General features: G+C 38.0%; 9 protein-coding genes, 4 long non-coding RNA genes and 1 pseudogene across 16 annotated transcripts in view; 7 read left to right on the top strand and 7 right to left on the bottom strand.

Annotated features, from left to right (window-relative positions):
• Nucleotides 1-3371: 3371 nt before the first annotated feature.
• LOC123879953 (ATP synthase subunit delta, mitochondrial-like) lies at nucleotides 3372-5930 on the bottom strand. The gene is made up of 6 exons (XM_045927811.1): nucleotides 5822-5930; nucleotides 5199-5322; nucleotides 4494-4584; nucleotides 4127-4233; nucleotides 3830-3934; nucleotides 3372-3507 (listed from the first exon to the last, which is right to left on the bottom strand). Exons 2-6 carry the CDS (start codon nucleotides 5319-5321, stop codon nucleotides 3442-3444), a joined length of 492 nt encoding a protein of 163 aa, XP_045783767.1. The 5' UTR covers nucleotide 5322; nucleotides 5822-5930; the 3' UTR covers nucleotides 3372-3441.
• A 2254-nt stretch (nucleotides 5931-8184) lies between these two features.
• LOC123879954 (putative nuclease HARBI1) lies at nucleotides 8185-12541 on the bottom strand. 2 transcript variants are annotated; one of them, XM_045927813.1, is made up of 3 exons: nucleotides 12223-12541; nucleotides 12002-12136; nucleotides 8185-8213 (listed from the first exon to the last, which is right to left on the bottom strand). In XM_045927813.1, coding segments are annotated over exons 1-3 (351 nt in total). In that variant the 5' UTR covers nucleotides 12438-12541; the 3' UTR covers nucleotides 8185-8212. The 2 variants fall into 2 exon arrangements, with proteins under 2 accessions (XP_045783769.1, XP_045783768.1); XM_045927812.1 differs by lacking the exon at nucleotides 8185-8213 and having other exon boundaries at nucleotides 11843-12136.
• Nucleotides 12542-21129: 8588 nt separating this feature from the next.
• LOC123879858 lies at nucleotides 21130-33096 on the top strand. Its single transcript, XM_045927749.1, has 8 exons — nucleotides 21130-21173; nucleotides 21792-22027; nucleotides 24372-25389; nucleotides 25901-25917; nucleotides 30298-30981; nucleotides 31761-31865; nucleotides 32820-33021; nucleotides 33078-33096. Exons 1-8 carry the CDS (start codon nucleotides 21130-21132, stop codon nucleotides 33094-33096), a joined length of 2325 nt encoding a protein of 774 aa, XP_045783705.1.
• A 5359-nt stretch (nucleotides 33097-38455) lies between these two features.
• On the bottom strand, nucleotides 38456-55176 carry LOC123879951 (microtubule-associated protein RP/EB family member 1-like). 2 transcript variants are annotated; one of them, XM_045927809.1, is made up of 6 exons: nucleotides 55059-55176; nucleotides 54432-54716; nucleotides 51433-51670; nucleotides 50329-50432; nucleotides 40585-40704; nucleotides 38456-39944 (listed from the first exon to the last, which is right to left on the bottom strand). In XM_045927809.1, exons 2-6 carry the CDS (start codon nucleotides 54696-54698, stop codon nucleotides 39876-39878), a joined length of 798 nt encoding a protein of 265 aa, XP_045783765.1. In that variant the 5' UTR covers nucleotides 54699-54716; nucleotides 55059-55176; the 3' UTR covers nucleotides 38456-39875. The 2 variants fall into 2 exon arrangements, with proteins under 2 accessions (XP_045783765.1, XP_045783763.1); XM_045927807.1 differs by having other exon boundaries at nucleotides 40576-40704.
• Nucleotides 43884-49169, bottom strand: LOC123879952. The gene is made up of 2 exons (XM_045927810.1): nucleotides 48806-49169; nucleotides 43884-44295 (listed from the first exon to the last, which is right to left on the bottom strand). Exons 1-2 carry the CDS (start codon nucleotides 49167-49169, stop codon nucleotides 44093-44095), a joined length of 567 nt encoding a protein of 188 aa, XP_045783766.1. The 3' UTR covers nucleotides 43884-44092.
• Nucleotides 55177-55670: 494 nt separating the features above from the next.
• On the top strand, nucleotides 55671-57365 carry LOC123879955. Its single transcript, XR_006799116.1, has 2 exons — nucleotides 55671-56485; nucleotides 57227-57365. It is a non-coding gene; the product is annotated as an uncharacterized LOC123879955 (long non-coding RNA).
• Nucleotides 57366-64533: 7168 nt separating this feature from the next.
• On the top strand, nucleotides 64534-65319 carry LOC123879859 (death-associated inhibitor of apoptosis 1-like). Its single transcript, XM_045927750.1, has one exon. The coding sequence runs from the start codon at nucleotides 64534-64536 to the stop codon at nucleotides 65317-65319; it is 786 nt and encodes a 261-aa protein (XP_045783706.1).
• A 75-nt stretch (nucleotides 65320-65394) lies between these two features.
• Nucleotides 65395-69255, bottom strand: LOC123879949 (piggyBac transposable element-derived protein 4-like). Its single transcript, XM_045927805.1, has 3 exons — nucleotides 69219-69255; nucleotides 68223-68285; nucleotides 65395-67634 (listed from the first exon to the last, which is right to left on the bottom strand). The coding sequence occupies exons 1-3, from the start codon at nucleotides 69233-69235 to the stop codon at nucleotides 66044-66046; spliced, it is 1671 nt and encodes a 556-aa protein (XP_045783761.1). The 5' UTR covers nucleotides 69236-69255; the 3' UTR covers nucleotides 65395-66043.
• Nucleotides 69256-75641: 6386 nt separating this feature from the next.
• On the top strand, nucleotides 75642-79861 carry LOC123879960. The gene is made up of 5 exons (XR_006799120.1): nucleotides 75642-75874; nucleotides 76055-76270; nucleotides 76810-76920; nucleotides 78075-78119; nucleotides 79488-79861. It is a non-coding gene; the product is annotated as an uncharacterized LOC123879960 (long non-coding RNA).
• Nucleotides 79862-79942: 81 nt separating this feature from the next.
• LOC123879861 lies at nucleotides 79943-82493 on the top strand (annotated as a pseudogene).
• Nucleotides 82494-85907: 3414 nt separating this feature from the next.
• Nucleotides 85908-92548, bottom strand: LOC123879862. The gene is made up of 7 exons (XM_045927751.1): nucleotides 92435-92548; nucleotides 92170-92349; nucleotides 91456-91530; nucleotides 90450-90524; nucleotides 90157-90295; nucleotides 89633-89948; nucleotides 85908-86075 (listed from the first exon to the last, which is right to left on the bottom strand). Exons 1-6 carry the CDS (start codon nucleotides 92546-92548, stop codon nucleotides 89656-89658), a joined length of 876 nt encoding a protein of 291 aa, XP_045783707.1. The 3' UTR covers nucleotides 85908-86075; nucleotides 89633-89655.
• A 1305-nt stretch (nucleotides 92549-93853) lies between these two features.
• On the top strand, nucleotides 93854-98558 carry LOC123879756. Of its 2 annotated transcripts, XM_045927664.1 has the most exons (4): nucleotides 93854-94033; nucleotides 96742-96777; nucleotides 96949-97058; nucleotides 97534-98558. In XM_045927664.1, exons 1-4 carry the CDS (start codon nucleotides 93954-93956, stop codon nucleotides 98541-98543), a joined length of 1236 nt encoding a protein of 411 aa, XP_045783620.1. In that variant the 5' UTR covers nucleotides 93854-93953; the 3' UTR covers nucleotides 98544-98558. The 2 variants fall into 2 exon arrangements, with proteins under 2 accessions (XP_045783620.1, XP_045783621.1); XM_045927665.1 differs by lacking the exons at nucleotides 96742-96777; nucleotides 96949-97058 and having other exon boundaries at nucleotides 93855-94033.
• Nucleotides 98559-121278: 22720 nt separating this feature from the next.
• LOC123879757 lies at nucleotides 121279-143008 on the top strand. The gene is made up of 3 exons (XR_006799065.1): nucleotides 121279-121289; nucleotides 121969-121970; nucleotides 142319-143008. It is a non-coding gene; the product is annotated as an uncharacterized LOC123879757 (long non-coding RNA).
• A 1170-nt stretch (nucleotides 143009-144178) lies between these two features.
• Nucleotide 144179, bottom strand: part of LOC123879935 — a 1004-nt gene continuing 1003 nt past the window's right edge. Inside the window, exon 2 of the long non-coding RNA XR_006799109.1 lies at nucleotide 144179. This exon is cut by the window's right edge and continues 554 nt beyond it. This is a non-coding gene — a long non-coding RNA (uncharacterized LOC123879935).

Here is a 144179-nt window from a genome sequence, read left to right on the forward strand (position 1 = left end):
ACCCACAAAAATGTAAGGTTTACATTTAGGGTCTAACTTCTTACGCTTAACGCCAGGTACCAGCGCATAAGCAAGGCAACCGAACACCCTGAGGTGACCAAGGTCCAATTTAGAACCAGTCCAAACCTCTTCTGGAATCTGTCCGTCCAATGCAGCTGTGGGAGACCTATTTTTAAGATAAACAGCCGTCATTACTGCTTCTCCCCAGAACCGCTGGTCGAGACCAGAATGTTGCAACATGCAACGTACTTTATCCATAAGGGTACGGTTCAACCGTTCTGAAACAGCATTCTGTTGAGGACAATAAGGCACGGTAAGCTGATGCACTATCCCCTGTTCACGTAAAAACCCAGACAAAGTTGAATTTACATACTCGGTCCCATTGTCACTACGAAGACATTTGATTGATAAACCAGTCTGCTTTTCAACCATATTTTTAAATTCTATGAAGCGGCTACATACCTCAGATTTGTTCTTCATCAAGTACACGTAGCTCTTCCTTGAATAATCATCAGTCAGTGTCAGAATATAATTTGCACCACCCCAGCTGCTCACCGGCATGGGCCCACAGACGTCAGAGTGTACAAGCTCCAGAGCCCTGGTTGCACGACTGGCACCACTCTTTGGAAATGGTTTTGCAACCAACTTGCCCTTAAGACAAGCAGCACAATCTGAAAGTGATTCCTCAGCCTGAAACATACAACCATGTTTTAACCTATCTCTAAGAGCAAACATACCTCTAGAGCTGAGATGCCCTAACCGTTGATGCCATAACTGCATTGGCTGCTGATGAGCTGCAACTGCGGCACTCGGTGATTCCTGCTCATTATGAAGGAACAAAGAGTGCTCCTCTTTGTGCAAATACCTATTCCTAACACACCCATTTAATTTAAAAATCCCATTTAAATTACTAGCAGTACTGATAAGTTTATCATCTATGTCAAATATAAAACAACCTCCCGAATTGAACACCACTCTTAGATCTAATTCTATTAACTTACTAACGGATATCAAATTAGTAGTTAACTGAGGAACATACAAAACATTATTAAGAATAAGTACATTGTCATTTGATTGAATATTCACAGTCCCAACACCTTCACATAACATAGTCTCATTGTTAGCAACAGATACTGACGATGAAGTCCACTTGAGTGACACAAAGAATTCTTTCTTATTACACATGTGTGCAGTGCACCCAGAGTCCACGAACCAATCTTCCTGTCTGTGTTTAGAGAGATATGCGGCTGCCATACATTTATTATCACTGCTACTTTCTGTCACACTGTTTTTCTTTTTATCGCGCTTCAGTTTAAAACAGTTAGATTTTATGTGATTTTCCTTGTGACAGTAGTGACACTTTACTTTTCGTTTTGAAATATAAGCAGCTTCAGATATATTATGTGAATTTGAGCCGTTTTTCCGCAATTCCTCTTGTAGTAGACGAGTTCTCACGACTTCACTCGAGATCTTTGATGTTAGTGAGAACGTAGACAGATTAGACACGAGCGAGTCAAATTCCTGTGGTAGACCGCTCAGTAACAGTTCCGCTACTTCTTCGTCATCTATTTTTCGCCCAATATCGGCCAACTGTTGTACAATGTCAGAAGTGTTGTTTATGTACTTACTCATGTCGTTGAAGTCTGTGTAGCGTGTACGATGCAGTTCACGCAACAACAAGACACGACGCAAAAGTCCCTTGTCTTCAAAAATGTCCGAAAGGTTGTCCCACGCCTCTTTGGCACTAGATGCGTTTCTGATATGCTGGTACAGGCTAGGTTTAACACTCAAGGAAATGCGCGCCAGCGCACGTTGATCGCGCGCAGCGTCAGTGACCGCGTTTGCAGTAACACAATCCCACAAACCTTCTAGTATTAAAACCATACGAATCGCAAACTTCCAGGCTAAATAGTTCTGGCTGCCTTCCAGCTTCTCAATCGCAGGAAACAAAGACGTCGTCGGCGTGACACGTGAGCCGCCATCTTCGTTTGTAGTGGGAACTTCACCACGGAATGCCATTTTTGTTTCTTCACAATAGATCAGAGTATTTGTTCATTCGTACACGCACGTGCAATCTTCTTAAGCGATCGATCGATATATTTCTCAAACACGTTGTAGTAAATCTCGTAGATTTAGATCTTGGCCCATGACCTCTTGGGAGGTCACAAGGATCGAGCAGTGGTTACAACGGCCAGAAATAATATCACAATCATATTATGAGCTTGTTTATTGCACATAATAAACCACACATAATTATCGTCAGTAATATCTTTACACAAACTTGAATACAATTAATATTACAAATAAAAGCCTCACACACAGTGCGCGTCATTGGGAGGTTGGGCAGAGAGAGAAAGAGGCGAGGACAAGCCACAGAGTAAGTACATTATGTGTGTTACGTTGTATGCATACCACATAAATATTATATTTCTAACACCTAGTCATATTTATTTTGACAAATCCACAGTCAAACGGCAGATTAACATAACTCTGATGTTAGAAAGCTCAGTACCCATGGACGTACATATGTATCTCTATGTCAGTACCTGAGTCTTGTTGTCAAAACTGACCAGTTAACATCAAATACCTACTTTAAATTTAACCGTCAACTAATCGCGTTGCGTTCAGTCATAAAGAAAAGCATATTAATATTATAAATGTGAAAGTATCTGCTTTCTACCTTTTCACGGCCCATCCGTTTAAGGTGGATGCGACGAGTCGGCCCGGGAAATTCAAAAGGTTTTTCTCAATTGTAAACTAATACGACAAAGTAGGCTTATGACACTTTAATTGCGCCAATGGCAATACTCACAGGTTTACATAAAAATCTTTACTTGAAGAAGTCCAGTTTAAGAAATTAGCTATAGTATCGACTAATTTGTGAGTAACTCATGTCAAACTCATGATTTTGACTAATTTCTTAAACTGAACACTTTGAAGTAAAGATTTTTATGTAATCCTCTGTGAAGATGATACTGCCACTGTCGGATTTAGAATGCCATAAGCCTACTTTGACTAATTTCACGGGCAGACCCGTCTCTCATGCATCTTAACCGATTTTGACGAAAATGAGTACAGAGTCAGTTTGCAGCTTGGAGATGCATATTCTTATTTTTGTTCCAGAAAAATAGAGATCCCTTGGGACTTAGGGCATCATCTAGTGAAAATCAATCAAGGTGTTAAACTTTACTAGTTGATCTGATTCCACGGGGATTTAGGTTCCAGAATAATAAAAGTATCCATATCTACCTCCAGTTTGTATCTGTGCCAAATTGTGAATCAAAATCTATGAATTTACAACTCTAATGACCTCAAAGCCTAATATTTTAAAGAAAAAACCTGAATACTCTATGTCAACATGTTTAATTCTCCTTCAAATACATAAGTTTATCATTAAATAGTTGTTACTTGTTAAGCTAAGTTGGGGACACTGGCAGAAAACTACGCCGAAGCGGCTTTCACGATTTCTTCAGCGACCTCGACAGCAATCGCAGCCTCGGCTTTGGCCTGAAAACAAAATACGATACCGTATAAGTTTTTCGCGTCTTCGTTCGCGTGGTTGATTAGGATTACACTACAGCGCCACCTATTGGACCCTAGCATAGCTATGAACTATCGTCTCGTCAAAACAATATTATAATGAAATTCATTTATTTATTTCATGTAGGACTGCCTGTGCCTATCGGTATTGGCTGAAATGGTTTGTTGTAGTAAGAACACCAAAAATTCATCAAATCTCAACAGCATAAGACTACAGCAATGATTGATGCAGCTTTTTTGCGATAGACCATCAAGCATGGCAGGCATCGCATTCGTTCTTCTACATTACCTGTTCATTGGCTGCGGAGTTGAATTCCGACTGCGCCTTGTTGAGTGCCTCCTGCGCCGCCGCGCGGTCCAGGCTCTCTACGGGGTGCGCCTCTTCAGCGAGGACCTGCAAAACAACAATCAACAGAATAGGAGAGTCAATGACCTCTACCTGACAACTGTCACACAAAAAGTACAGTTTGCAAAGAAAGATAATACTTTCCAAACATAACATTTTTAACTCCTTGCCGAACCTTCGGCTCATTAGTGCACAACTTTCGAACTGAGTACTACAAAATAGCAAAATTAAAATGATTACCTGTACTGAGGAATCATCATTTACAGTGATTGTGCCTGAGGATAGGAATATCTTGCTCTGTTTACCATCATTTTCAGTCACTGTGACAACACCAGGTTTCAGAACAGCTGTAACAAAATATTAGGTAAGTATGGTCATTGGTCATCTCTTTCTCTGCATCTTACGAGAAGTAAGGACCTTGGAGGGTTGTGAATCCTTCCATTAATCACTTAGCCGAGTTTCAATTTCCAAATACAACCCAACCCAAGATTCAGACTGAAAGTAGGTTCAGATTATCAGAAGCACTTTTAATTTGCTTTAAATATGGTAAACTTTTCTTTAACATAATATCATTCTTTAAATAAGAACTTTAGTAATCTTTACTTACCTAATGTTGGGACATGCTGGGGCAAAATACCAAAAGCCCCACTGAATGAGGGTACATCAACTTGCTTCACAACTTGCTTATCAAAGAAAACCTGCAAAACAATAAATTAGATAAAGTTCAATAGAAGATTTTTTCCCATAATATGGAACTTGGGAATGAAAAAAGATTTTTGTCCATTAATCAAATAAACACAGCTTCAACCTTAATAATTTATTTCAAAGAAAAATAACTTGGCAATTTTGGCTAACTCGGTTAAAAAGAGACTAATGATGACAAAATATAGTGACACAATATATATATATATTTATATACACTGCATACATTATGAGATCTCACTCACCATTTTAGCTCTATGTGCCAATTGTCAAGTCAAAAGTACAATTTTATTTCTTAATTTAAAGGTTTACACATAGAGCAAAAATGGTGAATGCATTCTCAAAACTTACGCATTATTATAAATCAAGTATTTATAATGATTTGTCTTTTGTCTGGTAACTTCCAGAATCCTTAGATTTTTACCATTAGATTAATGTCTGAAATTGTAGTATTTTAACATGATAGTTGACACAGAGCAAATATGGCGAGTGTGTTCTGTTTGTACTGTACAAATTTTAATGATAGGTCTCATAAAATTTGCTAACCAAAAGGAGATTATCAAACAGTACTACTGACCATAACTTATCAAAATAATTTATCATTTTTAACCTTGTTGCCTGCAGCAAATGTAAGTGCCATTTCTCCCTCTTTTGGTGCAGCAGCTTCGGCAGCATAAGAGCGTATTTGGATCTTCTTTGATACATTCCTCAACAATCGTAGTGCGAAAGACATTCTAAAACAACCACCACTTTTCATAATATACAGATGAATGAATTTTTATTGTACACCATAAAATTTGGTACAGAGTACACTTAAAATGCATCATCAAAATATAGACCTCAGCAAAAATATTTTATGGTTAAGAGTAATGTTACTAATTATTATCTTAGGCTCGTATAAATCGAAAGTAAGTACTTCTACTCAGGCAGAACCCGTCAGAGAGATAGAGATCCTAATCAGAGCAACTTTTAATAGGTTTTGTAAATTCTAACCTCTAATTTCTTGTTTCAAGAATAATAAGATAGTATGACAATTTGATAGATGAAATACTAAAAAAAAACTGTAATATTTTAATTTCAATATAAAAATAAAGGCTCTTTTCTATAAAAGAAAGAATAATTCTGTTAAAAACAGAGATTATGTAACGTCGGTCATATCGTTTTCTTCTGTCTTAATAAATAATCGCCATTCTGATAGATTTAGAAATCATAATAGAAGAAAGGGCCACTCACGTTTTAATATATGATTATTATACAGGAGTTGAAATCAAAATCAAGTATTTCCCTGAAAAACCGAAGAAGACTTTTCAGCATTCGTGGTCTGTGAAAGCCAGAAACATCCATTGAGGAATACCAGTCTCGAGTTAATAAATTCTACTAAGAAATTAGAATACAAAATAAACAAGCCTTGTACATTTTGTTCATAATTATCTTAGTTTTTGCTAAGTAACTTTGAAAATTATAATGTGTTTCTATTATTTGTATTTTATGTGTTTTAGTCACAAACTAAATATTTTTATTAACTTTATAGTCTTAGATTTATACCAAAATGATAGTAAATTATAGATATGGGAAATCTAAAATATAGTGCCCTCTGTTGAGGCTCTTGCATACTGTTTTGTCGAAAAATCTCCGACCCCAAGAAACAGATGGCAGTATTATCTTTATAAATTTATAGGCAAAACAGGATGATCCCTAAGATAATAGAAACGAATAAACTGCCATCGCACCTCTGTGGAGCTAACATAAGCCGACGTGATATCTCGCGACGAGAGAAAGACATAATTGTCGATGCCGACTGTTTTCTCGTTTACACTAACATGGTCGACACGAGAGACAAATTTGTCGTCGAAGACTTGACTTTATCGCGTAGACAAACCGATGTTGCGGTTTCACAAAATCATACGATATTCTAATGTTGCAACACCGATTTCGTTCATTCATTTTTTGTCTAAAACCTATAGTCTGTGTTTAAAAATGACGTTTTATGTCAATTTGACGTCTCTTGAATTTGTTATTTTGGATGTTGGCGGTTTTCAGTTTTATGTTATTGGACTGTGAAATGTGAATGTTTTGCAAAATGGAAAATAATAAGAAGTTGTAAGTAAATTATTTTGATGATATGGATATTATTAGGTGTACCTATTTAATATGGAGTTAAACATGAATTAATTAAACCACTATGTTTCAGTATCAGAAGCAACAAGGCACAAATTGCACATTTGTGCCATTATATGGCGAGGCACCCCGGGTTCGCCGCTGGGGATTATAGGACGCCTTTAGGGGCGGCCACAAATAATTCCCAGTGGGAACGCTTAAAAGGCGAACTAGATGAGCTTGGCCCACAGAGGTCGGTGGAACAATGGAAAATTGTAAGTTGAAGTACCCGTTTTCATTTGCATCAGTTAGGTACTAGTGGAATTCACTGGAAATAGGTTCAAAAGTTATGTTTAACATAAATATTCATTCATATACTATAACAATTTCCTCAAGATATACAGAGAAGCGCATTAATTTAACAACTTTTTGTTTCAAGTGCTGGCGAGACCAGAAGCGTAAGGCCCGAGATGAGGGTGCGGCCTTAAACAAGGCCAAAAATGCCACCGGCAATTGTGTGGAGATGCCGTCAATCTCCGACAACGCAGTGCATGTTTTGCATGCAATTAGCCAGGAGATGGCAGTGGGTTGTGGTCCTGAGGAGTCACCAATTGGTGTAAGAAATATACATATATCATGATTAACCCCATCGTCGGCCCACTACCGAGTCTCTTCTCAGTAGATTGAGAAGGGTCTAGACTCTAGGCCATATTCCACCACGCTGGCCCAGTGCGGATTGGCAGACTTCACACACCTTTGATAACATGGAAAACTCTCAGGCATGCAGGTGTCCTCACGATGTTTTCCTTCACAGTTAAAGTGAAGTTTATATTGCTTAAAAAGCTCATGAGTCTCAAATAGGAGGCAGACTTGTTAACCGCTAGACTACCACAGCTTTGCACATTGTAGGCTTTAAATCTATTTCTAGTCATTTATTTTTTCAACTTGAAATCATAATTTGTTATAGCATAGCTAAATACTAAAAGTTAGAATTTACACTGTGTACCTATTGTATTTAACTGTGTTTACTTTCCTCTTTCTTTTAGTTCACTCAGGAAACCACAACCCCACTGCCAGCTCTTAGCCAATTGCATGCAGAACATGCACAAGAACCGGAACCATGCCCCAGCACCTCGGGCATGGGTGTGGTGGTTTCAGGACCACAAACTGGTCAGCCCCCACGGAGACGAGCTCGCAAATCGCTGCCTCACGATAAGTTCTTGGAGGCGCAATTAGAGAACAACAACTTATTAAGAGTAAGATAATCCTTAGAATGGGCAGATGTATTCTGCCTTTATATCCATAAATTGTTGATGGTGTAACTACAGTGTATTGTGTATTTGTTTGGTTTTAGGAGGCGAACGCTTTACGTCGGGAAGCTATTGGCTTACGACGCGAAGCGCTCAAGACAGCTCAAGAGCACGTTGCTATCTTGTAAGCATTAATGTATTGTAATTATAAGGGATGTTTAACAATTACACTCAAGTTTCATGTTTTTAACTAGAAGTGCAATCTTTTTAAATCAATTCTAACTTTTCTCAGACTCAAAATTGAGTTAAAACGAGACATTTATGTGATAGATCTATCTCGTTTTAACTCTGTCTTAAGTCTAAGCTAAGTCACAGTGCGCTCTATAGATCTCATCCTTAGAAAATAGTTTCTTTCACCCCAATAATAAAGTATCTAAATTTTTGTGTACTTTATAACATTGTGTTTATCTTGTTATAGGACTGCAAAAGAAAAAAGAAAGTGCGTCCGTCCCCGCTCCCCTCCCTCCTCCCCCCAACCGTAGACATCAAGCGAGCTGCAGGAAGGGTGTTCTGATGCGGCGTGATTGATGACTAATAGCCACTTCTCTAATGATGATTGATGACTAATAGAACTCTTCTTACGACCAGCAAGAACTACAGAAATTTCAACGACAAGCATGCCTCGCTATTACAGGCTGCATGAGTACCACACCAACAACAGCACTTGAAATCATACTGGGGATCCCGCCCCTACACTTACAAATCAAAGAAGACGCAATGCTCGCAGAATTGAGACTGAAAACCTCAGGTCTATGGAAAAAACAGAACACAAGGCACACTAAAATTCTAGTGCAAAACATTACCCAAGACTGGAGTGGAAATGCGACAGAACCAGGAAACAACACATACTGGAAAAACCATACAAAATATATCCAGAGATAAACATAGATCCGAAGTCAACACGAGATGCAATAGGTGTACATCGATGGATCCAAAACAAAAACCGGCACAGGAGCAGGGGCCTACTGCCAAGAACTAAACATGAGAATAAGTCACGCACTCGGTAAGGACAACTCTGTCTTCCAAGCAGAGTGTGTAGGCATTACAACCGCAGCCATAGCAATGGCAAATCAACAGGTAAAAAACTTTAAGATTAACATTAACTCAGATAGCCAAGCTGTTCTCAAAGCTTTGGCTAGATTCTCGACACGCCGACGCACGTGCTCCTGGAGTGCACGGTCGTGGCAGAACAACGAGAATGCCATTTGGGTTTCCCAACCTCACTTCATGAAGCCCTCGGCAACCTGGGCGGTCTACTTGGATTCTGGAGCGAGCTTGGATGGCTGGAGTGAAGACTTCGGCGGGGAGGGGCAACGCACGCACAACAGACGGAAACGTTTAAGTGCGGAAACCAGCCCAGAGAGAAGAAAGAAAAGAAATAAAGAAGACTAATAGCCAACCTTAGAATCCTTCGCTGGCTCGGAATTCAATACAAACTGTCCCGACAATCCGCAGTTGGCCAGCGTGGTGGACTATGGCTAAAACCCTTCTCATTCTGAAAAAATTGCGTCATCCGTTGCGGCGTGATTGAAGGATGACTAATCAAGTAGAAGAATTGCATTATCTTAAGTTATTCTACATGATTAGTCCGTCCATCAATTTTAGTATCACTATAAATATAATAATGTTTTGTATTTAGAAGGACATTTTATGTTAAAGATGTTATTTAAGATTTTTTTGATATTTTTAGTGACAAGTGCAAGCTTACAACAGTTATCTCTCTGTCACTTACTCCATACAATCGTAGTTCCGATTTCATTTGAATATTAAGCAACCAAAGTCCATAAAATTTTGCAGACATATTCTAGGAACTAATATCTGTGCCTGTGGCGTTTTAGATTTTTCTAAAAATATGTAGTTTTAAAATTACAGGGGCTCAAAGATTTGTATGTGAATTTTTAAGACCGCATAATTTTGAAACCGAATATTTTAACAGAAATCTGGAAAACCACAGGCATAGATATTAGTTTTTAGAATATGTCTGCAAAATTTCGTGGACTTTGGTTGCTTAATATTCAAATGAAATTGGAACTACGTTTGTATGGAGCGAGTGACGGAGAGACCCCTCTTAAGTGTAAAAACTGATTTAATGTGTTTAGGGTTCCGTTGGTATCTCATAAACAAAAACCGGCCTAGTGCGAGTCAGACTCCTAGAGCAAAATTAACTTAATTGTACCAAGTCCAAAACAACATTTTCAGCTCATATTTATCTACTTCTAAGAAACTGAAATGCATAACACTGATTCTTAAGAACTGTCCAAAGTAGCCATTTATAAGCCAAAAATGGCATATGCCAGTCAGACTCTCACACTGAGGGTTCATTTTTTCGACACTATGCACAATAAAACAAAAACTACTATGCATAAAAATAAATAAAAATCTGTTTTAGAATGTGTAGGTAAAGCCCTTTCCTATGATAACCCACTTGGTTTAGTTATATTTGAAAATATACATTTTAATATTTTTTTGTGATGTAACCACAAATTCACTGTTTTCGGATTTATTCCTTTACTTGTGCTATAAGACCTACCTACCTACCAAATTTCAATATTCTAGGTCAACGAGAAGTACCCTATAGGTTTTATTGGCAGACATGATGGACAGACTGACAGACAGACAGACAACGAAGTGATATAAGTTCCTTTTGAGGTACAGAATCCTAAAAAACCAGTCAAGTGCAGGTAGTCTGACTCGCAAACGAAGGGTTCCGTATCATCGTATAAGATATAGGTACCTAACAGATTTAGTTAGTAGAACCCTCTGTGGTAGAACACTGCAAGTTAATGACGGACTGCCCAATCTACTTAAATGTAATTTAGTAAACTAATTATTTTTAATAAACTAATCATAAACAATTAAATCTGACTTTTTACTTACTATCAGGCTGTGACTATGATGATGATGATGAATAAATAAAACACTAATTTAAAACAAAAATATTTTATATTCAATAAAACTTTTACATGTATTTTTGAATCGTCAGATGCATCTACCACTGGTTCGGAATGCCGTTCCTACCGAGAAGAACCAGCAAGAAACTCGGCGGTTGCTCTTTTCAAGTATTCAATTTACAATAATATGCCATACTGTACTATACAAGCAATTGCAGCCTCGTGTATTACTGGAGAGAGTCAAATCCAATGCCTGACGCATACCCTTCCGTCAGGGAACGGAGGGATTATGTGGGGCTTGCACCCATTAAAACCTGTGTTCGTCCCTCGACAGACTGGCGGTTGCACGTGTATCACTTTATTAGTATACTCATACTAGACTACTAGACTCATTGTCTCCGTACTGCTCAGCATTTCCTGAATCTTCCTCCAATGGTACACTAAAAACTGCATTACATAAATTAAATACATTTATTTATTTATATTATTATTAAAATGCTTCTTCTTATTTTGTATAATGGCTTTTAGTAGTGCCACACCAGCACAATGCACTTCGCCAATGTCACGTAGAATGGAAGAGCCACCCAATGCTTACCCAATAAATGATGCAGCAAGCATATATAATTTCAGATGCTTTTTCTGGGGAATAGTGCAGAACTCTGTCTATCCCAGGCATCTTAGGCTACTCTTGAGATACCAGTTTGTCCTCTCCACTGCATTCCGTACCTCTGTTGAGGAGAGTTAGGTTCTGCATGCAGAATCGGGGTCATTAGCCCCTGAATCACCTGCAATAATAAAATATCAAAATGGATTTATTATTCATGGTTTCAGTGTACGTTTGTACTATGTTAATACAGTGAAACATAGCATAACATACAATGTTCAGTTATTAAAATACCTAATGTGAATAGCCTAGTGGTAGTTAAGCCTATAGCTCTAATTATATGTTTATAGCCCCTTATAATATACTATTGGACGGTTTGGGATGAAATTTGGCATGATATTATGATGAAGCCATCTGCTAAGAAAGGATTTTTGAAAATTCAACCCCTAAGGGGGTGAAATAGCGGTTTGAAATTTGTGTAGCCCACAAGGACGAAGTCGCGATCTTAAGCTAGTTAAAATAATTGGCGATGAGTTGTTCCTGTTTGGCTTGGGAGAATCTTAGAAGATGCCTAGGTTCTTCCACACCACTAGGCTCATTGTCTCCGTACTGCTCAGCATTTCCTGAATCTTCCTCCAATGGTACACTGTAAAAACAGCATTACATAAATTAAATACATTACCTTCAGTTAATAACAAAATAATGTTATGTAGAGATTATTAAAATGCTTACCCAAAATGCTTCATCAAATTATAAATGATGCAGCAAGCATATATAATTTCAGATGCTTTTTCTGGGGAATAGTGCAGAACTCTGTCTATCCCCAGGCATCTTAGGCTACCCTTGAGATACCCGTTTGTCCTCTCCACTGCATTCCGTACCTGGCAGTGCCAATCTGTGTACCTCTGATGAGGAGAGTTAGGTTCTGCATGCAGAATTGGGGTCATTAGCCAAGGTTCCAATGGATACCCTGAATCACCTTCAATAATAAAATATCAAAATGGCTTTATTATTCATGGTTTCAGTGTATGTTTGTACTATGTTAATACAGTGAAACATAGCATAACATACAATATTCAGTTATTAAAATAATGTAACAATAGCCTAGTGGTAGTTAAGCCTATAGCTCTAATTAAATAGTCCCTAATAATACTTATATTTTTTTACTTATTAAAATATTTCATTATGAAATATTAAAATAATGGTATAATATACAAGTACAAAAGTGTGTGCCAAGTGCCAAGTGCCAAAAGATTCTTACGTCGGACTGTATGCTTGCCATCAAGTTGCCAACCATGAACCAACTACTCGTTGCCAACGCTATGGAGCGTTCCCAAGCCATCAGCTGTGGGAGCTGTGGTATTTTGGTAATACAAGGGTAATATCTAAGTAATTTGTTTGTCGGTCCGAAAATAATCTATACTAATAAATAAAATTGGAGTGTCTGTCTGTAATTTCGAAATAACTACCTCATATTAAGCTCATATGGTTATTTGAACGATGCCAATACTGAATCACACGTTTTTAAAATTTTTGTCTGTCTGTCTGTCTGTCTGTCTGTCTGTCTGTCTGTCTGTCTGTCTGTCTGTCTGTCTGTCTGTCTGTCTGTTTGAAAAGGCTAATCTTCGGAACGGCTGGACCGATTTTGACGGGGTTTTCACAGACAAGTAGAGAATTGACCAGGGAGTAAAATAGGCTACTTTTTTAACCGACTTTCAAAAAGGGAGTTGTGTTTTTCTACCTATGTACACCGAAATCTCCGAGATTTCTGAACCGATTTGCGTCATTTCTTTTTTAATCGATAGAGGAACTTCGCGACATTGTTTCATAAAAAATTTGGAGTCCAACTCCTCAATCCTGATGCTGCAGGGATCTGACCAATCCACGCGGGCGAAGCTGCGGGCATCAGCTAGTCAATTCATATACTTTTTCGATAGTTGGAATTTTATATCGATTTATTGAAATATTAAATACCGTAAAAGCACCAATCGTGGACAGTATAAGAACAAATAATTAAATTTTACTTTGTAGTTATTTAAATAAATTTCAATTTGAACGTAACCATGTTTCCTATTGTTAAATATACTATTGTTAATCTACTTGCATGATAATATAGTCACTGGAATAAGAAAATACCAAATTATTTATTTAAAAAAGGGACCTCTTTAAATAACCAGTAATAAACAGTTAAAATTCAGTCATGGACTGCCAGTTATGTACATTTCCTGTAATGGACATCCAATTATAGACACATTTTATTACAAATTCCTGTAATGGACATCCAATTATAGACACTTTTTATTACAAACAAAATAATAATTGGTAAGTCTACATTACAAGCTTTGGCTTTATTATATAATTAAGTACAAAAACTTATTTATTTTTAGCATTACATTCAATCATACAATCAAACATAAAAAACCCGGTCAAGTGCTAGTCAGACTCGCGCACCGAGGGTTCCGTACTCGTATACTTTTCCAACATTTTGCACGATAAATCAAAAACTATGATGCATAAAAATAAATAAAAATCAGTTTTTGAATGTATAGGTAAAACCTTTTCATATGATACCTCACTTGGTATAGTTATCTTACTTTGAAAATTGAGATATATTTTAATTTTTTTTAATGATGTAACCATAAATTTATGGTTTTCGGATTTATTCCTTCACTTGTGCTATAAGACCTTCCTACCTGCCAAATTTCATGGTTCTAGGTCAACGGGAAGTACCCTATAGGTTTTCTTGACAGACACGATGACGGACGGATATTTAGCCATTTCTTCAATTTTGAAGAACCCTCTTTTGTTTATTGGGGGTGGTTTGCCGATTACTTCTACAATGTCTTTTGCAGCATACCAAATTTTATCGGCCGTGTCAGGCCACCTAAACGTACTATTCTTAGACAATACCATAGGTAGTACTTATTTCAAATTGGCATTTGTCACTATTTTATATTACGCCGGGAAAATGTTCACCCTCGTATTTTATAACATACTAACATATTTATAACATACTCTCCCCTTTTAAGTTATCTTTTTGGTAAGTCCGATTCGTCATTTCTGTTAGAGGAAGAGTTTAAAATTTTATCTTGCGTTGATTCTTCCTTCTTTACTTTTTCTAGCGTCCCTGTGGAGCTAATTTCATCATCAGAGTATTCATCTTCTACATCGTATTCACTCTCCAAGTATTCTACCTCCATATCACTATCTGAAGAGGTACTCAGTGCACATTGCTTTTTAACACCTCTCTTCATCTTTTGGTTTTCTTGCTTCCTTATCACAATATTTTCTTTTAACAATTTTTTTTTCATTTCTTTCTTTCATTAGTTTTTCTTTATCAACTTCTTTTTTCTTTTTCTCTTCTTCTTTTTTTTACTATAATTTATCTAAACCTGACTTGTTATTGCGGAAGGCAAACGTTCCTTAGTTCTCCGTTTTTTTCAGTTTAGGCTCAGGCCAAAATAAAACTCTTTTAAAAGGCGAAGGAACATTTTCTTTTCTCGTTCCATTATCTTTTAGACTGTTTTCTTTACCTTTGTTTTTCTGAATATCTTATATTTCTCTGATGTTCTTTGCAGTATCTTCTCGCATGATAATATCATTCTTATCGTTTTGATTATCTATGTCACATAGATTATTATGTTCTTGTTCAAAATACTCTTCCTCGGTATGAACTCTCTTGCCAATACTATTCTGTTTCTGGTCTCTCAATTCAACAACCTCCTTCACAAGCTCTTCTCTCATTACTCTTTCCTGAGCCCCTTGATAATCGCAAACATTCGTCTTATATTCTTGTTATTCTGTAATCAGTGTACAAGGTGGTGTGTTTGGTGTTTGAGAGGTATCATTTTGTTAATCTAGTTCACCTTTAATTTTTGCCCAAACAACGTATAGTGATTGATCTTCAATTGGCAGAACAGATTCAAATTCTGCTCTGCTCGAATAAAATAGATGGTTGAACAAGGTGATTTTTTCCACGATTATATGATCCACATATTCTACACTAAATGGTCGAATCCCGCTTTTACGAAACCCTTTCTTTATGGTTTCCTTATTGATGTTTTCTAAAGCACCTTCTAGAACCGAAGCGGAATGCTCTTTCTTAAATATACAACCAGGATTTTCTGTCTTCCACTTGCTAATCTCCTTTTTGTAAAACACTTTCAAGGGTCTAAAAACGTCGAGTTTGGATGAAGTGCGATGGTTTCGTAAATAGTAACGGGACCAAAATTACAGTCTCTGGGACTTTTTCCGGTAATTTTATTACGAAGAGTTATTCTAGGAACACCATATTTTAAGGCAGCAACTGCGACTTTTTCACCTCGGTTTACTTCTTCAATGGCCTTGGCCATTTGCTCTTTCGTATAATTTCTATTTGGTGCCATCGCTGCGTTGAGAAATAATTTTGACGATTAGAAACTTGCACATAAACTTAAATGAATTGTAGTGAATTTTGGCGATACCAGTCATGAACAACCAATCATGTACAGGCCAGACCATATTGTCCATCATGGGATCAAGGGGTATTGAAGGAACCAATTATAAACAGCTCTTTTAATAAATAAGTGTTTAACGTATCATAAAAAGTTAGGTTCTAATTACATCACAAAATTATCAATAAAACCGGAAATAAATCGAGTTTTAATGTAATTAACATAGTAACTGAAGTAATGTACATTTATTGGACTCACCCGCATCACGATCCTTATAAGAAATACAGATATTTTCTTCTCTGCGCGGCAGTACGAAATCAACAGGCTACTGTAGCTAAACAAAATGGCCGGCTAGTGTCATAATAGTATTAGGTGCCTCCTGATACCGCCACAGACAACCAGCATGATTTTTCGCAAGTAGCAACACCACCCGATCAAACCGGAATAAATATGGCAGCTGCAGCGTTGCCAGAATGTTACTTTTGTAACATTTTACGTTACTTTTGACCCCCTCATGTTTCTTCCATGTTACACGACTCAAAATGTTACTTTACGTTACTTTTAGCACTTTATCAAATATTCAAATTTTTCCCAGCAAACCAAAAATAATTGTGAAACGGAACGCATCCAAAAAAGTTTTCGTTTGTCGTAATTGACCCATTTTAGGTTTATTTCACTTTCTTTAAGTTATTGGTCTATGTTCACTTTGTTTTGTAATTACTCTGTGATTAGAAAAGTGTTTTGTTTGTATTTTTTCTGTAACTCAACTTTGTTGGTTGGATAAAGTTATTCGTTCGGGTCTGCCCGCGAAATTCAAATTTATTTTGGTTTTTCGCAATTTGTAAACTAATACGACAACATAGGCTTGTGGCACTTTAATTGCGCCAATGGCAGTATCATCCTCACAGTTTTATATCAAATATTTACTTGAAAAGGTCCAGTTTAAGAAATAAGCTCTAGTATCGACTAATTTGTGAGAATAATCGATACTAGAGCTAATTTCTTAAACTGGACCCTTTCGAGTAAAGACTTTTATATAAACCTGTGAGGATAATACTGCGATTGTCGCAATTAAAATACCACAAACCTATGTTGTCGTATTAGTTTACAAATTGCGAAAAACCAAAATAAATTTGAATTTCGCAAAAAATCGGGGCACGCCCGTCGCTTCCACCTTAAGCTTAACTAATGGGACAGAAAGCTGTTTAAATTTTTGTATAATAAAGTGCCATATTAACCTGTGTACCTTATTATTCTCATTTTCCACATAAAATAAGAAAATGTTACTTTTCTCGTGAAAATGTTACATTTTAAGCTGTCTCATGTTACAATTGACTATCTGCCACTGGCAACACTGGGCAGCTGTCATGTGATTTTGGGTCTGCCGGATAGCGAGTGGTGAGATCGTTTTGATGATCGGTGCAATTTGCAGTAAGCCTGGTTGTTTTAATTTGATTATTCTAAAATCTAATGTTTTATTGTGAAGTAAAATCATAAGAAGATAAATCTCTGTTTCTTGATTCCATATTTCCGTTTTCTTAATCTTTGTTAAAAACATAACCTAACTATTTGTAAATAAATCATGTATTTTGGCTAAATAATTGTTTTCTTTTTAATAAAATCCGCTTCTGGTTCCTAAAATCAGAAGTGGGATACACTTGTGCCCACATATAGCTTTTTGTTCTGCAAAAACAGAGCTTAATCTTCTTATTTGTTGTTCAATAACTTGTGATGACCTGATAATCTTGTTAACGTAAAAGTCAGGGGATTCGCTATGCCGTAGGGTAAAGCGCATTCATACACATAGCAAATTGCACCGATACCATAGATCTCGTTCGCATTGTGGTAAGGATACCTCGAGATCACATCGCGATAAGAGTCGTTCACGGTTGCTTCGCTTCATAATAAACATCACTTGTATAATGAGAATAGATGTTCTAATAAAGTAGTCGATTTAAGTATAAAACCAAATCTCTTAAATCACGTGAACATCCTTCAGACCCTAGCAGCGTAGCCTACAGTCAAATAATGATAAAAAACGTGTTATTTGTTCTCATACAATCTCCCATTCGACAACGCCGCCGGGTTCGCCGCGGCGTACCTACTGTGCCCTTCTCGCCTGGGCCGCCGCTTTCTCAGCAGCGAGTCCAGACGCCATCAACACTGTCTGAGTGGGCTCCAACGTTGCAGCGTATGAACACCGCCAGGTTTGGGAAGACCTCGTCACAGCGTGTGAGCTCCTGCGCTCGTCGCGGGCGTGACAGCTCGCTGGTGCAGTGGCGCTTCGCTGCGCTCTCGCCGCGCACGCCGCTGTGAGTTCCTGCGCTCTCTGCGGGCATGACAGCTCGCTGGTGTGGTGGCGCTTCGCTGCGCTCACGCCGCGCATGCTGCTTCGAGCTTCGGCGCTCTGTGCGAGCGTAACGCCTGGTGCTATGCTGCGCACGTTGCTATGAAACGTGGCGCCTCCTTATGGTGCCTCATCGAGACCCGCTGTCACATGTGGTGATATACGCGCTGCTGACTGTTTGTATTTGAATCAGCTGAGATTTGGTAAGACCTTTCTTATTTTTACCTAGTGATGGTTCATAATGTCGATACGTGTTGTGATGAAGTACTTTCTTTGAATCATCGGAAACATAGAAAGTGAATACCTTGCCCCAGCTTTGCTCATTTTTCTTTATGTAAGGTATCTCGTACAATATGCGAAACAGTAACACAATGTTTTAGTACCTACATTCGTAAGATAGAGTAACGTAATATTTAACATTTTGAGAGAACATGATAAATTGATAATGCCCGTTACCAGTTTAAACAATCTTATGGTTGTGATGATGTTTGATAACGTTCCTGTGGTTTTACAAAAGAATGGTACTTGTTTACACACGTAACGTGCTTTTCTGGCGATTTTCAATGGTGTCAATCTCATTTTACCTTTAAGCTTTCGAGTACTATTTTGATGAGACTCACTCGGTAAAGTCAGGAACCGACCGAGCTTGGAATTTAGTAAGTCAATTACATAAACCAACAAACGTTAAATATCTCTTTTAAGTTTAGCCAGTTAACTACTTTGTGGTGGTGAAGATGAAAGTCGTGGTTTTGTTAATCATAGCCCCCAAAAGCTCTCACTCTTCTGATTAAAAGGCCTACCCGATCCCGTTACGTACCTACCTACTTCTGACTGACATACGAAATCTATTTTTATGCTATGACTAAACAAACCACGGTAATGCTTTACTCCTCAAGGGAAGTTCAACGGTGGCTGGATAACCTGATCTTGGTCCCTGTCCCTGCAGTGACTGGAGTAACGAGTTCATGAACGCTGAACTACTACTACTGACTAAATTCGATCATGAGTTACTTACGGTAGCAATGTTTTTGCCTCGTTGCAGTATTTTCACTTGCAAGGTTTTAAACAAGAATCGTATTTGGACCTTTATTGACTCCCAGTGTAAGGGGAAATTTAATTCAGGTGTCCAGAGGGTTGCGCTGCTTTCTTTGAAAGCAGGTGTGAGGTTTTTAATGTTTTTGTATGTTTACAGTTGCTCAGATGTGTATATGTTCGTGTCTTTGCACGCGAGAGGTATCGTCGGAGGAGATGAGCAACTGAGGCGGTCGATGCGTTGCACTGAGCACGCGTCACGGAGGCCTGGGCAGACGCGTTGTTGCACGCGTGTGGGCTTCAGCCTTGCAGACGAGTTGTTGTACACGTATTGGGCTTCAGCCTTGCAGACGCATTGTTGTATGCGTGTGGGCTTCGGCCTTGCAGACGCATTGTTTTATGCGTGTGGGCTTCGGCCTTGCAGACGTGTACACTTATTGGGCTTCAGCCTTGCAGATGCATTGTCGTATGCACCTGGCTTCGGCCCGTGCAAACACATTGTTATATGCGTATGGGCTTCGGTCTTGCAGACGCATTTTTGAATGCGTGTGGGCTTCGGCCTTGCAGACGCGTTATTGTACGCGTAAGGGCCTCTGCCCTGTAGATACGTTCCTAAGTATGGGGGTAGTCTTGATAGGCTTTGACGTGTGAGAATGAGTGAGACACGTGCCTGAAGATGTATGCCATTGATAGGAGCGTATGAAGGATTTAGGTGATAAATAGCTAAGTGTGTATAACTGAATGAGGGCCTTGGATGGGTGATGAATGAAAGAATAGGCAACTGGTGGCTTTTTTTTCATGCACTATAACCCTTATATCTGTTCAACAGATTCTGACAATGATGACGACGATGATGTGGCTCCAGGAGTACCTCGTGCGGTCGACCCATCCATGCCGTTAGACGCTGATGATCCGGAAGCTACACCTTCAGCATCAAGTGATGATGACCCCCGTGGCACTACTGCAAAGAGTATGTGTCGGGGACGACACGGCGTCAGGAGAGGCCGTATTAGGTGCCTCCTGATACCGCCACAGACAACCAGCATGATTTTTCGCAAGTAGCAACACCACCCGATCAAACCGGAATAAATATGGCAGCTGTCATGTGGTTTTGGGTCTGCCGGATAGCGAGTGGTGAGATCGTTTTGATGATCGGTGCAATTTGCAGTAAGCCTGGTTGTTTTAATTTGATTATTCTAAAATCTAATGTTTTATTGTGAAGTAAAATCATAAGAAGATAAATCTCTGTTTCTTGATTCCATATTTCCGTTTTCTTAATCTTTGTTAAAAACATAACCTAACTATTTGTAAATAAATCATGTATTTTGGCTAAATAATTGTTTTCTTTTTAATAAAATCCGCTTCTGGTTCCTAAAAATAGACTAAAAATAGGCGAAAGGTGTTGCTAACATATAAAAAGTGTAAACGGATGTAATAAAATACAGGTATTTGATTATTTCGATGATTTCACCAGAAAGTGATCATTACTGGTTCACTATCCATGACCGGTGCTTTTACTTATAGCTCAAAAATATCGATATATATCGAGTGGAAATCTGTGGATCAAAGAGTATACGTTAACGTTATACTGTGGATTATCTACGCTGACAACACTGGAATGTCCCTTGTAAAAAATTCAAGTTTTGGTTTTATCAACAACCGACAGCAAACAAACATCGAGTGACGAGTTCTTACTTTGGAGACGCTTCGTGTCACAGAAATTCATGAATTTTGTGAAAATAGAATAGTGTTATTAACTTAATAGCGCGGTGCAATGCAGGTGTACTACATTTGAAATAATACTAACAACAGACATTCGTCGTCAAAATGTCTGACACGTCTGATGATGACTTAGTGCCACATAATTTTCAACCTGAAAATACTGTAAGTTGATATATAACGCAATAACTCTATTCACTAAAAGTGTGCTAGTTAGTGCATTCCATTACAAAGTTTAACTATTAAGTGATAAGGTTTTTGTGATTAAAGTTAATGGTTTTGAAGGCTATGCTCAAGAGCTTTTCGGTCTTATTCCCTCTTCATTTTTTACCACCATACTGCAAGATTTCGAATTCTTCTTCTCCCTTTCGTCAAAATTGGCCGTAAAAAACTAGCAGATAAACAGACAGATATTAAGTAGTATGGATTATGGATATGGATTTTTATTAGAGAAAAAGAGTAAAATATCGGTTAAAAAAAATTGATTTAGTATGTCCAAAGATTAAATAATCAATTAATACTATAAATGCGAAAGTGTGTCTGTCTGTCTGTGTGTTCCCATAGGAGTTTTAAAAACCTAAATCTGTGCAGAGGAAGTAAATTTTCAAAATCAGTTTAGAATTCCAGAGATTACTTCCTCCAAACAACTTACAAACTTAACCGCTTTGTAATATTAGTGTAGATAAAATAACAATTATACTTATTACCCAAATATATAATAGTGAAAGTGTTTTATTTTCTTTTTTACAGGGTTTCTATACTCAATTATCCAAACCAAATTATGGCTCATACAATAACATGATGAATTCAAACTTTAACATGCCAAACCGATTCATGGCTTTTGATCAAAGAAGTATGTATTCTAGAAAAGAGACTTCGCCGATGTCTCTGAGAAGTTTCCCTAATTCTAGAATGCAGTATCAACAATCAAATCCTCAAAGTGCTATGAGTTTCCGGGGATCTGTGAATAATGGGAGATGTAGATCACCCATGTGCGGGAGCTGCAGTGGCTGTGTGCTCGACCGTAGCAATAGGGAAATTTCCCAACCGAGCGGTGTTGTGCTCGGTAGCGCCAGCTGGGCCGACGGTTATGCGTTGAAACTTCTATATATAGTGCAATTTGGTAAACGCTCTGTCAATGCGATTGAAAGTTGCGTGTTCTATTTTGAGTTTTCAATTAGGCTACCCGTGCTGCCATCTAGTGTTTCGAGCGTTGTTGATTCATTGGGTTTAGAAGCGACATCTTCTTCCGAATGTGGCAACCGCTACATCACTCCCCTCTGAGAGGACGTCGTGGTGTGAAGTATCGAGGAGAAGTGGCGTTGTTGTGCATCCAAGGGGAATGGCGCCTGGCTTAACCATCCAGAGAAGTGGCGTTGTATGCTGACATCTGCTGGTGGAGTGCAGACCCATTGTGCCCTGATGTGCGATGACGCTTGCTGCGCTGCGCCGTGCGAGCCCAAGGGTGTTGCGGTGTGTGCGCGATGCGTCCCTTGACCGCGTTGGTGTGCGCCGTGCGTCAGTGTGCGGTGTGCGTCCACTTTTTGGTCACGTCGGCTGTTGCGGTGGTGTGTGACCACGCTGAGTTGGTTGCGGTGATGTGTGATCCGTCTTCAATCACGTCGGCTGCTTGTGGTGGTGTGTGACCACGCTTGAGTTGGTTGTGATGGTGTGCGATCTGTCTTCGATCACGTCGGCTGCTTGTGGTGGTGTGTGACCACGCTTGAGTTGGTTGTGATGGTGTGCGATCTGTCTTCGATCACGTCGGCTGCTTGTGGTGGTGTGTGACCACGCTTGAGTTGGTTGTGATGGTGTGCGATCTGTCTTCGATCACGTCGGCTGCTTGTGGTGGTGTGTGACCACGCTTGAGTTGGTTGTGATGGTGTGCGATCTGTCTTCGATCACGTCGGCTGCTTGTGGTGGTGTGTGTGACCACGCTTGAGTTGGTTGTGATGGTGTGCGATCTGTCTTCGATCACGTCGGCTGCTTGTGGTGGTGTGTGTGACCACGCTTGAGTCGGTTGCAGTGTGCGATCCGTCTTCGATCACGTCGGGGTCATCACGTCGGTTGTCACCAATGTGCGGGAGCTGCAGTGGCTGTGTGCTCGACCGTAGCAATAGGGAAATTTCCCAACCGAGCGGTGTTGTGCTCGGTAGCGCCAGCTGGGCCGACGGTTATGCGTTGAAACTTCTATACATAGTGCAATTTGGTAAACGCTCTGTCAATGCGATTGAAAGTTGCGTGTTCTATTTTGAGTTTTCAATTAGGCTACCCGTGCTGCCATCTAGTGTTTCGAGCGTTGTTGATTCATTGGGTTTAGAAGCGACATCTTCTTGCGAATGTGGCAACCGCTACACCCATGTCAGTTCGAAGTATTTGTAAGTAAAAAGCAATAATATTTATTTAACTAACCCCTTGCTCAAACTATGTTTAATGCATCCACAGTAACAAGTGTAAATGAAAAATTTATAACACCCCTGACAAGTGAAGGTTACAGTAACTAGAAGAGCTAATAACTTTCAAATGGCTGAACTGATTTTCTTGGATGATAGCTAAGAACACTCTCAATCAAGCCACCTTTCAAACAAAAAAAAAACTAAATTAAAATCGGTTCATTAGTTTAGGAGCTACTGTCACAGACAGATACACACCTCAAACTAATAACACCCCTCTTTTTGTGTCGGGGGTTAAAAATAGGAAATAAAACACACGTTCAGGGGAAAGACTGGCTTCCTAACCACTATGGCAATTTGACTGTCATAGGGAAACCTAGTTTGGGAGCCAGGAACTTAGCTAGGCACTTTTTTTTTTCATTTTGTAGAACTACTTATCTTTATGAAACACTTCATTGTTTATTCTTAATATTTTATCTATACTAATATTATAAAGAGGAAACCTTTGTATTTTTGTATGTTTGTATTGAATAGGCTCAAAAACTACTGGACCGATTTCAAAATTTCTTTTACCATTACTTAGAGGGATTCTTCAGAATCCGTATAGGCTATATTTTATCCCGGAAAATAGACAAAATCAATGTCCAGGCTTTAAAGTTGAATATCAGAATAACTGTGTGGATTGTAAATTGATCCTTCTCATGTTTGATGCATGTTTGAACCTTTCAACCCGTTTAATTTCTTTTGAACCACATACATATTTAGATATTATTAGTTTCTAAAATGTGTCTACAAAATTACAATGAGTTTGATTGCTTGATATTCAAATTCAAACTACATTTGAATGGAGTGATTAAATTTTATCTTATTTTTTTATATAAGTAGTTAATTGTAAGTGAGTATGTTATTTTTGTAGGTTTCTTTAAAAATGAAACTAGTAAAATGTAATTTTTTCAGGCTCCAACACAACTGTGAGTGCTGTAGATATAGCATTAGCTTTAAAAAATTATAAATTTAATAAAAATGATGAACGAATGATAAATGAAGCCTACAACACATTTAAAAAAAGTCAGATGCGGAAAAGAATTGCTAAGAGGAGAAACTTAAAGTTTTTAAAATTCTGCAGAAGAAATTTAGATGGTGAGTCAGGAGCTGAAGGAAGTAATTCTTCACTAAGTAGTGATGATTGTAGACCAACTAGATCAGCAGTTTATACACGGAACATGCCAAAAGCTGTTGCAAGACCGCCAAGGATGGATTTGAATAAATTTACAACACAAGTGAGGGAAAATAACAATTACACAGACTGTACAGAAAACTTTGGACAGAATTCTTTTAGGAATTTACTAACTACCCATAGCAGAAATGTTAATCATAGTTTTATGCCTCATCATAAACAGCAGAATGTTACACATGACAATAGATACCCTAAAGTATCAGAAACACGAAAAGATCAATGCAGTGAATCGCAAAGTGCATCAGTTGTGACCCTAAAAGACTGTCTAGCAAAAGATACCTCACTACTTCTACCAATTCAAAGGTTTAACATGTCTAATGTGAATCCAACTTATGAAATATCTTACAAAGTTAAATCAAAAACGGCTCCACAGAAAGAATCTGCAAGTAACAACAGAATTGAAGAATCAGATATTGAAAGTGAAGAGATCTTACCACCGAGTACAAGTAGAGGCAATCTAACACATTCCAATACATTACAGAAGAAAAGAGCTCTTGAAACAGAGAATATTAGCTATCCTGAAAGTAAGAGAAAAAAATTAACTACATCACCTGTGAAGCAAAATAAAATTGCATCTTCAAAAAGAATGAAACAGATCACAACAAATACTAAAAAAGACTTTAATTTTAAGAAACCTCTTTTACCTGTACGAAAATTTGGGATTCTTATGAGAGACAATGAACCAGAAATATTGATTGCAAAATCAACTCAGCCTTTGGTTGGCAATGTTGAACCATTGTCTCCTCTCCCCTCCGGACCACGGAAGTGTATAGACGCGTTCTCTGCGTCGCGCTTAAATCTAAAAATTATTTAACATTTTATATCAAAAATAATAGTGGTGAAATATTAGGAGTGCATAAAGTGCATCGCATTCGATCTTTGTCCTCACAAGCGCACACAAACACGTGAGTCAAGTATTATCATCACTACCTAAATATTACCTATGCATGCTTGAAGAGAGACAACGTTCCAATGGTCATTAAAGAAAAACAGGAACAAAAGAGACATAGGTATTTCTACAATTACCGCTTCACACTAACAAACTGAGCTCAACATATACTGGACGGACACACTCATTATATGAAATCTCTCGATATTGACCATTTAAATGAGATCTCTGCACCTGTTCTGAAGGCATCCAATATTGACAAGACGTATTTACATGTTTTTATAAACTCCTGGTAACTGAAGGCTCGCTATTATAATGTCGGACGAATTCAGCTCAACTCCCACCTCTCCCCTGCCGCAGACCCCCACAGACGAAGCGCAGGCGCAGCCGAAAATGACTTTTGAACGCACTGTTATAGGTGCGAAGTTACAACATGGCGACTCAGCACCTAACTTGCCTACGCTTGGATTGTATAATATTACCGAGCGCAAAAAAAGGAAAATGGACGGAGTTGACTTAGATACTATGTCTTACATAAGCGAAATGTTTAGTTCTTTTTCACGGCAGCAAGCGAAGCTCTTTCAGGAATTAAAAAGCTCAATTAATAATTTAAGGGAGCAAAATGAGGACCTAAAGAAAAGTGTCGACACTATGTCAAGCAAGTATGATGAGTTTTTATCCCGCATTAACACCATTGAATCAGAGAGAAAACAAGACAAACAAATTATTCATCAACTGGAAGAAAAAATTGAAAACTTGGAGCGAAAATCTAGGGCTACAGGATTAGAAATACGAAATATCCCGAAAAAAAGCGGAGAAACCAAAGAAAATATTTTGGAGAGTGTTCAATGTCTTAGTAGGGCATTAAATATGGACCTGAGTGTCTCGGATATTCGAGAAGTGTATAGGATAAACGCAAAAGATGGCTCAAACCCTATAATAGCTGAATTTTCCAGTGCCATCCTCAAGGAAAGAATAATAAGTAAAGTCAAGACTTTTAACAAATCAAAATCCAAGAATGAGAAACTAAATACGTCTCATCTAAACTACACTGGATCAAAAAAACCTATTTTCATTTCCGAAACTCTGACACACAATACTCAGAAGCTTTTCTACTTGGCGAGAAATTTTCAAAAAAATTATAACTACACTTTTTGCTGGACGTCGAGAGGAATTGTATATCTACGTAAAGATGAAAAATCCTCGCAGATTAAAATCAGTTCGGAAGCGGACCTCGAAAAACTTAGAAAGAAAGAATGACTAGATTTAAGACTTAAAAAGTGCTACTTATATATTATAATTAATTTAACCTTAAATAATATACATTCTACACTTGTACACTTATTTACACTATTATACAAAATCGTGCATTTTATTACATTTTACAATTTTTATCACAAATTTTACCATACATCTTTCCATAATTTTTACTCATCTTGGCCAAACCTTACAATTGTTTTCTACAAAGTCATAAGACGACAAAATTTACTGAGGCAATACTTTTATTTTTCGTTTAATGCTAAATAGCCTCAATGAAATACTAAATGACCTAGACAATGTGTCTGTATCAAAGAGCATAATTTGTGATGTTGAAGAATGTTATAGGTATATTAATTTTAAAAGAAATTCGACTTTCACAATGATCACACAAAATATACGTAGCATAAATTGCAATTTTAATGGTTTTGAGGTCTTAATGTCCAGACTTAATATAGAACTAGATTTAATCATTCTTACGGAGTGTTGGCTCGGGAACACAGTGTCTCTGCCGCCTATTACTGGCTACAATTCAATGTCATCAAATAACCACAAAAACCAAAATGATGGCATAGTAATATATATTAAAGAACAACATGACGTTATAACTGAACTACCCTCATTTCAAGATGGAAACTGTCTAGTGATAAAACTTCGAAACATGGTTGTAATCGCGATCTACCGTTCTCCATCATACAAAAATATTGACAACTTTTTAGCCTCTTTGGATAGCTTACTTCAAAAATATTCAAATTGCAATAACATTGTGATTATAGGGGATATTAATATAGATCTCATTGCAGATAAAATGGACTCTAATTCAGAAAAATATCTTAACCTTACTGCATTTCATGGCTTATTACCTGCTCATAGTTTTGTAACGAGAGATGTTAGTGGATCATGTATTGACCATGTGTTGCTAAAAACAAAAAATCCTTCCACAGCATTAGTTCCACAAACACAAATAACTGATCATAAGCCTGTAATTTTAAATATGCAAATAAAACAACCTATTACTCAGTATGCCATCACCCATATTAAAAAAATTAATACAGAAAAATTATATTCAGACATATTAAATAGTGATTTAACTCCACTGTTAAACGATCCGGACCCAAATTCTGCTTTAAATCACCTAATAAATACATTGAGCACTGCTATTAATAACAATACTCAAATAGTCACATTGTCAAGGCGGAAAAAAATTATCAAACCATGGATTACACCTGGACTTCTTAGATGCATAAGACATAGAGATAAACTGCACAAGAAAGCCAAGTGCTCTCCAGAAAACGAAAAAATAAGTCTTATTTATAAACGTTACAGAAATTTCTGTAATTCTCTTTTGAAAAAAATTAAAAGAAATTATGAGAAAGAACAGGTGAATATGGCCAAAAATGACAATAAAAAGCTATGGAATGTCCTTAAAAATATGATAAATTCCCCAAAGCAAATAGGGTATAATAAAGAATTACTAACGCTTAAAGACTCCCCACAGTTATCGGTTGAACATATTAATCACTATTTTATTAACGTTGGTAGAAAATTAGCTGAAGGTTTTGACTGTGTGAGTGATAATGCATCCAGATTGGATCGAGCATCCCGAAATAAATTAAAATCTTTTGTGCTACTAGATACGGACGAAGCGGAAATAAATAATATTATTAAAAATCTAAAAAATGAATGTACAGTAGGATGGGATGGAATCAATAATAAGTTACTTAAAAATTGTAAGAATCATTTAATTCCTACAATAACTCACATCTTCAATTGCTGCCTGCAGAAAGGCATTTTTCCAAAAGCCCTAAAAAAGTCTGAGGTTCGACCAATTTTTAAAAATGCGGACAAAAATAACATTAGCAACTATCGACCAATCTCTATTTTGCCATCATTATCTAAAATTTTGGAAAAAATAATAAATACAAGATTGGTGCAATTTTTAGAAAATAATAATCTCTTATCTCAAAATCAATTTGGCTTTAGACACGGTAAATCAACGGATGATGCAGTACATACCTTAACAAACTATATAGCTAACAGTCTCGATCAGGGTAAAAAATGCATATGTATCTTTTTAGACTTGGCTAAGGCCTTTGATACCGTATCCATCCCAGTCTTACTTGATAAGCTTGAATGCATCGGTATCAGAGGTCTTCAGCTGAAACTATTTAAAGATTACCTAGCAGATAGAGTACAATGTGTTAGAGTGGAGTCCTACACAAGTACTGACCTGATGGTTACGCATGGGGTGCCTCAAGGCAGCATATTGGGACCTACTCTTTTTCTTATCTACATTGATTACCTTACTCGCTTGCAACTGAGACAGGGGCAAATTGTTTCGTATGCGGATGACACTGCACTTGTCTTTGCTGCGGACTCTTGGAAGGAGGTGTTTGAGGCAGCGCAAGAGGGTTTTGACACTGTTACTAAATGGCTTCATGATAACATTCTGTCCCTAAACATTAATAAAACCAAATATATCACCTTTTCAATACGTCAAACTGTTAACTTCCCCGATAATCTCCATATAGTAGCTCACTCATGCTCTCATTCTAATATTTTCCCTTGCAGTTGTCCAACATTGGAAAAAGTTCAGCATATAAAATATTTGGGTGTGACCCTAGACTGTCACTTAAATTTTAAGCAACATATCAATATACTAAGGAGTAGACTGAATAAAATGATCTACATTTTCAAAAATCTTAGGCATGTAGTTGAACCTAAAATATTAAAGCGTCTAAAACAATCTTAATGAAAGCTGAAGTTGGTCAACGCACAATTTTAAAGGTGTCCACTTTTCGCCCGTTTCGGTACCCAACATTTTTGCTTTATAAAGATTGTGAAGTTCTTTCAGTAAGAAAGTTGTTCATATTGAGTATATTATTGAAACAGCATAGTGAACTAACGTATGACGCTTCTCATCTAAACAATCGTAGAATACATAAAGTAGCAAGCATACCACATAAATTAAAAACAGCTTTCATTGAAAAATTTTACTGCTTCCAGGGGCCTCATATATATAATAAAGTTAATGCATTGACACATATCTACCCACTAAATAGAACTAATTGCAAAAAAACACTAATTTCATACTTACATAAATTATCTTATGAAGACACCGAAAATTTACTTACCACTTTTAAATAACTTATACAAACTGAAGTTATAGATTTCATCTAAATACCCTCGAAACTTTTCACACTATTGTATCTTACACACCCTCTCTCATATACACACATACACACACAGATAGCAGACATACATTATAGGTACTATATTAGTCTATTTCCGAGAGAGGTCATCTAGTATGTATATATGTAGGTATATATTAAACTTCACCATAACATAATCTTAAATTCTGTAAGGGGAGAGCCCTGATGCCTATAACACAAGTGTACAACTTATTTTAGGCATCAGTGGCTTAACCTAATTTCTTGTTGTAATTTTTTATGGGGAAACAATAAAGATTATTATTATTATTATTATTAATCTATTGAAAGAAACTCCTCAAATAGTTATTTCAGAAGAGAAATCAGACACCAATAAGCATACAAAACAACCATTACAGAATCATGACACAACCAATAACAACACTGTGGCTGATACAATGTACAACTCTACTAACGTGTCTATGAAACCTAGTTTCACAAAACGAAAACTATTTACACAAACACTGGACATAGTTGAAAATAATGTTAGTAATGACAACTCGGATGTAAATAGTCCCCAAACAAAGACATTGCGGACGTGCAGAGAAAAAAATAAAGTCAGAAAGCTTACACCACAGTCTTGTTTGAGCCGTGACGTTAGTGATAACAATTTCATGGATTTGTTACATAAATTCTTCCAGAAGAAAAATCGAACTCGGAATAATACAAATTTAACAAATAAAAAGGAAACCAGTAAATGTACCCAGATGAAAGACAAAAAGTGGGATGTCATATCTCTGACTGATATGGATGATATAAGTGAGACTTTCACTGATGAGGAAATATTTAATGCCCTAGAAAAAGACAAGGGGAAAACAAAACAAGTAAATAAGGACTCTAACAAAGCGCCGGATTTAGCTGATGTTCCAAAGAAAAACCAAAAAGCTCCTGCCTCAGTATGCAAAGCAACATTACAGAAAACAAAAGAAACACCTAATGTGATAGGAGACTACACTGAACTGAGTGAAAAACAATGTAAGTTGTAATGTAAGTATGTAATGTACATGAACAGTTTTTATAAAAATTGGCCTTTTTACAAGTTTGAGATAACTAGTATATAGTAATACAAATTCTTCCTCCTAGCGTTTGCCCTGGTTTACGCCAGGCTCGCTTGCCTGCCAAGTCACTTCCACTTTGCACAATCTGCAGCCTTCGTAAACCGTTAGCACATGCATTTGCTTGTACGATGACAATTCACCGTTTTTTCCTCTGGCCCGTTGGGCCCACATAGTTTGAAGAGACAATAATGGGTCTTATGATGCTCATGTAAACCAGTCCTTTTTGGTGTATGGGAACTTTTGGGTCACAGGTTACTGCCATTAAGTCCTTCCACTTGGCCAAGGCTGTGGCAAATAACAATCTGTTTAAAAAAAACTGGATAATGCCCGTGGAATGTCTATATGGATGTAAAAAGTAGCTATTCCTGGGATGTAAGCTAACTCTATACCATATTTTATCAAAATCGGTTAAACAGATGAACCGTGAAAAGCTAGCAGACGGACAGAGCGATACACTTTCGCATTTATAATATTGAGTATGGATACCATATAATATACAAAATATTTATGATATGACTGTTGTCAAACTGATGGTCATTGTGGTGGACATTCAGGTTCATGCAACACAGATCAAAATTATTTTCGGTGTTCTTTTGAGGGGTTCATTATGTACAAGGATGATATTGCCATACTACAGGCCATTTGCTGTGTTCAGTAATAACACGGTAACACAAATTCAAAATATTATTTTTACAGATCCAAAGAGGAGAACAGTGAAAAGTTTTTGGGATACTGACTTTGAAAGTGACATGGAGGACGTAGTAACTCAAACTTCACAAAAGAAATTGGAGAAAGACCCAAGTATGATTCCTTTTATTAAGTAACTAGCTGATGCCCGCAGCTTCGCCCGCGTGGATTGGTCAGATCCCCTGCAGCATCAGGATTGAGCAGTTGGAATCCAAATTTTTTTTGAAACAATGTCGCAAAGTTCCTCTATCGATTAAAAAAGAAATGACGCAAATCGGTTCAGAAATCTCGGAGATTTCGATGTACATAGGTAGAAAAACACAACTCCCTTCTTGAAAGTCGGTTAAAAAAGTAGCCTATGTTACACCCTGGTCAATCCTCTACTTGTATGTGAAAATCCCGTTAAAATCGGTTCAGCCGTTCCGAAGATTAGCCTTTTCAAACAGACAGACAGACAGACAAAAATTTTAAAAACGTGTGATTCAGTTATAGTATCGTTCAAATAACCATATGACCTTAATATGTGGTAGTTATTTCGAAATTACAGACAGACACTCCAATTTTATTTATTAGTATAGATATAGATAATTTTTAAAAAAATTGCTTCAATTGAAAATGTTACGAATAGTGTGTGCAAAACAAGTAGTCCAATCTGAACACAAGGTATATGGTACAAAAACAGATCTGGCTGATATCTGTTGTGAAGTGTGATATTGGTTTTTTTATTAGGGTTCCGTACCTCTAAAGGAAAAATGGAACCCTTATAGGATCACTTTGTTGTCTGTCTGTTCATCTGCTGTGTCTGTTAAGAAAACCTATAATGTACTTCCCGTTGACCTAGAATCATGAAATTTGACAGGTAGGTAGGTCTTACAGCACAAATGAAGGAAAAAATCCGAAAACCGTGAATTTGTGGTTACATCACAAAAAAAAAATTCAAATGTGTTCATGAACAAATAATTAGTGTTTACAATTTTCAAAGTAAGATAACTATGTTAGGTGGGTTATCATATCTCCCTGATTTTTATTTGTTATGTTACCAATACATTAATATGCTTTTCTTTTCAGTTCCTAGTGGCTCACAGTTTTTAATGAATGGTACGAATAAAATTGGTGCTAAAAAGAAACCTATGGACACTACCTTACCTGAACGAAATCCGTCCAAGCTAGGAATAACCCAAAGCATACAATCTGATGACACTCAAAAATTAAAAAGTAAGATGCTTGATAATAATCAGCAAGAAAATAAAGAGAATATAAATGAAAATAAGTTGAATAAAAGTACCCGTTCACGCTCGAAAAGTAAGAAAGCAAATATTCAAACAGAAAAGACAACAAACAATAAAAGTGACACTTATAAAGTTTCAAACAAAGCAAATAACCAAAAACGTCAGCAAAAGCCTAAACCAAGAACAGCTTCCAGTAAAAGGAATAATACACCATCTCATAAATGTAATACATCTCGAGCAAGTATGAGGCTTAAGCAGAAAAGAGAAGCTAGCTTAAGTAACTCCGCTGCAAACAACACCAAGTCACCAGAAGATCAATCTCATAAGAATAATACATCTAGAGAAAGTATGAGACTTAAAAGCAGAAAAGAATAGCTAAATTAAACAACTCATTTACGAATCTCACTATGTCATCAGAAAGTATGAGACCTAAGCAGAAAAGTGAAGCTAAGCTAAATGGTAATAAAAGAAGAGTAAATTTAAAATAGATTAAAGTGGGCATTCAAATTTAAACTATTATGGAAAAACAACACATGATGTTTTGCAATGTCTTGTACACTGTGATTGGTACTGTTTTCAACACGTCATGTTGAAAGCGCCGGCCACACAGGCCGCGTCTGCGTAGACGTAGCGCGTATCATTGCGTTGTAATATGAGACATGGTATACCGCTTGCGTGGCGTGATCGTTCGCGTAGACGTAATGCGTGTACCGCTTGCGTGGCGTGAACGTTCGCGTAGACGTAATGCGTGTAGTTATGTCTTTGGCTACACGCGTGTCAAGTGTACGTGCGCGCGTGTGAATCGGCTTTAAAACATGATTTTTACTTTAAAAACCAGTGAAGTGTGAACCGATACACTCGCTTACAAGGATGCATATTTTGAAAATTAAAAAAAACCATTTATGACATTTCTATATTTATTGTGCTAAGATTTTACCCAGCACAATTATTATTAACTAGAGGTTGCCCGCGACTTCGTCCGCGTAGATTTAGCTTTTTTAGATCCCGTGGGAACTGTTTGATTTTCCGGGATAAAAAGTTGCCTATATCAATTACAGGGGCGCAAGCTACCTCGGTTCCAAATTTCATACAAATCGGTTAAGCGGATCGGTTTTTGGGAATCCCGTGGGAACTCTTTGATTTTCCGGGATAAAAAGTAGCAGACATACAGACAGACACACTTTCGCATTACAATATTAAGCATGGATGATTGTTTTAGAATTTTTTTAAGTTTGAAATGCTTGTGCTTTAAAATCTTATTTTTGGACTTATGTGTATATTATTTTTTATTCACAATTATTTTTTGTATGATATGTGTAATAAAAAACGGTTGTTTACCAGAGGATAAATAAATCGTTCTTACTCGGCGGGACCGCTTTAAACTATTTTTATAAATTACTCTTTACATTAACTGCGGGTTCATATTATTCCAGTAGCACTCCAATCAAGTGAAGATTGCTAACTGGGATAATGTGAGCTGGGCGTCACGATTTTTGCATGACTGACAAGTGACAGTTCGTTTCACGTAAAAAGACGATTGGACCACCGTGGTGAGTACATATTTATAACTAGATGCCCGCAGCTTCGCCTGCGTGGATTGGTCAGATCCCCTGCAGCATCAGGATTGAGGAGTCGGAATCCAAATTTTTAATGGAAAAATGTCGCTTAGTGCCTCTGTCGATTAAAAACACGAAAATCGGTTCACAAATCGTCATTTTTTACATAGGTAGAAAAACACAACTCCTCAATTTTTGAAAGTCAGTTAAAAAGTAGCCTATGTTACTCCATGGTTGATCCTCCACTTATCTGCGAAATTCCCGCCAAAATAGGTTCAGCCGTTCCGAAGATTAGCCCATTAAACAGACAGACAGATAAAAATTTTAAAAACGCGTGATCCGGTTATGGTAGGTACAGTTTAAATATCGCCTTTGTACGTGAAATCAACTATTTCTAGATTTATTTTGTGTTAAAATGTTTGAATTTAATTTTAGGCAGTACTTAGTCCTATATGTAAATGTAATTGTTATTGTACCTATGCGACAGGTCGACATGGCAATCGGAGTATGAACCGCTCTCCCGTACCAGGATAGCGTGGGGGGTGTGTGCGGGGTGTCCCCATCCCGATTGCTATATCAACCTGTCGCCAACTATATGTACCTACTCTTACACAGAAAATATTATATAGTAACAATAATCATGAAATATTTTATCTTATTAATTATTATTTGCATGTATGATACTTTTCTTTAGGGTGACATTAATTTTTTCTAATTGGACCTAAGTAAGACTTCATAGAAAATAATGAATGAATGAATGAATGAATGAATATACTTTTATTGTACACCACAAAATTAGTACAGAAAAACACATACAAAGCTCAACAAAATATAGGTACAATTTGGCGGCCTTATCGCTACCTAGCGATCTCTTCCAGGCAACCAAAATGGTCCAAAGGATATAGCTATAGATATTAGAGGTAGATGGTGTAAGTATACATTTACATTATATTAGAATAAATAAATATATAAATAAATAAATAAATACATAGAAACATGTTAAAATTTAAATAATGTACTAAATAATAAAATACATAATATAGACTAAAAAATAATAGATTGAACTGTGAAGGATTTATTGAAAAAGGAAGAAGAATGTGAAGGCGTCCTTAAAATAAGCTTCCTAGAGGTGCGGAGAACTTGTCCCGGACGCGCTGCAAATTCAAATTTCTCCTTCAAGTAAGGAGGAGAAGAAGGGTGAAACAATACACAGTACAGAATAGAAAGGATATGTAAGTTCCGGCGAAGTCGGATGGGTAACCACTTGAGACGAGACCGAAAATGAGACACATGGTCATATTTGCGCAACCCAAATATGAACCGAATACTAGTGTTTTGAAGTCTCTCAAGCTTGTTTAACTGATCTTCTGTTAAGTTAATATAACTTGCGTCGGCATAATCAAGGATAGGAAGAAGTAAAGTCTGTGCTAACATAATTTTAGTAGGAATTGGAAGAAATGATTGTAGACGACGCAAAGAGCTCAGAGATGCAAAAGTCTTCCTGCTAATCTGTTTTATGTGATTCGTCCAACCTAAATTGCAATCCATATGTATCCCCAGATTTTTAACGGAATCACAATATGGGATGACAATACCATTGTACTCGATGGGAGGAGGCGTAATAATATTTTTATAATAATAATTATGGAATAAATATAAATTAACAGTTATTAAGAATTATAATTTTAATTAAGATATAACATTTGTTTTTTTTTTCTAATCCTGTTAGAATCAAATTGGTATGTTATGTATGTCCAGAATAAATTATTTATGTGATTATTAAATACAGGGCCTTCCAAAATACGTAAAATCCACGTCCTTTGTTAGTTTTAAACTTTAAATATAATAACCTTTTTTAAATTTTCGATTAAACTAAAAAAGCATGAGCATGTCAAATCATTGTGACGTCACATTCCAGTATTTCATAGAAATCCGCAAAATAAGCATATAATAAGCGTATTTTGAAGTTTCATAAAAAGTTATTACTTACTATCTTTGACTTCATTGCTCAAATGTCGACAGATGTCATAGAAACAAAAAGCTCAGTGGGTGTTAGGTGCGTTTCCACTGACGCGGAGTGGAGAGGAACGGAACGTGAATTGGGCGATCACAGGGCTCGAAATCTCCATTCCGCATCAATGGAAACTATGTGAGTGGAGCGGAGCGGACTTTCAAATAAAATATATGACAGAACGGGGTCGAGCAGGCTGCGGTGCTGAGCGGAGGGAACGAAGCAGACGCGGCTGGTAGGGTAGACTTGTCAGGACAAAACTCGTGCGCTCAATGCAGCACTAGTCAGCTCAGCTCCATTCCGCTTCAATGGAAAAACTTGCCACTTTTCACTGCCCTTCTCCGCGTCAGAGGCAACACACCCTTAACCATTTTGAGTGGCCAACCAATCATAAACATGTTTTCAAAAGACATTCGAGATCATAGTTGTCTACATCATGTGATGGGATTCCGTAACAGAGAGCCATATACTGGCTTCTTTCCGCAGAAAGAGATAGTTCATTCTGCCAGTACAATCTGGCTAACACAGCCGCTAGGCCTTATGAATGTAATGAGCAATGACTTACTTGAACCTTAATAACATGTCTTGTGATAAGGCATTGTCGAGCGAGTGGTGTGAAAAGGTTTTTTTACCATTGTTGGTATCATATTGAATAAATGAAAGACTATTTAATATTTAATTAGTTATTTATTTGATAAGACTTCCACAATCTGAAATCCGACTTTAATATTTTGCAGTTAAGGCAATTTATGAACGCTTAAAGTAAATAAATTAATTGTCTATTTTATGTTTAACCAGCGACAACATCTTTTTTCGCCAATAAGTCGTTAATACTTTGTAGCGCGGAGAGCGAGCGCTAAGAAACTTCTATCATTAACAAAATATCATATTTTGATCATTAAAATACCTTCTATAGTTAGTTTTAGTTTTACTATTAGTGCATAAAATCATAAGTCTTATTCGATTAAGCTAAAATGTGGTAATTTTATGCATGGTCTGGATTATAGTATATTTCACATAATTTAGAAACAAATTGCTATTAGTTTTAAAATAGCGCCATCATGTAATTAAATTAAAACTGTACTTATTCAGATCTAATGAACTGGCAATTTGTAAAATAGTGCAGCAATGTAACGAATACTTACTAACATAAATACAATATGTCATACATAATCAATAGAAAAACATGATTAATACGAATTATAACTGTATTTCAACTAAGTATAACAAAATTATGATACAAAATTATTAATATTCTTTAGTGCAAAGCGCGGATCAATACTTATTAGCTTAATTTTGAATACTAAATACGAATATTCGTTACATCAGTAGAGTATTTTACGACCAAGGTAATTAATTTTCAGTAAATTTAGAGACGATAACACAAACAAGTATAGTCCGTACAAAATGAGAACTCACTCGCCATTTTAACTCTGTGTCAATTATCATGTCGAAAATGCGATTTTAGTCCTTATTTTAAAGGTGAACTTTCCACATGACAGTTGACACAGAGTAAAAATGGCGACCGAGTTCTCAAAATGTACGCATTATAACAGTAAACCTCTTCCATTTATAACAACCTATTAAATGCACGTTCACACAGGCACCAGTGGCCCAATAATGTTGATTCAAGACAAATACATAGAAGCACTCTTTTTGCACCATTGCACATTAATTCTATCTATCTGCGATATGAGGAAATGATGTAACAAATATCATATCATTTTCAATGAAGATTTTGTGAAATAATTGAATAAAATTGTCATTATTCGTTAGGACTTCTTCTTCTTCTTCTTCTCTCTGGGCTGGTTTCCGCACTTAAACGTTTCCGTCTGTTGTGCGTGCGTTGCCCCTAGGACTTAAGATAGTTTATCAACTCTTTAGTAGTTTTAGAAATAAATGATCACAGTATAATGCGCGCAAAAGCAAGTAGTCCAAAATGAACACGAGGCGTATGACTGCATTGTACAAAAACAGATCTCAACTCGGGCTTGTGTATTTGATGTATGACCTGCGCACACTTATTACAGTTCACGACATTTAGGCCTCATTTACAGGAAGGTTTTTTTAATGTCCGTTAAAAAAGCGTCCAAATAGATCAAATGTATTCCCAAGTAAATGTACACACGTCAACGCTTTATACGTGTGAACAAATAATTGGGAATACATTTTGTTATATTGGGACGCTTTTTTAACGGACGTTTAAAAAACTCTCGTGTAAATGAGGCCTAAATGTCGTGATCTGTAATAAGTGTGCGCATTTTTAACGGACGTTAAAAAGCTCCAGTGTAAATAAGGCCTTAGGGAACTTGTAACAAAACTTCTAGGCTTCGACGTCACATTAGATGCTGGGTAGCCTATGAATCGCCCATTTTTCTTTGATTCATGTCATAGCCTAATATTTGACATATCGTCGATTCAGGATCAAACCGAGTTTCCTCACCCTAGTTCACACTGGTAATGTTGCGATTGGACTACTTGTTTTGCGCGCACTATATTATAGATTATAAGGTAATCATTTTTGTTAATACCTAAATAAAGAATATAATTTTCAAAGAATATTCTATTGTTTGAGTAAAAAAAACATGAAAATTGTAAAAGTTAAAGAATCTTCAGTAAAAATTTAATAATAAATCAGAAGAATAATTGTTCATTACGAATATTTTGTTACATCACTAATATTTAGAAATTCGTCAGGTTACAAAGAAATGTTCCTACCAAACCAACGAGAATAGGAAGAGAATCAGTCAAGAAATAACGCTCCCAAATATATGTATAAGGAATGCACTTAAGTATTACACAGCCACGTGTACCTTTACTTAATGAAAAGAACATAATATTATTATCTACAGATTATTATTAAATCGTAATAGTTAGTGATAATACCCTATGGTGGTTACCCTACGTTTGGACTAAATGTTAGTGACTACAAATCTGTTAACATGAGGATCATTTGACACAAAGTGTAAATTTTTATTCCCGGTAATCTCAGTGGGGTGCTTCGAATCGGCACAAAAAATAACTGTAATTTTGTATGGCACGCCATGTGTAGTGCACCAAGTAAATAATACGATTAATATGTATATCTGTAAATAGGAATGATTAGGTATGTCAAATTTTCTCAATAGTTATTTTACTGTACATTTACAAAGTCACAGCTCTACACACACAAAGATAAATAGTATAATAATATGTTAATTCCTATAGGAGTCATTGGCTGTGAAATACTAAGCGCTCGATGCCTGTCGATGATTTAAGCGATATAATTTCGAGTGTATAATATACAAAGAGCACTATGATACGCGTGTCATATAATTATGTTACACTTTCAATATTCATCCTCCTCCGGTGGGTGCGGGGTTTCCCCGTCCACTTCCTCGGGAGCCGCGAATCTATCCTGAAATGGAAACAAGAAATGTTTAACGAATAAACACTTTGACAATATCAACTTCCAAACGACAGCGAGAGCGAGAGGTCGGACACCACTCGACTCTCCGGACCTCTCGCTCTCATTTGTTGCTGTTTAAATGTTTATAGTGGCATAACTTCTATAGGAAATATCTTAGGTCATGTGTCTATCTAAAGGCCGATTCACACCAATTGCGTGCACGGGACACGTGCATAGTAACGCGCAAACCCCTAACACACCGGGTTAAGGGGGGGGGGGGGGGGGGGGGGGCTCTTAGATTTCCCGGGATAATACGTAGTCTATAACACTCTCCAGGTCTTCAACTATACCCATGCAAAAAGTCAGGTTGATCCGTAGCTCCGCTGCGACGGGGTGGAAGGACAAACGAACAGACAAACACACTTTTGCATTTATAATATAGGTAGTGACTAGTGGACACTTAGTATTAGAGAAAAGAGCGGATGTACCTTCACCAGTGATTAATTAGTATGGAATATAAGTGGTGCTGTGAAATTGTCGACAGAAGCGAAACTGCGCACTTCTCACACCTTTCTACGATTGACTGGCAGACATAAGCCTTTAAAAAAATATAATACGAAGTTTGTTAAAAATGACTCACAATATTTACTTTATATAAGATGTCCAAGATCTTTTGAACTATTGGAGCGTTCTGTTGTTCCTCCATCTCCTGACAGATAACCTCTATTTCTTTTTCCAGTCCGTCAACGGTTGCTTTTAACTCATTGATCTAAGGCAAACAAAATAAAATTAAAAAAAAAAAAAAAAAGAAAAAGAAAAAAACATGGCGCGTATTTGTGTTTACTTTTGAAAATGAGTCGGCATAAGGTTTTTCATCAATCAGGGGGCACGGCAGTGCCCCCGCCAAGACGAGCCAAACGGCGGCCGGGGCGCTACGTACCTTTTTCTCGAAGTGTTTCGCCGTATTTTCGACCCGTCATAACTTCGGTCTGGATGACGCTAGAAAGCTGAAATTTTCAGTATAAGGTGTCCTCAGCACCAAATATACCAAGTATCAAATATCTAGCTTTTATGGTTACAGATTTATTGATACCTAAAATACGCCGTTTTCGTCCCTCACTGATGATCATCACAATTCAAAGTCTGTAATTCTAGGGTACTTCCCGAAGTCCTAGAAGGCTGAAATTTGGTATGTAGACTAAAAATTGCATACAAACTACAGGAAAATTGAGAAATTAGAATTTCCCCCCCTCTACGCCTCTTATGAGAAAAGCAAATCTGTAAATTCTGTCGCTAGAATGCTGATATTTTCAGGATAAGATGTCCTTGGCAGATTTATTAAACGCATTGTCTAGCTTTTATATTTTCAGATTTATTGGCAGTCATAACTTCTAGTCTGTAATTCTAGGGTACTTCCCGAAGTCCTAGAAGACTGAAATTTGGTATGTAGACTAGAAATTGCATACAAACTACAGGAAAATTGAGAAATTGGAATTTCCCCCCCTCTACGCCTCTTATGAGAAAAGCAAATCTGTAAATTCTGTCGCTAGAATGCTGATATTTTCAGGATAAGATGTCCTTGGCAGATTTATTAAACACATTGAGTATTGATTGTCTAGCTTTTATAGTTTCAGATTTATTGACAGTCAAAACTTCTAGTCTGTAATTCTAGGATACTTCCCAAAGTCCTAGAAGACTGAAATTTGGTATGTAGACTAGAAATTGCATACAAACTACAGGAAAATTAAGAAATTGGAAATTTCACCCATCTACGCCTCTGTATGGCGGAAGCAAATCTGTAAATTCTATCGCTAGAATGCTGATATTTTCAGGATAAGATGTCCTTGGCAGATTCATTAAACGCACTGAGTATCAATTGTCTAGCTTTTATAGTTTCAGATTTATCGACATTCAAAACCTCTAGTCACAAATTCTAGGGTACTTTCTGAAGTCATAGAAGACTGAAATTTGGCATTAAGTAGGAATTTCAAGAATTATGAACAACAGATAAATTAAGAAATCGGGCCCCCTTTCATCCTCTCGTATAGCTAAAAGCTTTTAAAAAAAGAGGTAACGATAGAGAGTGGGCCATGAAAATGATGTACCTACAAAAAATAGATCCAAAAAAATCTAGGGCACCTGCCAAAAAGAAATGAAATCCCACCAAAAACATTTCATGTAAAAAGGTAGCCAAGACTCACAAGTTCATAATGTTTTCACTGTTAAAAAGTTATGAGATCTCTAATAGAGCCAAGCCCCTAGCTGAGCTTAGATTTGTGCTGGCCATGGGACCTATCCGAAGTCCAAAGTAATATAGCTCTTAAATGTACTGTATCACATTTATAACAATAAATAACAAATCACTCTACTTACAAGCTCTGATTCTACAAACCCTATATCTTGGTAAAAAAAGTACGGCTTGGCCGTTTACAGTTCTCGGATTTTTTATCTGAAATGACATCTAAGCCCGGAATAGCTTCTGCGACCATCACGAAGTACAATACAAATTAGTAATTGTCGAACAAACTATTCCTTAAGGCCTTAAAATATGTTATGTCATGTAATAGTTTTACGAACATTAAACGGCCAAGCCGTCTTTTGATCTCCTGATGAAAGGAGTTGTTTAAACAAGAGATGACAAATTGCATAAACTCTTTCACCATTTATCCAATTGCTTTATCTACACTTGAAGGAAATTCCGAATGTCGAAGGCAAAAACATGTAACACCAAAAATATAAATCCTGCATCCTATTTAGCGATATATTTCGTCGCAATCATCTTGGAAGCCTACAGAATCATTATGTAGTTTATTTTTAGTGAGTTGAACATATTATAACATTATTGAACGCAAGTAAGATAAAATGACACAAAAGGCAAGGGCACTTAATATGCTCGTAATTGGGATGTTTACCTTGACCTAGAAAGCGCATTACCTTTTTAGGGTTCCGCACCTCAAAAGGAAAAACGGAACCCTTAAAGGATCATTTTGTTGTCTCTGTCTGTCCGTCCGTCGTGTCTATCAAGAAAACCTATAGGGCACTTCCCGTTGACCTAGAATTATGAAAGGCAGGTAGGTAGGTCTTATAGCACAAGTAAATAAATAAATCGGAAAACCGTGAATTTGTGGCTACATCATTTAAAAAAAATAAAATTGTTTTAATTTTCAAAGTAACTCTATACCAAGTGGGGTATCATATGAAAGGACTTTAAACCTGTATATTCTAAAACAGATTTTTATTTATTTTTATGCATAATAGTTTTTGATTTATCGTGCAAAATGTCGGAAAAATTACCCAAGTATGGAACCCTCGGTGCGCGAGTCTGACTCGCACTTGGCCGGTTTTTTACATTATGCACCATTGGTTACATGTTTTATAAGTGCACAACTGGACATAGGTATCTGCATAAAATTTAAATGCAACTTTGGCTACCATACTCGGATCAGGCCTCGTAAGACAGTTTGATATTTAAATTGTGATTTCTAGAGAATATATTGACTTTGCTCAGAGTTCAGACTTCAGATATAGTTAAAACGAGACAGATTTATGTGCCTTCACGAAATTGACATAATCTTATACAATATACCGTATGTATATATATATACGTATATTATACGTATTTTGTATGCAAAATGATAGTTTTTTTTTGTGCCAATTCGAACCGCCGCGCTCCACCAAGCGCACCGGGAATTAAAATAGGTCAACTTTGGGTCAAAATATTAGCCAGTTGCAAGTTTTAGTACTAAAAATCTACTGAATCAAAACATATGTTAGCTATTGTAGCCAACACCGAAGATCCGATGGGCAGATCTTCTATTTTTAGGAACGCCGGAAGGAACAAATAAAACTATCTTTTCATCTTCAGCGGAGTGTGTGTAATCGTACAACGGTTTTTCAAGTGACGGTACTTAAGTAGACATTGACAATTCATAAATACGACAGTTGTCCATAGATAAGTAATTAAGGCACGATCTACATTACGAACGCAAATAGTAGGTACATGCACGCACTATCAACTTCACTATAGTCTTTCACTATAATAAAAAGCGTTAACATAAATTCCCCCCCTCTTAAACGTCGTTTAAGAGGAAAAAAGTCCATCTGGGGAAGCAAGGGGCAAATGCTAGTCAAAGCCCTGCGCACCACTCCTCTCGCGGTTAGGATATCGGTGATACTGGAAACTCCATCAGTTCTGGGTACAGAGCGGTGACCCAGTCGAGGCGCCAGTTGAGGGGTGCGACGTTATCCTCTTGCAGTAGCACGAGTTCAAGCTTCGAGTAGCGGTCCAGGCTGCTCGAACTGAAGTCTTCAATATTCGGTGACGGCAGCGTAGTTGGAGGCCGTCCAATCAGGAAGTGTCCTGAGGAAAAAGGGAGAAGATCGTCAGGAGAGGAAGACATGGGATATAAGGGGCGACTATTCATTATAGCCCCCACTTGCGAAATAATATTACTAAATTCTTCGGAACTAAAATGATTATGACCCAAATATCTTATAATGAGAATATTTATATAGGATTTGATCCCAGTCTCCTGAATTTCGCCTGAATATACAGGTAAGTATAGATAAAAATATTATTTCTTCGTCAACTGGAAAGTCAGAATTGACGGCATTGGATTTTAACAATTGAGTAGTTTCTTTAACGGCAGATACTAGATTTCGGTCATTATCGGAGAAAAAATCTGCCGGTTTTAGATCTGTAGGTACGTGGCGCCTAGCGGCGAGCTGTGCCGTGGATAATTCTAGACGTGGAATCGTCATAGACTTCCAGGCCGGTCCTACCTTCAACTTCGAGCACAATAAATGAACGCTCGACCTACCTAACGCATCGATTGCCTTTAAATAAATACATACGTCATACGCACTCATAGAAGCGTCGCAAGACGAATGAAGTTCGACCTTAGTGCAACTATCACAGAGTACATATCGCGGGATTTCTATTGTGAATGAAATCACTGAATTTGGGCTAGTAAGTTCAGCGCGAGGACTTAGGTCTAGGTACTCCTTTAGTAAGGCAATGTACTCTTGATTTAGATCAGGTTGTATGCAAAATCGTTTTTCTAGATTAAAAAATCTCTTCTTAGCCTGACTAAATGAGTCACTTAAGGTGGATGAATCTTTAAGAGGCAATGTGACACAAAATCGACCTAATTCTAGGCGAGTGATGTGAGTTTTGAAATGCTGCCTACGAGCCTTCTCGCTATCATTTAATAATATTTTTTGGGGTTCCCAAATTTTGAGTATTTGATTATCTAAGCGATCATCGAACGACTCGCTTGATGCAAAATTGCAATTAGTTTGTTTAGGGTCACAATTTAATGAAATAGGACCAGAAATAACCCACCCGAATTGTGAGCTACACAGATATGGTTTTCCATCACCTAAGGATTTAACGGTGTTACCTATTACATCCCAGAATAAATCGGCTCCTATTAGCGCATCTACAGGCGAAGGGCTGCAAAACTTAGGGTCCGCGAGCTGAATGTTCTCGGGGAGATTGAATAATTTATAATCTATATTTATTTTCGGGATGTTGGCTGTTAACTCGGGCATAATAAAACAAGATAAACTTGCATGATAATCGTTTTGCAATGAGTTAAACCTAACAAAACATCTCTCGGTGACATGATTATTTGAATTATTACCTATACCTACGACGGTGAGGTTAGTGGGTATCGCCTCTAAACTTAATTTTTCTTTGATACGCCTAGTCAAAAAGCTAGACTGGCTTCCACAGTCTAGAAGCGCTCGAATGACTTCAGTCTTAGAGTTAAGAGGGTTCAAAACTTCTATCATAACGGTGGATGACATAACGGGAGATGTTGATTGCCTAGATAGGTTCACACTAAGTTCTCCGACGGGATTCTGAACTGTGGGTGCAGTGGGCTGCTCTGTAGATTTGTGGAGCAGGGTAGAATGTGGTTTTCTGCACTCCCTACAACGTCTCGAAAAGCATTGACGAGTTCGATGGTTTGACTTTAAACAGTTCATACATAACTTCAGCCTCCGAGCCTCTGTTATCCTAAGTTCAGGAGTTTTGGCTAAGAATGAAGGGCAGCTGTGAATTGCATGATCAAGCTTGCATACTAGAGGTGTCAAATATGGTTACATTTACATATCTTAATACTAACGCTAGTTACTTAAAAATATTGAATATTTTTTACGATAGAATATATTCCTAAAAAAAATAAAAAAAAATTGAACTTCCCTTCATACTTTTACGGGCTTAGGACTGTCTAGTTCACACACTAGGCGTACTTAAAAGTTCATTTAGGATCACTTTGTTGTCTGTCTGTTTGTTTGTCCGTCCGTCCGTCGTGTCTGTCAAGAACCTAGACCTACAATCATGAAATTTGGCAGGCAGGTAGGTCTTACGTAGCCTAGTAGTCACCTGCCTGTACAATGTACATTCTAAAACAGATTTTTATTTAATTGTACTTCCCGTTCACCTACAATCATGAAATTTGGCAGGTAGGTAGGTTTTATAGCACAAGTAAGATACTATACCAAGTGGAGTATCATATGAAAGAGCTTTACTTGTACATTCTAAAACAGATTTTTATTTATTGTTTTTACAATAGAATATTATGTAAACCATAAAAAGCATGGATTTGACTCGCTTCAGCAATGCGCGAGGCTGCAATTGCTATTACATAATATTGTTATAAGTGTAAATTAAAAAATTATAACACCCCCGACAAGTGAAGGTTACAGTAACTAGAAAAAAGCTGATAAAACTTTCATACGGCTGAGCCGATTTTCTTGGACTATAGCTAAGAACACTTTCGATCAAGCCACATTTCAAACAAAAAAAACTAAATTAAAATCGGTTCATTAGTTTAGGAGCTACGATGCCACAGACAGATACACACGTCAAACTTATAGCGCCCCTCTTTTTGGGTCGGGGGTTAATAAACAACTGAACACTTGAAAAGAGCAACCGCCGAGTTTCTTGACGATTCAAAAGCACTTGTAAAATGTAAAAGTTTACTTGAATAAATATACCTACCTATATTTTATAGTATATTTATTAGTACAGCTACAAGGTTACAGTTACAAAAACAAATAATAGGTTCTCGTTGTTAGCACCCTTCCGATACAGAACCCTGAAAAACATAGAGAAATCCCGAACTTAAGAAAGTAGGTACAAGTTTGTCAATAGGTACATTGAAAATATTATTAACTATGTCAATTGAAATTATTTCATCACGCTAAAACAGGTACAAAAATCTAACAGGCCAAGCACGCCGAAGCTATAACGGACACTTGGATTCTATGGCCACCTTCCAGCTCCATCATGAGATTCTGGATATGATCTATATTCACTCTAAAGTACTTGTCAAGGCAAATCCAACGAGACCAAACACGACCGAGTTACCCTGTTCAGAAGTTGAGAATTTTTATGCCCACCCGGTTCCATCATCAAACCACCGATATGGTACCATAATTATTGCATTGTAATCGAAGTTAAATATCTGATTACTGTTTCAAATTTCAACTCAATCGGTTAGAAAAACTAATCTGAAGTTGAGTTGCAAGAATTAACCACATAAACACTAAGTAGATAGGTATTTACTACTTACTACTTAAAAAGAAAACATAGTAGCTAATTCATACGTGTTATAAAATAATGCACATATTTCCAAAAACATCAACTAGCACTTTACGTACCTAACTACCTAACCTATAAATAATAACTAACGCACGACACAAATCTATCTACGAAAAACGAAACAATTAATTATCCACATTCAAAATAATTATCGACACTCACGTTGACAAATAAATAAACTGCAGTCCTGATTTAATAGAATACGAAAACCTAGATAAATAATTTATTCTATCGCAGTATTCCACATTCGAACCAATCTCGGGTTAGATAGGCAAAATACTAAAAATGATGTAACAGTTACGCAATATCCAATATTTTTATTATTACTGTTGTGACTTGTGAGTTGTGACGTAGGCGTAGATCGTAGCTGTATCTTTAGCAAACGCCTCGTCAAATTTAAAAGCAATTCTAATGCTAGTAAGAATTTCTATTTTTTTTAAATTACTATATTTTGTAATCAATATGGGGTTTAATGAAAATCTAATATCCTGAATATTTTTCTATATTGAATATGTATTATAGATAAATTATTTTTTGACACCACTATTGCATACCACACAGTGAGCGCGATTCCTATCTGCATTATGGTATCCCGATTGAACAGAATACGAAAGAGATTTATAACGTCTCATATTTTTATTAATTTTATTGTTATTGCTCGCGATTGGCGCGGCATTAAAAGAAACACGACTGTTTTGGATTTTATTTCGGTTAAATGATTCCAAAACGTCGGCACGCTCCTTTAAAAACTGATGAAATTCATCCAAAGTTGGCATATCACTTAACGAGCTCCGATGCTCTTCCCATTTCATACTAGTATGGCTGTCTAATTTAGAACTAACCAAATGAATAATTAACGCATCCCATTTGTCGGTGGGCTGCCCCAGACTAGCCAACGCACGTAAATTTTTATTTACATTATCTATTAATGAACGTAATGACTGTTCCGATTCGCGGGACAGTGTTTCGATATTGAATAAAGCGTTGAGGTGATTATTAATTAACTGCCTCTTGTTATCATAACGTTCACATAATAAACTCCAGGCCTTGTTGTAGTTCAATGCACAAACTTCAAGATTGGCTATGACGCGAGCGGCATCTCCCTCTAAATACGAGTTTAAATAATGAAATTTATAAAAGGGTAGTATGTGCTCGTTATCATGAATGAGAGACCGGAACGTATCTCGAAATTCTAGCCATCGGAAAACCGTTCCGTCGAATTTCGAAATTTGAATTAGAGGTAATTTGAACCCAATACCTTGTGAGACGCCTTGCCCTGGCCCTAAAGAATTACTACTGTGCGCGTCCTCAAAGCACGGAACCCTCGAATTACGCGACAGAATATCCTGAGCTAACGCCGTCACACTATCTAATTCATTTTCGATCTCCTCGCGAATATCTAGTTCGGCATTTAATGTGTCCCCACTTAAAGATTCAATCTGACCCTGCACGTCACTGAACTCACTAGCTAAGCACTCAATTTTACCTAATTTAAGTTTTAATTCGCCTAATTCCAACGAATTTAACACTGAAAGCTTGTTAAACTTAGGGATATAGTTCTTAAATTTGGTAACACGACCCTTAACGCTGCTGCGTTTTATAATTAATTCTTTGAGAGACATATTAAAATTAGTTTAACAGCTGTAGGTGAACAAAAACTGGTTTGTTATCGGCCGGCCGCTAGATCGCTGCAAAGAATAAGTTAAACTTATACCTAACTATAACTAGGTGCGTTTTACCTATGCACGTCGCTTGCAGTTGACGTCGGCTAATGAGCCGGTTTCAGTCTCTTGCGCAGCTCGAATGAGTGCGCGCGCCAGTAATTGAAATCGTATGAATTATGAAGTGAGTAGGTAGGTACGACTAATGCGTAATGGATGAAAATATGACAACGTGCAAAATTTTGAATTTTGTGATTGATTGTGCAAAGTGGGATGGCCTTTTGAATAGTGCGTGATATATGGATGATTATGGAGCGATGGATGTATGAATTAGGTGTTTGTAGAATGGATTTATGGATGTTTGGATGAATGTATTGTGTTTGTATGTGGGATAGGACACTTATCTGAATTATTTGGTACGGCCTCGCTGTTGCTGGCGTAGAAAAGTGCTCCCTCTGCCTGAGCCCAATGCTGCGGGTCCGATTTGCGTCCCGGCGACGGCTTCAGACGTCTTCTCGTTGCGCCTGATGCTGCGGTACGATTGGCGTGCCGGCTGGCTTCAACGATGGTGACTTGCGTTGCGCCTAATGCTGCGGTACGATTGGCGTCCCGGCGGGCTGCAACGACGTTGACTTGCGCTGTGCCTGATGCTGCGAGACGATTGGCGTCCCGGCTGGCGACAACGGCTCTCACGCTGGATGGCTTTTCCTTCTTCAGGCGTCCTGTCACGGTCGCCACTATGTTAGCTATTGTAGCCAACACCGAAGATCCGATGGGCAGATCTTCTATTTTTAGGAACGCCGGAAGGAACAAATAAAACTATCTTTTCATCTTCAGCGGAGTGTGTGTAATCGTACAACGGTTTTTCAAGTGACGGTACTTAAGTAGACATTGACAATTCATAAATACGACAGTTATCCATAGATAAGTAATTAAGGCACGATCTACATTACGAACGCAAATAGTAGGTACATGCACGCACTATCAACTTCACTATAGTCTTTCACTATAATAAAAAGCGTTAACAACATATTTTCAGTTAAGCCATCACAAAATGGTGGAAAGTCATTCCCATGCTTAGTTTGGATGTACTATAGTAGAAATATTTGATTTTTCTCACCTGATGGTTTAAATCATCGACTAGTTTGGAGTCTCCTTTCGCGCTTTGATTCAATCGGGACAAGTTGACTGGGGGAGACCGCACTGTGCTGTTGGCCTTCACAACTGCAAAATATTCATTGTATCAATATAGTTTATCAAATTTCAGATAGATAGACGGACGGACAGCGTAGGCTTAGTAATAGGATCCCGTTGGTCCAGTTTGAGGTTCAAATCTTGATTTGATATCAAAAGTTAAATAGGCATCTTTTAGGCAAGTGCATTCCAATCTTGACATATTATATTTAAAAAAATCTTCATTGAATTAGGTATAACTATTACATCACTTTTCTACAGTGACTAAAAGTTTTATATATTAAACTAGCTGTTGATGTAATTTAGGTTTTTAAAAATCCTGTGGAAACTCTTTGATGTTCCAGGATACTAACTATCCCATGTCACTCTCCCCAGGTCTTTAAAAAAATCACTTGATTGAAGGACAAACCAACGAGAAAATACACTTTCGAAATTATAATAAGGGTAGAGATTAACTTAAAACTATAGCAGATCTATTATGAGATTTTGTACTGGAATACTTGGTTAAACCTGTAAGTATATTTTATGAAATGTATTTGTATGTTTTGCTATAATGTGATAGACTGGCACCGCTATACCTTGATATCCTGAGTCTTGTCTATAGTTATTAAGATATTCTAAACAAAATCTCATATTTTCTACAAGCAAATATAATATCTTAGTAATTTAAACACCAATATAAATAAATAAGTGCATAAACATAAATAAAGATGATAAAACAAAACGACACTACAGAAAATGATGACAATGATGTATGTAATAAGAGGAAAAAATAACATTCTTGAACTACACATAATAATTATAGCAATGGTTCATATTATTATTTGAGTTAATATTTGTAAATACTTAGTTACAATATTATATTTTAGTTATAATATTATATTTTGATTACTTTTTTATCAGTTATTAATTAGAGGATAAAATTAAATTAATCATTATAATATTAAAAAGCAATTTAGAAAATAATAAGTATGTTTAGTGTAAAAATAATCCAAACGGAAAAGAACTAATAAAGAAAAAGAAAATGTACTGGTTTGGGGTCTGGCGGCGACTTTAGCGACGGGCGCCGCCGGCTTCCTAACGGGCAGCGGGGCGGCGCGCGGCATGGGCGCTCCGGCCGCGCCGTGGCCCATGGGCAGGCCCTCGCGCGCCGCCACCGCGTCGTACTCCGCGCCCCCGTAGTTGGCATCGAAAAACTTCTTGAACCATTGCAAGAACTCAAAGTTATCTTGGAACCGACCCTTCACCAGCCTGTCAATGGGTACTATCTACGAAAGAAAACAATGGAACGTAAACAAATGTAATGTACTATGGGATGCGGGATACTGCGACACGTGGTGTGGCCCCTACGTGCTTGTTACCCTGTTCCAAAGCTAACAGGACCGTATCAACGCCTATTGAAGGTAAACTTCTGTTCTTGCACACTTGACGTGCATTCGTGATGGAGTTGACTATGCTTGAAAATGCGTCGGACGAGCGTCAATCGTTTCGGCGAGTCTACTTTAAGAGATTGCAGTGCAAACTTTGCACATGACATTTTCAAGCATAGTCAACTCACGTCATGAACGCACGTCAAGTGTGCAAACACCATTGCAAACATATGCAAAGTTACACAAGCTGCATTTTAGTTGCATTTAACTGCAGTGAAAATGTCGACATGTGCACAAAATATGAAATAATGTAAATAACATAAAGTTGTGAGCGAAGTTACACCTGTTAGCATTTGAATCGGGTAATAGCACCAACTGTTGAGGACAATGGTACCCTAAAGTGAAGGTGTAAAATCTGTTTCAACATAAGCTGCACAGAAGGTAAAAGAATAACAACATGTTTCAATTGAAAGGAGAATGATCATACACGGGCCACGCTTGTGTCAGAAGATAATTATTTTCATAATTTATGTTTTATTTTATAATTCAGTTTGGCATAAAAAATAAAGTGCTGACTATCCCGAGATTTTTTCTTCATTTTAAAAGTACTTCAATTGTTACTATACAGAAATCCAGTCTCCATTTTTATCGGTAAACATACCATAGTGATGTTATTTTACGAAATCGATGATCAAAATCGGTGGTGGTCGAGTTATAATCGATTAAAGACTATTATTTTCATAGTAATATTAAAAAAAATCGATATTTTTTTACAAACCATCTTGATCGAATCGAATCAACTCGATAAGTGCTAGTTGCAGGTCTATGGTTTTTGCTTTCTGTCAATTTCGATAATTGCAGTCGTAGTGTTCACATACTCTTTGATTGCAGTTTTCAGGGTGGTTCGAATTTAGATATTTTAATCCCATATCGTTGACCGTTGCGCGTTGTCTTGTACGTCGAGTTGAGAACTATATTTCCTTCGTATTAAGCTCCGTATATGCTATAACTTCATCATAAAAATATAGGTATAGGTAAATGCAATGGCACCTTGTACATCTTCAAATAGTGATTCATTGGGAATAACTATGTACTTGCACCATATAGGCAGCACTAAAATCGTCCTGGTGATATGTGGAAACTACTACCTACTTTACTTTACCTAATAAAACCTACTTACCAAACCTAACCTAACCTTTTACATAAAACTGTTTTTCTCAGAAACTGGGAGGAATAAATTAAAAATTCTTTTTTTATATGAAAGTAGGGATATCAAACTTTATTATATGTACCTAAACTTTCATTGAGACACAAAAATATTTGTAAGTGGCCCAAACTCCATAGAGTGCTGGTCATTCTCTTTTGACTAAATATATCTTATCCAGATAAATGTTATCACTGCATTCCTGCATTCTGACAACAATCTAATCTCAAATAATTATATTTCCTTATTCAAGATGCAAAAGAGTAATTTGGGAGAACGAAAATTTGCAGGAGAAAATTGTCTTTTGTGTAGCTTTTTATCGAAACAGTGTACAATGAAAATGGGTTCAGTCATGCAGAGCGGTATATGCTTGCTGGCTAGGAGCGGATGCGTACTGCCCGATTGGTGCAGCGGCGCGGCTCGGCGCACACGCGGCGGCGCGGTGGCGCACAGCGGCACTCCGCTGTCGCACGCACCCGACCCGATCGCTATACCCCCACGGGCCTCAAAAGCATCATACTCCCTCCCGTCATAGTTTGCATCAAAAAACTTTTTAAACCACTGCAAAAACTCAAAATTATCTTGAAACCTTCCCTTTATCAGCTTGTCCACGGGTATCACCTCCAAAATTACAGTTGACGCTGAAATGTTTTAATTAGAACACAGAATAAACTCTGTTTATCCTTACACTTATAGCACACATAATATTAGTGGCAAAATAAATCTACTATTACTTGATTGAATATTGCAAAATGTTAAAATTCACGTTTATGTTTTAAATCCAATAGCCCAATTTTTTTAAGAATAAAAAGTATTGCATATTATTACAATACTATGATTCATGATGATGTATGGATGATGATTACAATATTATTTTGGATGCATAGTCAACTACTCACCATTATCAATATCATGGTGAGTAATTGATCAAGTATCTTATATTGAGATAATACCCTGTAAGAACAATACTGAAGGAGTTCCATATGGAAACTAAATATTTAAATAGCTTAAGAAATAACCTCCTTGATGGATCAGTAAAAAACTTTAGTATGTTGACCTCATCTAAACTAAGACTAAATAAATTTCAATAATCTACATAATATATCTCATTTGAAATAGATAATGCTAGGATATTAACTCCAGCATTCCTTTTTAATTGTACAGTTTCCAGATACAAACATAATCACATGATGTCATGCAATAATAAAAACAAACAGATAAAAGAAATTATGTAGAAACAGCAGCAGTGAATCCAATACTCAGTAAAGTTACACTGATATCCTTGAATTATTTGCTGTTCTAGAATAAAAAATATCCTGTACAAGAGGAAATTTATTCTTACGTAGAATGTTATCAAGATCGGTTCAATAGTTGATGCATGAAAAGGCAACTAACACACACTTTAACATTCATAATGCCAGTAAGGATGGATGAATACATTTAAAATGGGCTTACCTTATCTACAGACATTTTTTTGAAGGCAGCTTGTAGTATTTTGAAGTTTTGAATGTACTCATGCTCTAGATTTGTTTTGAACTTTATCCGTTTCATTGGCACACTACCAGGAAACAACATGTCCATGAACTGGCAGTACGCGGCGCCCGTGCACAACTCTTCGATCTTCCCAAAGTTGGAATTCAAGCAGTCATTCAACCACGATAACATATCATGCCTTGAAAGGTTCTCAGACGTGACATTTGTTGAGTACACGTTCACTGCCATCTTCAAATATATTTATATCTACAAAAATAACACTCAATCATAGATTTACGTCCGAATATGCATAAGACCGGCTTTTAACCAAACCATCGTGTCACAAAAAAAGGAAAGCAGATTCTAAAAATAGGTCGGAGCTTGTTGCACCGGAGAGAAATAATTATGTAAAAATTAGTTATACTGTCTAAATATACCTCTACAGGAATCCTGAAACTTCGAAAACTTAACAAGATACGACAAAAAATAATAGAAAAGGAAGCCTCGACTAACGGCGGATGCGGCTATGACAGGCGACGACTCATCAAAATCGTTTACGTGATTTGTTTTCTAAATCACTTAATTAATTGATTTATCCTTGTTACATACCTTTTTAAACAATAATATATAATTTCTGTTTGAATTAAGTCCATCGATGATTAAGTCCAATTAAATTGAGCAAAAGTATTATAACGCGAAATTGTTTTCTGAACTCTGCTCGCCTTCTTGAAATGTACCATAGAGCTATACCTATTTATTAAATGCATATATATATACACATAAGTAACAAGGACTGGATTACCGGGGGTGCACTGTACATATAATATAATATAGAGTATACATTCTGCATGATTTACTTACATACCGTTCAATGATTGCGTCCATCGTCGTTAATCTGAATAAATAAAAAACATTTACATTTACATTTGTAGTTAATTAAAATTTCATGGCAGTATGTGTTTATAGTTAGTTTTTTGCATTTTCATCTTACCTTAGCCGCAGCCAGGGCCGGCTATCCTATGGTATTTCAAATATGCTTAGGTACATTGCAAGTACATGTCTTCTATCTCACATAATTAGTATGGGTAGACATTAAGCTTCTCGCTTCACTACCACAGCTATATTTTACGCACACGTTTAAAATTTTTTATTACTATATGTATTATAGTTATATGGAATTGTCGCACAAGGAGTGTGACCAGCTAAGGGTTTTACCCTAAAGGTGGAAGAAAAACGAGCTTAGATTTTTATAGAAAAAAGTATAATATTTTATTGGATTTAACTTTAAATTTCATGTTGCCAAAATTAAAGGTTTTTAAGAATCATAGAGCAAATTTAAGTAAAATAATATATTTAGGTTTGAAATTACAGTGATATAACATGATAACCATTTTTTGAATAAAGTAATATAAAACAGAGTAGCAGTAACATACAAAATATAAAAATGTTCAATGTCGTTCATTGGATTTCTCATTTCAATAGGTACGATTAAAAATCTGAATTTGGGGGAAATAAAATCAAATGTCGACAACACTGTAAAAATGGCGTAACGTAGAAATCAATAAAATACGAAAACTTTTTAGCCAATTTAAATCACTGTTTCATATGTTTTTCTTAGAAATTTATCGTCTTTTTTTCTTAAATTGAGTATACTTGTTTTGTATACACTCGTATAAAGAATCAGTGAGCGCTAATAACCATAACCGCGATTGAGAAATGTATTCCTTGGTTTGGACTTGCATTTTGCGTTTTCACGAAGATCAAAGGAAGGTGGCCCACATCTAGCGAATGCCGAAGATGCACCAAACATCTTCTGGGGGTTCTGGGGACTTCTGGGGGTGTTCTTACTGTGAAGGCGATAAGGGTATGTAAAACAACCTCCAAGTGCAAGCTGCTGGAAAAACTACCTCAGGAGAGTGGCTGGACGAGAACGACTGGATGGAAAAGGCTAAAGGGACTCTCATACATGCATGCAGTATCATAACTATATAAGACTGCAATTACGGAGGTGGAAAGCATAGTTTTGTCATCACAGAGTAAGTATTACTAGATGATGCCCGCGACTTTGTTCGCGTGACTTAGATTTTTTAAATCCCATGGGAACTCTTTCATTTTCTGGGATGAAAATTAGTATCCTATGTCTCCTCCAGGATGCAAGCTATTTCAGTGCCAAATAGATGATGCCTGTGACTTCATCCACGTGGAATTAGATTTTTAAGAACTCTTTCATTTCATGGAACAAGAAATAGCCTGCATCCATCTCCGAGATGCAAGCTATCACCACAAAATTTCGTCAAAATTGGTTAAATGGATAGGCTGTGAAAAGTTACAGTTACACTTTCACGTTCATAATATTGGTATGGATTAATTTCAGATGAATTTCTTCATTAAACATGCCAAATCCAAATATATCCATTATACCAAATAAACAGGGATATTCTCACTGATGAGTGGCTAAAAATGTTCATTATGTTGTTCATTGTGAAGTATGAACTCTTTAATACACTTCAAAGCTTCCTATAAAATAAACACTTTGATACTCATGACTTTGTTTCGGTTTTTCAAAATTCCTATCTATGAGATGGATACTCTTTAATTTTCTAGGATAAAAAGCATGGCTCTTAAAATGCCTATCTTTGTCTCCAGATGCAAGCTGTTTCTCTGTGGGATTTCTCCAAAACTGGTTCTTTTGTTGAGCTAAAAAAAGAAAATTTACTCTATTAATGAATGATAATATAATTTACCATTTACTTTATGTTTCTGCCTTAACTTTCCAGAATAAGGAGTTGATCATCTGAATTTGTGTTTACACTGGGAACACAGTGAAATCCTGCACCTGAGGTGCTGTGTGAGAAGCAACAAAACTGATAAAGAAACATGTTGGAACTATACCTGCATTCCTATGAACAAATTGAGGCAAGTAAAACAGTGGTTTATTAAATATCATACCATATATCTATACATATAAAAATCACTGACTGACTGACTTACCAATGCACAGCTCAAACTACTTGACGGATGGGGCTGAAATTTGGTATGCAAATAGTCATTATGGTAGACGTAGCTAAGAAGGGATTTTTGAAAATTCAACCCATAAGGGGGTAAAATAGGGGTTTGAAATTTGTATAGTCCACACGGAAGGTGGAGAACCGTGTTTGGTGGCCCACTCTTGGAAAGGCCTATGTCCAGCAGTGAACGCATACAGGCTGATGGAATTGAATGTCATAGACTAAGGATTAAATACACAAACTTGGCTGATTTCTGTTTTTATACAATGTGCAGACTATTGTCATACACCTCATATTAAGAATCTGTACTACTTATTTTACATTCACTATACAAGCTTACACCCGTCATTTTGTCTGTAGTAAAACAATAATGGCTTTATTTAGACTTTATTTAATTTTCCAGTATAAATAGTATGGTATCCATCTTCAGGATGCAAGCTATCTTTCTGATATACATCTAAATTGGTTTTATTGTTAAGCTATGAAAAAGTGACATGCACAGGTAGCTAATTACAATTTTAGTAAAGATCTCTAACTTTTTGAAAATAAAATATAGCCTATGTCACTCATGAATTGCTCAGCTTTCTACTGGTCTAAGAATTTTAAAAATCGGTTCAGCAGTTTCAGATGTCAGATGCACATGAAGATATTTTTTATTTATTTGTTTTTTATAGCAATTCCATAAATACTTTCCTTAAATCTAACATCCATACTAATATTACAATTGCGAAAGTGTGTCTGTCTGTCTGTCTATCTGTCTGTCTGTCTGTCTGTCTGCCTGCCTGCTACTTTTTCACCGCCCAACAGTTTAACCGATTCTGACGAAATTTGGTATAGGGTTAGCTTATATCCCGGGGACGGACACAGGCTACTTTTTATCCCGGAAAATCAAAGAGTTCCCACGGGATTCTTAAAAACCTATCCGCTTTACGATTCTGTCTGTCTGTCTGTCTGTCTGTCTGCCTGCCTGCTACTTTTTCACCGCCCAACAGTTTAACCGATTCTGACGAAATTTGGTATAGGGTTAGCTTATATCCCGGGGACGGACACAGGCTACTTTTTATCCCGGAAAATCAAAGAGTTCCCACGGGATTCTTAAAAACCTATCCGCTTTACGATTTGTATGAAATTTGGTACCAAGGTAGATTGCGTCCCTGTAATTGACATAGGCAACTTTTTATCCTGGAAAATCAACCAGTTCCCACGGGATCTTTAAAAACCTAAATCCACGCGGACGAAGTCGCGGGCATCCTCTAGTTTGGAACAAAATACTATGGTAGTATTATAGATACCCAGTTTTGGGTGTTGCAATTTGGTCTGTGCAGCGGGCCCTAGCAGGGAGACCCATATTTTTATTTATATTATATTTAAGTCGTTAAGAAGATCATTTATGGCATAATAGCACTTTTTCTAAAAAAAAGTTTACCAATCTCCTTCGCAGTGGCAAAGATGGGTTGAATGTTTATTATTATATTATGAATGGCAAAAAAGTATATCATAATATTATGTGTGATGTTCCACATCTACTAAAATGTCATTTAAACAATTTCAGAAAAAGGACCTAATCATCGGTAATCGCCGTGCTATTTGGGTGTCAGATCATTGAAAAAATATATGCGGTAGGTGGGATTGGTGGCACTGTAAGGAATACTCGACTAACAGATAGACATTTGAAACCAAATTCTGTCGATAATATGAAGGCAAGTAAAGACATCTTACCATACCAAACTGAAGTTTTACAAACATTTTATGAAGAAATAGGTGTGAGCACCCAAAAGTATTTAGCATTGCAACGACTCGTATCAATTTTTAGGGTTCCGTACGTGAAGGGTGCCAATGAGACTCTATTACTAAGCCTCCGCTGTCCGTCCGCTTACACGTCCACCTGACCATCCGTTTGTCTGTATGTCTGTTTTTCAGCGTGCTAAATAGTGTTATATCTTGTGCGATGGTACGGAACCTTTTGTGTGCGAGTCCAACTCACACTTGACCGATTTTTATTTTGGCTTATTACACATTGCCCCTCCAAGTAGGACAAAGTAGATTGTATAACATTTTAAAGTTCAATTTGTCCCACTAATTATTGGTTTGACCAATTGGTGCATAAAATAGCGGCACCAGTGGCACTATTTTTAAGGTCCAGCCCAAAAATTTCTTGAATTATGTATTAGCATTTATTTTAATTCATTTAGGTCTTTTATTTTTAGGGTTCCGTATCTCCAAAGAAAAAAGGAATCCTTATACTTCGTTTTCTGTCTGTCTATCTGTGTCTCTATCAAGACAAGGGAATCAAAGCTCTTGAGATACTTCCCGTATATAATCCATGACATTTGGTAGCTAGCAATGTCCTAATAGCACAATAATTAATAAAGGGAAAAATCCGAAACCATGAATTTGTGGTTACATCACATATCTAATCAAAGTCAAAGATTATCATGAAATGTTGTGATTTATGTCTCATAATATTATAACTAACAATTTGCTCGAATTTGTGTAATTCATTGATAATTCATTTTACCTTTCAGGTCAAGCTTTAAGAGAAGCTTTTGCTGTAAGAGTCTTTAGCAGAGAGGTGGCCCTCACTGTGTCAATGCGGATGAAGACATACATGGACATTTTAACAATTGACGATTATTGTACGATACCTGTAAACATCGATGATGGCATTTTCATTACAGAGATAATTTTATTTATAAATAATTTATTCAATTGCTTAAACGGTTGTGGTCATTCTAAAAGTGGTTTTAAGAACGCATTGTCCGGAAAATTGCAACCATTTAGCGTTTTGGAATGATGACGAATTTAGTTGGTCAGGCTTTAGGTATAAAAAATCCGGTCAAGTGCGAGTCGGACTCACCCACGAAGGTTTCCATATCATTATACAAGATATTGGCAACAGCGCCATCTATATCTGATTTAGTAAACTTAATTTTTTGTGAATTTGTAAACTGATCATGATTTTCTAAATCCACATAAATAGATTTTGAAAATTTTTGTTTTATACATTTTACTAGAATATATTTTGGTTAATGTACCTAGTTTAATGGAAAAGATTTACATTTGTCGAGGGTTTCATACCTCAAAAGGAAAACAGGAACCTATAAAGGATCACTTCATTGTCTGTCTGTCTGCCCCCCGTGTCTGCCATTTTGGGGGAATCAAAATAGGAATCATGACATTTGGCTGGTGGCAATGTCTTAAAGCACAATTGAACGAAAAAATTTGAAAACCGTGAACTTATGGTTACATCACAAAAAAATTAAAGATTTGTGTTCCCAATCAAATAATTAGTTTAACTAAATCACATTCGTCATTAATTTGCACAGTTTTATTACACTGGTTTGAGATTTCTTGTACGATCGTGCGGAACCCTTCTGTGCGAATCCGACTCTCACTTGAATGGTATTTTTAGAATCAAGTACAATTATTATTGTTGAAAACATGACTACATCACACTAATATTATAAAGGCGAAAGTTTGTATGTGTGTGTGTGTGTGTGTGTGTATGTTTGTTACTCCTTCACGCAAAAACTACTGGACGGATTTGGCTGAAATTTGGAATGGAGATAGATAATATCCTGGATTAGCACATAGGCTACTTTTTATCCCGGAAAATCAAAGAGTTCCCACGGGATTTCGGAAAACCTAAATCCACGCGGGCGAAGTCGCGGGCATCGGCTAGTAACTGAATAATAATGACATACTTTTGTGTCATAAGACACAAAAGTATGTCATTATGTAAGTATGTATAAGTATCAGTATAAGTATGAGATAAGTCATGTTGTTATGCAAAATTCTTGTTGCATTATCTGGTTTTGTATTGTATTTCCTGACAATGTAAATTTTATTACTTAAATCGGTTGATACTTCTGCCGTCCTAACGAAGAGAGCAATAACTAGGTTTCGACTACTTTCGAGATATTCGCGGTTATGATTAGCTACTTACAAATCGTAATATTACATATTGCAGTTTTGATAACCAACAGAACCGAAACTACTGAAGATACAAAAAAGACGTCTAAGGCGAAAATATAGAGCATTTTCGTGATTACGGATATGGTCTTAAGTCAATTTGCCCAAAAACTCGACTTATTGCACTCTTTGTTAGGACGGCAGACTTGACCTCAGTAACTTTAAAGTTTAAATGAATAATATCTTTATGAAGACTACGATAATTTGGCATTTGCGTCTTGTATAATTCGTCCAAGACGTTCGATTGTGTTAAATATAAAACGCTGGTCAGAAAACTACAATTATTACACTTATAGCAATTCATTTTATGATATTTAATTGTTATACAGTTTATAATAATCTCTCAAAACAACGTTTTGGAGATGTATCTTGAAATCTAAAGTTTTTATTTTCTAAAAGATAATGATAAAAAAATAGTATGATTAAATTGCTCTGACTAGTTTTAAGTGTGATTGTGAGATGGCAATAACAAAAAAATACCCAGCTGAGTTTGTTGTGGTGCATTGGAACCCTACGAAGGTTTAGTTTAGGTACTTTAAGGGCCGGCGCACATATGGGGGAGCGCAGCGCAGAGCATTTTTCACAGTAAAAGTATTATCGACTTTGTCCTCATTGAAATAGTATCTAAATTTAATTGTGCGTCCGTGCGGATACTTGCGCAGTCCCGCGCGTGCTCGCGCATTCTATGGTAGAAATTCGCGTAATGTGTCACGCGATTAGAAAACTTTGCGGGCATGCTCTGCGCTGAACTCCGCCGCACTCCGCCATGTGTGCGCCGGCCCTTAAGGGCATGAGACGGGTCTGCCCGCGAAATTCAATTTTAATTTGATTTTTCGCAATTTGTAAACTAATACAACAACCTAGGCTTATGGCATTTTAATTGCTCCAATGGCAGTAGCATCCTCACAGGTTTATATAAAAACCTTTACTTGAAAGGGTCCAGTTTAAGAAATTAGCTCTAGTATCGTCGACTAATTTGTGGGTTATAGTGGATACTAGAGCTAATTTCTTAAACTGGACCCTTTCAAGTGAAGATTTTTAAATAAATAGTTGGGGATGATACTGGTATTGTCGCAAATAGAATGCCATAAGCCTACGTTGTCGTATTAGTTTACAAATTGCGAAAAACCAAATTAAATTTGAATTTCGCGGGCAGACCCGTCGCATCCATCTTAATTTTTAAGCGTGCTAATATTTATCACCATCACGTCATTGAACCAAAAATAGTTAATAAGATTTTTAAATCGTTAATAAATTATTTAAATTATTTTATTTCGTTTTATTTTTGTTGACCAAAAAAAGTTGAATAAATCGGTTATTTGCCGAAAATCGGTAAATGAAAACCGAAAAACCGATATTTTTACGATAAAGTGCGACACTATATTTAATTTACGATTCATTACGATTTTCGAAGCTCATCCCTAAAATTACTAGGCTGTCATGACGTCATCGTGACGTTTCGCCGCAACCGTTTACATCTATATTATATTGTGGGAAAGAGATGTGTAATGTATAGTGTTAAATTGCCATAAGAGGGTGAAATAGAAAGACCATGATACAAAGAAAGTTTATTATAGATAGATATTGATTTTTTCCATATATATAATCCGATATTATCGGTATGTATAGTACTCGCTACTAATCATAAACAGATCTATGGAACTTCGTCGTCTATCTCCGGATTCGTGGTCTGTGGCCGCAGCCAAGCAGAGCAAAGCCGAGATTTTATAGGTAACTTTATTATGAACTTGATCAAAGATAATAACACTAACATGAAATGGTAGTGTTGCTATCACTCATGAATCTTAGATATCAGTAGAAATGGGTAACATTGAAATAGATATAAATATTAAAAACAATGTTTTGTTACGAGAACTGAACAAGAAACAACTAAAAACTTGAAAATAAGCTCATAAATAAAACAAAAGATAAAAATTGTTTGTTTTTAGGGTTCCGTAGCCAAATGGCAAAAATGGAACCCTTATGGATTCGTCATGTCTGTCTGTCTGTCCGTCCGTATGTCACAGCCACTTTTTCCAAATCTATAAGAACGTTACTCTTGAAACTTGGTAAGTAGATGTATTCTGTGAATCACATTAAGATTTTCACACAAAAATAGAAAAAAAAACCAATAAATTTTGGAGGTTCCCCATACTTAGAACTGAAACTCAAATTTTTTTTTTTCATCAAACCCATACGTGTGAGGTATTAATGGATAGGTCTTCAAAAATGATATTGAGTTTCTAATATCATGTTTTTCTAAACTAAATTGTTTGCGCGAGAGACACTTCCAAAGTGGTAAAATGTGTGCCCCTCCCCTCTCTGTAACTTCTAAAATAAGAGAATGATAAAACTAAAAAAAATATGTGATGTACATTACCATGCAAACTTGCACCAAAAATTGGTTTGAACGAGATCTAGTTAGTAGTTTTTTTTAAAATAAAACAATAGAATAAAACAAAATTAAAAAATACACTTTTTAAAACATCGATCAAAGTTACAACGAACTACAAGAACTTTTAAAAGATGTTACTTGCTGCTACGAAACCCTTCATGGGCGAGTCCGACTCACACTTGGCCGCTTTTTACTCTTACACTGACTGTAAACTCAATAATATTATAACATTCATAGAAGTTATTATTGTGTCGAGAATGGCGAAGTGCAGTGTGCTGGCTTGGCACGTACGTAGTGATTAGGTACATACTCTTTGAAGACTGATTTATTCATAATAATCTATTACCTATCTGTGATTTATTCCAGGTATTATTGTATTGATATATTGATTTAATAAGAAGGTGTAAGCTTTAAATAATTAGTTTTATAAGTATTGAAAATTGTGTAGTTTTGTATGTATTGAAAATGAATTCAATAGTAGGAGGTGAGTTTTATTTTTAAAACAGATTTGTGTGAAGTTTGGTACAGAGCTAGCTTGCGTCCCTGTAATTGACATAGGTAAATTTTTGTCCCGAAAAATCAAACAGTTCCCACGGGCTTTTTAAAATCCTAAATCCACGCGGACGAAGTCGCGGGCATCCTCTAGTAAAAAATATTTTCAAAAATCCCAAGGTAAAGATTGTTTTTATTGGTTGCAGTACCTTCAAATATGGCTTCAAATATTCTAGAAAATTTGCTTGATCAAGTTTGGCAGCAACTTGATCAACTAAATCTGGTGGCGCCGGGCTGCGACTCCAAGCATGAAAACAAATCGACCCAAGTCTTGCCCTCTTCCAATTTGCAATATGAAAATATAAGACTAAAAACTTTTGGGGGCAAATGGCCATTAAAGTTCCCATCCCCTCAGCTTTTTGCAAGTAATGGCTTTTACTATCTCGGACGTGGAGACGAAGTGCGATGCGCTTTCTGCCAATTAGAACTAATGCATTGGATGGAAGGCGATGATCCTGCCAAAGATCACCAGCTCGGGGCTCCGCAGTGCACGTTCCTGAGACGCCAGGCCAGCTCCGGCAACGTGCCCATGAAGTCCTCTCCTACCACCACCGGCCACGACGAGTGCGGAATCCAACCGCCCATCACGCCCAACCCCATTCGCAGCCCGGGGCCAGCTCATCCTCGCTACGCTTCCACAGCTGCCCGAATCCAAAGTTTCAGAGATTGGCCGACAAGCAATCAAAAACATACAGAACTAGCCGAAGCTGGGTTTTTTTATACCGGCCAAGGCGATAAAACAAAGTGTTTTTATTGCGATGGGGGTCTCAAGGACTGGGAAAGCAACGATGTCCCCTGGGAACAACATGCTCGCTGGTTCCATCGTTGCCTGTACATTCGGCTGGTCAAAGGTCAAGAGTACATAGAAAAGGTGTGCTCAGAGGTGAGCGTCATACCCGCCCCTGTGGAAGAAAAGGAAGAGAAGGAGAAACCTAGAGAATAAACCTAGCCGACTTTGAAAAATGGAGTTGTGTTTTTTATTATAATGTGGTTTTATAAAATTCATAATTCATATTATGTATAAAATATAAAAATGTGGACCCCAGAGGGGTGGAATGCGCCCCGCCCCGCGCCTTCCTGTGAGTACCGACTTCCTGACCAATGCATCTCCACCACAATAATAGCAAATGAATTATGAACATATAAAACTGATAAAACAAAAGAAAAATGACTTTATCTCCAAATAACGCTTGGGCATACAGTCATATACATACTAATAATATGATATAGATTTAGCATGCAATAATTAAAAATCAAATAATCAACAAGCATATAATCAACAAATATAAAACAAATACCCATTCGATGACGCAGGAAAATAGAATCTGAAAATAAACTAAAAATGGCAGTGAATGAGAAAATCTGTAAAAATATCAACAAATCAATAAGAAATATAGTTGCAACAGTAATTATTAAATCAAGCTACTTACGAATACAAAAGGCATTAACAGTTCACCCTGCAGGGACTAATAGGGAAATTTTCAAAACTATGAATCAACTATTTTTAAATTATTATAGAAGATTATCTGTGTATCTTAAAAGTATACATAGAGCTTTTAAAATGAATGAAAAGCGTTGACAGAAAAGCCACAACAAAATAACACAAAATAACGACTTTATATTGCGAATTATATTATACCGAAAGAGTTCCTTTATAGTAGGCAAGATTAGTACCTATGATATACTCGAAAGCATTTTAAACATAGTCCAGGTCTTTTACTGCAAAGGGGACAATAAAATAAGGTGGATTTGCGTTTTCCTGTGGTGTCCATACAGTGCCTACAATCTTTTCTTTTGGTTTTGCCTTTATGGTTTTTAGGCAACTCTTCCGGCAAATGTATATCATCTCCTGTGTTTGTTTTTATTTTATTTACAGTCGATGATGTAGGCATATTTCTAATGGCTGTCTGTCTATCAGTCGGTGGGAGTCGGTCAATCTTTAACAATTTTCTTATTACATTTAAACGGAAATCTAAAAATGACATGACTTTGTCATTGTTTCCGGAATATTTCATTTGTTGATTGAACATCAAGTATGAGTTCAGCAACATAACTTGCATTACATGTAGCAACATTTTTCTGTACCACCTGGTTGATTTAGTATAAAACGGATAATATGATAGCATTTGGTCTTTTCTATCAACGCCTTTCATAAATTTATTATATGACACAATAACTTTAGGTTTCTGTGAAACTTGGCCGCGCCTATTTCTAGAATCAACTAAATTTGAATGATGTTCAGTTGAGATCATCAGTACATTCCTTTTGTCTCTATAATTGGTGACGCATACGCCACGCCTGTACCTCGTTAGCAATGTACCTCTAGCGATCTTTGTCCTAGTAATTATCGGATTCCCAACTCTATTGGCTCTAAGTGTACCTGTAAGATATGTACGTTTAGCCAATAAATTTTCTGCTAATTTCACACTATTATAAAAATTGTCCATATATAGAGAGTGCCCTGCATCTAGATAATCTTCCATAAGCATCATCACCACTTTATCAGCATGACCTTTGCCCTGAAGCTCATCGTCATGTGATCCACAATACATATGCATTTTCTGCGTTATGCCATTCGTATCCGTAAGTACGTATATTTTAACTCCATATTTATGCCTTTTGCCTTTAATATATTGTCTGATTTTTAAGCGACCTCGCCAGTGTAATACACTTTCATCTATCGTTAAATTTTTAGGAGGACTAACTAAAGTTTTCATAAGATTGTTAAAAAAAGTTATTATTGGCTTGACAAATCGATTAGGATCATTGTTACTGAATGAATAATTAGGGTCAGAAAAAAACAGGTTACGAAGTATTAATAGAAAACGGTCCCGCGACATGAAATTTTTAAAAGGCAAGTTATATAAGGGGTCCGTGCTCCAGTAATCATTGAGCCTACTTAATCGTATGTGGCCCATATGGATAAGCATTGCCAAGAAGACTAAAACTTCATCAGCATTAGTATCTTTCCAATTTAAAGCTCTACTATGAGGGGCATTGGTTTCTAATAACAACCGTAAGCCATGAGAATTAATGCTCGCTATCAACAAAGACATAAATGTAGAGTTAAAAAATAAATTAAAAAAATCTATGGGGGACTCAGCTGGACCAATGTTGAAGTGCCCAATGTTGCTAAATGGGAACTCCTGCAATGAACCCGCTTCAGTCCATCCTTCCTCTGCTTGGCTAGTACTTTGGTCAGAACTCGTTTCTTCTTCGGAAGAAGAAGAACTGGCCTCTTCGTCGGGTGACGACGACCTACAGATGCGCATAATTACTGACTAAACTGGTATATCTATATATTTATGAACTAGCTGATACCCGCGACTTCATTCGTGTGGATGTAGGTTTTTAAAATCCCCGTGGAAACTCCTTAATTTTCCGGGATAAAAAGTAGCCTATGTGCCAATCCAGGGTATAATCTATCTCCATTCTAAATTTCAGCCAAATCCGTCCAGTAGTTTTTGCGTGAAGGAGTAACAAACATACACACACACACACATACACACATACAAACTTTCTCCTTTATAATATTAGTGTGATTCCATCGCGGTTTATTATGTTTTTCCTCTGTATTATATAAGCAATGTTATATTTGTATATATTTTTTTATTTTTAAATATTACTTAGTTATTATTTTTTAAATTGAGCATTTCGAACAGTATGATTTAATATGTTATAAAGATGTAAAAAGTGAATTAAAATATTTAAAAAAATACACGCATATTTCCTATTGGTTACTACCTAATAATTCACATTCATTCATCAAAAAAATATGCAAATATTTAGATTGCACAAGTAACTAGACCAAATAATGGTAGAATAAAATTAAATGTAACAACTCACCCAGTATCTGCAAACATCTCAGCGAGTTGAGCTTCTACGTTGCCGGCAGACATGGTGCTTGCACTAAAATATTTAAAAAATTGTTCATTTCCAACAATGTTTTTTTCAACACACTTTCTTATATTTTTATTTATTTACTTAGGCTCTAATTTCACTGCAATTAGGCACATAATGACACCTTTAATCAAACTGTGACTTTTTCATTGCTATTATACACAAGTGAGTTATAAAGTTTTTATTTTATTGGTTGAGTTGCTTTGTTCTTAAAAAAAGTTTCGATACAAAAAAAGATCGTATTAAATAATTAAATAGTACAGATAAATTAATGTCACTATTGCTTGCTCATTTCATGCAACTTCGTATTTAAATAGATATTAAATCGGGGAAAATTGTACATTACAACGCGACGTCGTCGCGATGCATGCAAAGGGCAATATATTATGACCAACAATTTTATTTTGATAAAGATTAATAATTGTCAGTAAAAAAAATGGGCGAAGTGCGAGTCAGACTCGTGCACAGAGGTTTTCGTACTGGGGTATTTTTTCTGACATTTTGCACGATAAATCAAAACTATTATACATAAAAATAAATATTTGTTTTTAGGTACGGAACCCTAAAAAACTATTTCAAAATCATAAAAATGGTTATTGTAAGTTCGCCTAGGATGGATTGATATATGCTATCGCGGACTTTTTGAGAGAAACAATTCCACCATACATGTTTTCGTCTAACTCTAACTAGGTATTTAAGCAGCGCACGTCGCGGAAGCTCCTAAAGGGAAAAAAATATCTATAGCCTATATTACTCACTGATAATGAAGCTTTCTATATGTAGTGAAAGATTTTTTTTTAAAATCGGCTCAGAAGTTTTAGAGTTTATCCTTTACAACAAACAAATAAAGATGTTTCCTACTGATAATTTGAGAATGTTTAGATTGCACATGTAACTAGACAAAATAATGGTAGAATAGAATTATAATATGTAACAACTCACCCATCATCTGCAAACATCGCAGCGAGTTGAGCTTCTAGCCTTCTACGTCGTCGGCAGACATGATGCTTGAACTACACCACGGTGCTATCGCTTCGAACAACCTGACTGGAAACAAGTTCGTTGTATAGTTTAGGAACTTGTCGATAGATGGCGGTGATAAATTTTGTAATAGCCACACTAAAAATTTTGTATACTGGCATCCCCATTTTTTCCCGTCGTTACACGTTTCATTTCACGCAGCAATTTCATTAAAAAAAATCAAAATGTTGTGTAATATCAAACAAATTTAACCACAAAAAATATTGTTATAATTTTGCGGCTAATTTGTTTTCCTATTCGTATTGTAATATTCATTTTTGCGGACTTTATTTTCAAAATAAAGAGGTCAGAACGGAATATGAGTCACATTAAATTATCATCTGTCAGTTGTCACTTGTCATTGTCATTCGTGAATCGTGTTATTTAATTTTACTCGCTATAATTTCTTCGGGCGTTTGATGACGCACGTGCGGTGCTTTCTCGGAGTGTTTTTTTTTTGTTAAAAGTAGCCGGTTTTTGTGTTTTACTAGTGTTTTTTGGTGGTGGAACTAACTGTGAGTGTTGAGAATGGAGGTGGACCCCCCTCCGGAGCCCCCAGACCCTGATGGGTCACCAAACAAAGATGCGTGTAACGCGTCTCGACAGGCGGCTTCCTCCCGGAAGCGGCCTGTCGTAACAGATGAGCCTGCTGCAGATAGCAGTAAAAAACAGGGCATAAATTCAACCCAACCATCCATACAAACATTGTTTACTCACCCTTCCTTCGCCGAAGGCCCTAAAAGTTATTTAAGAGACGACAAAGGTCCCTTCATTGTTCACGTCTCGAGAGACGTCGCAGACCCATCCGCAGGGGTAACTATCCGTGCGCTTAAATTCGGTCAGTTTTTGCATACTAACAAATTCACAAATATTATCAATGATGGTGTAAAGAGCGTGGGACGCAATAAAATTAGCGTGGAGTTTAGTACTGCCCAAGCAGCTAACGACTTTTTGGTCAGCCCTATACTCCCACTCTCAAAATACAAGGCAATTATTCCCACATTTAATATAACTAGGATGGGTTTAGTACGTGGCGTTCCAGTAGATTGGTCAATGCAGGAATTTGTCAACTCTGTTGTTCTGCCGGCTGGCTGTGGAGAGATCCTGAAAGCCCGTCGTCTCAACCGAAAGACCATCAACGAAGGCATTACTGAATGGGTGCCCACCCAGTCGGTAGTTGTAACTTTTAGAGGCCAGACGCTCCCGACCCGAATTTTCTCTTTTTACACATCGCTCCCTGTGGAGACATACAGATATCCCACAATTCAGTGCCTTAACTGTTGCCGTTTTGGTCACATTAAGACACAGTGTAGGTCCAAGCCCAGGTGCTACAGGTGCGCCCAGCCCCACACAGGAGATACTTGCGATGTTTTACTAGCAAATGCTACCTGCTTGCATTGTTCAGGTAGCCACTTTGCATCAAGTAAGGACTGCCCGGAGTTTTCACGACAACAAAGCATTAAATCGGTTATGGCTCAGGACAATGTATCATACGCTGAAGCATCTTCTCGGTTTCCCCCAGTCCGCAGGTCATATGCTGAGATGACAAGGGAGTTGTTCTCCTCTCCTACATTTTCTCCACGTCCTGTTAACTCCTCTCATCCATCAAACTCATCTCGTCCTAGTACCACGCCCAAAAAATCTTATCGGGAAACAATTATCCGTTCTCCTCGCCCCCGTGCTCCCTTACCAAAGGGTTATGATAAACAGGCTCACGAAGCTGTTATTAACAACCCACCCTCTTCCCAACCCAATGGCTGTGCTCTTGGCAACAGTCAACCCGACTTCCCTCCTTCCCAAGGGAAAATGTTAGAAAACCTTTCCGCTTTGCTCCTAAGCATCGTTGCTCCATGCAGCGAACTCCCACTACCGCCCAACGTTGCCCAAAACCTTTCCCGTCTTTTCAAAATTTTAAATAACGGCCCCAACAGCTCTACTACAATGGAACTGTAAAAGCATCAGACCTAGAAAACAAGACCTTATTTCCTTAATTAATTTGCATAGACCCGTCATAATTGCCATCTCGGAGACATGGCTGAGGCCTGGAGCCCGATTTCGGATTCCTGGTTTCTTTTGTCTGCGGGATGACAGGGATGACGGCTATGCAGGTAGTGCCATATTCATTCGGCACAATCTTTCCTTTTCTTCTCTTCCTATCCCCCCTCACAGTAATCAGATTAATGCTGTTGCTGTGAGAGCTGTAAATATTTCCTTCCTCTCTTTATATATCCCTCACCCAAACCCATCCCTGATTCCAGAAATTGAAACTATCCTTGCTTCTCTTCCCAGTCCAACTGTCATTATGGGTGATTTTAACGCCCACCATACTTTGTGGGGGTGTTATAACTGTGACGGATTCGCTTCATTGTTGATTGACATCTTTGAGGATATGAACCTTTGTATCCTGAATGATGGCTCTCCGACTCGTAGAGTTTATCCCAATCAGAACCCAAAATCAGCAGTAGATCTATCTCTTTCTTCGACTTCCCTTGCATCTCAGCTATCCTGGCAAACTCTTCCCAGTACCTATGGTAGCGATCACTTCCCAATCATCTTAACTCTAAACAATAGATCAATCCCTACCTCCAACCCTGAACCTTTGCTAAAATATAAATTACAGAAAGTAGATTGGTCTCGCTATGCTCAAACTGTAGATGACTTGATGGACTCTCTACCTGACCTTTCGTGTGATGGAAACCTCTTGATTTACTATGATCTCTTTGTCAAATCTCTTATTTCTTCGGCCGACTCCAATATTCCTCGTAAAAATCTTTCTGTTTCAAATCATTTGCCTTCCCCTCCCTGGTGGGATGGGGAATGCAAAGATTTGTTTAACCAGAGGGTGGCAGCAGAGAAAGAGTACACCGCCCATATGACAGAAGAGAATTTTATTAAATACAAACATATTGACGCTAAAACAAAAAGAATGGTGTCAAAAAAGAAAAAGTTTGGCTGGACTAAGTTCTGTGAATCACTTAGCCCTAGATCTCCTTCTTCAATTGTTTGGCAAAACATAAGAAGATTCCGCAGAACCCTCAACCACTGTGATCCTAGCTCCAACAATCCATCTGAATGGCTTAGCATTTTTGCTGACAAACTCGCTCCCCCGTCTGTTCCCCATCAGGACGATTTTCCAGTTTCAACACCAGCACCCATTATGGGCGAAATGGATGCCCCCTTTTCCTTTTCAGAGTTTCAGATTGCTCTCAGTGGTCTGAAAGATTCAACCCCTGGGGAAGATGGTGTGCCCTACTCTTTTTTGGTAAATTTAAATAATAAATCTAAAAATTGTTTTCTAAATTTGATTAATAGTTTTTTCGAAAAAGGAATAATCCCAGATTCCTGGAAGTCTCAAATAGTTATCCCCCTCCTCAAACCTGGGAAAATAGCATCACATCCAAATTCATACCGACCTATTGCACTGTCGTCCACCCTAGCAAAAGTTACGGAGATTCTCCTTAAAAACCGATTAGAGTGGATAATGGAAAGCAGAGGAGTGCTGGCCCCTTCGCAGTTTGGATTCCGCAAGGGTCTCAGTACTGCAGACAGTCTCAGTATACTCACTACAGACATTCGGACTGCCTTTGGTAAGGGTGAATACCTTGTGGGTGTTTTTCTTGATATAGCTTCTGCATATGACAATGTACTTCTTCCGTCGCTCAGGCAAAAGCTGCACCAGCTGAGTGTACCACCGAGGATAATACATTTCATATGTAACCTGCTTTCTGGCAGGTCAGTTGTGGTAAAACACCAGTCATCCACTCTTCCCCCCAGACTAGTCTGGAAAGGTCTTCCCCAAGGCTCTGTTCTAAGTCCTCTGCTGTACAGCATATATACCCAAGATCTAGAATTGTCTGTAAATAACTTTTGTAACATCCTGCAGTATGCTGACGATATTGTCCTCTATCATAGCTCAGGATCTGTAGAGGAAATATCCCAATGTCTTAACTCTGCTTTGTATTATCTAGGGCAGTGGCTCTCTGACCATGGCCTATCTTTGTCAGTGGCTAAATGCCAGGCAGTCGTGTTTACGAGGAAGCGGTCTATCCCTAACTTTAGCTTTTGTTATGAGGATCAACCCATCAACTTAGTAGATACGGCAAAGTTCCTTGGTATTATTCTCGATTACAGACTGAACGGATTGGCTCATACTGAATATATAACCAATAAATGTGAAAAGGGCATCAATGTTCTACGTGCAGTAGCGGGAGTTTGGTGGGGTGCTCATGCCTACTCACTGAAACTCTTATATAATGCTTTAGTTCGTAGCCACATTGATTACTGCTCATTTGTTTTAGACCCCTTAAATAAAACTGTGTCTGAGAAGTTAAATAAAATTCAATATCGTTGCCTCAGAATCATCCTGGGTGCAATGAAGTCTTCCCCCACTAACGCTCTACAAGTTGAATGTGTTGATCCTCCTTTACATCTCCGACGTCAATACCTATGTGACTGCTTTGTCAGCAAAATGTTACAGCTTTCCTCTCACCCACTGTGGACCAAATTAGAACAGTTGTCGCAAGTCCTTAGCCCACGCAATCCTTCTTCTTATCTATTGGATAGTTTCCGTAAATTTACCAATCTCCCTCATCCCTTGTTATCTTTACCAAAGAATCCTCTATTCTCCACAGCATATAAAGCCCTGATTTTCAATCCCTCTGTGGTTACTGATCTTGGTTTGGTCAAAGGAGCCCCTGATACTAATTCAAAATTTCAAAGCTTAGTTCATCAAAATTGGTCAAATCACCTTCTTATCTACACTGATGCTTCAAAGATGTCTCCAGAAAGTTGTGTCGGTGCAGCCTGCTGGGTTCCCAGGTTTAAAATCATTTTACAGTTTAAATGTCCTCCTGAGTCCTCGGTGTTCACAGGGGAGGCCGTTGCCTTATTAGAAGCAATCCTGTTTACCCGCTCCCATAACATGAAACAAACTGTTATTTTTACTGACTCCCTTAGCTGCTTATTATCTATCAAGGAAAACCCATTCCGGTGTGGGCTACATTACACCACACACACATAATTATACACATAATATAAACAGACACACAACAAATATCTATTTTATCGACTAGTTTGTCGACACCGCAATCGTCGATCATTTGCCTGCACTACAAAATTAGATAGGCATAAAAAACCGGCCGCGAGGTGCAAGCGTTGACCTAATTACATTACCCGATCAGTCCGAAACTGCACTCGACGGGGAACGCGTGTCGCCTGTCCGCGCAACGCACGTGGCATTATTACGCGATCTTATGTGTCGTACCTTTTGTGACCTTTTACATGAATTTAGGCGTAAAAACCAATGTGGTTGAGTATACAAACCGATGTGTATGCGTTGTATAACCGTGTATCACTATTTACCTTCTCGTTGTTAATAGAAATATAGTAATATTTCTAAATCTTTATTATGGACATTTTCATTGCTAGTGATGTGTCACGTAATCCTTGAATACCACTAGTACCACCCATACCGGAGTAAATCAAGATTTCCCATTATTCTAGAGGTCAGGGAGGCTTTGTTCTCCTGTCATCAAAACGGATTAGATTTGACACTTGTTTGGATCCCAAGTCACTCTGGCATTGTAGGAAATGAAACAGCAGACTCATGTGCTAAAGCTGCGATACAAATGGGTTCCCATGAACATTTTAAAAATAATTCCCAAGATCTAGGTGCATTGTCAAAAACTTATCTGGACAAGTCCTGGAACTCATACTGGATTGAATCAAAAGCGGTTAAAGGAAAATTCTATGCCTCAGTGCAACCAGATATTCCAAGACGCCCATGGTTTTTCTCTCATAGACATGCAGATAGGTGGGTTACCTCTACGATTTGTCGCTTACGCCTTGGTCATTCCTGCACACCTGTCCACCTGTGCAAGATCAGAGTTAGAGATCACTCCCTGTGTGAATGTGGCTTAGACGAAGGTACTGTTTCTCACATATTCTTTTCTTGTCCTAAACTCCTTCATCCTCTCTATGATGTTCTTCCATCAAAATTCCCGCGTCCAGTAAATGTTGAGTGTTTGTTAATGTCTGTGTTTAGTCCATATTGTAAATTTTTATGTAAATATGTTAAATATAATAATATTAAGTTGTAATTATAACTCCATGTAATATAGTGTGTATTTTATATATTGTGTTGTTCCAGGCTAGAAACTAACCCTATAAATTAACATATTCTGAAAAAACCTGCCACTTATAAAATTACCCAAAAAAAGCTGCTCGAAATTCTCAGCTATCACCAACTGTTCTCGTGTCTCTTCAATCCCACACGATATTGGCGAAGTAAATCGCGCCCACCTGGTGCAGCTCCGCGCCATAAAAAAAAAAAAATAATAATAATTTCTTCATAGAGTAAACTTGTGCGCTAATATTTCTTTGCTAAATTCAATGCTACTTTGCTTTAACTGGACACCGACGGACCCGCTTTTTATTGTTGACCCACGCTATATTCACTGGATTTTGTTTGCCTTTCTATTTGGTTACTGCCGACCCTATAAACACACTGCAGTCTTTGCTGCCGACGATGCCGCATAATTTGACTATAAAATGTTGCGTACCAAACTGCGGCAAAACACGTAAGTGCAATTTTATTTAAAACTATCACTAGCACCTACGTTTCATATTTCAATCCATATACAATGCAATTATATGCAAACTTAAACATAACCTAACTAACCTACAAAATCTTAGAGCATGTATTTTTCTGTGAAATTTTAAAATAATATAGTTTATTCAAAAGTGACATGTTTTTATAGGATTGGATGGAACAATCTTACACATTTTTCCCAATCCTGAAAAAGACCCTGACCGGTTTCGGACTTGGCTCTATGCAATTGGTGGAGATATACTGGCATTGGAAAACAAGACCATTTTTAAGTATCGGAGAGTATGTCATCAACATTTTCAATCTCGGTTCTACACTACAAGCAATAGGTTATGTGCTAACGCTGTGCCAACACTAAATTAACCAGGTTAGTAAAGTTTTCTAATGGTTTATCTATACTAATAAATAAAATTGGAGTGTCTGTCTGTAATTTCGAAATAACTACCTCATATTAAGCTCATATGGTTATTTGAACGATACCAACACTGAATCACACGTTTTTAAAATTTTTGTCTGTCTGTCTGTCTGTTTGAAAAGGCTAATCTTTGGAATGGCTGAACCGATTTTGACGGGATTTTCACAGACAAGTAGAGGATTGACCAGGGTGTAACATAGGCTACTTTTTTAACCGACTTTCAAAAAGGGAGTTGTGTTTTTCTACCTATGTACACCGAAATCTCCGAGATTTCTGAACCGATTTGCGTCATTTCTTTTTTAATCGATAGAGGAACTTTGCGACATTGTTTCATAAAAAATTTGGAGTCCAACTCCTCAATCCTGATGCTGCAGGGGATCTGACCAATCCACGCGGGCGAAGCTGCGGGCATCAGCTAGTACAAAAATAAGACACTGCATTGTGACTTGGTTATGAAAAAGATACATAATATTATAATTAAATATTTACAGGATTTCATGTAACACGTAGGACACCTCTGCAAGAAGTTACTAATATAAACGTTGAAATAAGTCAGGCAGAAAAAGCTGAAGAGATCAATATGTGCAAGCCATCTTCTAGCAGTAAGTATCATACAAATTGACCTTTTTTGGACAGTTATTATATCATTTAAGGAGATAAATCTGGAACAACTCATTTGACATGTTACTATAAGCTATATAGTTTGTTTCTTATGAATTACATATAACTAGATGATGCCTGCGACTTTGTCTGCGTGGATTTAAGTTTTTTAAAATCCTGTGGGAACTCTTTAATTTTCTGGGATCAAAAGGTGCCATGTCAATTTCCGGGATGCAAACTACCTCTGTACCACATTTCATATAAACCAGTTAAACGGATGGGCCTTTAAGCATCCTGTGAGAACTCTTTGATTTTCTGAGATAAAAAGCCTATGTCCTTCCCCAGGATGTAAGTTAATGCTGTACTAAATTTCATCAAAATTGGTTAAACTGTTGGGTCGTGAAAAGGTAGACAAACAGACAGACATTTTAGCATTTATAATATTAAGTATGGATGGACTAAGTATACCTGAATGACACTAAACACTACTGCTGATATTGATTTATATCTCTCTCTCCTACCCTACAAGAGAGAAGTCCTTTGAATTGATTGTAAGGACATCAAACAGTGATAATAATGTACTGTATATATTTACATGTACAAATAAAGATTTGAGAGTCATATCTGTTAAGCACTATCAAAAGCCTAAATACTACCCTAAAAGATTTTTTATTACTCATTATAATACCTAGACTTATTATTGTACAGTATCTATACTTACTAATAAATAAAATTGAAGTGTCTGTTTATAATTAAAGACTTATTAATAAAGACTTACTAATAAATAAGACTTACTAATAAATAAAATTGAAGTGTCTGTTTATAATAAAGACTTTGTTGTTGACCTCGAGGACCCAATTCCTCACCCTGATGCTGTGAGGAATTGAAATCCTGGTGACCCCTTGGGATTTTTAAAGGATCATCCGTTTAAATGTTTTTACGTGGTACAAAAGCATGTTGCGTCCTGGGAAATCAAAAGTTCCCACTGGATTTCCAGAAATCTAAATCCACGCGGGCGTCTGCAGGCATCAGCTAGTTTATTATAAAACCTATTTATTAGGCCTATTTGGTTTATCCTAAACCACTTTATGATCTAGAGCGCAATGTCAGATCAGCTACAACAATTATTTGTTGTTTTTTTCAGAGATGTTTACAGAAAAAAAACCTGGCAATGTAAAAATCAAACAACCTGTCTTGAAACGTACGTGAATGTTATGCATTTGATAGTCTAGACACATAAAAATGTGGTCAAGCGCGAATCGAGCATCATTCTTTTAGGTTGCTGTACATAATTATGAACAACATTGTTATTTTGGATGTATGAAATATTTTATTTCCAAGCTAGAAATCGCAACAAACTGTGAAAGAAAACACTAAACAAAAAACCAGCCAAGTGCGAGTCAGACTCGCGCACTGAGGGTTCCGTACCTACTTGGGTATTTTTTCCAACATTTTGCACGATAAATCAAAAAACCGTTATACTTGCATAAAAATAAATTAAAAGCTGTAAGATGTACAGGTAAAGCCCTTTCATATGATACCCCACGTGGTATAGTTATGTTATTTTGAAAATTGAAACACATTTTCATTTTTTTTAAATGATGTAACCACAAATTCGCGGTTTTCAGATTTATTCCTGAACTTGTGCTATAAGACCTACCTACCTACCAAATTTCATGATTCTAGGTCAACGGGAAGTACCCTATAGATCAAAGACTACAATATTATACTATAGATTTCTTGACCGACACTACGGACAGACAGACAACAAAGTGAAAGTAAAATAAAGGGTTCCATTTTTCCTTTTGAGGTACGGATCCCTAAAATGTTCATTTCTTTTGATAACAGCTTATAAATTGCTTTGTGAATATTTGTTGTTTAAATACTGTATATGTACATAATATACGAAAATTTCAAATTCCTAACTAGTTTAGTCTTTGAGATAGACCCTGTCATAAAAATGGTCTAAAAATGACAACTTAAACAGCCTCCCATTTCTTTATTTTTACCCGACCTATGGCAAAGCCAAAAGCAAAAATGATTTTAGCAGTCTATGTATGTTTGTGTTCAGATTGTGTGTGTGTTTCACCGTAGCGCCTAAACTACTGGGCGATTTTGATGAATGAAGTGTCAATCGATTCATTGTAGCGGTCCGGGTGGCATAGGCTATAGTTTATACAAAAAAAATTGACCTAATGGATGTTACATAAAAAAGAAAAAAATATTCGTTCTCTACTCAATGAGCTGTAGACAATGATACCCCACACGCTAGGGTAAGAATATTTTTTTCGGCTCCATTTTCGTTATGGAGTAAGCCCCCTTGAAAAATAATTTAATTGAATTTTTAATTCAATATTCGGTTTTGGGTCAACGTTCTTACACTATGTTACCAAAATTTTAGGTCTGTAACTCATTTCGTCTACAAGCTAGAGACTTGTGACACGCAGACAGACAGACAGCAGAATGACATTAATAGGGCCCCGTTTTTACCCTTTGGGTATGGGACCCTAAAAACTATTTGGTTTGTCATTGATGGTAATGCATTAATAAATATCCATTTTATTTGCAGGTTCTGTTAAATGTGGTTCTTCCGAGTCTAATGAAATAACTTTTCTTAAGCAAAAAATTAAGAAGATAGAGAGAAGTAAGGACAACTATTTGAAAAAATGGAAGAAAGCTCTTAAAATAACGGAGAATCCATCATTTTTAAAAGCTACAAGAAATTTCACTTCTGCTGCAATGATTCTACTCATGATGCAGTTAACCCAAACAAATAAAGATAAATTTGGACGGAGATACTCCAAAGAGGAAAAAATATTTTCTCTAGCATTTTATAAGATGGGTCCTAGAGCATACAGATGGCTACGGAACATGATAGTTTTACCTGCCCCAGTAACATTAAGTCGCATGATTTCAAGAGCAAATTTAAAACCAGGTGTGAATGTGAGCATATTTTCACATTTGAAAAAACGTGGCTCGAAAATGTCGGAAACAGACAAATTGTGTGTCATATTATTTGACGAAATGGCTCTTTGTCCTCATTTTGATTATAATAAAAAAAAGGATTTGATAAGAGGTTTTGTGGATAATGGACAAAAAGCAGAAAATAAAATTGCTGATCATGTATTAGTTTTTATGCTAAGAGGGGTTGTAAAAAATTATAAACAACCACTAGCATATACATTTTGTAAAGGAAGCACTTCAAAAGCCGAATTAAAAAATCAATTAAAAGCAGTGATTAGTGAAGTGCAATCAGCTGGCTTTAACAGTGATCGCCACCATCTGTGACCAAGGAGCCTCAAATGTAAGCGCTATAAAAGAGCTTGTACACGAAACTAAAATTACAGATTTAAAGGACAATAAAGAAGAATTAAAACACAAAGTGTTTAGAGTGAATAACCAAGAAATTATTCCACTCTTTGACATACCACATATGCTGAAAGGCATCCGAAACAATATGCTAAAAAAAAATATTATTTGTAAAATTAATGATAAAGAAGCCATAGGGAAATGGGATCATATTGTGACACTATACAAGGAAAATCCTGCATATAAAGGGTTAAAATTTTTACCAAAATTAACTGACCATCATGTAATACCAGAAAAAATAAAAAAAATGAAGGTGTTATGTGCAACTCAGGTGTTCAGTGCTTCTGTTGCCATGTGTATGGGATATTTGGCAGGTGAGGAACTCTTAATGTCTCTTTGAAACTATTTTATTTCTAATCCAAACTTATAGCCTCAAAAGCCTGAAGGTGCAAATTGAAAACTGCAGATTGATTCTGGATAAGCTGCATCAATCATTATTACAATCGCAATCGTGGTCGGCTGAATTTATGGTATTCTTGATGCAAAAAAATTCGCCAATAGTGAGCAAGTGTCGGCCAACCAGGTGATTGCGATTGTCACATTGTAACTGTAGCTATAATCAAGCTACAGGGTCTCAGGTTCTATCCCCACCCATTGCACTATTGTCATACCCACTCCTGATACAAGCTTTCCGTTTATTCGGAGGTCAACTTGATAAGTAATCTTAAAAAAAAAGAAATGAAGAGTACACTATATGACGCTGTTAGTATGTTTTAAAACACAGTTCTTACAAGCCGAGGATGCATAGCCAGATGTTTGACCATATTGTTAGAATAGAGAAGGAATTTTGTGTCATGTCTATTTAAGACTATAGAACATAATATTATCAACTAGCTGATGCCCGCGACTTCGTTCGCATGGATGTAGGTTTTTTAAAAATCCCGTGGGAACACTTTAATTTTCCGGGATAAAAAGTAGCCTATGTGCTAATCCAGGGTATAATCTATCACCATTTCAGCCCAATCCGTTCAGTAGTTTTTGCGTGAAGGAGTAACAAACGTAACGTACACACAAACTTTCCCCTTTATAATATTAGTGTGATACTTGTAAATAACATTAATTTTAAACATTTTTTTAATCATTAAATATTTTTCAGATAAAAAAATTATTCCTGAGGAAAGCAGAGGCACAGCTGATATTATCAAGTTCTTTGATGAGTTGTTTGACCAGTTATGGAAATTCTCAGAAAAAACCATCAAAGGAGTTGCTTGGGCCAGTGACGCCAACATCAAGTCATGAAAAAATTTGGATTGAAGCAAAAAGAACATTAAAAACGATGAAATTCATAGATAGGGAGGGGAAAAAAAGCAGTGTGCCATCTATTAATAATTGGATTTGGACAATTGAAAATGTCGAATACATTCGCGAAAAGTTGCATAAGGATTACAATTTGAGGGCTTTTTGGATGAGGCATTTTAACCAAGATCCTTTAGAGAATTTCTTTGGCTCAATTCGAAGCCATGGCGCTAGAAATATTAATCCCACATGTGCAAACTTTGAAATTGCTTTTGCGGCAGTCTTAGTAAATAATATAAGTAGCCACTCCAAAGGATCTAATTGTGAAGCGGATTCGGCGAAGAATATGCTATTAAATTCTTTAAAAAAAATATTTTTTAGGAAAAAGATTTCCTCAAATAGTGATCCGAATGAAATTGATTACAATGACCTTGTAAATGACCATATCTTGATTGGATTAGAGTACAAAAAGGCCAATATAAAAATATTTGAAATATTAACATATGTTGCTGGGTATGTTATTAAAAAAGCTACAAGGGTTTTTAAAAATTGTGAAAAATGCAAGAAAAATGTTTTTACTAATAATATCAATGATTGTGAATTTACTTTCAGAAAAGAAAGAGTAAAAAATAAATTTCTTCTCTCATACCCATCAACACAAGCAGTAGAAATGTTTTCAAACATTCAAGATGTGGTCTCATACATTTTAAGAAGCCGAAGTAATATGTATAATATTAAAACATATATCAAAACAATATTACAAGTACATTGTGATTTTAATTTTTTGAATAGTTGCGATCAACATGGCTCAGCATTGTGCAAATTTATAATGGATCACTCGTGCAATTTATTTTTGTTCAGCTGGTGTAAAAATACAAATAAAATATTAAATGGTGCAACAAAAGACATAGATGTTGAAGACATAATACAAAAAAGTTGTAATGATTATTATAATAAAAGAAATAAATGAAATTTGTTTTTTCTTTTCGTTTTGATACACGTTTTATGCTCTTTTGTTTAGAAAGTTAAATATATTTTTTAAAAGCTACCAAAAAGAGCTGTAATATCCGCAAAATTTACATAGAAAAATAAAATTCAAAAGAAAGACCTACCTATACATAAATCTCTATAGCTATAGTTATGTACATAAGAAAATTAGTTTAGGAACTGACCACCAGGGGCGCTGGTTTCCATATCTCTTCAAATACGTGGTAGTGATAACTCTATACCCTATATACATCCTACTCTATGAACTACACTCACTTCAATATTGTACAGTGAAAAGTCAAATTTCGGATTTTAGTATGCTACGTAGTCCCTACTGGCCGCGTCACCGGGTGGGGGCGAGCGCGGAGTTCCCACCGTCTTAAAGCAATAAAACTCTGAACAATAGGGTTTTACCTACCTACATAGGAACTTTTAATTAACTTACCTATATAAGTTAAAAGTTTTTACATAGTTACGATGGGATTAAATGTAACTTTATTGTTTTTCTTAGGACAGAGCACTCCTAGAGCGTTACACTTCCAGTATAACCTGCCTCGAGGAATGTGAGAAATAAAAAAGATATATGTATATTACAGGTTTTTATTCAATAAATTCGATTCCTTATGGTATATGCTTTTGAACCGTCAAATAAGTGGTTACCAATGGTTTGGAATGCCATTCCTACCGAGAAAAATCAGTAAGAAACTCTGCGGTTGCTCTTTTCAAATGTTTTATTTACAATAATAATTATATGCCATGCTATATAAGCAATTACAGCCCCACGCATTGTTGGAGCGAGTCAAATATCCATGGTTTTTTATCGTTTACATAACCTTCGATGTTATAATATGCTTTTTTAAGGAGCATACTAAAAATATATTTGACTTTGACTTTGATAGGTTTGACACCTTCGATTAGGATTTTTGGAGACAAGGTTTTCTCCTGCGGGAAGGATTAGGATGGGGGAGGTTGAGGAACAGGTGACTGAGATTAGTGATTCGGGACTTTCAAAAGAAGAGTGAATAGGTACCTTCTAGGCAAGCACGATCCACCATCAGCTGCATCGGGGCTTTCAAAAGAAGAGTGAATAGGTACCTTCTAGGCAAGCGCGTTCCACCATAAGCTGCATCGGGGCTTTCAAAAGAAGAGTGAATAGGTACCTTCTAGGCAAGCACGATCCACCATCAGCTGCATCGGGGCTTTCAAAAGAAGAGTGAATAGGTACCTTCTAGGCAAGCGCGTTCCACCATAAGCTGCATCGGGGCTTTCAAAAGAAGAGTGAATAGGTACCTTCTAGGCAAGCGCGTTCCACCATCAGCTGCATCGGGGCTTTCAGAAGAAGAGTGAATAGGTACCTTCTAGGTAAGCGCGTTCCACCATCAGCTGCATCGGGACTTACAAAAGAAGAGTGAATAGGTACCTTCTAGGCAAGCGCGTTCCACCATCAGCTGCATCGGGGCTTTCAGAAGAAGAGTGAATAGGTACCTTCTAGGTAAGCGCGTTCCACCATCAGCTGCATCGGGACTTACAAAAGAAGAGTGAATAGGTACCTTCTAGGCAAGCACGATCCACCATCAGCTGCATCGGGGCTTTCAAAAGAAGAGTGAATAGGTACCTTCTAGGCAAGCGCGTTCCACCATCAGCTGCATCGGGGCTTTCAGAAGAAGAGTGAATAGGTACCTTCTAGGTAAGCGCGTTCCACCATCAGCTGCATCGGGGCTTTCAAAAGAAGAGTGAATAGGTACCTTCTAGGCAAGCACGATCCACCATCAGCTGCATCGGGGCTTTCAAAAGAAGAGTGAATAGGTACCTTCTAGGCAAGCGCGTTCCACCATCAGCTGCATCGGGGCTTTCAGAAGAAGAGTGAATAGGTACCTTCTAGGTAAGCGCGTTCCACCATCAGCTGCATCGGGACTTACAAAAGAAGAGTGAATAGGTACCTTCTAGGTAAGCGCGTTCCACCATCAGCTGCATCGGGACTTACAAAAGAAGAGTGAATAGGTCCCTTCTAGGCAAGCACGATCCACCATCAGCTGCATCGGGGCGTTCAAAAGAAGAGTGAATAGGTACCTTCTAGGCAAGCGCGTTCCACCATAAGCTGCATCGGGGCTTTCAAAAGAAGAGTGAATAGGTACCTTCTAGGCAAGCGCGTTCCACCATAAGCTGCATCGGGGCTTTCAAAAGAAGAGTGAATAGGTACCTTCTAGGCAAGCGCGTTCCACCATCAGCTGCATCGGGGCTTTCAAAAGAAGAGTGAATAGGTACCTTCTAGGCAAGCGCGTTCCACCATAAGCTGCATCGGGGCTTTCAAAAGAAGAGTGAATAGGTACCTTCTAGGCAAGCGCGTTCCACCATAAGCTGCATCGGGGCTCTCAAAAGAAGAGTGAATAGGTACCTTCTAAGCAAGCGCGTTCCACCATAAGCTGCATCGGGGCTTTCAAAAGAAGAGTGAATAGGTACCTTCTAGGCAAGCGCGTTTCACCATAAGCTGCATCGGGGCTTTCAAAAGAAGAGTGAATAGGTACCTTCTAGGCAAGCGCGTTCCACCATCAGCTGCATCGGGGCTTTCAGAAGAAGAGTGAATAGGTACCTACTAGGTAAGCGCGTTCCACCATCAGCTGCATCGGGACTTACAAAAGAAGAGTGAATAGGTACCTTCTATGCAAGCGCGTTCCACCATCAGCTGCATCGGGGCTTTCAGAAAAAGAGTGAATAGGTACCTTCTAGGTAAGCGCGTTCCACCATCAGCTGCATCGGGACTTACAAAAGAAGAGTGAATAGGTACCTTCTAGGCAAGCACGATCCACCATCAGCTGCATCGGGGCTTTCAAAAGAAGAGTGAATAGGTACCTTCTAGGCAAGCGCGTTCCACCATCAGCTGCATCGGGGCTTTCAGAAGAAGAGTGAATAGGTACCTTCTAGGTAAGCGCGTTCCACCATCAGCTGCATCGGGACTTACAAAAGAAGAGTGAATAGGTACCTTCTAGGCAAGCACGATCCACCATTAGCTGCATCGGGGCTTTCAAAAGAAGAGTGAATAGGTACCTTCTAGGCAAGCGCGTTCCACCATCAGCTGCATCGGGGCTTTCAGAAGAAGAGTGAATAGGTACCTTCTAGGTAAGCGCGTTCCACCATCAGCTGCATCGGGACTTACAAAAGAAGAGTGAATAGGTACCTTCTAGGTAAGCGCGTTCCACCATCAGCTGCATCGGGACTTACAAAAGAAGAGTGAATAGGTACCTTCTAGGCAAGCACGATCCACCATCAGCTGCATCGGGGCTTTCAAAAGAAGAGTGAATAGGTACCTTCTAGGCAAGCGCGTTCCACCATAAGCTGCATCGGGGCTTTCAAAAGAAGAGTGAATAGGTACCTTCTAGGCAAGCGCGTTCCACCATAAGCTGCATCGGGGCTTTCAAAAGAAGAGTGAATAGGTACCTTCTAGGCAAGCGCGTTCCACCATCAGCTGCATCGGGGCTTTCAGAAGAAGAGTGAATAGGTACCTTCTAGGTAAGCGCGTTCCACCATCAGCTGCATCGGGACTTACAAAAGAAGAGTAAATAGGTACCTTCTAGGCAAGCACGATCCACCATCAGCTGCATCGGGGCTTTCAAAAGAAGAGTGAATAGGTACCTTCTAGGCAAGCGCGTTCCACCATAAGCTGCATCGGGGCTTTCAAAAGAAGAGTGAATAGGTACGGTCGACGTCGAAAGTCCATACATAGCTTAAAGGCTAAAACCGTGCAGCAAGCAATGCTTTGAATCACTCGCATGCTCACTCACACAAATAAATATTAACTGTCAATAATATTATCAACCTTAAGTAAACTACATAAGGTTCAAACGATTTCAGTTCAATACTTCCATAAAATGTCTACAATATCAACCTTAAGACAACAACCATTAAGTTTAAAATAATTTTCTATTCCTACTCGACCTATCTACTGACTTTAGTGATTGTTTATTTCATATCTCTGCGTATACTCACTCTCAGTGTCGTAGTAACATAGTCGGCACACAATGCATTAGCTCCAAATGATCTAGGTTCGAATCTCTTATTGCATTTTTTTTAGTTTTTAATAAAATGACTTTTTGTTTATATAATTATTGTTTATTGATATTATAAAAAGAGTAAATAAGAAAAAAAACACTTTTTACTAGATAATCGACTTTATTGTGATTTTTTCATTGTTATCTTTTTACATTTGCTAAAAAGTAATAAATAGATAATATTAGCTATTTTTTTTCAATCTATTTTAAAGGTTATAGCTTAAGTAATCGTTTTCATAAAGAAAAGAAAATTGAAGCTAAACCTTACAAAAACTAGTAATCATTCGGCGGCGCTGCTTTTGTTGTCTGTTAATTTTAGTAAGATATATTATTAACATAATATAAGTTAAGAAAAGAAAATACTTTATGTTCTATGTTTAAAGACTTAAAAAGTAAAATGGTATTAAGTATTTTAATATAACCTCCACTATTTTCAATAACAGCAAGCAATCGCCACCGCATGGATCCGACTATATTGAAACAGATATTATCCGTTCTTCTAATATTCTCCCACACTTCCATATAGTGAGCCTCTAATTCCTCTGCAGTCCTCTCGTTTCGCAGATCCCGTCTGGTGATCTTGCTGGCCAGGGAATAATAGTTATGTCTGGGTTTTCATTAAGCCAATCACGCACTATATGTGCTCGATGCACAGGACAGTTATCATGGACAAAAGATAGTTGTGGAATATTAACAACTGGATACACACACCACACAGTCGGCAACATGCTGTCACGTAACACTTCCACATAATGTGCAGCTGTGGGGCGCCCTGCAATTGGCACTAGTTCACCAGGTGCAGCGGCACTCATCCAGCCCCACATATTGACAGATATCCGTCCAGATTCCATGTTTGGGACAACATTTTCATATTGTTCGACCATAGATCTCCGCTGTGAATCATTAATATGACGCGGGTGGCCACTTCGCCATCTAGATGTTAAATTACCTTCTTCTTCGCGGCGCGACACCCCCAACGCTTTTCGGTGATCCACTAAAAACCAAACAGTGAGATTAATATAACACCAAATAAAACAACACTTTAACCTACTAAGTTTCTTGTCTAAATTTTATGGATATTCCTTCGATCACTTATTCGAGTATTCGAGTATTATTTACTCACAAAACTTTATGTAATGCTATGTTTATGAACATAATTTCTTAACCTAATACACGTTATCTAACAATAAAAACAATACTCACGGTGAAATCAGTTTCATTGCAAATGTTCAAAATCAGTTTTATCAACAATACACATTAGCCTGCATTATTCTTGAAGACAAGTAAAATAAAACGTTTTCAACACTCAAGAAACAACATGAATTAATGTTGTAGCCTTTGCAAGTAACGACTGTCAAAATCTTTTGTCCGTCGGTACTCAGTGACCATATTTTATCTAACTTCGTAACTGCGATTTTTTAAACTACCCACTTAAGCTATTATTAGTCTAAACGTATCATTTAAAAAAATAAAAACAGAAAAAAGCTTACACGGACCCGAGATTCGAACCAGAAACCGTCGCGTTTGCAGTCCGGGTTCCCCCGCGCTGCGCCATTCAACTCTTTTGCTTTATATATGAAATTTTTAGATATTACTCAGGCTTACAAATTGAATGACTTGTATAATATTACAGTGCAAGTGTGTGCGTGACAGAGTGCATGCAAGGCAACTTGTTTACTTATTCTATATGGACTTTTGACGTCGACTGTACCTTCTAGGCAAGCGCGTTCCACCATAAGCTGCATCGGGGCTCTCAAAAGAAGAGTGAATAGGTACCTTCTAGGCAAGCGCGTTCCACCATAAGCTGCATCGGGGCTTTCAAAAGAAGAGTGAATAGGTACCTTCTAGGCAAGCGCGTTCCACCATAAGCTGCATCGGGGCTTTCAAAAGAAGAGTGAATAGGTACCTTCTAGGCAAGCGCGTTCCACCATCAGCTGCATCGGGGCTTTCAGAAGAAGAGTGAATAGGTACCTACTAGGTAAGCGCGTTCCACCATCAGCTGCATCGGGACTTACAAAAGAAGAGTGAATAGGTACCTTCTAGGCAAGCGCGTTCCACCATCAGCTGCATCGGGGCTTTCAGAAGAAGAGTGAATAGGTACCTTCTAGGTAAGCGCGTTCCACCATCAGCTGCATCGGGACTTACAAAAGAAGAGTGAATAGGTACCTTCTAGGCAAGCACGATCCACCATCAGCTGCATCGGGGCTTTCAAAAGAAGAGTGAATAGGTACCTTCTAGGCAAGCGCGTTCCACCATCAGCTGCATCGGGGCTTTCAGAAGAAGAGTGAATAGGTACCTTCTAGGTAAGCGCGTTCCACCATCAGCTGCATCGGGACTTACAAAAGAAGAGTGAATAGGTACCTTCTAGGCAAGCACGATCCACCATCAGCTGCATCGGGGCTTTCAAAAGAAGAGTGAATAGGTACCTTCTAGGCAAGCGCGTTCCACCATCAGCTGCATCGGGGCTTTCAGAAGAAGAGTGAATAGGTACCTTCTAGGTAAGCGCGTTCCACCATCAGCTGCATCGGGACTTACAAAAGAAGAGTGAATAGGTACCTTCTAGGTAAGCGCGTTCCACCATCAGCTGCATCGGGACTTACAAAAGAAGAGTGAATAGGTACCTTCTAGGCAAGCACGATCCACCATCAGCTGCATCGGGGCTTTCAAAAGAAGAGTGAATAGGTACCTTCTAGGCAAGCGCGTTCCACCATAAGCTGCATCGGGGCTTTCAGAAGAAGAGTGAATAGGTACCTTCTAGGCAAGCACGATCCACCATCAGCTGCATCGGGGCTTTCAAAAGAAGAGTGAATAGGTACCTTCTAGGCAAGCGCGTTCCACCATAAGCTGCATCGGGGCTTTCAAAAGAAGAGTGAATAGGTACCTTCTAGGCAAGCGCGTTCCACCATAAGCTGCATCGGGGCTTTCAAAAGAAGAGTGAATAGGTACCTTCTAGGCAAGCGTGTTCCACCATCAGCTGCATCGGGGCTTTCAGAAGAAGAGTGAATAGGTACCTTCTAGGCAAGCGCGTTCCACCATCAGCTGCATCGGGACTTACAAAAGAAGAGTGAATAGGTACCTTCTAGGCAAGCACATTCCACCTTAAGCTGCATCATCACTTCCAGCAAACCTATTTAATATTTGCATTGCCTGTCCAGCGATGTCTATTAAGTGGCTTAGTTGCTGCGCCCGATTTCTCTCAAATTCCAGCCCTTGCTCTGCGACGTCAGCCAAGCGTCCTAGATAGCGCGCTGCATCTCTCTCGATTTGCAGCCCCTGTTCAGCGATGTCCGCTAAGCGCCCTAGATTGCGTGCCCGATCGCGGTCGATTTCGAGGCGCTGCTCTTCATATCTCTGCGCCCACACAGGTGGGTCCTCATAACGACGCCTCCGATCTGAAATTATTGAAAATTAAGATGATAATTCTATGTGAATGGTACTAATAGTCTCTTATTTGTAACGAAAATATTTTGACGAAACCTACACCAGTGGTGACCACTGCAATAGTATCCTCTACTAGTCTCCTAGCAATAGGAATACATCCAAACTATATATTTAAACATGTATAATATTTTTTATGTATAATATAGTATTGGTACTTACAAGGTCGTCGAGGGGCCCTGGCTTGCTCTGCTGTGCGACCACTCCTTGGACCAACTTCTACAGAATCATCTGTAGAAGACTCAGGCGGTGGGGTCAGAGGTGGAGGTGGAGTGGGCGACAGATTTTGAAATATTATCTCCTAAGGGGATAAAAAAGGAATTTGAAATCTGCATTGTCCACACCGATGAAGTTGCAAGCATAATATAGTTTAGTATAAACAATAATGAACTTAGTTTTCATTACAAATAATCTCTATGATTTTTTTATACATTTTGTTTGTTTTCTTTACTTACGCGGGAAGGGACAGCAGATTGAGTTGAAGGTGGTTGAGGTGTCACCTGTATATTGAATGCCTCTGTATTTTGCAGCTGAAAATTTAAAACTTTATACATAAATAATTTCTTAATACAACTGCATAGAGTTGCAGGTTCTACTATATTTTATCATGTACCAGCCTATATTTGTCATCTCTTTTAAGAAAGAAAGAAAATTAATTTATTCATCTCGTTTCTTAATTTATTTATTCTCAATTATATAATAATAATATATTCTCATTAATTTATTCTTTTGTTGCAGCCCTCATCATCATCATCGTTTACCAATAGACATCTACTGGTGTAAATAGGTTTCTTGTAGAGATTTCCACATGCCACAGTCTTGCTATGTCAGTGATCACTTCATTTTTTAACCCCCGACCCAAAAAGAGGGGTGTTATAAGTTTGACGTGTGTATCTGTGTATCTGTGTATCTGTCTGTGGCATCGTAGCGCCTAAACGAATGAACCGATTTTAATTTAGTTTTTTTTTGTTGGAAAGGTGGCTTGATCGAGAGTGTTCTTAGCTATAATCCAAAAAAATTGGTTCAGCCGTTTAAAAGTTATCAGCTCCTTTCTAGTTTTCTTGTAGAAAAGAAGGTTAGATAACCCTTAGGTTCATAATATTCAAGTGTCAATTGACAAATGTCAAGCTGTCAAGATGGACGTTGCCTAGATATACATAATTATTTATTTGAAAATGATGTTTTGGAAAACTCAAATACTTTGGATCGTAGGCGCGGAATAGTCCAAGAAAATCGGTTCAGCCGTTTGAAAGTTATCAGCTCTTTTCTAGTTACTGTAACCTTCACTGGTCGGGGGTGTTGAAAATTTTTAATTTACACTTGTGATTTGATCATGTAGACAGACTTCAAGCAAAGCTCTCACCACCGCCCGCTGAGTACTTTGAGCTTTCTTATGAGGCCCATAGTTAGTTATAATAATCTCTGATTTTTTCATACATATTGTTTGTTTTCTTTACTTACGCGGGAAGGGTCAGCCAATTGAGTTAACGGTGGTTGAGGTGTCACCTGTGTATCGAATAACTCCGTATTTTGCAGCTGAAAATTTAAAACTTTATACATAAATAATTTCTGAATACAACTGCATAGAGTTGCAGGTTCTACTATATTTTATTACTAGAGGATGCCTACGCGACTTCGCGACTTTGTCCGCGTGGATTTAGGTTTTTAAAGATCCCATGGGAACTTTGATTTTCTGGGATAAACAGTTGCCTATGCCAATAACAGGGACGCAAGCTACCTCGGTACCAAGTTTTATACAAATCGGTTAAGTGGATGGGTTTTTAGGAATCCTGTGGGAACTATTTGATTTTCCTGGATAAAAAGTGGCCTATGTCCGTCCCCGGGATATAAGCTAACCCTGTACCAAATTTTGTCAGAATCGGTTAAACTGTTGGGCCGTGAAAAGGTAGCAGACAGACAGACACACTTTCGCATTTATAATATTAGTGTGGTTATATCAGCCTATATTTGTCATCTCTCAGTTCCACATGCCACAATCTTGGTATGTCAGTGATCTCTTCATTTTTGATTTGATCATGTAGAGAGGCTTCAAAAAAAGCTCTCACCATCACCCGCTGAGTGACTCTGAGCTTTCTCATGAAGCCCATAGTTAGCGACCATGTCTCAGATCCATAGGTTGTATATAACATACATTGTTCAAAGACTACTACTTACATTAGGAAGAGGTATCTGCACCTGCGGATGTCCTGCGTACGATACCTCTCCGACTATCTGCAAAATACGGACCTCCGTTAGAGACAGAGGTTTTTTTGGTGGCCCGCCACCCGTCCCGCGGGCATGCTGCCGTAGCGCAGTTTCGCGCTTGCGCGCCTTATATTTCAGTTCATACCAGTACTGGATAATATGATAAAATTTAATTTGTTAGTGTGTTTTTTTACGTTTTTAGTCCATTTCACTTATCAAATGCCTCACTGCTTACCGTTTTCCAAGCTTTTGGTGACTTGGTGGCCCCATCCCCAAGACTATTGAGATTTGAGGCGACATTGGCCCAAAACTCATCAACTCTTAGGCTAGCCAAAGCGCCCCCTATCATGCGCCCTCGGGCTATATCAACGTGGGTTTCAAGGAGGCATAATAGTGCCTCCACTTGGGCCAATGATACAACTCTTGCCTTGGGCACTGAAATAAGGGATGGTTGTTATGAAGATAATAAAATTTGGGTATGTTTTTATTTAATTTGTGTAGGAAAGATTTGAATTATGGTAAAACTTACTTACTTTTCAATTCAATTTTGTTTTAAATATTCAAATTTCAATAAATCACGTCGTAAATACCAGTAAATATGAGTAAATACATTGATATTGACACTTACATTGACACATGACATCGCATTTACCATTAGACAGATAATAAAAATAAGTCCACTAACGCCAACTACTGTTGAGAATTAGTAAACTCGATTATAATTCATTCGCTGCGTTTAGTTATTGATTTTGCATAACTGATATTAACGTTAGAATTCAATGTTGTAAGCTATGAAAGTAAATTTTTATGATAAAATATGATAAGTTAGCCTAAAAAGTTGCATTGTTTTATTATACATCTTAATTCTTAACAACATAAAAATTGAGTTTCACAAAATGCTATTTGTAATAATAAAACGCAATTCTATGATACGTTTTTAAGCCACCGGTCACTTTTCGGTCTTTTTTTGATGGCCATTTTTATACAATTCGAATTGACGTTAGCGATCACATGACCAATCGTTTTAAATAATCATGATGGTCTAAACCTTACACAATCGCACTGCTGAACTGAACTGAAGACTCGAAGAGTAAAATGTCAGTTGATAGTGTAGATTGGGGTCTAATAATCATAGACTACTAAATAATTAAGTCAAAAAGGTGGAAATTTTGTGGTCTATGATCGTTCACGGCGTCTTTTGTTTGTCAAGATCGTTTTTTCTTTGCAAATCGTAATTATAGTAAATTACATTTACATCAAGAAAAATGTTGTTTTGCAAAAGCTAATAGCAGTAAACTACTAGCCGTCTTGTTTTCAAGACAAATTCCTGATATAATGGTAAGGGCTCATCTTGGCGGCATTTGTATTGATAGGTAACGGTCAAAAATAAGATTGTTTGTTTTGTCCATATGTTGTGTTCTATATCAAATTCAACTATTTTATTATTGAAAACAAAGGTTTGGCTGCTTGGTGAAATAATGGGAGTAGCATTTCAACTTTTTCGGAATGAGTAATTCAACCTCATTGGGTGTTAAAAAGATGCCGCGAAAAATGTATTTTTTGATCATTTTGATTTCTATACCTAATATTTCAAATATAACAGGTGGAAAAAACATTTACTAGTGTTCCCTGGTGCTTACAGATTGATAGAGGATACTAAGACACTACGTATGATTGTGTTTGAAAAATCTCGCAAATAGTATCTCTATTCTTCAGACTTCTGGCTTAATTTCAATGCTACGGAACTTGCAGCTATGAATTTAAAGGACTTGGACATAATAAAGTTAAGAAAATATGTAACAGATCAGTTAGACAGTGTAACTTGTATTAATTGGTAAGTTATTTAAAGCTAAAGTACTGATACAATTTTAGATTACACATAAATATCAACAGGCTATTTTACAGTAAAGAAATTGTAATGCAAGACCTATAATTTAGGTACCTGCACAATTTATTTTTACATATTATGTATTCAGACCATTATCTAAATTGTAATCTGTGATACTGGCAGACATTGCTTTTATTACTTACCCTTAATAATTAATGTATGTACATACCCACCAGCTATAATATAAAATTTAAGTAGTTTCCCAATCATTGTGAATTTGACTATTAACAACTTATAATTATATAACTAATCTAATAATTCTAATTCTATTGTCAAAAGAAAACTTCCATTTTGACAATGTAATTTTATTATAGTAATAGTTTGTTTGTTTTTAAGTATAGTTTGTTTGGATTCTAAACTCAGGATAACGCTTTTTGAATCGGTAACAATTAGAAACTGTGAATTCTTAATATTATGTATGTACAATAGAAATAAATAGATTCCTCAACACTCAGATTTAAAAGTAAAACATACATTGTCAATTTTAAAAGTTTTAACTATTTTTTTTTGTGAATCATAAAATGCTGAAGTGGTATGGCTCTTTGGATTTTGATGCATCTGTATATATTGTATAATAGTTATTTTTAACTAAATAACTTAACATTTACACTTAAGAATTCACTTTTTCTTGACATATAGTCAGTCGGTTTCTCTACTTAATGTATAGGTTTAAGAGTTGATAACCTAGTTGGCCTCCTATTCAGGAGTTTGACCCGGGCATGTTCTTCAAAATTTTTGGAGTCATGTGCATTTTAAACAATTAAATATCACTTTATCTGTGAAGGAGAACATCATGAAGAAACCCAATGACTTTCTAAGCATGGACACATCGTGGCATACAACACAAGAGCCCAAACATGGCACACGTTTCTAAATTCACCCTATTTGCTTCAACTGCTGCATTTATACATTCCCGCTAACATTCAAGTCCTGTAAACTAACCTCAGTGATTAAGCCGCAATGTAAATCGATTATTGCACTCGAAGCTGAATAAGGTGATTTTAGAAGCAAACTTGAACAAAAAATGGAATGGAGTAGTGTAGCACTATTAACTTTTGTTATTTCTTTGAGAGATTTTTCGTTTTTGTAAATATGAAACTATTATACTATATCTATACTATATACTATTCTGCTCGTGCTGATTCACTGACTGACTGACTGACTGACTGACTCATTTGATCACCTCTTCCGTAAAATTTTGTATGTTTTTTTTTACCGATGGTTTCGTATAGAGGACAAAAAATGATTCGGAGGAAAAATATGGATAGAGCTGATGATTGAGGATTTCGGTGAGGAGCACGGCCAGGGTATTGAAGATAGGTGGGGGGTGCTCGAACAAATGTCACTCAGAACTTCATCTAATTGACAGGGAGCTGAAAAATAAAACCAAAATGGCGGATTCAAGATGGGCCTGGAATCAAGATGGCCAAAGGCCTCCCACCAGCCGACCTAAACCAATTAAGAAAATCTCAATCGGCCCAGCCGGGCATCGAACCCGGGACCCTCGTCATACAAATCCACCGCGCTACCACTGCGCACCGGAGGTCGTCAAAAGATCTATACATATAATAAAATTGTAGAAAAGTGGTGTCTGTACAATGGAAATATATAAAAAAAAGTAGCAGGGGTTGTTATTATATCGATGCCAAACCCGAAATTGTAATTAATTTTTTTTTTGTCTGTTTGTCTGTGTGTTTGTGCACGCTAATATCAGAAACGGCTTATTCGATTTAGATACGGTTGTCACTAATATATTGTAATAAGCTTCACTTAACATTTAGTGTTTAATTCATGTCAATCGGTTCATAAATAAAAAAGTTATGTCAATTTAAAAATCACGGCGAACATTTTTAACGTACAGATACACGCCTCGCGCCTGAGTGTCCGTGGCTATATAAAGCGCGCTGAGAGCTATTCCACGCGAACGAAGTCGCGGGCACAGCTAGTAATAAAATAAATGTGATACAATAATGGCCAATAGACTTTACATTGAACAAAAAAAAGCTACTCCATAGTTTTGTTTTTCCGACATTCGTGACGCGCCCTTCCATCTGTCTCTTTCCGATGTGCGTGAGAGAAAGGAATGGAAACATTGTAAATAATTTTAGATATTTCTAGTGTTTTCAATGGTTTTACTAAGTATTTTACACTTTTTCGCATGTTATCTTACGTAAATAAAATTAACTTACCGGTGGTAAGTCACACCATCTCATTTCTGCGTCGTTAACGTATTATTTCGGCATTTTTTGATCGCGCATTTAGGCGTCTTGACAGCTTTGCAGTCAACATGCGACTAATGAAGAAAGTGTGCTTACACCGAGTATAAGCACACTTACTTGGTCCCTTGTTATGCGCGCCAGTGCGATGTCCTTGCTTAGAAAGTCATTGAAGAAACCTGCAGGCTTGAGAATTCTTGATAATGTTCTCAAAAGTGTGTGAAACCTGCAGATTCACACTTGGACAGAGTGGTGGGCTATGGCCAAATGCTTCTCATTCTGAGAGGAGTCCCATTATCAGTAGTGAGTTGCCCATTAGTTAATGATAATGCTGATGATATAGGTAGAATAGAATATACTTTACTCAGAAACTTGTTTTAGAATGAACAGGTAAAAAACTAATTGATATATTGAAGCCACTGTTTATTCTGTTTTTAGTTGTAAATTCTATCTAGTTCCAACTACAGCGACATGTGGACTGTTGTAACAGGCAGAGTCGCAGGTTTCGGTACTTGAATTAAAACGAGAATTCTAATTAAAAACGAGCAACTATATTTCACCACTTTGACAGTTCGAGACAAGGGGCACAAGAGAGCATAGGGCATAGACAAATAAATGTACACAGATAAAATTTACATATCAATATGGACATACATTATGCCATACTTGTTGGCAGATACGACGCTCCTGTCCTTCATGTGCATCACATGTTATTAAATTGAGACATACCTTCGAATCTCTATTTGACATACAGTGTGAGTTCACAAGTTTTTTTTTTACTAACTTTTCTAGCTAAAACACAGCATGGAATGACTTTTTCTTTTTTCCATCACACTTCACACTAATATTATAAAGGAGAAAGTTTGTATGTGTGTGTGTGTGTGTGTGTGTATGTATGTTTGTTACTCCTTCACGCAAAAACTACTGGACGGATTGGGCTGAAATTTAGAATGTAGATACCCTGCATTAGCACATAGGCTACTTTTTATCCCGGAAAATCAAAGAGTTCCCATGGGAATTTTAAAAACCTACATCCACGCGAACGTAGTCGCGGGTATCAGCTAGTTATTTTATATTATGTTGATGGTTTTTTCTTCTGAAACCTTCAAAAAGTACCTACAATGTAATAAAATGTAATATAATATTAAAAAACACTGTTTATATACTTGCCAGTTTACTATGTTGACACAATATCATTACATTTTTTAATTTTAGTGTTTTGTATTTCAGTGGATTATTTTACCATGGATACTGATGAACAACAACGTGTCAAAGAGTGTTTAGCAAGTTCTGAAAATCAGTTTTCAGCTCCAGCAACTAGTTCTCAACAATGCACTGAAGAAACAGTCAAGCCAGCACCACAGAAACACCTGATCACAAGTGAAATTCAAGTACATACTATAAATCAAAAGGTAAAAGTACCAGCAAGACAACCCATAAAATTGACTATTCAACAAGATGATTGGGACAAAATTGAAGAAATGCCAGAAATAGAAACAAATAAAAGTCTTGAAAATGCTGTAGGCCCTATGGATATAGAAACATTTAATTTTTTAATTGATGATGAAGACTATAGTGCAAATAACCCTCGTAGGAGTTCGAGAATTAAAGAGTTGCAAAGTAGCAAACCACCTATAACAAATGATGTTTCCTCAGATAAAGAAAATGGGAAAAATTTCAATATTAATTCAGATAGCAAAATCGGTCAAAGTTGGAAAAATGTTAAAAGAATGAGAAAAGAGTTCAGCAAATTGAACAAGAAGAACAAAAACAAATTAAACATATCTATTGAAATGTGTAAGAAAGCAAAACTTGCTGTAAATAAAGGAGCTTTATCTAACTCACAGCAAGTGTCTTATACTATTGATGAAAACACACCTGATATTGCTGCTATTGGTGAGGTCGTAACTAAAAATACAGATTTGAAGAATCTTACAGCTTCTAAAGTAAGTTTTTTTAGGAAGGGGCCTCTTTTAAACCAGACCTCTTTGCAAACCACATACATAGATACAAGCAAAACACACGTTATTAATGTAGATAATCCCAATGTTAAAAATAAAAACACTGATAGAGTTGGTACAGGTGACATTGAAATTATTATTAAAATAGGTAACACTTTGACGAATATTTGTATACAGAAAAAAGAAAACGAAGTGCAGTATAAAACTAAAACAGATCGTGAAGTTCAGACTTCCTTGGGCAATTCTGTAGTACAGAATGAAGACAATGTGCAAAGTTAATGGTAATTTATATATTTTTTTTTTATATATTTATATAATTATATTTTGTGTTCTCTTAATTAATTAATTAATTTTTTTTCATTCAGTAATATTATAGTTGTTTTGTTTTCTCTGTTGATCTAATTCACTTTGTTTTAATTGTGTTTACTGGTTAGTATTTATTTTATAATAACAAGACTAAACCTAATTTAAACATAGTTTTGTTCTAAGTAAATAAAATTAGTTATATAATAATAAAAAATCGATTGACTCGATTGATTGATTAATTTAAAACCTGTACTCCTAGTATGAGTTTACACGAAAACTTGGACGGTTTTTGTGAGTTTTGATAGTTCATTACAATATTTTCGCTGTGTGAATACTATAAAACTCGTACTCAGATTACGCATAAATTAAGAATGTAATAATAGTTTTGTATCTGATTTTTAAGTTCTAACACCGGACTAAGAGAAATGTTTGCGGCTGCTAGGTTTTTGGCAAACATTTTTTGCCTAGCAAATGTGTAAAGTTTATTATTTGTTTTTCCATGACTTCATCGGGCAGGTTTTAGTGTTTTGTATATATCCTGTAGGAACCTTAGTTTTTTCTAAAGATTTTTTTGAAAAAATAGAATAATTACTGTATCTCGTAATAATAGATACTCTGTATATTCCTTGCGCAGTTGTTTGCAAAAGTCGCGTTAAAGCCGGTTCAGCCGTTTTGAAGATTTCTCGCACGAACAGACAGACATTGACATCTTTGATATCTGGTCTGTTATATCAGCTAAAGTCTAAACCGTGAAATTTTTCGCAGAGCAAACTATTTACATCCTGGGGATGCATATAGGCTACTTTTCCAAAAAGTATCTGTCTTGTTAGAAAATTTAAAACAAAAAATGTACAATGAAATTAGACACATACTTTTCATGCGGATGAAGTCACAGGTGATAGCTAGTAAAATTTTATTTATATAGGATACGTGATATAAGAATTGAATCGGTCATTTCAAAAGCAGCATAAGTCAAGTTTTTCTCAAACATGCTTTTTATGCTTTGAATGTTTCCTCAAAGATAGACGTAAAACCTGGAAAAGCAATGTTATTCTGTACATTCCTTATGAAGTCCGAATACTGTATTCAGCCTAAAAGTCCTTCGAAATTCGTTTACTTTTGAATGAAACAGTTTTTATTGAGTGCTTAAAAATATAATTTAGTGACTTAAGCGGTTTTTGGAAATGACCGATTCAATTGGATTTAAGTCTTAAGAGCCTAAAGAGGTTGCCAGTGCGTCTACTCTAGCTCATAAAACATCACTTGCGCTTGTTGTTGTGAAATGTCGTTTTGTGGATAGGATTTTATTTGTAAATGTCCGATGGGCGGAGTTAGCGCCATGTTTGTTTCAATTTTGGCACGATCAAAGTACAAAAAGTGCATAGTTTTTGAGAAAAGACTCTCCATGTTTGCTTTGTGTCCTTCCTTCAGCCCAGGCGATACCGGACACGAACGGTCAAATGCTGCGAGCTCTAGGGCCTCGTAAACACGTCGATTGTAGGAAATATTTTTAATTATGTCTTTTTAACCCCCGACCCAAAAGAGGGGTGTTATAAGTTTGACGTGTGTATCTGTGTGTCTGTGTATCTGTCTGTGGCACCGTAGCGCCTAAACTAATGAACCGATTTTAATTTAGTTTTTTTTTTTTGTTTGAAAGGTGGCTTGATCGAGAGTGTTCTTAGCCATAATCCAAGAAAATCGGTTCAGCCGTTTGAAAGTTATCAGCTCTTTTTCTAGTTACTGTAACCTGCAATTGTCGGGGGTGTTATAAATTTTTAATTTACACTTGTAGTTAATAATGTCTAAAGGTAAATTGTTCTAATCTGTCTAATCTTATCTATTTACGCACAAAGTTGTCACAAGTTTAGTGTTTAAATAGGAATCTTTCGAGTAATCACCTTAATCTAAGGGTAAACCATACTTTTGACATGACAGTTAAAACAGAGCAAATATAGCGAGTCCTTTCTCAAAATGTATGCGTTATACACTTCATTTCCTCTTATTTTTCTATAGTCGAAGAATTTTGCGCTTACAACTGCGTGGGAATTCCACCAACGGCAGTATTTATAAAATATTACTTTTTATGATAAATTCAATGTAAGAAATCTCATTCCATGTTAGTAAAAATATTCAAAAACGATAATATATTATTTATGTTGTCAATTACTAGAATGTCGAAAAGACAGGTGTGTAGTAAACTTCGTGTCGGTGCGCCATAGAGATATCATAGTGATAATGTATTATAATAATAATATTATATTGATCAATATAATATTATTATGAGGTGCATCATATTGTACATATATGAAGGGAAGTGACGCGGCGTTTGTCATTAAAATTATTGAAATCAATCAAAAATACCAATATAAAAGCGTAATGCAACTTTCATATTTACTAAAAAGCCATTTTTTCACATGCAGGTCAAAATAGCGCAACTGAAGTTTATTTTTATACTTCGTTGTCGTGTACCTGGTCACTGCCCTATCTATATTTTTTAATAGTACTTATTAAAGATTTTTTATGGTTCCGTACCTCAAAAGAAAAAAAGGGATCACGTCGTTGTCCTTCTGTCTCTCTCTGTCTGTTTTTTACTCTGTGACTTGCCGCGTTATTTCACCCTGTGTGAGTGAACTACGCCTACGTGTAAAAACATATTTATTATTTTGTACGACATCTTTTCCAGTTCTGGGTCTAGATTCCCTATGATATTGAAATTGTAACTATGCTACAATGAAATGGATTTTATAAAGACAATGTTCAAAACTTCATACGAAAATTGTCATTTTTACGTCGCACATAAAATCAGCAAGATATCTCCTTCTAGGTACTATTTGAATATGATAGCAAATACAAATCCAGATCTGTTTATATTTAATGTAATTTGTAAATAAACCAATAAATAAGTTTTTTTGTAAATGTGAATGTTTTATTTATTATTTTACTACATACTTACCATACCTAAAAGTAGGCTAGCGATAGAAGACGTTAGATTGAGTGGAATGGAGCTGATGTGCTGCGTCTTTTTTTAGGGTCCTGCGGGACCCTAAAAAAAGACGCAGCACATCAACGCTTTTGAGATACGCCTCAAAAGGAAAAACGGAACCCTTATAGGATCACTTTGTCGTCTGTCTGTCTGTCTGTCTGTCAACCTATAGGGTACTTCCCGTTGACCTACAATCATGAAAGGTAGTTAGGTAGGTCTTATAGCACAAGTACAGGAATAAATCTGAAAACCGCGAATTTGTGATTACATCATTTAAAAAAATTAAAATGTTTCAATTTTCAAAATAAGATAACTATATCAAGTGGGGTATATGGGGTATTATGAAAGGGCTTTACCTGTACATCCTAAAACAGATTTTTATTTATTTTTATGTATAAATAGTTTTTGATTTATCGTGCAAAATGATGGAAAAATGGCGTCCAAAAACAGTTTTTAGACGATAACTTCTTTAAGACTCATTTTACGATGAAAATGGTTGGGGATGAATTAAACTAGAAACAATTTATGAAGTAACTTTTTTGTTCTACACTCAATAGTTTTAGCGTACGAGCGCCACAAAGCCCACTCTAACACTCGTTTTGGCCAAATAACTCATTTCCACACCACCATGTGGTAGTGTGAGTGCCGCGGTTTTTAGCCATCACTTCGTCCAGAGAAAACTAGCACTCTTCTGAACTCTTCTAAAGATAAAAGTAAATATTCTGATTTGCAGTTTTAATCTCATTTGCATAATGGTACTCTTTTTGAGTTTCGAACTCGAATGATGCCAACGGAACCTTATTACTAAGCCTCCTCTGTCATGCGTCCGTCCGTCTGTCTGTCAGCGGGCTGTATATCGTGGACCGTAATAGGTAGAGAGTTGAAATTTTCACAGAATATGTATTAATATTGCCGTTATAACAACAAATAATAAAAAAATTCAAAATGGCCGCCATGAAAAAATATAAAAGCTTTATTTCTTGTATTATGGTACGGAACCCTTTCTGTGTGATTCGGACTCACACTTAACTGATTTTTAGGCATCTCGAGTATGGTTATAATGTGGTCGCAGTCGATACACAATATCACAATTCGTGTATGAAAAGTTTTACCACGCACTGGAAAAATAAAAAAATGGGCCAAGTGCGAGCCCAACTCGCACATGAAGGGTTCCGTACCATCAACCAAGAAATTAAATTTATTTTTTATTTTTAGGAACTTTTGTCCTAATAATCGTTTATAGGGCCCCGTAGGTACATGGGTGACCTTGATAGCGTGCGGGTACGAGGGTGTCAGCGGGCGTAGTAGGTCGCGGGGCGAGAGGGGCCTGAGATGCGCTCGAGCGTGTCCGCTGGAGCGCGTCAGTCAGTCGGAAGCCGGGAGCTTACGGATGCATACGCGTGCCACGCCTAGTCGTTCCGCCGTTTTTCCTGTGCTCTGGTTTTAAGTGATTATACATACTCGTTATCTCACCCGACTCTTTCCTTTATTACAAACCCACACCGCCACACTGGCTGCCCAACGTGATTCAGGGTTTTAAGGGTTTCATAAACGGTCATTCGCGTCTTTCCGTTAACGGTTTTTGTGAACAATGCCGCGAAAAAGGGTTAGTTTGCGTGATACCCAAGACGGAGAGTCAAGCAACGTTACGATGTCAGCCGAGCATTTTTCTACGTTAATGACGTCGCTCCAAAAACAGAATGCCGACATGTGTGAGCGGTTGATACGCGAAGTACGTTCATCAACCCCCCTGGCGGGGGGAGCTTCATCGCCTGTACAAGCTGGGAACAATGGAAACTTTTCTAAGTGTTCATCGCGGTACAGCGGCGCGTCAAATGAATGCGTGGAAGGCTTCATAGACGCTATACAAGTGTATAAGAGTTGCCTACAAATAACGGATGACAACGCTGTGAAAGGGCTGTCTATGCTCTTATCGGACAAGGCTGCGTTGTGGTGGCAAGGCGTAAGGAAGTCAGTTGCGGACTGGGATGATGCGATTCTTCGCTTGCAATCTGCATTCGGCGCCCGTCGGCCACCGTTTGTTATCTACAGGGAGTTATTTGCTCTTGCACAAAAAGATGAAAACACAGATATTTTCATATCAAAAGTTCGATCACTGTTTGCAAAGCTTCCGGAGGAGGATTTATGTGAACGTGTGGAGTTGGACATGACTTATTCCTTACTAGACCGCAGAATCAGGAAAAGATTAGATCGCGACGAAATCAAGTCTTTTGATGACCTATTGCGTAAAGCGCGGTCCATCGAAGACTCGCTAAAAGAAAGCGAGCTTGTCCCAAGCAAAGGGTCTCAGGAATTAAAAAGTAAGAAAATTCCCACTACAGTTCCTTCGTCCAGCACGCCTGTGCCAGCGGCTAACGTTCAGCGAGGCGATTACAGCAAAACAGCTGATACAACGGCGGGTTCGCCGGCGAAGGAGTCGACGACCTCAAAGCCGCGAACGCGTGTGTTTTGCGTTTATTGTAAAAGCAATAAGCATGATAAAAGTGAGTGCTTTCGGTTAAATAACAAAAACAAATCCAGTGATGCGTTAAATAATAAAAGTGAATTAAAATGCTACGGTTGTGGTGCACATAACGTTATGAAAGCGAACTGTAAAAACTGTAACACCCAAACATTTTATTCGGTAAAGTCAATCGATAAGCGATCGCGCTCCGTAATAGCGCCGCGAGCCGGCGGCAACGAAGGAGGCGTGGCCGGTCGAGACGGGGCGTTCGCGCAAGTTGAAGTGGCGGGCCCCGGCCGGAATTTTGGCGCTAAGCGCGCGTCGGGGCATTGCGTGACGTCAGCGCACCTACCAACCGGTTCTATGGAGCGAGTTAACCCGTCGCGCGGTGACGGAAAATTGTGCCCAAACGTAATTGACTTTTGTTGCGATTCTGGTTTGTGTTCCAATGACAATTCAAATTGTTCTTGTGTAAATAGTAATTATAGTTTTGTAAACCTTAATGATAACTATTTTAAGGATTATGTTTCGCAGTCAAACGTGACTTCAAAAGATTGTTTTAACGTTACGAATGGTTATTTTAATGATACTTGTCTTAATAATTGTAATGTTGTAAGTAATAATTGTGTAAATAATGTGTCTTATGGACCTAGCCGTCGTCCTGTGTTAAATATAAGTATATTGCAAAGGTGTGGCACTGCGTTGGTCGATTCTGCCGCGAAAAGCTGTATAGCAGGGCACACTCTACACTCCCTCTTACGCGAAGTTGGACACCCGTTAAAGGCCTCAACACAGATTGTTAGGTTGGCGGACGGTGTTAGTAGGGAGATGAATGTACTTACGACGGAGTTAGGGGTGACACTACACAATAGAACTAAAATAGTTCCGTTTTTGATTTTTCCGGATTCTAATAATAACGAAAGTTTATTAGGTATTAATTTTTTAACCTTGTTTAACCTTGTTTTCGATTTTGGTAACCGGAAGTGGCACTTTGCAGACAATAGTTCGCAAAAGTTCGACATGCAGTTCGAAACAGTGTCACCTCTATCTTCGTGTGCTTCGCTTGACGTACTGCGGGACGACGAGGCGACTTCGCTTTCCGCGGAGCAAAGAGAGATTCTTGCGCGTCTCCTCGTGGAGAATGAGGACATCTTCGAGCCAGGGGGGACGCCAACTCCTTTTGCTGAGCACGTTATTGATACCGGCGATCATCTTCCCATCGCTGTTCCGCCTTACAGGTTAACACCGGCCAAAAAGGACGTAATGCGGACTGAGCTTGACAAGATGCTGGCGGACGGTATCATCGAAGAATGTGAATCAGCTTGGATGTCTCCAGCGCTGTTGGTGCCTAAAGCGAATGGCAAGGTAAGGTTTTGTGTGGACTATAGGAAGCTCAATGCGGTCACGAAGACCGATGTTTATCCAATGCCCTTGATAGACGAGCTAGTCCAATCAACAAAAAAAAATTGCTTTATGACTAGTTTAGATATGCGCAGTGGATTTTGGCAGGTTAGCGTACGCGAGCAAGACAGAGACAAAACTGCCTTCGCGACGCCGTTCGGAACATTTCGTTTTAACAGGATGCCTTTCGGACTGAAGAACGCGCCGTCGACCTTTCAGCGGTTGATCGATAGGCTCCGTTCTGGTGCGTCGTTGAAGAATGTTACGTTGTTAGCCTACCAAGATGATTTACTTGTCATATCGGAAGGAGGCTTTGAAAATCATATCTCGGATTTACGCGTGGTTTTTGAAAGGCTACGTTTGTTTAAGTTGCGCGCTAATAGAGATAAGTGTGTCTTTGCACGTGACGAGGTCAAATACCTTGGTCATGTCATTACTCAGGATGGTATATCTCCCGACAAGGACAAGGTTCGTGCAGTCTTAGAGATGAAGGCACCGTCGTCTTTGCGACATCTTCGCACTTTTATACAAACGTGTTCTTGGTTTCGAAAGTTCATACCAAACTTTTCAGGTCTTGCAGAACCTCTGACGCGTTTAACGAAAAAGAACCAGCCGTGGGTATGGGGCCCAGACCAAGCTCGCGCGTTTGAAGAGCTAAAGAATCGTCTTTCGTCTGCCCCCATTCTCATTCAGGCAGATTATAGTAAACCTTTCGTACTAAGAACCGATGCTAGCGCCTACGCCATAGGTGCAGTGTTGCTTCAAGGCGAAGGCAAGGATGAGCGACCGATAGAGTATGCCAGCCGGTTACTTATACCGGCGGAACGCAACTACAGTACGACGGAGCGTGAGGCTCTTGCCGTCGTTTGGGCAGTAGAACGTTTTAGAGGGTACATCGAGGGTCACGAGATCATAGTAGGCAGTGACCATCAACCACTCAAATGGTTGCTCACACTGAAGTCGCCGTCGGGTAGGTTGGTTCGATGGGCACTAAAGCTGCAAGCCTTTAATATTCAGTTCCAGTACACACCTGGAAAAGCCAACGTAGTTGCTGATACACTCAGTCGTCCCACCTGTGAAGAGGGGGACAAAGATAAGTGTATTGTTTGTTCCGTCATCATTGACTTACCTGCTCGCAGTCCGGATGAACTCAGGCGCGCGCAGTTGGAGGACCTGGAACTTAAAAAAATTATTAATGAGTTGGAGGATACTTCTGATCCGCAGGCAATAGGCGTTAAACGTTGGTCTGAAAGAGGATATTTTATTCAGCAAGGCGTTCTTTACAGATACAACCCTGACGTGGAAAGTGAAGAGCCTCAACTCGTGGTTCCTGCTTCTTTACGTTTAGAAATTGTAAAGGAGTGTCATGACACGGCCTTGGCCGGTCATCATGGAGTGGATAGGACTTACCATAGAATCGCTCAACGGTTTTATTTTCCAGGAATGCGCAGGATCATCGCTGATTATGTCAAGTCATGTGTCACCTGCCAAAGATACAAACCTTCTAATGAAAAGCCGCAGGGACTTCTTCAAACACCCGTGCTTAACCAGCGAGGTGAAGTCTTGGCGATAGATTTGTTTGGCCCCTTGCCTAAAGGCGAGTCCGGTGAAAGGTGGATCCTCTTAGTGGAGGACACCGCAACTCGTTGGGTAGAAATTTATGCACTTAAGGATGCTACAGCGGAGGTCTGCGCTCGGACTCTGATAGAGGAGTACTTTCTGCGCCAAGGTTTACCGCGGAGGATCGTCTCGGACAACGGTGTGCAATTTATCTCGGCTGTTATGCAGCAATGCATGTACATCTTAGGGATTCGCCAAGATCTGGTTCCTTTGTATCATCCATCCGCTAATCCAGCCGAACGCAAGAACAGAGATCTCAAATTTCAGATTTCCCGACTCGTTGACACGAATCACTCGTCTTGGCCAAGTCATCTTCCAGCGATAAGGTTCGCGATGAATACTGCGGTTTGCCAGACTACTGGGGTTACTCCAGCGTATCTCACTTATGCTAGAGAGCTGCGTTCTCCAGTCGATGTACATAATGATATCAGGTCTGTTCTTAACAAGGATAATTTTGTTCCTCAGATCACACCTTATTTGAAGAATTTCATAAATACTTTAATTGCTGTTAGGGAACGGGTAGAGACCCAACAGGATCGGCGAAAGGAGTTAGCCGATTGTTCCCGAAGTACTGGCGAAGTTTACGAGGTTGGTGATAAAGTTCTTTTAAAGTCACACGTGCTCAGCAACGCCGCGAAAAATGTTACAGCTAAGTTTATTCCCAAAAGAGATGGCCCATACGTGGTCAAAGAACGAGTTAGCCCTACAGCTTATATTGTTGCTAACTTAGACGCTGCTAATGAGGTTATAGGTAAATTCCATGTCTCGGAGCTCACGAGATTTCATAGCCGGGATTGTTCGCCTCCTCGTCCTCTACTTCCTAAGCGTCAAAGAGGGCGTCCTCGCAAGCATGTTTGCCCTGTTTGTTCGGTTGCTTGTGAGCGAGCCCATGAGCGAGGGCGTTTTTCATGGCCTCGAGGGGGGATATAGGGCCCCGTAGGTACATGGGTGACCTTGATAGCGTGCGGGTACGAGGGTGTCAGCGGGCGTAGTAGGTCGCGGGGCGAGAGGGGCCTGAGATGCGCTCGAGCGTGTCCGCTGGAGCGCGTCAGTCAGTCGGAAGCCGGGAGCTTACGGATGCATACGCGTGCCACGCCTAGTCGTTCCGCCGTTTTTCCTGTGCTCTGGTTTTAAGTGATTATACATACTCGTTATCTCACCCGACTCTTTCCTTTATTACAAACCCACACCGCCACACGTTATAATTTAGTAGGCCATCGTCTGCGTAGACCTAGTTAGTAGGTAGGTACAAGTAAATATGAAATGAAAATCATAAATATTAAAAATACTTTGTCATTTATTTATTTTATTTATTACATTTATTAATAAATAATAAAATAAACTCTGAATTTACTTTTCCGGAATTCATCCAACTACGTCATTTTATTATAATTATGACATTTCTTTATTACTTACATTTTAATATAACAGGTAAATTAATATGGCATTTTCGAAACATCAATGTATAAATTATTTACAATAAATGTTATAAATTAAACTTACTAAACAATACAATTGTTTTAATATTAATTGAAAGTTAGTAAACATTTATTTTATTTTCCTAACTATAAATCAGATAAAACATGTACAAATTTGTATTATTATACATTGGTAATTCTGTTAAAATATATAAACTCATCATGTATATAGAATAGCTAACTACTTGTAAAAGACCTAGTATCCGATAAAGTGGAAATATGGAGTTAGGAAAAGATTTTTACTTTTTTTTTCAGATACAAGTTAGCCCTTGACTGCAATCTCATCTGGTGATACACGTTTTTTAAAGACTTAACGAATTTAAATAAGTATTTTATCAATATTCCTTTCGAAGTCTGGGAATAAATGGCCCATAAAAATCGTTATAAATAGGATCTAATGTAATTTGGTAAATTAGTATCCAGAAAAGGCGGAGGTTTCTAGAAGAAGAACTTAGTCCTAGGTAATAATGATGTGAGGTTTCGACCAATCAGATTAGTGAATCGCTCCGCTACGCTTCAGTGGAAACGCACCCTAAAAGCCGCAACACATTACTTTGTTGTTGTAATGTAATCGGGCGTGATGATCAACGTCACGAAGACTAGTGTGCACTTCTACATACAGACTGTAACCAGAACGTTAGCAAAAGACAGGTAATAGTAACCTACCTACTGATAAGATATAAAAAAACCACGATTTTTTTTTGGAAAATCCTGTATTATTTAATAGTTCACAGTATATTGCAAATAAAACATCTAACTGTCGCTAGAGATCAATGACCGTTCCGTAAATAGGACACGCTAAGTTTTTGCTAGCATTCTGGTTACACCTCAATTATAAGAATAATTATAGGTAAGTATACTTATCCCATCAAAAACATAAATGTGAAAAAATGGCCAAGTTCGATAGAGAAAATGAGAGATTGTAAGCTTCGCCGATACAAGGTAAGCTTCGCCGATAAAAGCATTGATATCTAAATAGGTGCCAAGTTCTTATAGGTCTATTGGGTCACTTATTACGGATTCAATTAAACTCAGACTTCACCGTAGATCATGTATTTAATTTACATAGCAACAACAGAGCTTATCTACTTATAAACTATGTACATGACCAACCGAGTTGGTAGGCACCAACCAACTGCCCGACTCTGCCGCGCGCAGGCGGCTCATTCCATTTTACTTACATCAGCCCTTTTAGTCCCCCACAATATTCCCCCCTTTTAAAAAAAATTTTTGTTTCTACAACACACAAAAAAATTTTTATATAGTGATTTCAAACATTACTACTGAGCTCACAGGTCGCTTTGTTGCTGACTACGCGCCACTTGGAATGTAGATCGCTATAATTGTAAACAAAGGCTTCACATTACGGTCACTTGATGTGGGACTAAAAGTTACACGCACCTAACCGACTTGGCAAAATAAGTGGTACTCAACACTATTAACACATAACAATAAATTTTCTTCAAAACTTGTAACGTTCTTTTATTTCCTAGATACCTGTAAGGGCCATGCTAGGGTTTTATATTTTACGACACATTCCTACATCTACAACACATTACGAAATACGAGCTCCGCTTATTACACATATTCCACTAATACGTTTGGTTCTGCGTGACACCCGGTAGGGTGGATTGGATCCTTACTGTCGGGACCTCCAATCCGACACTAGCAGCCTCTTTACGTAGCCACTTCCCAATCTTTTTCTGATTTGGTTCCTTACACCATAGCAGTAGATTATACATAAAAATATCGTTACAGTGCCCAGCAATGCAAACAGCAAGTTAATTTTTGATTCTAAGTTTCCGTTATTCGACACGGTCTGTTCAATAGCCACATTATTCTGGTTCAATTAAACTCAGACTTCACCGTAGATCATGTATTTAATTTACATAGCAACAACAGAGCTTATCTACTTATAAACTATGTACATGACCAACCGAGTTGGTAGGCACCAACCAACTGCCCGACTCTGCCGCGCGCAGGCGGCTCATTCCATTTTACTTACATCAGCCCTTTTAGTCCCCCACAGGTCTTTATATCATTCCTACAAGAATGTACAAGAAACTTTGATCGTTTTAAAATATTACTTTATGTTATTGAGTGCATATAACTTGGCAAGTTTTAAAAGTCAGTAAATCAAATTTTATGTTTAACATAAAATTTAGTTTAAGCTTAAGAATGTATTGGCAAATATCAAAACTTGCCAAGTTATATGTACTCAATAACATAAAATAATATTTTAAAACGATCAAAGTTTCTTGTACATTCTTGTAGGAATTATATAAAGACCTATAAGAACTTGGCACCTATTTAGATATCAATGCTTTTATCGGCGAAGCTTACAATCTCTCATTTTCTCTATCGAACTTGGCCATTTTTTCACATTTATGTTTTTGATGGGATATCATCAATTTTTGTTAAGTTAATTTCTCTTCATTTATTAGGATTATCCTATAACTGTAAATTTTTGCGTGATTGAAAAAGCTTGCAGCTATGCAACTTCGCTTAGTCACTTATCAAGAGTGTTCATAGCTATAATCTAAGAAAATGTGTTCAGCCGTTTGAAGATTAGCGACTCTTTTCTAGTTTTCTTATTAGAATAATAAAACCGGTTAATATCTACTATCCGAGAAATACATATTAGTATTCACTATTCAGCCAAATTCTAATAAGGCGATGTATTGGCATGGTAATGCGTAATGTGTATACTTAATATATCACTATACGAATCATTTAAAGCTATTTTCGACCCCCTGATAACACAGAAATACTTAAACCTAAACACGTACAACTTTGCATATCAGATAAAACTTTTTAAACACTTAGAATCTAAAATTACATGAAAGTAGTTTACATAAACTATTTTTCAACACAAGTGTCCACTTACTAGTTATACATTAGAAGTTGATTCTCTTCGCCGTTAAAGAGAGCGATATTTAATTGCTTAAAATATGCATAACTTCGGAAAGTTAGAGGTGTATGTCCGGGATCAAACCCTAGACCCCAGACCTAAATAGCAGGCCAACATCTCAACCACTACTACCACTTTGTAAAGTTAATTAATATTTATTTATTAAAATTAAAATAATAATGTGTACAGTACCTACCTAAGTACTAATCAGTAAATGTTTTTGAAGTTCATGGGATACAATTTTTATTATTAAAACAACATAATATTGCAAATATTTTGGTGTCGAGTCAGCTGACATACCACCATGCTGCAAGAGAGTGGCCCATGTGCACTATTGTTTCTAAGCTACCTGCTTTTTTTCATCGTTTTGCCCCATTGAAGATCTTTGTTTTCGATACAGAATAATGGTGCCTAATTTGTAATTTCTTAGCGAGAAGTGGTGCGATTTTGTTTCAAAACTAGGTAGTACCGGCCGGTTCGGAGCTAAAAGCCATAAAAGTTAACTAATTAGGTAAAATATTCCAAAAGATCATAAGTCGGTACGTACCCATTCCAAACGCTAACTTAACTGTTTACGGTAAGATTTAAAGTCAAATGCCGTCATGAATAATTACAACAGATTTACTAAATATTTTACAACAGGGTTGCAACAAGTGACGGAACTCAAAAGTCCGGAAATCCCGATCAGTCCTTCTTTAGAAGTGATAAAATAACCACCTGTTTACATCTACCTAAACTTCAATTAAAAATTATTATGTTTATCTTGTTATTTGTTTCATTATTATTATAAGTTATGTGCCTTATGTGCAGTTATGATAGTGGCAATTTGAAAAATACATCTATTTGACAACCCTATGCAATCGTAGAATTTCTTTGTTTGTGGGAAAGGTAATAAATTTTTAGCTTTAACAAGTAGTCGTTAGGTTGAGTTTTACTCGACCGCATTAGGACTTAACTATGACCGTTCATAATATAAAACTACTATTGTTAAAAAGTTTTATTGCTATTAGCTCTTAACCGGCCGGTACGACTATACCTGTTTTTAATTTTTAACGTTTCGCTGTCCAGCAACAAACCATGTGATTTCTAAAAAGGTCACTAACAACAGGTGGAAAACTTGAAATATCACGTTATTTACGAGTACGAGTTGCTTCGTGGCACCAGTGCTGCAGAAACGGCTCTATGGCGGCGGTTTCGCAAAGGAAAACATAGTGCGTTTTTCATTCCAACGTTTTTGATCTGGGAATTTTGACCTGCAGAACAAGCCCCGGTGACGACCGGAGACCAAAGTTGATAATGAAGAATTGAAGGGTTTGGTGGACTAGTACCGGTGTCGTTCACTAGAGCTTTCTTAAACTGGCCAGACGATTACGATGGAGGTCTATTGTCAGCAACTGCAAACCATGATGGAAAAGCTAGCTGCCACACAACTGAGGCTGGTCGATCGCTCTAGGCCACTGCTGCTTCAGGACAACGCTAGACCACACAACAGACGGCTACCAAATTAGACAATGACTTCTATGTATACTAGTATACATTATATATAAATTAGAGGAGCTTCAATTGGAATGTCTAAGATATCCACCGTACCTACTCCCCGACCTTGCTCCAATAGATTACCATTTTTTTAGTTTGGATAACTTCTTATATATGGAAAAAATTCAACTCCAATGGGGCAGTCCAAAGCGCCTTCAAAGATTTTATTGGTTCCCTTCCGAATGATTTTATGACATGGCAAAAGTGCATAGACAGCAATGGTATATACTTTGATTAAATAAATATATTATATTAAAAAAAAAACGACTTTTTGTTCCTCCCTTACAAAACGCCATCAAATAGTACCTAAGTATAGATAATATTAATCAGTAATTGTTTTTGAGCTTCAGGATACAATTTTAAAACATAATAATTTATGCAAGCAAAGCAAAATGTTATGTCGAGTCACTTTAGCTGACCAGTAACGGCTGCATGGGACTTCAACATGTGCACTGTAAGCGCCCTCTAGTTACTTAAGTTATTATTATATATTTAAGTACGCTATCATACATACACACACACAAACACTCACGCACACATAAAATTCCATCCTATTACCCGCTCCTACACCCCGCACCTGTCAGTTACCTTTGAACCGGCGTTTACGCACGTCGAGTCTGAAACCCGCTAACTGCGTGACGCCCGCTGTACAAACGCCACGCGCCGCTTGTGTAAAAAACTCATATAACGCTAAATTAATCACGCAAAAACCCGCTATTAAACTTTAAAAACGCTACTCTAAGTACATAAGTTAAAACCACATAAACTTTAAAATTAAGTGAAGTGTTCTGCGAATCTGTGCTTCGAAGAAACTATCCACGGAATACGAGAAAGGGAAGACTCCAAACCACCGGTGACCTAACCTGCCTAAATCCAGGTATTTATCCTACAATTTCTCTGGTCCTATCGCACCGGATCCTATTTCTCTTCCTACAAGCGTATCCCATATACAATTTTACACTAAACACGCTATTTATTGTATATTTCAATATTCATTGCAATAGAATTACGTTCGGAACATAGGTACCGCCGCTAACAAAAATATACAAAAATCTTATATAATTACGCATATTTATGTTTAGATCCACGCATTACATTATATTAACGCATTATATATAATTATTTATGTATATTTTTCAATATTTAAAGATTAAAACTTTTTTATATCTACCTACAACTAACTCATTATAAAAATTATATCGAAATAATTATTCGCCCGTATTGAGTCTTATTCGCTTGAAATAACGTTTATTATCGCATATCAGAAATCAGAATGTCGAAATCTAACGAAACTATTGTTAGATTAGAGGCTAAGAAAGAATTCTTGTTTTTATCAATTCAACAAATATATGATTTAAGTCTGAAGGTGAGTGATTCTGTGAACAGAACGAATTTCTTGTCTCGCGTTCAAAGTTTAGAAAAATTACGTCAAGATTTCGCGATAGTCATAGACGATTTAATTTCAGCCTATTTGAAACATGACCCTCTTTATACGCCGAACTATGCCCCGCTAGGCGCATTTGACACATTATACTGTCAAATTCAATATACTCTAAATGAAATTAAAAGTGAATCAGCTGTGTCACAGTTTGACAACCAATACAGTTTGTTAAATAAAAAATTACCTCCGCTGAATTTAAAAACATTTGACGGCTGTCCGTCAAAATGGACTGTCTTCTATGAAAACTTTTTAAACTTAATACATAACAACAATAGACTCACGGATGTACAGAAAGTCCAATACTTAGTTAGTTGCTTAACTGATAAGGCGCTTTTGGTTTGTTCTGGTATACCACCCACCTCTGAGAATTATCTTATTATATGGAACGCATTATTAGAGAAATATCAAGATACTAGAGTGCAAGCTACTCAATACATAGATACGATTTTAAATTGCAAACAAAATCAACCGCTCGAATCTTTTGTTGATCAATTTTGTTCCGCGCAAGCGGCACTGCAACGCCTAGAAATATCAGATTTATCAGACTTTATGATTATACACATTGCACTCTCAAAGTTAAGTAAAGATGTTGTCTCATTATTTGAACAAAATCACAAACACATTAAAATACCTACCTTTTCCGATTTAAATAATTTCTTAAAAGAACAATTAAAAATACAAACTTTACGCTCCGCTCAAGTTAATACTCACACTCCAAATAAAAAACCTAATTCATATAAACCTAAATCGCAAACTCAGACTTATACTAGTACAGTCAGCAACAACAATAATTATAATTTAAATTCTCAAAATACTCAACGTAAGTGCTTAATCTGTAAAAATCAAGACGCTCATCCGCTTTACAAGTGTGAGGTTTTTAAAAACCAAGACGCTAAAACTAAGCTAGACATAGTGAGAAAAAATAGATTTTGTGAGTTCTGTCTAGGATTTCATTTAAAATTCCGCTGTAAGAGCCAAGGTCGATGTGGGAATTGTGCATCTAGTTCACATCACAGTCTGTTATGTAGCTCTTTTTCTAAGCCTAGGTATGAACCCGGGACCTCACAGTCACATGCCACCGCTTACTCACTGAACCGCTATGGTGCTAACGACAGTAACACTCCGATACAGATGCCACCGCAGAATGATAAATCTAGTGATTTGCCAAAGATTACAGCACCACCTCCCGCACCTCACGCTCCGCCAACCAATCCTACAGAATTAGCACTTTCAGTGACTACCTCTTCACGCAATTACTCGAAAGATACAACTGTACTTTTACCTACCGCGAAAGTAAATGTATGTAGTAACAATACGCAATACGCTATCCGTTTATTTTTAGATACAGGTTCAATGACTAATTTTATTTCAAAAGAATGTTGCCAACGCTTAAATATGAAAATTAAATTCGCTCCGTCAGTTGTAAAAGGCATTGGTCAAACAGAAAGCACATCCCTGGGATTCGTAACATTTAAAATTTACTCTCGCTTTGACTCACGCTGTTCTTATACTATTACCGCTAGGGTGATAGACACAATTACCGACCACTTACCAAACGCTCGTATCGATGTTTCCCAGTTAACTCATTTACACGCATTGCCATTGGCTGACGACGATTATCATACTCCAGGGCCGATCGATTGCCTAATCGGTAATGAACTGTTCCCCTTCTTGCTTGGGTGTGACAGAGTGGTCTCGCCTCGTTCGTCTGTAGTCGCGGTTCAAAGCACGCTAGGCTACATACTGATGGGGAGAGCAGACTGCGCAGCTCACAACTCGACTCACCGCTCAAACGATTTTAAAACTTTTTTATGTCACACAGACTCTCCGTCACTTGATGAAATTACTGAACGCTTTTGGTCATTAGAAAATGTACCTAATAAAATTCACATAAGCCCTGATGATGAAGCATGTGAACGCATCTTTAAAGATACTTACTCACGCGATGAAACAGGCCGATATACTGTTCACTTACCCTTTAAAGATGATCCCGCTAAACTCGGTGACTCATACTCGATCGCCAAACTCCGCTTTCTTCAATTAGAGAAGAAATTAAACGCTAATCCCGCTCTTCGTAAAGATTATAACGCAACCATTCAGTCATACATAGACAAAGGTTATCTTACGAAAGTAGACAACCCTTCACGCGATATAAATTGTTATTATATTCCGCACAGAGCTGTTTATCGCCCTGATAAGCAGACTTCAAAAACTCGTATCGTTCTAAACGCTTCAAGTCGAACTACCTCCGGAAAATCGCTTAACAATTTATTATATGTAGGTCCTAACTTACAAAATAACATATTTGAACTCTTAATAAATTTACGCTTATTCTCAATCGCAGTAACCGCAGATATTGAAAAACATTATTTTCAATTAAATTTAACGCCCGCGCATCACGCTTTTCAAAGAATTCTTTTTAGATTTGACACTGAGCAATCTATTGACACTTATAACTTCACCGTAGTATCATTTGGAGTATCTAGTTCACCTTATCTCGCTATGAGAGTCGTGCGTCAGCTAGCTGAAGACAGCATTGACAGGTACCCGCTCGCAGCTAATGAAGCTACTCATCACATGTACATGGACGATTACATAAACTCAATCGATGGTTTTGAGAAAGCCAAAGAAACTTATCATGAAATGGTTGATATGTTCAACTCAGGTGGTTTCAATTTAACCAAATGGATCTCCAATGACACTAAATTTCTAAATGAAGTTCCTAGCTCTCATAAAAATCCGCACGTAATTAATTTTGATTCAGATGCTCAAGACGTTACAAAAATAGTAGGAATGCAGTGGCATCCTAAACTCGATACTTTTACTTTTAAAATCAACGCTAATGAGAGTCCACGCGATTATACAAAACGCTTAATTCTTTCGATTACCGCGCGCCTGTTCGATCCAATCGGTCTAATAGGTCCTGTTACCGCTTTTATGAAACTTCTCGTCCAAGAATGTTGGAAATTAAATCTCGACTGGGATACTTCAGTACCCAGCTCAATCGCTCAACAGTTTGAACAATTTTGTAATGAACTACCACATTTAGAACAAATCAAAATTCCACGCTACGTAGGGATGAACTCTGAATCCCATGTAACGCTCATAGGTTTTTCTGACGCTAGTGAAAAATGCTATGAAGCCGCCGTTTACATACGCGTAAGTTCAGATGAACATTCTTCTGGCTCTGTTCATTTGCTCGCTTCAAAATCTAGAGTCGCACCGCTTAAGAAAACATCACTCGCTCGACTCGAGCTTTGCGCATCTCTTCTATTAGCCAGTTTAATTGATTTGATACGTGAAACTCTTAGTAAGCGCTGCAAAATAAATAATATTTACGCATTTTCGGACGCAACAGTAGCCCTTTCATGGCTTCACTCTCCCGCATATAAATACCATACATTCGTTGCCAATAGGATTACCGAAATTAATTCAAAGTTATCTGCTGAACATTGGTATCATATAAAAGGACGCGAAAATCCTGCGGACATTATATCTCGTCCAGTCACGCCGAAAGAATTATTAGAACGCAAACTTTGGTTTAACGCTCCTCAGTGGACAACGCATCCTATATCGCGATGGCCTATAACGCCTTTTCAAGTAAACGCTCATAATGAAAATTTTGAAGAAGCAAAAATTACTGTTCTAGCAGTTGAAACTTCTGTTTCCGACACTCAACATCCGATTGATATCTTAGCCGAACGCTCTTCTAGCTGGTCTAAATTATTGCGCACCATTGTTTACATGTTAAGATTCTCCAAACGCTTAAAATCACGCGGTTCTATTACAGTTTCAGATCTAGATTTTGCAGAAACTTATATAATTCGCTATGTTCAAAATAAACATTTTTCTCAAGATATTCACGCTCTCAAAAATAATAAACCTTGCTCGAAATCGATCTTAAAACTTAACCCATTTCTCGCAGACGACATCATCAGAGTTGGTGGTCGTTTAAGCAATTCGCAATTAAATTTTGGTCAAAAACATCCAATAATCTTACCTTCTAAAGACCGCATCACTCAACTAATAGTTGATTATTATCATATCACTAATTTGCATACAGGACCCGCGTTATTACTCGCTTTACTCAGACAGAAGTTCTGGATCATTGCTGCCAGAAACTTGGTTCGACAACGTGTACACAAATGCAATATTTGTTTTCGCACCAACCCTCAATCTACTTTTCCACAAATGGGAGAGTTACCCGCTTTTAGAGTAGCGCAAGTTAAAGCCTTCGTTCACACCGCTGTGGACTACATGGGACCTTTCTTTGTAACTCACATTCGCCGCCGAGGTATTAAAAGTCATAAAGCGTACCTACGTCTGCATATTTACATGCATGACTACCAAGGCAGTACACCTAGAATTAGTCTCAGATCTTAGTTCTGACTTATTTCTTGCAGCTTTTTTGAGACTAAGCGCACGCAAAGGCCCTGTAAGTCTAATATACAGCGATGGAGCTACTACATTTTTTGGAGCTAAACGCAAATTAGATGAACTTTACACTCTCATACAGTCCAATGCTCATAAAAATTTCATTGAAAATCGCCTCGCAGAACATCGTATTCAATTTAAACATAGCCCGCCTTACGGCCCGCATTTTAATGGTCTTAGCGAAATTAACGTTCGCTGTGTAAAAACGCATTTATACAAGGTAGTAGGGACACAAATCCTTACTTATGAAGAATTAAATACAATTATAATTCAAATCGAAAACTTATTAAATAGTAGACCATTATGTATTTTAAGCTCTGATCCGTCAGATCTTTCCGCACTTACGCCCAATCATTTTCTTAATCTCACTCCCGCAAAATATTTACCTGTCGAGGATTTAACGGATATTCCCGACAGCCGCTTATCCCGCTATCAATTGTTAACTAAAATTACTTGTTCTTTCTGGAAACGCTGGAGCCAAGAATATTTGACTTCTTTACAACACAGACAAAAGTGGAATACTCCATCCAACCCTGTGAGTCTTGGAGCTGTTGTTGTAATCAAAGACTCCAACGTTCATCCTCTTTGCTGGCCTCTAGGAGTTATAGAAGAACTCTATCCAGGGAAAGACAGTATAATTCGAGCAGTCAAAGTTAGAACGCGTTCCGGAAGCTACGTCAGACCTGTAGTTCGGATATGCCCTCTACCTTCTCAATAGGCTGCTATTAACGCTATTAACTTCTATTTAACCGCTTTAAACGCTATAATTTTTATCTCTCTGTCTTGCAATTCGTTCTGTTTAGAGGATTACCTCTAGGCGGGGGAAGTTGTAAGCGCCCTCTAGTTACTTAAGTTATTATTATATATTTAAGTACGCTATCATACATACACACACACAAACACTCACGCACACATAAAATTCCATCCTATTACCCGCTCCTACACCCCGCACCTGTCAGTTACCTTTGAACCGGCGTTTACGCACGTCGAGTCTGAAACCCGCTAACTGCGTGACGCCCGCTGTACAAACGCCACGCGCCGCTTGTGTAAAAAACTCATATAACGCTAAATTAATCACGCAAAAACCCGCTATTAAACTTTAAAAACGCTACGCTAAGTACATAAGTTAAAACCACATAAACTTTAAAATTAAGTGAAGTGTTCTGCGAATCTGTGCTTCGAAGAAACTATCCACGGAATACGAGAAAGGGAAGACTCCAAACCACCGGTGACCTAACCTGCCTAAATCCAGGTATTTATCCTACATGCACTATAATTGTTTGTTATTGTTTCAAAGGTTCCTGCTTTTTTATGCGTTTCATTGTGCATAACCGAGAATAATTTTACGAATATTTTTACGAAAATTATAGTAACTAGTAATTATTAGGTATATATATCTAACCTTTAGATATACATACATAACTTATATTATCATCTAAGATTACCCCTTACAAATTATAAACCAGTCAAGCACCTCGCACACGATGGGTTCTGCGTCATCGTACAAGAAATAACACTTTTTTTGTGATGTAAGCCTAACCACAAATTAACAGTTTTAAGATTTTTTCCTTTACTTGGTTTTTATGATAATACTAGCTGATACCCGCGACTTCGTTCACTTGGATGTAGGTTTTGTAAAAAATTCCCGTGGGAACTCTTTGATTTTCCGGGATAAAAAGTAGCCTATGTGCTAATCCAGGGTATAACCTATCTCCATTCTAAATTTCAGCCCAATCCGTCCAGTAGTTTTTGCGTGAAGGAGTAACAAACATACACACACACACACACACACACATACAAACTTTCTCCTTTATAATATTATAGTGTGATTGCTACCTGCTTTTCATAATGTTCTAGGTCCGTTAGGTTTTGATTCCCTTGACAAGACACCAGGTGTGATTTCACTTTCAATACGAGTACAATAGTACCTAACTAATAAGTACAGTATGTCAGATATAGTAGGTATACCTAACCTTTAGGTACATAATTTAACTTTTATCTTCTTTTATCCCCTTACAAAAAAAATACACAATTAGACCACTTAAAACATACAACGGAAAATCAACTCTGTGAATAGTTTGTATTGTACTACCTGTCCGTGTGAAACCAAGCAAAACCGAGGCAGGTCACTAGTATATATGAAGATAGAATGTTATGTTCCTTGCTTTGGAAGTAAATCACCCATTACTACCCATATTAAAGAGCAAGTATTTGTTTGTTCTTCAATCACGTCGCAATGGAGCAACGGATCAACGAACCAACGTTACACAGTTTTACAAACTTAAAATGTGCACCTCGATCCATACTTGCTGTTCTACTAGCCACACCAATAACTTTGTCATATAATATATGACATATTAAAACATAATTTGATATTTTCTGATTTTTTCCTTTGTATACACCTAATTACCTATCACTATACCAAATTTGAAGTTTCTAAGTCACCTGGAAGTAGGTTAGGTTTTTGATGAGTGAGTGATGAGTGAGTGAGTGTTAAAAATGGCACTTTTCAGACCTTAATAACTTAATATCGATAAAAGATTTTTTCACGAAATTTTGGATTCTAAGCGTTTAAAGGGGTCTTAATAGATATGCAAAATTACAAATGTGTAGGTTCAATAGTTTCTGAGTTATGGGGGGTCAAAAGTAGCTCGAAATGGTTCGTGTAATATACACTTGTCAGCGTGCCGCCGTTCTTATTAGAATCGAACTTGGCGAGACACGCTGTCGCGTGTCTTGAAAATGTTCGATTCTGATCGCCTTGTACTATCCCGTAACCCGACGTAGGTACCACAACAATGTGTCTGCAGCTTTATTAATCAAACATTCAGTACCTACTTAACTTACTCTCTCTATCCGAGTAACCCTTAGCACTTTCTCTATCGGAATACTTTCCGTTTCCATTGTATTTGTCGTATCTATGTCCATTATGTCCATTTTGGCGATACGGTTTCTCACTAGCACTGTAGTGTATTTCCGAAGGGCCGATGGTCTTGGACCAGTAGAAGTCCTCGGGATGTCGAGGGTAGGGGTTCTCCCGGCAGAGAACCACGCAGTAGATGAGGCTGCCGATGATGAAGAGGTGATGAAGCCGAATGTTTGGTAATTATTATTTAAGCGGCAACTCCAGCTGTCGTTTGTCGTCTGACAGGTGACAGTGTCACTGTCAAATTCATTCATCGGTTTTCGGTTGGAGCGGCCGCGACTCGCCGCCTTCTCTCGGCATAATTGTTAATTTAATTTCGGTTAGAGTGCAATAAATACCACATTCCACCACACCCACTAAACACACTAAAGTGCCTCAAGCAAGAAGCAAGAAGAATCGGGCCCGATATTCGCCGGCAACGAAGAGCACTGCACGAGGTACCTGCATGCCCTACTCACTATATACCGATTCCGATTGATTAGGAATTTTGGGGTTACTGGGGAGCTCCGCGAACCGCGGACGAAACACCGAATATGAGGAAGACTATACCCAGGATCCTGGAAAAGAAAAAAATTTTTAATAAAATGACTTTTTGTTTATATAATTATTGTTTATTGATATTATAAAAAGAGTAAATAAGAAAAAAACACTTTTTACTAGATAATCGACTTTATTAGTAGCGTTTTACCTGAAAATAAAACGCATATTAAAATACTTACCTCACTGGAAGCTTTATATTGAGAGTAGCATTTCCGTTTCCGTCGATTTCATGCCAGTTTTCGTACTTTTATTGATGTCATATCCGGTTTTGTGGCGCCACCTGGCGGGGTCGCGCTCAAAGTTTTCGTAAATTGCTCAGCGCGGCCATGGCTTCATTGGCTCAATATCACCAGGCAGGAATTACTGAAAGCTTCCAGTGAGGTAAGTATTTTAATATGCGTTTTATTTTCAGGTAAAACGCTACTATTAAATAACTTGACCGTAACTGGAAGCTTTATATTGAGACCCTGTTTGTTTTCGCCTGGTGACGCCACATAATAGATATTAGAATTCTACGCCAATGTGATATCATTTGTACCATAATGAGTACTTATATGATATTATGTTCTTTTTCATAAACAAAATTTTGTTTATTTGAATACAAATCAATAAAGAAAAGAATTTTAACTATCAGTCATAGAACTGAAGAATAGTTAGTTGAGCGATACCACCTGGACTAAGTACATTGCCTTCAATCACTTTACATTTAGAAAATTTTTGAATTGTATTAGCTGATTGCTAATTTTCATGGGCCATCTCATCATAAGAATGATTTTCCCTGAGTTGAGTGTACCTATGCTACTAGAAGTAGCAGATATGCTTGTTTCTTTCAAAAAGGTTTTTACCCAGTCTGCTATACCTACTGTACGAGAGGCACGTTTAATCCGTTAACCATTATAAAATATAGAGCATTATATTTTGTAGCATATCATACTCTGTCGTTCAATATAATTAATTACCAATTACACATATAAATCCAAAAAGAGGGTAAAGATACCCGTTATGACGATTCTTATTACAAGCAATTTCTGATTGGTTGTCTATTATTTCAGATTTTGAGCCGAATTTAGGGCAAATGTCAGATTTTAATTTTATAATCATCAAGTTTTATTAAATACACATCATTCGTTCTAAGGTATGATTTTGATGCAATATGAAGTTATCTGAATAGTAAGCAGTAATAAAAACGCAGATATTACAAATGATTAGTTAAGTAATAAGTTATTATTAGCACCCCAAACGGGTGGATTTCAAATCTTTCTGAAGAAATCGATTTTAAAACATGCTTGGACATGAATACATAATTGAGTGAATTTGCTTTTATTCATTAATATAGCACATATAAAACACGCGCATTAACAAACATTACTTGACTTTTATTTCATATATCCAATAACAGATCCAATTACAGATTCGTGTAAGAGGAATGAAAATTCTAAATTTTGTCATTTATATTATGTGCCAAAACTGGTGCTAATTGTGATACTTTAGGTTCGTATCAATATTTTTCTTTAAAGACCATGAAGATCAACGTTTTCAAGCTTATTCAATAGTTTCAAGATAGATTTCCGCTTGAAATTAAGCAGTGATTTACTGTTTAGGTTTATGTGTCTAATGTATAGGACCACTCATTATTTCTAGACTTCTTAAGACAATGACAGACCCATTGCGAGTCAATGAGGCTGTGTTTTATATAAACGGTCGAGGCCCGCCAAACACTTTCGATCGGACTAAATTATATAAACTAAATCAACTATTCAAAAAATATTTCTTTTGACCAATTGAGATGGGTCAAGAGTCAAGACGAAGAATTGAAAATAATGGCGTAAACCAACTATGCCAATGGAAACTTTCATGAGATACAGCATCGTGAAACAGGACTTGATGGTCCATCAAATCTAAGAGTGCATAGTTGTGTACTTCGAATGCTTTCTCCGAGGTGAATAGATCGACCTCCAGGATTACCCACTTTGCAAATATTATTTTCACACAAGCTCGTATTGCCACTCTGGGAGGTTGGCTATGATATTAGATACAAATTATTTACATGATTACTATACATACCGGATATAATATTGTATGCTATGGTGTATTTGTCAAGCCATAATTCCAGTATCTGGAATGTTTTATTCAATAAGGATAACAACATCCTTTAACCTTGTAAATATGCTTTATTAACAAATGAATGAATGAAAGAATGAACATCATTCCTCTTTTTCTTAGTAAATGAGAGAGTAACGTCTCGTCGTTACTTTGAATGAGACTTGAACTAAGGCGTAAGAAGTGAGCCTTCTTGAAGCTTCTGAAGGGTAAATTAGACTATCATTTTGATAAGAGTAAAGCATTTTTTCCTTTTCTGTCAAAGAGCATGATAGATAAAGATTGTTTATTAATGCTCCCAAGCCTGATCCAAAGCATCCGTTACTAGAACATGAACTAGTGGAGGTAGCTAATATTTCTCCTTTAGCCCTTATAATTTATTTATCGCATCTGCCAGCTTGGAGTGCAGCGTGGAGATCGCCACTTGATGGATAGACGACATTTAACGAGTCGCAGGGATCCGCTGGATTCATGCAGTGTAATCACGTGGCATGTGGTAGTCTCTTTATGAGACCTATGTCCAGCTGTGGACGTCTAACGAATGATAATAGTGATCTACCAGTATTGGATAGATCTTGGATTATCCAGCGGTCATTGGTTTGTTAACTAGCGTTTCTAACTGTTCTTACATCCAACAGCCCTCTTTGGAGGCATTTTCTAGGGTCTCCATAGTATTTCTAAATAGTTAGACTCACTCTTTCGTGGCCAAAGAACCAATTCTCAAATTTTATATACCAAAAACAGTAAGTTTGACTGTAGTAGATATTAACTTAATGCATGTAAAAAATGTACATGTATTAAGTCTCTTGTACATTTAGCATGTACTTGCCTTAACTTGCTATGACAAGTCGATTAAGTAAAATAGGACTCATATTTCACCATTCTCTTAATATCACCCATAGACACCGTGGTTAGTCCGAACGGCAGGTAGGTTATCATCTAATCTGTCTAACTTTCCCGTATGGCCTCAATAAGAAGCACTGACACAAGACTGTTTCACTACATGAAAACAGACTTTGCATGTTTATCAAAATGAAATGTTCTGCCATAACATACATAGTTGTTTCGTACTCTAAGATGTGATCTTGGTCGGGATGACACTTCGGAGTTCGGTACCAGAAACAAGGTGAAAAGGAAGCTTGGCGTGCGGTGCAAGCTTCATGATTCATTTTACGCACTATTGCATACAGTTCATTGGGAAAAACAATAGGTGGCTTTTTAAATGTTGGTATGCGATACCATTGAAATAACCTTTGTATAACCTCTGGTGCCCCTATATTCTTTCATTGCGAAAGACAGTGCACTAAATAACCTGCTTGGAACGAGGTCGGTTTAGTTTCTCTGATTACTGGGTGGCTTACTTACCTTTTTGGACCGCCAGTCCTGATTGAGGAACGATAAGAACTTTTTAGATGACCTTTGTAGATATTACCGGTATGTTCGTTTCCACCCCGCGAGGGTGTATGATATAGATCATGTTGGCATCCACCCCGCGAGGGTGGATGATATTGAGCATACTGGTATCCACCCCGCGAGGGTGTTATAATATTGCTCATGTTAGGATCAACCCTGCGAAGGTTGAATGATATTGATCATACTGGTATCCAACCCACGAGAGTGGATAAGTGGATCAGTGGATATTGATCATTGAATAGGCTCAATGCACGGCAAAGGTAGTCATGGCAGCTCTATCTATTGAAATGGTAACATTTGAAATGCATGGCCCCTACGAGAGGCGGGTGACCATTTTTCAGAAAAGCAATGTGCATGTCGAGTAGTTACACGCGATGGAACGGCAACAATTATAATTTTCTGTGCTTGTGAAGCGGCGAACGCGTTCAATGTGTTTTCTATTTATTGCTGGGTCAAATAAATTTATCTTATCTTTATTCAAATACACTTTTGCAATTGCTTTTGAATCGTCAAAATAATTTACCATAGTGTATGCAAAATAGTTCCACGCGATGGAACGGTAACATTTTCAATGCCTTGCCCCCGCGAGAGGCAGCGGACTAATAATAATTGCTTAGCTTTTGACTGAATAAATGTGTTCTTTTCGACCCAAAAAATATTAACAAACTCCACTCGTTTTTTCCCATATGGATGTAACCAAAAGACCCACCTGGCTCGTGATAATTTCGCAGCGCATCGCAATACCTTCTATGCTGTAGCTACCCACTAATTGTGGAAAGACCCGACGAAGTCTGATTATTGATTTCAGTCAATATTTTAGTTAATTTAATATTATTATTTAAGTTAATATTGATTTTCAGTTAATTTATATACGAATAAAAATAAAGTCAAGAAAGCACAATTTTTAGGAAAATCTAGGCTTATTTTTGTTTATGCAGTATGTGATAGCTGCATAAGCTTTATCTGCTAGAAATTGCAAGGTATCATACTTTTTTACCTCTTTGTTTGTTTCTAGGTCTATGAACCTTGAGTTTTATCAAAGACTTTTTAATGTACTGTGTAGGTACACGTAAAAACCAAGATGCGCTAGCTAAACCTGAAAAACCTGGAACCTGGTTAATTAATGGTTAGAACCTGTTGAAAGCAAAATCTAAACACGAACTTTGTTATTCGATTTCATCCTGAGGATCGTCAGGTGTGATATTTTTATTTTTATAAAAGTTACCTGTAATTTCATTACTATTCGATGTAACAATTTGAATTAACAATAACAATAACTAGAAAAGACATATCATAATCTTAAAAGAATTTCTCGTATAAATCCGAGAGGATTCATTTCAAAATGCAATCGGGGTCATAACTATCGTCATGTACCCTCTCAATAAAATGAGCATATTGTAACAGACTTAAAAGGTAAATTTTAGCTAATAATATTAATTTCAAATATTTGAAATTCATTTCTAATAATCGGTTTCTAATTGTTACATCGTCTCAAGTACGAAAAGTTTTTAATAACTACCTTCTGGCAAATAAATATAAAGTACTGTGATCCGAACGGACAAACCGTTAAAAATATTGATCACGTACATATTATTATATTTTACATTTTACATAATGTAATATAAATTAAAAATAAGTACTTACTGCGAATTATTCACCAAATTCACTTTATAAAGTACCACACAATAAAATAAAATAAAATATCTTGCATCGTTTCGTGTTGACTGATTGCAAGTTGCTTCGACGGCAAACAAAACGCCAATGAAGCCATGGCCGCGCTGAGCAATTTACGAAAACTTTGAGCGCGACCCCGCCAGGTGGCGCCACAAAACCGGATATGACATCAATAAAAGTACGAAAACTGGCATGAAATCGACGGAAACGGAAATGCTACTCTCAATATAAAGCTTCCAGTTACGGTCAAGTTATTTAATGTAATTTTTTCATTGTTATCTTTTTACATTTGCTAAAAAGTAATAAATAGATAGTATTAGCTATTTTTTTTCAATCTATTTTAAAGGTTATAGCTTAAGTAATCGTTTTCATAAAGAAAAGAAAATTGAAGCTAAACCTTACAAAAACTAGTAATCATTCGGCGGCGCTGCTTTTGTTGTCTGTTAATTTTAGTAAGATATATTATTAACATAATATAAGTTAAGAAAAGAAAATACTTTATGTTCTATGTTTAAAGACTTAATTACTAAAAGTAAAATGGATATAACTTTATAAGTAAATTGTTTTAGTATTTAATATAACCTCCACTATTTTCAATAACAGCAAGCAAGCGCCACCGCATGGATCCGACTATAATGAAACAGATATCCGGTCTTCTAATATTCTCCCACAGTTCCATATAGTGAGCCTCTAATTCCTCTGCAGTCCTCTCATTTCGCATATCCCGTCTGGTGATCTTGCTGGCCAAGGAATAATAGTTATGTCTGGGTTTTCATTAAGCCAATCACGCACTATATGTGCTCGATGCACAGGAGAGTTATCATGCACAAATAATAGTTGTGGCTATCAACAACTGGATACACACACCACACAGTCGGCAACATGCTGTCACGTAACACTTCCATATGATGTGCAGCTGTGGGGCGCCCTGCAATTGACACTAGTTCACCAGGTGCAGCGGCACTCATCCAACCCCACATATTGACAGATATGCGTCCAGATTCCATGTTTGGGACACCATTTTCATATTGTTCGACCATAGATCTCCGCTGTGAATCAATATATAACGCGGGTGGCCACTTCGCGGTCTAGATGTTAAATTACCTTCTTCTTCGTGGCGCGACACCCAACGATTTTCGGTGATCCACTAAAAACCAAACAGTGAGATTAATATAACACCAAATAAAACAACACTTTAACCTACTAAGTATCTTGTCTAAATTTTATCTGGAGGCACGGTAGTGCCTCCGGCCAAGTCTAGCTAGAGGTACACCGTAACATCCTTTTCTCGAACCCATTCGTGTCACTTTCGACCCCCCTGTAACTTCGTTGCAGATAAAGCTAGAAGTCTGAATTTTCAGTGACCAAGAGGACATAGTAAAACCAGGTATATGCCCAAATTACATTTAATTTGAACCAGTAGTTTATGAACTATTACAAGTCAAAGCTCCTTGATTCTGTAAGTGACACACTCACCGATCATCAAAATTCTAAGGTACTTCTAGCAGACCTACAAGTTTCAAATTTTGCACACAGTAAGTGTTTAGAGTATAAAGCGAGGAAAAATTTAAAAATACCTTAATTTCAGTCCCGTTTTCAAGATATACTTATTTTTAATTATTACTGCATAAGTAACTTTGTAAACCTATATAAAAAGATTGCAAACTTGCGTGATTACAAAGTTACATTTGCAGTGAATTTCGAATAACTTAAGCGCCTATCTTACTTGAAAATAGACAATCATGAACCCTACTACAAAGTAATAAAAAGGTATATTTGAAAATAGACAATAATGAACCCTATTACACAGTACTAATATGGTGTATTTGAAAATAGAAAATAATAATCCCATCAAAAACATAACATGTACAAAAATCCAAGTCTCGCAACGTACCTAGTTCTTCTACCGCAAAAAGTTATGAGATCTAACATAAAACCAAGTCGGTTAATTTATTCAGTACCCGTAATATGAGAACAGCCATCCTACAAATTTGTCACAAATCATTACCTAATTAGTTAATTAAAACATTTCATAGTGACCGTATCGATATAAGATATCTTTATTTCTTTAATAAATTTAATGACTTGGCAATTGCACAGCAACATAACCACGTAATAACAGAGCCTTCCCTTCTACGTCCCTCGGAACATCTTGACACTGTTGCTAATCAAACACAGTGCTTCGGTTTATATATATTGTATATTCAAGACATTAAGCTCATCATCATTACTTAGATATTCACAACTGCGTACTTATTCTAAGATTCACAATGATATCATTCTATATGCATTTTACACAATATAGCTTTTCCCCAATCGCTTTTCTAATGATTCACTCGACTATCCTAACCGTCATCGCTGTTGACAGCTCAATGTTACCATCGCGAAGGGTTGCCACGTTTCTAACACTACAAATTGTATACATTAGGTATTTTATAATACTTGCGTTTATTTATGAATATCTAACAGTCGGCCGTCCTCACTACATTAAGTTTGTCCTCAAACTTATTAAATTTTTATATTTTATACGCAACAGTTTCTACCTATTGTCATTATAATACCTAAACATCAAGATTTTCAGCAATAGATTATAATTTTCGAGTAATTCATATTAATAGAACTATCCTCAACTCATAAGAACTGACTTTATTCCTCAGCTATACAATGCATGATAAACTTTAACTTTAACTCTAAACTACTAACTACTTGAAAACATATTCATAAATTCCAATCTTTTCTGCTTCAAATCAATAACCAGCCGCTTTCCTTGCCGCCAAATCAAGAGCTCATTTGCCACAAGACTTCACTGTACATCTGCACCGCACCCCTCACCGCCAAGTCAAGAGCTCATCTGCCACAAGACTTCACGGCCGTCTACGACTTCCAGACGTACCTAACGACTCCACTACACATCTGCACCGCACCCCTCACCGCCAAGTCAAGAGCCCAATTGCCACAAGACTTCACGGCCGTCTACGACTTCCAGACGTACCTAACGACTCCACTACACATCTGCACCGCACCCCTCACCGCCAAGTCAAGAGCTCATCTGCCACAAGACTTCACGGCCGTCTACGACTTCCAGACGTACCTAACGACTCCACTACACATCTGCACCGCACCCCTCACCGCCAAGTCAAGAGCCCAATTGCCACAAGACTTCACGGCCGTCTACGACTTCCAGACGTACCTAACGACTCCACTACACATCTGCACCGCACCCCTCACCGCCAAGTCAAGAGCTCATCTGCCACAAGACTTCACGGCCGTCTACGACTTCCAGACGTACCTAACGACTCCACTACACATCTGCACCGCACCCCTCACCGCCAAGTCAAGAGCCCAATTGCCACAAGACTTCACGGCCGTCTACGACTTCCAGACGTACCTAACGACTCCACTACACATCTGCACCGCACCCCTCACCGCCAAGTCAAGAGCCCACCTGCCACAAGACTTCACGGCCGTCTACGACTTCCAGACGTACCTAACGACTCCACTACACATCTGCACCGCACCCCTCACCGCCAAGTCAAGAGCCCAATTGCCACAAGACTTCACGGCCGTCTACGACTTCCAGACGTACCTAACGACTCCACTACACATCTGCACCGCACCCCTCACCGCCAAGTCAAGAGCCCAATTGCCACAAGACTTCACGGCCGTCTACGACTTCCAGACGTACCTAACGACTCCACTACACATCTGCACCGCACCCCTCACCGCCAAGTCAAGAGCCCAATTGCCACAAGACTTCACGGCCGTCTACGACTTCCAGACGTACCTAACGACTCCACTACACATCTGCACCGCACCCCTCACCGCCAAGTCAAGAGCCCATTTGCCACAAGACTTCACGGCCGTCTACGACTTCCAGACGTACCTAACGACTCCACTACACATCTGCACCGCACCCCTCACCGCCAAGTCAAGAGCCCAATTGCCACAAGACTTCACGGCCGTCTACGACTTCCAGACGTACCTAACGACTCCACTACACATCTGCACCGCACCCCTCACCGCCAAGTCAAGAGCCCAATTGCCACAAGACTTCACGGCCGTCTACGACTTCCAGACGTACCTAACGACTCCACTACACATCTGCACCGCACCCCTCACCGCCAAGTCAAGAGCCCAATTGCCACAAGACTTCACGGCCGTCTACGACTTCCAGACGTACCTAACGACTCCACTACACATCTGCACCGCACCCCTCACCGCCAAGTCAAGAGCCCAATTGCCACAAGACTTCACGGCCGTCTACGACTTCCAGACGTACCTAACGACTCCACTACACATCTGCACCGCACCCCTCACCGCCAAGTCAAGAGCCCAATTGCCACAAGACTTCACGGCCGTCTACGACTTCCAGACGTACCTAACGACTCCACTACACATCTGCACCGCACCCCTCACCGCCAAGTCAAGAGCCCAATTGCCACAAGACTTCACGGCCGTCTACGACTTCCAGACGTACCTAACGACTCCACTACACATCTGCACCGCACCCCTCACCGCCAAGTCAAGAGCCCAATTGCCACAAGACTTCACGGCCGTCTACGACTTCCAGACGTACCTAACGACTCCACTACACATCTGCACCGCACCCCTCACCGCCAAGTCAAGAGCTCATCTGCCACAAGACTTCACGGCCGTCTACGACTTCCAGACGTACCTAACGACTCCACTACACATCTGCACCGCACCCCTCACCGCCAAGTCAAGAGCCCAATTGCCACCAGACTTCACGGCCGTCTACGACTTCCAGACGTACCTAACGACTCCACTCCACATCTGCACCGCACCCCTCACCGCCAAGTCAAGAGCCCAATTGCCACAAGACTTCACGGCCGTCTACGACTTCCAGACGTACCTAACGACTCCACTACACATCTGCACCGCACCCCTCACCGCCAAGTCAAGAGCTCATCTGCCACAAGACTTCACGGCCGTCTACGACTTCCAGACGTACCTAACGACTCCACTACACATCTGCACCGCACCCCTCACCGCCAAGTCAAGAGCCCAATTGCCACAAGACTTCACGGCCGTCTACGACTTCCAGACGTACCTAACGACTCCACTACACATCTGCACCGCACCCCTCACCGCCAAGTCAAGAGCCCAATTGCCACAAGACTTCACGGCCGTCTACGACTTCCAGACGTACCTAACGACTCCACTACACATCTGCACCGCACCCCTCACCGCCAAGTCAAGAGCCCAATTGCCACAAGACTTCACGGCCGTCTACGACTTCCAGACGTACCTAACGACTCCACTACACATCTGCACCGCACCCCTCACCGCCAAGTCAAGAGCCCAATTGCCACAAGACTTCACGGCCGTCTACGACTTCCAGACGTACCTAACGACTCCACTACACATCTGCACCGCACCCCTCACCGCCAAGTCAAGAGCCCAATTGCCACAAGACTTCACGGCCGTCTACGACTTCCAGACGTACCTAACGACTCCACTACACATCTGCACCGCACCCCTCACCGCCAAGTCAAGAGCCCAATTGCCACAAGACTTCACGGCCGTCTACGACTTCCAGACGTACCTAACGACTCCACTACACATCTGCACCGCACCCCTCACCGCCAAGTCAAGAGCTCATCTGCCACAAGACTTCACGGCCGTCTACGACTTCCAGACGTACCTAACGACTCCACTACACATCTGCACCGCACCCCTCACCGCCAAGTCAAGAGCCCAATTGCCACAAGACTTCACGGCCGTCTACGACTTCCAGACGTACCTAACGACTCCACTACACATCTGCACCGCACCCCTCACCGCCAAGTCAAGAGCCCAATTGCCACAAGACTTCACGGCCGTCTACGACTTCCAGACGTACCTAACGACTCCACTACACATCTGCACCGCACCCCTCACCGCCAAGTCAAGAGCCCAATTGCCACAAGACTTCACGGCCGTCTACGACTTCCAGACGTACCTAACGACTCCACTACACATCTGCACCGCACCCCTCACCGCCAAGTCAAGAGCCCAATTGCCACAAGACTTCACGGCCGTCTACGACTTCCAGACGTACCTAACGACTCCACTACACATCTGCACCGCACCCCTCACCGCCAAGTCAAGAGCCCAATTGCCACAAGACTTCACGGCCGTCTACGACTTCCAGACGTACCTAACGACTCCACTACACATCTGCACCGCACCCCTCACCGCCAAGTCAAGAGCCCAATTGCCACAAGACTTCACGGCCGTCTACGACTTCCAGACGTACCTAACGACTCCACTACACATCTGCACCGCACCCCTCACCGCCAAGTCAAGAGCCCAATTGCCACAAGACTTCACGGCCGTCTACGACTTCCAGACGTACCTAACGACTCCACTACACATCTGCACCGCACCCCTCACCGCCAAGTCAAGAGCTCATCTGCCACAAGACTTCACGGCCGTCTACGACTTCCAGACGTACCTAACGACTCCACTACACATCTGCACCGCACCCCTCACCGCCAAGTCAAGAGCCCAATTGCCACAAGACTTCACGGCCGTCTACGACTTCCAGACGTACCTAACGACTCCACTACACATCTGCACCGCACCCCTCACCGCCAAGTCAAGAGCCCAATTGCCACAAGACTTCACGGCCGTCTACGACTTCCAGACGTACCTAACGACTCCACTACACATCTGCACCGCACCCCTCACCGCCAAGTCAAGAGCCCAATTGCCACAAGACTTCACGGCCGTCTACGACTTCCAGACGTACCTAACGACTCCACTACACATCTGCACCGCACCCCTCACCGCCAAGTCAAGAGCCCAATTGCCACAAGACTTCACGGCCGTCTACGACTTCCAGACGTACCTAACGACTCCACTACACATCTGCACCGCACCCCTCACCGCCAAGTCAAGAGCCCAATTGCCACAAGACTTCACGGCCGTCTACGACTTCCAGACGTACCTAACGACTCCACTACACATCTGCACCGCACCCCTCACCGCCAAGTCAAGAGCCCAATTGCCACAAGACTTCACGGCCGTCTACGACTTCCAGACGTACCTAACGACTCCACTACACATCTGCACCGCACCCCTCACCGCCAAGTCAAGAGCCCAATTGCCACAAGACTTCACGGCCGTCTACGACTTCCAGACGTACCTAACGACTCCACTACACATCTGCACCGCACCCCTCACCGCCAAGTCAAGAGCCCAATTGCCACAAGACTTCACGGCCGTCTACGACTTCCAGACGTACCTAACGACTCCACTACACATCTGCACCGCACCCCTCACCGCCAAGTCAAGAGCCCAATTGCCACAAGACTTCACGGCCGTCTACGACTTCCAGACGTACCTAACGACTCCACTACACATCTGCACCGCACCCCTCACCGCCAAGTCAAGAGCCCAATTGCCACAAGACTTCACGGCCGTCTACGACTTCCAGACGTACCTAACGACTCCACTACACATCTGCACCGCACCCCTCACCGCCAAGTCAAGAGCTCATCTGCCACAAGACTTCACGGCCGTCTACGACTTCCAGACGTACCTAACGACTCCACTACACATCTGCACCGCACCCCTCACCGCCAAGTCAAGAGCCCAATTGCCACAAGACTTCACGGCCGTCTACGACTTCCAGACGTACCTAACGACTCCACTACACATCTGCACCGCACCCCTCACCGCCAAGTCAAGAGCCCAATTGCCACAAGACTTCACGGCCGTCTACGACTTCCAGACGTACCTAACGACTCCACTACACATCTGCACCGCACCCCTCACCGCCAAGTCAAGAGCCCAATTGCCACAAGACTTCACGGCCGTCTACGACTTCCAGACGTACCTAACGACTCCACTACACATCTGCACCGCACCCCTCACCGCCAAGTCAAGAGCTCATCTGCCACAAGACTTCACGGCCGTCTACGACTTCCAGACGTACCTAACGACTCCACTACACATCTGCACCGCACCCCTCACCGCCAAGTCAAGAGCCCACCTGCCACAAGACTTCACGGCCGTCTACGACTTCCAGACGTACCTAACGACTCCACTACACATCTGCACCGCACCCCTCACCGCCAAGTCAAGAGCTCATCTGCCACAAGACTTCACGGCCGTCTACGACTTCCAGACGTACCTAACGACTCCACTACACATCTGCACCGCACCCCTCACCGCCAAGTCAAGAGCCCAATTGCCACAAGACTTCACGGCCGTCTACGACTTCCAGACGTACCTAACGACTCCACTACACATCTGCACCGCACCCCTCACCGCCAAGTCAAGAGCTCATCTGCCACAAGACTTCACGGCCGTCTACGACTTCCAGACGTACCTAACGACTCCACTACACATCTGCACCGCACCCCTCACCGCCAAGTCAAGAGCCCACAAGATAAGATAAGATAATTTATTTGCAAGAAAGTTGGTACAGTAAGATTGAAATTTATGATTAGAGGCCTTAACTTTCTACTAAATTATTAGTGTGCAAATATTTAAGATAACAAAATAAATTAAATTAAATTAATGTCAACAAAATTGGGAATCAATTGCATTACTTCAAATTCCATAAAAATCAGGAAATAGATATTACAATAGAAAGAGACAAAACAAAGTGACAAAATATTATACTATGCTATTGATATCATCCTTAAAAAAACTCATTTACCGAGTAATAGCACCTACTCAACAAGGTTTTGAAAAGTTTAGATTTAAAATGGCATAAATTGAGTTTTTTTAAAGCGTTCCGGTAGCTTATTGTACACTCGTATGGCCATGCGCCCACAGACACAATAGACTCCAAGATAATTTCACTGTGAACATCACATAAAAAAAATAATAGCATCACACATTTATCATAAGTATACATCCAATACCCTACGCTTTATCAAAATATCATGATATAGTATCATAATTGTATTACTGAAACCATAGTAGGTAATCGTTAATCATTTCATCAAATATCAAATCGTCTAGAAACATCTAAGCACCCTAATATACCATCACAATCGTAGTACTGAAATCAAAGTAATAGTGTTATCATTTTATGAAATATTAAATCATCTTTCTTACAAATATCTAAGCATCATAATATAGTATCACAATCCTAGTACTGAAATCAAAGTAATCGTTATTCATCAAATAAAAGGCACAAAATATCAAAACATTTCATTCATAATATAGTATCAAAATATCAAAATCAAAGTAATCGTTTAGTCATATAACGTCCACTATCATCACACAGAAATATCTAAACATCAAATATAGTATCGTAATCGTAGTTAATACTGAAATCAAATTTAATCACTTAAATCATGGTCTGAATAAATTACTACTATTACTTACAAATAAATGGACTCTTTTATCGAGCCGGTCTCATCTTTTCAGAATCACTTTGATTACTCGAGATTGTGTTCCATGTGATGCTCCAAGATCAACATAGGTACCGAATGTTTGAATATTATTATTTTCATTGCAAGTTATAAGTATGTATTGGGTAAATATATAGTATGGTTATTTTCTCATTCATTCAATAGATCACATAGATGTGGTGGCCTCTATTAGGTACTTGTATAGATAAAGTTCTGTGTAAGTTTCATTCAGCTCTGATAACCTCTACTTATAGTAAGCAGTATCACCTATTAAGTTGTTATACCAATAATAGTTATAGCAACTATGACGTACACCCCTGGTAGTTCAGTGAGCATATTTTACTAAGTCGTAAATACCTAAAGACTGTGATATAATAAATTTCTCTTTTTGTACTTATATCAATTTTATTTCCCTTTTTTTTTTTTTTTTTAATTCTGATAATCACAAATGCACATAATTTATTAGTGTAAGAGGGTTTCAATTCCTTGATTTTTACTGTGATTTGCTAGAGATAATTCAGAGTTTAAACGAATATTTTCAAACACATCCAATCAACATCATAATAACTTTTGTTTACTAATAATTTAAATAAATAACATCTAAAAGGTGAAAAGTTCATTGCATAACTGTGTGACGGTAGATGGTTATGGGTATAGATCACAAGATATGATATTCATAACCTACTCACTTAAACAGGAAATCTCTTAATACAAATTATTTATTATATTATGGCAGCCAACATTCTCACTGCCTAAATAGGGTAGAACATGTGTGAGTGCCACCGTTATGTCTACGCTGATAAGTAAATAACTAATTCAATTCTATTTGGTTATTTTGACTTTCATAATGCACTTCAAAGTTGGTCGTAGCAAATTTAATTTATAATATACACAAAGATTACTTACAAGATAAGATACAATAATTCTCATACCTATGTACTTCTGCGAACATGTGTGTTTTATGTCTTTTTGTTTCTGGTATGTACATACTTAGTCAGATATGAAACCTGAAATGTTTTCATCCCCTAGGTATTCGAAGTAAACTAATAATTCTCTAAGTAAACTAATTTGGTAGGTACTTCCAGATTCAGAATGGGTTCACTGTTGCCCCAACATACTCTTGATTTGCAAAGTGGACCTATTTATTAGTAGTGTGGTATCATCTGGCGATCCACCCAAGGTGAAATCTCTTCCCCTCTCCTTTGTGTTCAGTATTAGTCCAGTAGAGAATCTGTAAGCCCATGTTCACCACAGAGTCGAACTCAAAATTTGATGTAAGGTGGGGGGTAATGAAACACCCACACACCCACACCCAACACATATCTCATCACATAAAGTTTCTGCAATCCTTTCTTTATATTGAGAGCTGAAAACTTAAAAAGAAGTGGTCACCTTCAAATGTAATATTGTATGATTATGTATATCTACTGTATTTTATAGCTAACATAGAGGACCATATCCAATTTTTCCTACTCTGAGCTGGAACCTGTGCTTAGACCTGAGCCCTTGATAGGTTGATGAGGCTGATTGAATTTCCCAAAGATACATCACGCTCCAGGCAAGCCAAACTCATACATTCTGTATTTTCCCTTTCGTTTACAGGTATATCTATACTTACTAATAAATAAAATTGGAGTGTCTGTCTGTTTGAAAAGGCTAATCTTCGGAACGGCTGGACCGATTTCGACGGGGTTTTCACAGACAAGTAGAGGATTGATCAGGGAGTAACATAGGCTACTTTTTTAACCGACTTTCAAAAAGGGAGTTGTATTTTTCTTCCTATGCACACCGAAATCTCCGAGATTTCTGAACCGATTTCCGTAATTTTTTTTTTTTAATCGATAGAGGAACTTTGTGACAACTTTCCCACGGGATTTCAGACCCTAAATCCACGCGGGCGAAGCTGCGGGCATCAGCTAGTTATTATATAAAACAACCCTAGCAAGACTGTATATCCTTATACTTTATAGATACTCTTGCAGTGTCCGTGCAGGACCGACTACACCTTAGCAACCTGTCAGCCATCTATATGTCACCAGTATTCCCATCTTAACTGTATGTTATAATGTGACTGTAGTCAACACATCCTTAGAGTTTCATAAAATTTGAGAGCTTGGTACAGCTTAAACAATCGGTATTACCAACAACCTAATCTCTACTTGAACTATCTGTTTCAATCAGTTACCACTTGTAGTCAATGCACACTTGCAGCTACCCAAATCTTAGACTTTATATCTTTCTATTTCTATTTCTGCACTGTTCTCCTCAAAATAAGAGTAGAGAAATTAGTAAAACTTACTAAAATAACTGAAAATATGTCTACACTTCATCACACATACAAATTACAACTTGTTTTGCCAACATTCCTCCTATTTGAAATGCAACATTTGAGTAGGTAGGCACTTGCCCCTCTTAGCAGGTAGGTGCCTACTTGCAGGAATCTGAGTAATACTGATTATAATATCGATAATAATTAGGTGGGTCCATGGCAAAATTTGTCACTGCCTGTAGGAAGTTAGAAATTAATCTCTATTCTGTAACTTCCTTCACTGATAAGGAGGTATATTTAAAACTACATTATCCCAGTGCTATCAATTACAAACTATAACTTTTATGTACCTAGTCATATTCACAGGCAAAGCTAGTGGCTAGTCAATAAGTTGACCTAGGTAACTTCTGCCATTCATTTGGTGTTACTCTAGATACCTACCTAAGCACAATACAACCACCCAAAATAACTATTTCTCGGCCATATTAAACTAACTTATAACATTATATACCAGCTGTCCCTTGACCTCACCAGAGTGCTGTTCTAATCAACCATAAAGCACACTTAGTATAATTAGTATTATTCATCACTTACTCTATCAACTTACCCACATAATCCAAGTGTTTATCTTTACCTACCAGTGTATATGACTTTTACCAAACATCGTACTATTTTGAGGACCATGTGTACTGAATTCTCCACCACAGATGCAACCCGGAAACATTTGTTCATCTCATGATAGCAGACCGCTCCGTCATCAGGTTGTACCATCACATCAAATACATGGAAGTTGTCCGACATGAAAAATAGTAAACATAAAATACACTCAGACTTATTGTGTTTAAGTAACACCCGTTAATAACCACATTTACATACTTAATGAATAATTATAGAACCCTCTACATAAATTAAAATAATCTTTTACCACCTCCTCTTTCAACAGTCTGTCAGTATTAGGCTTATTTAACCCATCAACAACCCTACTCAACAGCAAAGTACCAGAATCTACCTTTACCATACTATTATGGCAGAATAACTGATTATGGTTATGCCAGGCCTCTTTATATGTAAGTTGATATGTTACACAAATTCACACTAAAAAAAGATAGATTGATTGATTGGAAACTTCAAGGATACGTGCCTCCTGTGGATTTGTGGTGTAACAATTAAGTATTTAGGTACATAACTTCCTACTTGTTTTCTTGATTCTACTTTATATAGGTACCTACTTAATACTTTAAAGGCACTACCCTTTCAACTAGATTTCATTCATGTGATATGTTCATTTTCTTCTTTTATTGTTATTTGCTGATGTAGGTACCTGATTATTGTGCATGCAATCCAGTCTTAGAATTAATACCTACTACATAACTAGATATAACCTTCTAGACTCAGTCTCAGGGATAGATATGTCACTACATACTACAGTCCATTGTGGCAATCAGAACATCCTTATTTTGGACTTTCAATTAACTCATAATAATTATCCAGTTACTATTAATTATGACTTCTACTTATTCCATTCTAGAGGTAGGTACCAATCCAATATCAATCTTGCTGTTCACTCTGATATAATCATCGTTTCTTGAGAAGTTGAGTTGGTGACCCAACTCTATATAGGTGCTTTCAACATCTTAGTGTATACACGTTTTTCAGGATAAATCCGTTGCTCTTGGCGTGGAATAACATCCCGGCTTCTGATAATAACAGAGCCTTCCCTTCTACGTCCCTCGGAACATCTTGACACTGTTGCTAATCAAACACAGTGCTTCGGTTTATATATATTGTATATTCAAGACATTAAGCTCATCATCATTACTTAGATATTCACAACTGCGTACTTATTCTAAGATTCACAATGATATCATTCTATATGCATTTTACACAATATAGCTTTTCCCCAATCGCTTTTCTAATGATTCACTCGACTATCCTAACCGTCATCGCTGTTGACAGCTCAATGTTACCATCGCGAAGGGTTGCCACGTTTCTAACACTACAAATTGTATACATTAGGTATTTTATAATACTTGCGTTTATTTATGAATATCTAACACACGTAAGAATAATTTTAATCAAATATTTTCATAGTCCTAGTTGAACATAGCGCTAGCTGGGCGCATATTTACACAAACATAAAAGTGCTTACAGCGCTAACATTAAGCAGATTTAGTTGTATGTAGTTTCCATCGCCGTGTGCAATTGCCAAGTCATTATATTTATTAAAGAAATAAAAATATCTTATATCGATACGGTCACTATGAAATGTTTTAATTAACTAATTAGGTAATGATTTGTGACAAATTTGTAGGATGGCTGTTCTCATATTACGGGTACTGAATAAATTAACCGACTTGGTTTTATGTTAGATCTCATAACTTTTTGCGGTAGAAGAACTAGGTACGTTGCGAGACTTGGATTTTTGTACATGTTATGTTTTTGATGGGATCTCATTTCTTTTTGTAGGTAGGTAACCATCCTTTTTTCTTTTCGGGTACCATATTTTCTTGTGCGTCAGTTACGGATTCTAATAATAGTGTTGTATATTTTGAAGGGTCAAAAGTCCTAATTGCGTGAGAATGAAATTCAACCTAAGGACTTCTTGCTTGTGGGATAAGTCAGGATTTCTATCTCAAATAAATCAGGTCGCATGTACCTGTGTAAACTAACAATATTCTTGTGTTACTAAATGACATGAACTATTCTCAATAATTTTAATCATTCCAACACTCACTTATGGCACATTGAACACACTAGCTTAATGTAACTAAATAAACCTAACCTACCCTACCTAGGCCGCCTCCAACCACCCCTTATAGCGACACCCATACCAACCATCTAACCTAGTTACTTTAACCTCAATACTTCATCATATGATTAAGTCGCAATTGCTATTGCAACCTCTAAATCAAATCATGAGAGATTTCGTTATCTAAACATCTAAAACTAATCTACCACTGGTTCGGAATGCCACAGCCTAGCGAGAAGTACCAGCAAGAAACTTGGTGGCGTTTAAAATCAATCATATCTTAACTTCATGAACACTCTTCAAAGAATCACTCCACTGACATTTACAATCTTAACCACAGCATATTATTACCTGGGCCCCACAGATTAACAGTTCGCCTGCAGTATTTAGTCCTATCAGGTGGCCTGCCGACAAAAAACTACATAGCCCACTCAGTAAGAGCCCCCGCAGACTTACAATTGCAAGTTGGGCAACTAAATCGCAGAGTATACAAATAAGCACAGTGACTTATGACATCCCGCACATCTTATCCAACTAAATTGTTCAACTAAATAATTGGACATCGATTGTATCAGAATCGAAATTCCCTTCCGATTACGTACAACTAAAAAGTTGGCCAACTATTGGCCGACAGCTTATTAGCACAGGGACCCTATACAAGCTCGCGGACTATCCAACTTAGTTGGTCAGTCGCACGGCAAGATGCATGAGGACAGCACGTGTGCACGTGATTTCCCCGCGCCCGGACCATCGACGACGGGCAAAACAAACGGCAAAAGTTGTGTCCTGTTTGAATATCGCTGGACCAATTAAATATACAAGCTCATCAAAAGAAGGAGTACTCATTCTGTAGTATGAAAAAAATTTATCTGGGTAACATCTCAGTTTAGAATGCAAGATATGATGTTGTCCATGTTCTAATCTATCACTTAATACAGGGTGAACCCAAAAAGTTCTCTTCTGTTTTCGTCTTGTTTTTATTAATATGGCAATGAGAGCGTTTTTTTCCGCATTTTCACGCACACGTCACCGCGCTAGCAACACTCTCACCGACTAAATCAATTTAGTCTGCGTTAGTCTGCGTCTAACAACCGATACGATATAGTTGGCCGATTAAATTGTGAAAGTTTGCGATTTCGTTGTTCGATAGTCGTTCAACTTGAAATTGTAGGTCTGCGGTGGCTCTAAAGCGATATTTGCCTGCCGGCAATGGTCGGGTACTGGCTTTGAGTCCACACACTAGCAGGCGGTAGACGACAGTTACAAACCGCCGCCGCAACGCTTGCCGGCAAAGGTCGTACCGGCTCGGGATCTACACACTAGCAGACGACGGTCGACAGTTAAATACTCAGTAATAAAGTAATAGTGATGTTACGTAAAAAAACCGGGCTAAGTGCGAGTCAGACTCACGCACTGAGGGTTCCGTACTCGGGTATTTTTTCCAACATTTTGCGATAACGATAGGCGGAAGTACCCTATAGGTTTCTTGACAGACAGATAGGCAGGCAGGTAGGCAGGCAGGCAGGCAGGTAGACAGGCAGACAGGCAGACAGGCAGGCAGGCAGGCCTTCACCTTTCATAAACACGGGGGAAGCTCTCTATAAACCTAGATACAAATTGAGGTATGTTGTCCATTTTGGAAAAAATATTGCAATGTTGAAAATTATAGATCTGAAGGCGATCAACTGGCATAAGACGACTGTCGAAAGGCCGCCGGCCGGCTACCTGCAAGTGTGTGTTTAAATAAAACTGGAGATTACGTAAACAGTGGAAGTGCAATGCACCAAAATTACTATAGGAACCGCTGTCGCCAAACTCATACAAATATACCGTTAAACATATATTGCACTACAAAGAAACAAACCGTTTGATTTGTCGTTTTAAGTTTAGTCAAAACTAGCCTACGTCACAGATTTGGAAACAAACCCTGACGTTCTAGAAATAAGATTTATTTTGCTTTAGCGGAAGAACGTACTTACGAGCTATAGTCACACTAGATTCGATTGTCCAGTTAATTCCCCTACTTGACCATAGATGGCGGTATTCTAAGTGGTAGCAATTATAAACTTAATAGCGTTGAACATATGGTTGACATTTTCGTGATCGGTCGATTTCTAATGCTACTCAGCCAAGGCCGCACCACGTAGCTCATTGAATTATCTATCGATATCGATAGATACGCGTTATTTTGTTCATTCGCTAAAATAAAATTAGAAAAAGGTAAATATAAAATTGAATAAAAGTGCTGGTAAGTGTGCATGCCTTTTACAAGTATGCACTATAAATACTGCAACGT

The sequence above is a fragment of the Maniola jurtina genome, chromosome W (genome assembly GCF_905333055.1).
Source record: "Maniola jurtina chromosome W, ilManJurt1.1, whole genome shotgun sequence".
Taxonomy (NCBI): domain Eukaryota; kingdom Metazoa; phylum Arthropoda; class Insecta; order Lepidoptera; family Nymphalidae; genus Maniola; species Maniola jurtina.

Excerpts from the sequence above, each read along its gene's own strand:
- LOC123879953 (XM_045927811.1), bottom strand. The coding sequence starts at position 5,321 with ATGTCTTTCGCACTACGATTGTTGAGGAATGTATCAAAGAAGATCCAA. Across the intron at positions 4,585-5,198 it reads CATTTGCTGCAGGCAACAAG|GTTTTCTTTGATAAGCAAGT; the intron begins GTTAAAAATGAT and ends ATTGTTTTGCAG. Across the intron at positions 3,935-4,126 it reads ATGATGATTCCTCAGTACAG|GTCCTCGCTGAAGAGGCGCA; the intron begins GTAATCATTTTA and ends GTTGTTTTGCAG.
- LOC123879954 (XM_045927813.1), bottom strand. The coding sequence starts at position 12,437 with ATGACCCCAATTCTGCATGCAGAACCTAACTCTCCTCATCAGAGGTAC. Across the intron at positions 12,137-12,222 it reads AATTTGATGAAGCATTTTGG|TGTACCATTGGAGGAAGATT; the intron begins GTAAGCATTTTA and ends CTGTTTTTACAG.
- LOC123879858 (XM_045927749.1), top strand. The coding sequence starts at position 21,130 with ATGTCTGACACGTCTGATGATGACTTAGTGCCACATAATTTTCA. Across the intron at positions 21,174-21,791 it reads TTAGTGCCACATAATTTTCA|CAAACCAAATTATGGCTCAT; the intron begins ACCTGAAAATAC and ends TACTCAATTATC. Across the intron at positions 31,866-32,819 it reads GAAATTGGAGAAAGACCCAA|TTCCTAGTGGCTCACAGTTT; the intron begins GTATGATTCCTT and ends TTTTCTTTTCAG.
- LOC123879952 (XM_045927810.1), bottom strand. The coding sequence starts at position 49,169 with ATGTCTCTCAAAGAATTAATTATAAAACGCAGCAGCGTTAAGGGTCGT. Across the intron at positions 44,296-48,805 it reads AGGGCAAGGCGTCTCACAAG|GACACTTCCTGATTGGACGG; the intron begins GTATTGGGTTCA and ends CTTTTTCCTCAG.
- LOC123879951 (XM_045927807.1), bottom strand. The coding sequence starts at position 54,698 with ATGGCAGTGAACGTGTACTCAACAAATGTCACGTCTGAGAACCTTTCA. Across the intron at positions 50,433-51,432 it reads CGCCGCCAGACCCCAAACCA|TTGTGAAGGCCAACAGCACA; the intron begins GTACATTTTCTT and ends AATATTTTGCAG. Across the intron at positions 39,945-40,575 it reads TCTTATATAAAGTAAATATT|GATAGATTCGCGGCTCCCGA; the intron begins GTGAGTCATTTT and ends TTTCCATTTCAG.
- LOC123879859 (XM_045927750.1), top strand. The coding sequence starts at position 64,534 with ATGGCTTCAAATATTCTAGAAAATTTGCTTGATCAAGTTTGGCAGCAA.
- LOC123879949 (XM_045927805.1), bottom strand. Across the intron at positions 67,635-68,222 it reads GAGATGTTTGCAGATACTGG|GTCGTCGTCACCCGACGAAG; the intron begins GTGAGTTGTTAC and ends GCGCATCTGTAG.
- LOC123879862 (XM_045927751.1), bottom strand. The coding sequence starts at position 92,548 with ATGATAGGGGGCGCTTTGGCTAGCCTAAGAGTTGATGAGTTTTGGGCC. Across the intron at positions 92,350-92,434 it reads CACCAAAAGCTTGGAAAACG|TACTGGTATGAACTGAAATA; the intron begins GTAAGCAGTGAG and ends CATATTATCCAG. Across the intron at positions 90,525-91,455 it reads AATTGGCTGACCCTTCCCGC|CTGCAAAATACAGAGGCATT; the intron begins GTAAGTAAAGAA and ends TTAAATTTTCAG.
- LOC123879756 (XM_045927664.1), top strand. The coding sequence starts at position 93,954 with ATGAATTTAAAGGACTTGGACATAATAAAGTTAAGAAAATATGTAACA. Across the intron at positions 96,778-96,948 it reads GTTCCAACTACAGCGACATG|TGGACATACATTATGCCATA; the intron begins TGGACTGTTGTA and ends TACATATCAATA. Across the intron at positions 97,059-97,533 it reads ATCTCTATTTGACATACAGT|TGGATTATTTTACCATGGAT; the intron begins GTGAGTTCACAA and ends TTTGTATTTCAG.